General features: G+C 45.4%; 1 protein-coding gene across 1 annotated transcript; it reads left to right on the top strand.

Annotated features, from left to right (window-relative positions):
- The first annotated feature begins 25,192 nt into the window (after positions 1-25,192).
- Positions 25,193-97,670, top strand: LOC130367484 (uncharacterized). The gene is made up of 7 exons (XM_056569907.1): positions 25,193-25,237; positions 28,549-28,672; positions 31,127-31,224; positions 51,265-51,405; positions 66,408-66,495; positions 95,782-95,900; positions 96,863-97,670. The coding sequence occupies exons 1-7, from the start codon at positions 25,193-25,195 to the stop codon at positions 96,890-96,892; spliced, it is 645 nt and encodes a 214-aa protein (XP_056425882.1). The 3' UTR covers positions 96,893-97,670.
- Positions 97,671-142,706: the final 45,036 nt, after the last annotated feature.

The raw sequence follows: 142,706 nt of genomic DNA, 5'->3' as shown, positions 1-142,706 counted from the left end.
ATAGAAGACCTCTATAAATTTATGGGTAAATTAAGGAAAATCTGCCTTTTTTTGCCTACTGTATTATATTTATTACTGTTGTCCCTGTCCTCAGCTCCTCTCTAACCCTGCAATTATCCATGGCAGCACATCTAAATGCCCGAAAAAATAAAATAAAATAAATGGGGTTAAAAAGTAAAGTGAAAATAAATGGAATTATGATTTAGAATGAAAACTAGAAAGATTATTATGAAATGCACTCCTCGTTAATTTTTAATACTGAGCACTGAATTTTCTGGTCCCAGCCTGCTCCCGAAAATTGAAAGACCATAAAAAAAATTGTTAATGTTAATTTTTAAACAGGGATTAATTTATGTGGGCGGACAGTGACCTAAAAAGGTAGGTGACAATAATAAAAATGTAGAAAGGTGCCATTTAGTGTGCTCCATGTTAGGAGCAGTAGTACTTGCAGTTAAGGACAGATCACAGCAGGTGTGACTTCTGACATCCAATGTGATTGTCCTATCTATTGCGGAGATGAAGTGGCTTTCTCCTGCACTTGCATCTCTGCACTATACTCCGGCCGGTCAGTGATGTGAATAGAATTCACATCACTTATTCATATTTCTTGCAGAGAGCTGTGATTGGCCAGATGGTTCTAGCATGTTAGGAACAGAAGTACCTGCAGTTGAGGACAGATCACAGCGGGTGTCACTCCTGACACCCAATGCAATCGTCCTATCTATTGCATGTCAGGAGTGACACCCGGGGTCATCTGTCTATTAGCACAGGTACTACTACTCATTTTTGTCTAAACTTAAGGCACTAAAATTAAGCCATTAACAACAGAATTAAGCTTAACTGGCTGACCATCTCTGAGGGTATTCTGACCCTAGCAGGTGTCTGGCACCAGCTTATTCCCCTCTCCACATTGACAACACATTCATGCTTATCTGAGCTAAGCATGTATGTATAGCATATTACAGAGGTAGAAAAGAAATAGCTTTCAACAGAAAAAGCCATTGAAGATAATATGTTTCCTATGTAGTTACTGCAGTGGAGAGAAGAAAACAGTGGAGGAGTCATAACCTGGAACAGCATTGAACAGCAAAGTAATGTCCACCAGACATCTTCATAAAGGCCTTCAAGGGTACCCTTAATGGGGCTTCTGAGAATGTAAAGAATGGTTTACCAGTTGTCCACCCCCAGAGGTCTAGGATTTTGTTAGCCAGATCTGCTGGTGTAGAGCCAAAATGTTAGTAGGAGCCATGGTAATACTATATACTGTATAAAACAACATTTCAAAGTTACCAACTATTAAGTCGATGGAGAAGAACGGTGTAAGGTGTAAGAAAATAAATGCACTATATTACTTGGCAGTGTAACAGGTTAATTCACACAGGAGGAAATGGATTGGCCCAGATCTATCAATCTGTCCAAGAGAAAACCTAAAGTGATATGCCCATAACAACCAATCACAGCTCAGCTTTCTTATCTTACCGAGTAGTGGATTTGTGGCGAGATTTGTGGCAGTGAATTTCTTCAGAAAAAAATCTATTTTAATACCATTCCTGGAGAATAAGAGGTGTACAGTTTAACAGGTCCACTGGTTTCCATCCATGACACCTGTATGAAAATATGGAGATGTATTATGAAAGTGTCAAGTAAGCAAATATTGGTCATAAGTGATTCATTTTTAACTTGCTGTGGCCAATTCTTATTCAAGATAGTTGCCCCGAATGGGAAGATAGCGCACGTACATTCAGCTCACTTTTTTATTTAGTTTTTTTTTTTTTACTTTTCATCAATTTTCAGCTTCAATATTACAGCTGCTGTGTGGCATGGCCCAGAATAATGATTAACCGAGCAAAAGAGTACAAATATATAATCTTTAAGCAACTGTTTTTGCACCTTGGGTCTCAGCAATTATATTTAGCAGCCGATCGATAGACTTAATCTCAAGACAGAAGTAAATAAGAAGTTTAAGCATGTGATAGCCTGATGGAGTACTGAATCAGACCTTGCATCTATCTGTGGAGGACTGTTATGACTTACCGAGCTTTCAGAAGAATACTTTTTTTTATTTATCTATTTTTTATTACAAAAAAGTAGCACATACATAATATTTTCAACAATTACCCATATAACATAAATATATATATATATATATATATATATATATATAAATTTATAAATATATATGCAAATCAAAAAATGTTGCAGTATCTTGTAATGCCTTTTGTTTGTCCAATAAAAAAAGGTGTTACAAGATACTGCAACATTTTTTGATTTGCATCTGCATCACTGGACTAATATGGCTACTCAAATTTACTATATATATAATATTCCCATTTCCTCCCCCCACCCACCCCCCCTTACGCTTGGCACAAGATTTTATTTTTTTTTTAAAGTTAGATAAATATTAAAAATAAGGACAATAAATTTCCTCATTAAAACACCTTATTTCTTTTAGGTTTCCTTAGTCCTTAGTCAACAACCTCCGTGTATTTAAAAAAAATTTTAAACTCTTCCTTGACTCTTTCCTAAAACCCTTTTCATATATTCTTATTTTACCAATCAAGTTTTTCTAGTGTTCCAATTTTGGCACAATTACCGAAAACCAAGATTTCAAAATCAAATTCTTTGCTAAATAGAAAAGCTAAATAAGAAGTCTATTATACCAGCCATAACCAGAGAACTCTCCCAAAATTACCATTTTTGGATCTAGTTTACTTTAACCCCTAAAGGACCCAGCCCATTTTCACCTTAAAGGGGTACTCTACGCCTAGACATCTTATACCCTATCCAAAGCATAGGGGATAAGATGTCTGATTGTGGGGCCCCCGCAGCTGGAGACCCCCGCCGCTGGGGACCCCCACAATATTGCATGCAGCACCCACCTGTTTCTTGTCCAGAAGTGCTGGAGGGTCTGAGTCGTGACCACATAAACAGGTGGGTGCCGCATGCAATATTGCGGGGGTCCCCAGTGGCGGGACCCCCGCGATTGGATAGAGGATAAGATTAGAGATGAGCGAATCGAAGCTGACGAACCCAAATTCGTTACAAATTTCATGAAATATTCGATTTGCAATGAATGCGAATATCGCCGAGATTCGATCTTGCGAATCGCTTCATTAAACTTAATTTTACAGCGTTCCAGGCTATTGGAGACCAAAGATGGCTGATCCACATGTGAGTACATGGGGCAGGGGATTATTGGAGGGCGGGAAACAGCTGCTGGAATGAAGGTAGGCAGGATGACCCTGAATCACATGTGAGATGCAGCCTATCAGTATTCATTGACCCCTGTGATGTCACAGACCTATATAATCGGCAGCCATCTTGCCTCTCTTCATTTTGTCTATGCACTCAGATGGACTAGCTTATACCTCAGCGTACCACTGCAACTGCTAGTCACATCAGCATTGGGGAAAGACAGGAGTGCAGAGTGCTTTGCTGTTGTCACTGAGAAGGATCATTGATAGCTAAACCTCCTATTCACGTTGTGGAGCATTGCAGCAGAGAGGGGCAGATAGCTGTTCTGCCTCATACAGATCAACAAGCTGCCTGAACTTTATGAACCATCTTATCAGCGTTTTTTTTTTTTGCTCCACAAATCATCATCATGCTCAGAATTGTGTGACAGAGTGCAATTTAGGGTTTAATCCCTGTATTTTTTTTTTTTTGTGGTGCTGCACTGTTGGGTCCTGCTGCTGTTCACAAATACGTTATTTTTCAGTGGACTGTAGTGCATTTGTCTGCCCTCATACGTTAATAACACATGGCTACATCAAAGCAGTCTTCTATTCTGTACCTGTAAATAGTCTAGATACAGGAAAAGTCCTGACTCCTGGCAAAAGTAATCACCTGCTGGTGCTTTTAAACAATACTTATTTTTTCTGCATATAGTTGCGCATATTACTGCCCTCATCAGTGCATACCGCATAGGTACATCCAAGTATTGTACCATTTTGTACCTGTTAATCTTTCAAGGGGCTACATACTGTTAAAGTCCAAACAATAGTATTCACTGGCTGGTGTTTTAAAAAAAAAAAACAAAAAAAAAAACAGAGTTTTTTCTGCATATAGTTGCGCATATTACTGCCCTCATCAGTGCATACTGCATACAAACTTCCAAGTATTGTACCATTTTGTACCTACCGTATTTATCGGCGTATAACACGCACTTTTTAGGCTAAAATTTTTAGCCTAAAGTCTGTGTGCGTGTTATACGCCGATACACCCCCAGGAAAGGCAGGGGGAGAGAGGCCGTCGCTGCCCGCTTCTCTCCCCCTGCCTTTCCTGGGGTCTAGAGCGCTGCTGTCGGCCCTTTTCACCCCCTGGTTATCGGCGCCGCTGCCCGTTCTGTCCCCCTGACTATCGGTGCCGGCGCCGATAGCCAGGGAGAGAGAAGCGGCGCCGACAGCCAGGGGGAGAGAAGGGGCAGCGGCACCCATTGCCGGCGCCGCTGCCCCGTTGCCTCCCCCCATCCCCGGTGGCATAATTACCTGAGTCCGGTCCGCGCTGCTCCGCTGCTCCAGGCCTCCGTCGTGCGTCCCCGGCGTCATTGCTATGCACGGCGCGGCGCATGACGTCAGAGCGCCGCGCCGTTCAGCGCATAGCAATGACGCCGGGGACGCACGACGGAGGCCTGGAGCAGCGGAGCAGCGTGGACCGGACTCAGGTAATTATGCCACCGGGGATGGGGGGAGGCAACGGGGCAGCGGCGCCGGCAATGGGTGCCGCTGCCCCTTCTCTCCCCCTGGCTGTCGGCGCCGCTTCTCTCTCCCTGGCTATCGGCGCCGGCACCGATAGTCAGGGGGACAGAACGGGCAGCGGCGCCGATAACCAGGGGGTGAAAAGGGCCGACAGCAGCGCTCTAGACCCCAGGAAAGGCAGGGGGAGAGAAGCGGGCAGCAACGGCCTCTCTCCCCCTGCCTTTCCTGGGGGTATATCGGGGTATACACGCGCACACACGCACCCTCATTTTTCATGGATATTTGGGTAAAAAACTTTTTTTACCCAAATATCCGTGGTAAAATGAGGGTGCGTGTTATAGGCCGGTGCGTGGTATACCACGATAAATACGGTATTTATCTTTCAGGGGGCTACATACTGTCAAAGTCCAAACAATAGTATTCAGCGGCTGATTGATGTTTTACAAAAATACAGATTTTTTTCTGCGTATAGTTGCGCATATTACTGCCCTCATCAGTGCATACCGCATACAAACATCCAAGTATTGTATCATTTTGTACCTATTTATCTGTCAGGGGGCTACATACTGTCAAAGTTCAAACAATAGTATTCAGCGGCTGGTGTTTTACAAAAATACAGAGTTTTTTCTGCGTGTAGTTGTGCATATTACTGCACTCATCAATGCATACCGCATACATACATCAAAGTATTGTACCATTTTGTACCTGTTAATCGGTCAAGGGGCTACATAAAGTCAAAGTCCAAACAATAGTACTCAACGGCTGGTGTTTTACAAAAACACAGATTTTTTTCTGCGTATAGTTGCGCATATTACTGCCCTCATCAGTGCATACCGCATACGTACATCCAAGTATTGTACCATTTTGTACCTGTTAATCTGTCAAGGGGCTACATACTGTCAAAGTCCAAACAATAGTACTCACCGGCTGGTGTTTAACAAAAATACAGAGTTTTTTCTGCGTATTGTTGCGCATATTTCTGCCCTCATCAGTGCATACCTCATACGTACATCCAAGTAGTGTACCGCCTTGTACCTGTTAATCTGTCAAGGGCCTACATACTGTGAAAGGACAGCCATAAGTAATCACCTGCTGCTGTTCTAGACAAATACTTTTTAAAGAGTAGTGTAGCGTATTCTAATACCCTCATATATGCACTAAGTGTCAGGAAGAGAAGGGCCAGGACGTGCACAGAGGAGTGGCAGAGACCTAAATACTTCAGGCAGAGTTGGCAGCAGACTAGTGGCGAGTGGCAGCAGGAGTCGCAGCGAGAGGCCTGAGCTCCCGTTATCAGCCAGCGGTCATGTCTTGACCAGCAACCCATCTGCCGTCGTCGATTGGTTAACACGCTCATCCACATCATCACAAGTGACATCTGACACCCCCAGTCAACAGTTGGCAGGTTCCTCAGACATAACCCTCAGTTGGCATGGCCCGGGAGCAGTCCCTGTCCTCCCATTGCCTTTGTCCTATGCTGTTCCCTCTCCTAGAGAAGTATCTTATGCTGTGGGTTCAGCTCCACTATTTACTGAGGACAATCTAATAGAGGACAGTCAGCAGCTACTGCCCAGCCAAGAAGGGGAGGAGACATGCGACACTTGCTCCGCTAGGTGGCCAAGTAGTGATGCGGAGAATGACGTGGGAGGTGGTGTTGCAAGGGTTCAGGGTCCTGAAGCAGACACTGTTGGGGAACCTGAGGAGGACATCAGTGACGTGCGCACACCTGTTGATGATGATGAAGCCGATCGCAATTGGGAACCGGGTGCAGAAGGGGCGTCATCATCATCAGGAGAAGAGAGTTGCAGGTTGCCCTTGAGGCAGCAAGGCGGTAGCACTGTTGGCAGTCAGCATGGTGGCAGGAGTGGAAATTCAGGAGCCAAACGTGCCCGGGGGAGACCACCTGCTTTGCGGCAGCCTACCTTTCCGGGAGGTAGTGGAACAGGGGTTCCTGGAGACGGCGCCAGTAGCAGTCAATTAGTGCGGACTGTAGGTGGGAAAATCAGCTACTCGACGGTGTGGAAGTTTTTCATCAGGCATCCGGAGGAGGTTCACGTAGCCACATGCAAGATCTGTCGGCAGAAGGTGAAGCGTGGCCAGGGTCCCAATGTCGGCACCATGGCCCTGCGTCAACACATGCTTCACCACCGTAAAACAGCCTGGGAGAACCATGGCTCCAATGTAGTGGTCCAGCCTGCTGCATCACCCAGTGGCCATCCGCCCCCTGTTCATCCATCCAAGGCTCCACCACCTCAGCTAAAGAGAGCTGTGTGTCAAACCCTCCTTCTGTCGCTCCAGATGCTCCTGTTTCTCCTGCTTTTAGTCAGCCATTCCGCCAACAATCCATCGGCAAAGCCATGTCCAAGAGACAACAGTATGCGCCCACTCATCCAACGGCACAGAAGTTGAATGTGCTCCTGTCCAAGTTGCTGGTGCTGCAGTCCCTCCCTTTTCAAGTGGTGGACTCTGCACCTTTCAGAGAATTGATGGCTTGTGCCAAGCCGAGGTGGGGAGTCCCAAGCCGTCATTTTTTGCGAAAAAGGCAGTACCAGCCCTGCATAAGTTTGTACAAGAGAAGGTGGGCCAGTCCTTGAGCCTGTCGGTATGTTAAAAAGTGCACGGCAGCGCCGACATGTGGAGCTGTACCTACGGGCAGGGACAGTACTTGTCTTTTATGGTCCACTGGGTAAATGTGGTTCCTGCACATCCACAACAGCAACTTGGACCGGTCACACTGCTTCCTCCTCCACGCTCTCGCTCTCAGGCAGTTGGTCCTGTTACAGTGTGCGACGCCGCCTCCTCAACCTCCACCGTGTCCTTTGCCTCCACTGCGCATCCAAATCTCGGTGGCCCTTCATCGTATAATGTGTGTAGGGCACGGCGGTGTCAAGCTGTTCTTCACATGGTTTGCTTTGGCGAACGGAGTCACACAGGGGAGGAACTGCTAAAATTCTTTCGTAAAGAAATCCGAGTATGGCTTACTTCATGAAATCTGGAAATTGGAACCATGGTGACTGACAATGGGAAGAACATCGTGTCCGAGCTGCGACAAGAAGTGTGAAACAGGCGCCCTGCATGGCACACGTGTTGAATCTGGTTGTCAAGCACTTACTCAAGTCTTCACCCCATTTGCAAAACATCCTGAAAATGACAAGGAAACTGTACATGCACTTCAGCCACTCGTACACCGCCAAGCACACCTTCCTTGAGCTGCAGCGTCAGAACGCTATCCCACAACATAGTCTTATTTGTGACGTTGCCACACGTTGGAATTCCACCCTCCATATGTTGGACAGACTATACGAACAAAGAAAAGCCATCACCGATTTTTTGATGATCCAAGCAGATAGGACTACTCCCCTGTGTAACTTCAATGTGAACCAGTGGCAGCTAATACGTGACACCTGCCGTTTGCTGAGGCCCTTTGAGGAAGCCACATTATTTGTAAATTGACTGGATTACACCATGAACGACGTAATTCCACTCCTACATTTCCTACAACAAATGATTGAAACGATGGCTGATCACGGCAATGGATATGTTGCGCCTACATCTCAAGACTACATGAGCCCTGTGGGGGCTGAACTGGAGGAGGAGGATGAGGGGCAGAGCGGAGCACAGTTTAGGTTGGATGAGATGGCCGGTGTTTCTAGTCATCGGACAGGAGAGGAGGAGCAGAAGCAGTCATAGGAGCTGGAGGGTTATGAGGAAGGCGAGACAGAGGACCCAGACACATCGTGGTAGTATGCAGTGGAGATGGAGGAAGGTAGTCCCTCCGAGTCACTGGCGCAAATAGCACGATGCATGCTCAGTTGCTTGCGTAGTGACCCCCGAATTGTCAAAATTCATAAGCGGAATGAGTTCTGGATCTCCACCTTATTGGACTCTCGCTACCGTCCCAGAATGGGGGCCTTTTTTACACCCACTGAGAGGGAAGACAAACTGACCTACTACAGAGAGATCCTACGTAGTCAGTTGGCCAATGCCTATCGGCCACATGGCCCATCCACTCACAGGTCTGACTCGAGGGGCCCTCTACGCTCTCCTTCCACTGTCATGGCTGCTGGGAGGGGTGGCAGGAGCAGTACCAGCTCAATCAGCAGCAGCCTGAGTCTACAGTCGCTGATGAGTAGCTTTCTTCACTCGCATAGTGAAGCAACTCATCAGCAGCAGGTAGACATGGAGCAGGACCTGAACCAGCAGGTGGTGGCATATCTTGATATTGCCATGCTAACAAACATTGAAGATCCGCCGGACTTCTGGGCTGTCAAACTTGATTTATGGCCGCAACTAGCAGAGTTTGCCCTGGAAAAGCTGTCATGCCTGGCCAGTAGTGTGTGTTTAGTGTGGCCGGGGCCACAGTCTCCCCAAGGCGAACTCGTTTGTCCACTAAAATATGGAGAGACTGATGTTTGTCAAGATGAATCAGGGATGGATCAGCCAGGATTTCCAGCCACCAATGCCAGATGCCTCAGAGTAGATTGACCATGCTGCTACACCAACACTTCCTAATTATGGTTATGAAACCCTCTTGGGTTATCAATTAGTGTTATGAAACCCTCTTTGGTACTGCGAATGCCTGCTCCTGACTCATCCTGTGTCTTTCAGGAACTACTTGCTTCACAGATGCTTGGCCCTTTAATTTTTGGATGTTAAGCAGTAGCTAAATACATGCTTAATGCAAATTTCAACATTGATATTTACATGTAAGAGGTTAGGAAACCCTCTTGGGTGCTGCGAATGCCTGCTCCTTGCTCATCCTGTGTCTTTCAGGAACTACTTGCCTCACAGATGCTTCGGGCCTTGGCCCTTTAATTTTTGGATGTTTAGCAGTAGCTAAATACATGCTTAATGCAAATTTCAACATTGATCTTTAGTGAAAGGGCTATGAAACCCTCTTGAGTACTGCAAATGTTTGCTCCTGACTCATCCTGTGTCTTTCAGGTACTTCTTGCCTCACTGATGCTTCTGGCCTTGGGCCTTTAATTTTTGGAAGTTTCACAGTAGCTAATACATGCTTAATGCTAATTTCAACAATGATCTTTAAATTCTCGGCGCTCTGGCAGGGCCGTCGCCTACCCCACCAGGGCCAAGCAGAGCAACTCACTAAACCATCCAATCGGTGATCCCTATCACGAACGGGGTTGAGCGGGTTACCCACATTTGTCGGTGAAAGATAGACAGACGCTGGTCCGTTCAGTGTAGCGTGCGTGCAGCCCCGGACATCTGAGGGCATCACACACCTGCTATTGCTCGATCTCGCGATTGATCATGCTACGTAAGGGGTTATGAAAGCCTCTTGGATACTGCTGATGCCTACTCCTGACTTCTCCTGTGTCTTTCAGGGACTACCTGTCTTCATGATGCTTCTGGGCTTGGGCATTTAATTTTACGATTTGTGAAATAGATACATACATGCTTAATTAAAATTTCAACATTTATGGTGCAATGTATGGAGTTATTAAACCCTCTTGGGTACTGTTTTTTTTTTTTTTATTTTATCATAATTTTCTCAGTAATAAACTTGAATTTTCCAGAATAATAACCATTACACCATTGAACGCTTGTTGTGTGTGATTTTTTTTATTAAAATTGTCAAAAATAATACGGAGAGGGATGAGCTCTGCTTCTTTATTTCAGAAAACATTACTTTAGAGAAGAATGTCTTTGTGGTCCACCGTCTTGCATTATAGAGTCTTCTGGACTCTTTGATATGCGCTTGTTCTAAAACAAAGGTAAAAAAAAAAAAAAAAAATGGCAATGGAGACGTTGCGCCTACATCTCACAGCCACATGAGCCCTGTGGGGGCTCGTTGGATTTGGTCCTTCGTACCCACACACTGGGGTCCGGGCCCCTCAAAGTTTGATTTAAATTTCAAATAAAAAAATCAGCATTTCAATGGTCTCCTCATGCATCAGCCAACTCCAGGCTGTGTCATTCAGGCATTATATGGTTTACTGATGCCGCTGTGGGGCCAGGGTCTGGGAATTTCAAATTTTCTCATAGTTAGCACCCGCTATCCAAAATCTTCATAAATTTTTTTAAATTGTTGTGTTTTTGGGGGAGATTCTGAAGCCCTGCTGTGTACTCGTGCATCAGCCAACTCCAGGCTGTGTCATTCAGGCAATATATGGTTTACTGATGTTGCTGTGGGGGCTTGTTCAATTTGGTCCTTCGTACCCACACAATGGGGTCCGGGCCCCTTAAAGTTTGATTTCAATTTCAAATTAAAAAATCTGACATTTCAATGGTCTCCTCATACATCAGCCAACTCCAGGCTGTGTCATTCAGGCAATATATGGCTTAATGATGGCGCTGCTGGGCCTGGGTCTGGGAATTTCACATTTTCTCATAGGTAGCACCCGCTATCCAAAATCTTCTTCAAATATTTCAAAAATGGTTGTTTTTTCTTAGGGATTGTGAAGCCCTGGTGTGTACTCATGCTGTTTCCTGCTACACTCTGTCAGCCTGTTGGTCCTGTGACAGTGTGCGACTACGCCTCCACATCCTCCACTGTGTCCTAAGCCTCCACTGCCCGGTCAAGTCTCAGTGGCCCTTCAGCATACCATGTGTGCAGGGCCCGGCGGTGTCACACTGTTCTTCACATGGTTTGCCTAGGCGAAAAGTCTTGGAAACAATGGCCGGTCAGGGCAATGGAGACGTTGCGCCTACATCTCGCGGCCACACGAGCCCTGTGGGGGCTTGTTGGATTTGGTCCTTCGTACCCACACGCTGGGGTCCGGGACACTCAAAGTTTGATTTAAATTTCAAATTAGAAAATCAGACATTTCAATGGTCTCCTCATGCATCAGCCAACTCCAGGCTGTGTCATTCAGACAATATAGGGTTTACTGAAGCTGCTGTGGGGCCTGGGTCAGGGAATTTCAAATTTTCTCATAGGTAGAACCCGCTGTCCAAAATTGTTTAAAAAAAATTCTAAAATTGTTGTGTTTTTTGGGGGGGATTGTGAAGCCCTGCTGTGTACTCATGCATCAGCCAACTCCAGGCTGTGTCATTCAGGCAATATATGGTTTACTGATGTTGCTGTGGGGGCTTGTTGGATTTGGTCCTTCGTACCCACGCGAAGGGGTCCGGGCCACTCAAAGTTTCATTTTAATTTCAAATTACAAAAATCAGACATTTCAATGATCTCCTCATGCATCAGCCAACTCCAGGCTGTGTCATTCAGGCAATATACGGTTTACTGATGGCGCTGCTGGGCCTGGGTCTGGGAATTTCACATTTTCTCATAGGTAGCACCCGCTATCCAAAATCTTCTTCAAAAAATGTCAAAGATTGTTGTGCTTTTTCTTAGGGATTGTGAAGCCCTGGTGTGTACTTGTCAAGATCACACCATATCGGTCCAGCTAAGACACTAGAGAGAGTGTGATGGTGCAAGGGTTAAAGCCGCCAGACCTCTGGGTATCCACTACAAGTCCCAGCAAGTCACCAAATTAACCCTTAGATAAACATGTTTTACCAGAGCCTCCTTCAGAAAGGTGAGCTCCTATATTTAGAGATCAAACACCAGAGCTGATTAATTAAACATTTAATCTGATAAAAGGTATCACAGTGCTGACTAAATAAAAATACAGAAACAAATGACAAACAGTTACAAAAATATATAAAAGAGTTTTGCAAGGCAAGTTCAGAAAACAAAAGATGAAGTTCTTACAGCATGATGATATAGCAGTCCATGAGTGAGTTCCAGCTGTTCTTAGGATGGTCTTGTCAGCTTGTTGCACAGCCTTGAACACTCTGAGTCTAGCATTGTTAAATATTATATATCTGCCTTTCTGGAAGGGAGACTCTATTCCCCCTCCCCTCTGATCCCACCAGGGGGTCTTCTCTCTTCCTGGCCCCTTATCTGTTTGATTATATGATGGGACCAGAGTGCATGACTTCAAAAAAGCCTTTGACTTCAAAGGAGATGTAAACAAATAGCCAGACCCCCCAATAAAATGCAATACACAAAAACACAGTCTGAATGACCTCTCACCCATGGCTTGGATAATACATCACACAGTTATAATTATAATACACATATAGGATTTTAATAATCAGGCCTTGGGCCTCACACCTCCCCCTTAAGATGGGGACAGAGAGATCTTGCCTGGCCAGGCTGATAGATCTGACTCCCTTAACCATCTATTTATTTTCTTGACACCACAGGCCCTGCATTCCCAGGCAAAGATGGCACTGAAGGGGCCTAGTACATGGTTAAGCTGCCTCCTCCTTTCATCTGAGAGCTGTGGATGGATCTCCACATCCTGAAGGGATCTCTGGATCTTAGCTTCCTCCACTAGGTCTAGTAGGGGATCACTACCCAGCCCTTCCTCTAGTGCACTACATACACTGAGTACCACCTTCTCAGGGTCATAGTATGCCATATTAATGTGATATTGTCTCTGCCTCTGACCTTTTTCATCAAGGGCAACTACATATGTGGTGGGTTCTAGGCGCTGCAGAATGGGGAAGGGACCCTCCCAGGCAGCATGCAACTTATTCTGCCTGATGGGGTTCAGAACCATTACCTTCTGTCCCACTTCATAGACCCAGTCCCTTGCATTGCGATCATACCAGTACTTCTGCCTGGACTGTGCTGCTGTGAGGTTGTCATGTACCAGCCCAGTCAATGTCTGCATCTTGTCCCTGAATCTCAGAACATACTCCACCACAGAAGTCTCAGGGGCATGTAGCCCCCCTTCCCATTCTCCTCTAACTAAATCTAGGGGTCCCTGCACTTTGCGACCATACAATAACTCAAAGGGCGAGAAACCTGTAGACTCTTGGGGTACCTCCCTGTAAGCAAATAACAGATGGAGTAAATACTTTCCCCAGTCTCTGCCCTTCGATTCTACAAATGTTTTTAGCATTTGTTTCAAGGTGCCATTGTTACTGGACACTCTGTCCAAAAAATGTAGAGGGTTGTGATCAGTTATGACAGTAAAATCCCTGCCATACAGGTATGGCTATAATTTTTGCAAAGCCCAGACCACAGCTAGGCATTCCTTCTCTATGACCGGATAGGCCACTCCCAAATGTGCTGCCAGGGGGGTCTCATGGGCCAACCTCAGCAGTTCTTTCCTGTACTCCCAAGGAACCACTAACTGCCTATCTCTCTCCTGGGCCCCTAGCATGCCTTTGGAAAGGGACTCCCAGTACAAGATATCATTTTCCCAATATACCCGATGCCCATCTGTGTCAACACCTGTATGTTCAGCCCGTTGTCTCAGCCCTTCAAGGGAAGGGTCACAATGCAGAGCTTCCCGGAAATGCTCATTTCCCTCCCCCCATCTCGTGGTATCAGGGAGCACATTTCCCCCAGGTGAACTAGCATTTCCACCTTCCTCTGCTGGGGCTTGCAAGTCACAGTTTGCCCCTTGCATCACCATCCTCCCTTCCTTTTAAAGCTGCAGCCCTGGCATGCTGCTGACGCATTACCACTGCCACCATTGATATGCTTCCCTGGGGTTTACCTTCCTCCCCCTCAGTTCTAGACATAAAAATACAGGCATCATACACAGGGCTATCACTACTTCCCTCCTCCTTCTTAGGCTTACAGGATTGGGACATATCACTCACTGCTGGTCCCTCATCCTTACATGTCACCAGGGGCACACCAACCCCTCCCCCTAGCCCATCTCCACTAGGTTTTGGCATTGGCAATGCATTGTCACCACATTTTACAATACACCCCATTTCACTTTTGGAAAACATTACTGGTTCAGTCACAGGTAAACAATTATCAATCCCCTGCACCCCCTCCCAGTTACCACATTTCACAGTGTCTCCCAAAGTCTCGCACAGTACCTCAGAATGAACAGGGCTCTCTCCTAGCCCTTCCGGTGTGCAGGTAGTGTCCTCTGGAGCATAATGACAGAGCATCCGACCCAAATCATTCCCCAGCAGAACATTAACAGGGATGTCCTCAGAGATCCCCACCTCCCGCAAACCCTTGCCTGTACCCCAATCCAGGTACACATGAGCCATGGGCACAGCAGGCCGCACACCTCTTTCCTTTTAAAGCCATGGTTCTTCCAGGGATGATGTCCTCTGTATCCACCACTTCAGGCCGCACCAAGGTAAAGGAGGCTCCAGAATCCCGCAAACCCACTGCCACCCGGTCACCCACAGTTACATTGTGCAGGTTATCTGCTCTTTTCTCCGCTGATCCGGACACCAGAAGAACGGCTGTGTGTCCTCCAGCTACTGGTGGAGAATTCTTTTTGTTGGAGCAAGTGGCACTCAGGTGCCCAATATTGTTGCATCTGTAACATCGGCGGGTGTCCCCCTGACCCAATGTGGCTCCTGTTGCTTTTGGTGCTGATGGCAAGAATTTACCGGCTGACCTGGTGGTGCTCTGTGGGTGTGTGGCTCCCCTCCAGGTGCTTACTCCAGCTTGTGCAGATCCCCGCTTTGCTGTTGGTGCCCGGTTGTTGGCAAAGTCATCTCCAAGTTCTGCTGCTTCCGTTGCTGTCTTGGGCTTGCAGTCCAATATCCACTCTCTGGCTTCAAAGCTCCGTGTTTGGAGAAACTGATCCAGGACCATCAAGTCCTCCAGGGCCTCATAGGTAGTGACTTGTAGGCCCCCAGTCCATAGCCTGAATGCAGTCCTTAGCTGACCTGCATGTTGAGTGCAGCTTTCTGTGGCACTTTGTTGCAAAGTCCGAAACTTTTTCCGAAATGTCAAATTAAAACTTTTTAGCAGGGCAGATTTTATTGCCTCATAGTCCTGGTCACTCTCAATGGGAAGCGAAGCAAACACATCCAGAGCTTTCCCTCGCAGCCGTGGGGTTAGATATCGTCCCCACTGTTCCTTAGGTAGATGGAACTGCCGGCAAACCTTTTCAAATCCCCTCAGGAACACATCCAGATCACCATCTTTCTCCAACAAGGGGAAATGTTTCAAGCGGGGTTTGTGGTCTCCTTGATCCTGCACATCACTCCGTGCGGATGAAGCATCCCCTCTCAGCCTCAGAACCTCCAGTTCATGCCTTAGCTGGGCCTCTCTTTCTGTGGCTTGTGCCTGGGCCTCTCTTTCTGCGGCTTGTGCCTGGGCCTCTCTTTCTGTGGCTCGTGCCTGAGCCTCTCTCTCAGCAGCTCGTGCCTCTCTCTCTGCAGTTTGGTACTGGAGAAGCAGTTGGAGTTTCATATTGGCATCCACATTCCCAAGGTGTTGTAAGGCAGTCCGCATATAAGAGTCCAAGGCCTCATGTGGAGTACTGTCCTGATGGGGAGTAATGTTGTATTCCCCAGGAGATATCAGTCCTTGGATGGCAGTTCCAGCTGTAGGACTTTGTCTCATGTAACTCAGCTGTTCTGCACGGGCATCATACTCCACAAGATCAGCAATAAGTTGTTCCTTGTTCTTTCCTGCAGTAGGGATGTCCTTTTCTTGGCACATTAGCTCCAGTGCAGGCTTGGACTGCTTGCGATATGCCTCCATATTTCCGAGATGAGACAGAGGAGGTAAAACAGGAGATGGGGAGGACAGAACTGTCTTGCACTCTTTTTGTATGTCTTTTAAACCAGCACTGAGCTTTGTCTTTGGAATTTACACACAAGGATATGTATGCAATTTCTTTTTAGTGCTAAGATTTCCCTACAGGTAAAATCCAGCAAGCACTAAAAATCTCTAAATATATCCCGACGCTGCCACCAGTTGTCACGATCACACCCTATCGGTCCAGAGAGAGTGGGATGGTGCAAGGGTTAAAGCCGCCAGACCTCTGGGTATCCACTACAAGTCCCAGCAAGTCACCAAATTAACCCTTAGATAAACATGTTTTACCAGAGCCTCCTTCAGAAAGGTGAGCTCCTATATTTAGAGATCAAACACCAGAGCTGATTAATTAAACATTTAATCTGATAAAAGGTATCACAGTGCTGACTATATAAAAATACAGAAACAAATGACATACAGTTACAAAATATATAAAAGATGGTCTTGTCAGCTTGTTGGACAGCCTTGAACACTCTAAGTCTAGCATTGTTAAATATTATATATCTGCCTTTTTGGAAGGGAGACTCCATTCCCCCTCCCCTCTTATCCCACCAGGGGGTCTTCTCTCTTCCTGGCCCCTTATCTGTTTGATTATATGATGGGACCAGAGTGCATGACTTCAAAAAAGCCTTTGACTTCAAATGAGATGTAAACAAACAGCCAGACCCCCCAATAAAATGCAATACACAAAAACACAGTCTGAATGACCTCTCACCCATGGCTTGGATAATACATCACACAGTTATAATTATAATACACATATAGGATTTTAATAATCAGGCCTTGGGCCTGACAGTACTCTTGCATCAGCCAACTCCAGGCTGTTTCATTCAGGCAATATATGGTGTACTAATGGCGCTGCTGGGCCTGGGTCTGGGAAATTCAAATTTTATCATAGGTAGCACCCGCTATCCAAAATCTTCAGTTTAAATTTCTAAATTCATCTTTTAATCTTAGGGATTGTGAAGGCCTAGTGCCTACTCATGCTGCTGGCAACTCTGGGCTGTGCCATTCATCCACTATATGGTCTCCTCATGCTGCCAACGCCTCCATGCTGTTTCATTCAGCCACTATATGGTGTCCTCATGCTTTAGCCTCATCCAAGCTGTGTCATTCAGCCACTATATGTTGTCCCCATGCTGCCAACACCTCCACGCTGTGCCATTCAGCCACTATATGGTCTCCTCATGCTGCCTACACATCCACGCTGTGTCATTCAGTCACTATATGGTCTCCTCACACTGATGCCACCACCAGGCTCTGTCATTGTGCTGCTGTGCGGCAGTAATTCTAAAAGCGATGCCGGTAATCTGCATGCTTTTCTGAATAACAGTATTATTTCACTACCCCAGCACACTTCATATGCGTTTTATAACACAGAAAAGTGTTCTATACCCCTATTGAGGCTGTATGTAGGCTAGAAATAGCCTTTTTTAATATAGATTCCACACAAAAAAAATTGTATTGAAACAAACTTTTTCGGAAAATTTGGCAAATCGGCCGAATCAAATTTTTCTAAATTTCGCTCATCTCTAATTAAAATCTTATTTAGAGTGCTCAGTACCTCAGACTGGGCTGAAGATTTATCTTCCAACAAGACAATGATCCTAAGCGCTCAGCCAAGAAAACACAGGAGTGGGTTAGTCAATGCAATATTTTCATTTTAAGTTTTTAGATTTAGATTATTTGCTTAACATTTTTAGATTTCTAGCATTCTTTTTCCCTTTGTCATTGTATATGCACATTACACAGTTAAAATTTTCTTTTAACACAAGGCATATTGCATTGTATATACACTGTAATACCCATACAAACTGATACCTACGGATTCATAACACATACACACACACATGTAGATCAATACCTTCTCTGCTGGATGTCTCTCGTAATGGGGGTCGGCACAGCAGGACAAGTTAATCCAGCCATCAGTGATGTGATTTTAGAGCTGTAAGTCCTTCCTCTCCTCTACAACTTCATATATGTCTATACATAATGATGGTACGACCATTACAACCCCTACTTATCACAAGAACGAGGGTCTCTTGTGATAAGTAGTAAAGGGAGTGGCAGCATGCATACTCGGTCACCACTCCATTCGATCTGTAGTGTCCCAGTACCTGTGTTCCAGCTACCATTCCTTAAGAATGCCAAAAACAAATTATAGAAAAGATACCTGTCAGGTGCGTGGTCCGAGCCTCCATAGTATGGGCGCTGTGTGCATGCAATAACTAGTTTTTGCATGCACACAGCGCCCATACTATGCAGGCTCGGACCACGCACCTGACAGGTATCTTTTCTATAATTTGTTTTGTATATAAGAAGGAGACTGAGAATCTTCATACATACCCCTGAGGAAGTCACCTGGGAGTGACGGAACGTGTGGGGCTTTGCTCTCCCTGCCCTTTTGGTATTGTAATACTGCTCCTCCGTGTGTGGATTGCCTTTTTTGCATTTATATTGTATTATTGCCTGATTTGCATTATATATATATATATATATATATATATATATATATATATATATATTTATCTGATGACTTTCTGTTATTTTGCACATACCACTTTGGAGCATTAGTTATATTTCTATATTGATATCAGGGCAGGGTAGGGGTTGGGGGGTCATGTCCCCTTCCCCAGTGATGTTTTTAGGCTCACTTGGGAGCCTTTTTAAATGTTTTTAGATGTATGTGTCTCCTCTTATGGTTTCTACTAATAAAGTTCCTTGTATTTATACTCATTTTTAGGTGTGCACTGTCTGCAGCTTGCTTTTTCTTGGTATAGATAATGGTCTTTTTTTTACTGCTAGTAGCAACCCAACTTTATTTTTGTAATCTATTGGTTGAGCCCTTCCTCCTTTGTTGTAACCATTGGGTTATTTACACCATACTTTCACATGACATAACATCTGAAAAATACTGTTCCTAGCTGACCTGTATTGCCATCATCCCAGTGCACAACCAATCTATAAGAGACTTCCAAATATAGCCAATCACTGCACTAAGGACTAATAGTTTATTAAAGAACATTATAAATGTTATATAGAGAAAAGGTTATATAGAGTAACATTGCTGGTCCTTAGTACCTCAGTGTTATTATCTATCATTTTAGAAGCTGTTTTTCACCAATATATATATATATATATATATATATATATATATATATATATATTGTCTCCAGTACTGCACCCTAGTTCCATTATAAAGTACTGGATGGAGTATATGTCTGGAAGAGGAATAAAACATCCACATCATTTTATTCTTACTCATATCTCTCTCTCAATGTCATTTACTATTCAGAAATGTTTTTACTAAAGTACTTGTATCTCCAGAGATAAAAAAAAAAAAAAAAAGAAATACTATGGAACATTGAATATTCATTTCACAGCTTGTTAAAATTGTTATGGTCTCTTTCCTTTGGGACAGGAGATGCTGTTATCAACAAATCCTGTAGGGGGAGCTCGTTTATCATTTTCCCACAGATAATTTTCAAGTTGGAGAAAATGTTCTTTTATATAAAAAGTGAGCAGCAGGCTCCCCCCAACAAGTACTTCCCTGTATTTTCCAGATTATTTGCATTAACCATTCTTCCTTTTGCTGGGGGCACAGATGAGCACCGCGTGACGTCATGTGGTTCTGAATCTGAAGTACATTGTGTTTCAGGGAGACAGGGTGGTTTCCTGAGATGCAGGTGGTACAGACACTTGTCAACCATCTGCAGGATGTAGGATTCTAGAGGAAATATAGTCTTATCCCATTGAAAAGTCGACTGTTAAAGTTCGGTAATACATATGCATTAGTTATAACACCGAGACGGGAATAAACAATATTTGAAGTGTACGCTCCCTTGGTATCTGAGTACAAATAAGTGTTTTGTACTGTTTGTTCAGAAATGATTAATTCCTCTTCTTATTTGACTCCCTCCCTGCTCTTCTTTTATATTAACCATTTATCGACAGGAGTGCACTAAATACAGTGCAGATCTGATGCCTTCCGGCAAACTTACATAAGCCTTAGCTGAAATTCGTCAAACCTGCTCCTTTATTTGTTCCTGTAGATGTATGTGCATAAATGTTATGACCATCTGTCCCACTGGTTTGTTTTCTTCTACTGTTGGATTGTTTGGAACCATGCTCTGTGTTGACCACACGGACAGGACCTTTACTGTCTGACTAAATACAATGTTACAAGGGTCCTTGAAAATGATAACAGTTAAGTCTCCTTGTCCATACACACTACAGCTAGATGAAGTTGAACACTATATGAATATATTTTAGTTATCAATTTTTCATTGGATCCAGTATCTCTGCTTGGCAGTACATTTAAATAGGTGCTTCAGGTCTAACAAATTGATAGCATGCCTAAGGATAGATCATCAATATCAGATAGATCAACTATCGATACCCCTACCAATCAGCTGATTGAAGTGGTTGAAGTCCTCACTCACATTTTTATTCCAACTGCAATACCAAGCAGAAATATGGTGCTGTGACAGGTAAACAATTAGGCTAGGTTCACACTGCCAAATTTCTGGGCAGAATTTCTGCCAGAGATTGAGCTGGCGGTGCTAGGTCCGAGCAGACTGCATTATTGCCCCCATAGACTGCAATGCATTTCTGGGTGGATCTTCTGGAAGATCTGCTCAGAAATGCATTGCCATCTATGGGGACGGCAATGTAGTCTGTGCGGTCCTAGTGCCGCCGACTTGTTCTCCAGCAGAAATTCTGCCCAGAAATTCCACTGTGTGAACCTAGCCTAAGGGTTTGTTCACATGGGAGGATGTCTGTGCGGAATTCCACCAGAATATTCCACATAGACATTCCGCTGCAGCAAAGTCCTATTGATCCTATTGAGTCCTGTCAATTCTGCTGCACTGTGCACTTGGTGGAAGTCCAGTGTCCGCAGAAAGAATAGAAATGTCTATTCTTTATGTGGATTTTGCTCTGAAATGCATTGCTGTCTATGTGACAACGTATTTCCGAGCGGTCCTAGTACCCACCAGATTTTTCAAATGTGTGAAATGTCACATCCTAAAGTGTGAGCATACCCTTGAAGGGATACTAAACTCCTTCAACATCTAGAGCCGTGTTGCTCGCGAATATTCGCAATTCGAATTTTATTCGCGAATATAGCACTATATATTTGTAATTACGAATATTCGTTTTTTTTCGCATATGCAAAATTTTATGCGTATATGCAAAAATATATGCGCATATGAGAATATTTGTGAATATTGAGTCCTCCCTTATTTAATGGTATAGGGAACTGTGACTAGTGCCTTAACTCTGTAATTTTTTGCCCATTGAAACCAATAGGCCCATTGTGGTCTATGGGGATCTCATGGCATGTAAAACAGTAAACTAAGCAGGACCATCTTGGCAGCGCAGTGGATGGGAGACCACCATGGGTTCAAGTCCTGGGGTGGGATAGAGTTTTACAGTGTTGTGGTTTAACTTTACTTTCCTGGAAAAGCTGCTGAGTTGCCCATAGCAACCAGATTGCTTCCTTCATTTTTCAGAGGTCTTTTCAAAAATGAAGGAAGCAATCTGATTGGCTGCTGTGGGCAACTGCTCAACTCTTCCTCTACACTGGCTTTGATGAATCTCCCCCATAGAGGGAGATTAATCAAAACCTGTCCAGAGGAAAAGTTTCTGAGTTGCCCATAGCAACCAATCAGATCGCTTCTTTCATTTTTCACAAGGCCTCTGCAAAATGAAAGAAGCTATCTGGTTGCTATGGGCAACTGCACAACTCTTCATCTAAACTGGTTTTGATGAATCTCCCCCATAGAGGGAGATTTATCAAAACCTGTCCAGAGGAAAAGTTTCTGAGTTGCCCATAGCAACCAATCAGATCGCTTTCTTCATTTTGCAGAGGCCTTGTGAAAAATGAAAGAAGCGATCTGATTGGTTGCTATGGGCAACTTTTCCAGGAAAGTAAAGTTAAACCACAACCCTGTAAAACTCTGTCCCACCCCGGGACTCAAACCCGTGGTGGTCTCTCATCCTCTGTGCCACTGAGATGGTCCTGCTTAGCTTACTGTTTTACATGCCATGAGGTCCCCATAGACCACAATGGGCTTTTTGGTTTCAATAGGCGAAAAATCACAGAGTTAATGCACTAGTCACAGTTCCCTATACTATTAAATAAGGGAGGACTCAATATTCGCGAATATGCGCATATATTTTCGCACATGCGAAAAAAAAGAATATGCAAATTTCGCGAATATATGAGGAATATTCGTCCATATATTCGCGAAATATCGCGAATTCGAATATGGCCTACGCCGCTCATCACTATTGTTTTCTACTGGAAAGTTTTCTAGATATGCCTATGTCTTATGCAGAGGTCATTGTGCAGCAAGGAGGGAAGCTGTGACCATCACGTATTTGTACAGTGAATGTCCCAATAATGTATTGTGTATTCATAAGTTTCATCTTTAATTGTTATCCTGAAGAGGAGAATGATATAAAGTGTTCTCTACATAACATGAATCAGCTTATTATTAGCCCTAGTGGCCAGAGTGAAAACTACAAGATTTTAGGATGATTTTGAAACATAGATAGTAATATGGAAAATTTAAAATAAGCATCACCAACATTCTTTAAAAAAAATATGTTTAACATAAAAACTTGTAGACAAAACTTAGCACACCACTTTGAATCAAGGTAAGGGTGAGTCAGATGAAAGAAGCCATTGAAATATAGAGAGTTAATGGGTAAGTTAAGTAAGATGGGATGCAGATACGGAGAGGGTATAGTATATATGGAACTTAGTAGGTAAATGGATAGGTGTCCGAAATGTAAGGAGAGAAATAAACACATCAATAAAAAGCCTGTAAGAGAAAAATTGAATAGAGAGAGAGAGAAACTAGAAAATATGGTAGATAGAATAGAAATATCAATGGGAGGAAATAGAGAGAAAAAAAGGAAAACATTAGAAAACAAAAGAGGAAAAGCTAGAGAAAAAAGAGAAGAGAGAGAACGAGGATTGAGAAGAGGAAGTGTGAAAGAAAGGAAAGTACACAAAAAACAAGAAGGTTACAGTGATAGGTGAACCCCGCAGCATTGGTCCGGATATAGCTTCCTCAACGTATCTAAAAATGGAAAAATGGAACATACGATCAGCATGTTAAGACAAATGTAAACACAAACATATTACATATTGGTGATATCATTCTCCCTATTTAGTCCATGAGATTCCAATGTTTGTAATTTGTGGATCCAGAATGCCTCTCTTAATTTCAATAGTTTTACTCTGTTACCCCCTCTCCTACATCAGTGAATTTTTTCCAAAACTTGGAATCTGGGTTGTGCAGTGGTGTGATTATGTAAGTCAAAGTGGTAGGGGACAGGTAAAAGTAAATTTTTTCGTCTGATGGTGGACTTATTTTGAGAGATACGGTCCTTTATCTTCTGGGTGGTTTCACTGACATATGCTAAACCGCGGGATTTTTCTTTTGAGAATAATGGATAACTGGAAAAGTATGGATTCTGTTGAGGCCACTATAGGTCGACTCGGAGGATGCTGTAGATTCTTATGTATTTTGGGTAATGTATACAGAACAGGGGTAATTGGATGTTCTTTGAGCAGGAATGTATGGGTTTTTGAGTCGATGATACCAAGTTAAATGTATCGATCAATGCATGTGTGGATTTTCTGTTCGATCGATCTTATCGGATCTGACTCTAATATCTTGTACACATTAGGGTCCCTCAATTGTCTATTTTTCTGTAGATCGAATAGGGCCTATGTTTCATCTGCAAAGAAATTATTGGGGTAGTGTAATGTACCTTTTTCAATTTCTTTACGTAGGGACATAATGTCCCTTTTGATGAAATCAATGAATGTCTCTACAGCAGGTGGTCCCCGTGGGGGTGTGAATCTGCTAGGGACTTTCATACCAAGTGTCTGAATACTTACAGGTGGTAATGTAGTGGCCTGTACAGGAACTTCCGTGTTCTGATCACTGAAAAAAAGCTTTCAGTCTGATGTTCCTGAATAACCTGTGTAAGTCTAGATCTAATTGAAAAAGATCAGACCTGTATGTGGGACAGAATGACAAGCCCCTTTGCAGAAGCTGTGCTTGTGCAGAATTCGGGGATTTAGAGATATATTGACTACCAGAGGTGATGGCAGGGTGGTAGGATGGTATACCTGTGATCACTTAGTCATACTGCTTTCAGATGTATTGATCCCACTACCTCCACCCCTTCTTCTTTGGGGACGGCATCTGCCACCGAAACGTCCTCTCGAATAGTACGCTTCATTTCCCTTGGAGCTTGAGGAATACAAGTCTTGTGAAGCTCCTCTGTTGGAGTAGTATGGTCTTTACATGAGGGTAGGGTCTTGCCATCTGTACACAAGGTTTTGCAAATAGTCCTCTGTATGACAGACAAATTTGTTGCGTTTCTTTCCCTCTCCATATTTCAATTTTTCCTTTCATCTGACTCACCCCTTTTTTTTCTTTATTCCTTTTTATTCCTTTTATTTTTCCTTTTTTCCTCTTATTCCAGTTTTATGTTATCTATCCCTTCTACTAACTTTATCTCTGACTATATTCTATTATTCGCCCACTTATACTACCAATTTTATTCATTTTATGGACATATACCTTCTCCTCCATTCATTTACATTATGGAACGCCTGATGTGTTCTACTTACCCGGATATCCAGTTTTACTTGGCCTGGTATATGCAGTGGAATTCACGCTGAGTTCCATGATGCAGATCATATAATCCCCGAACTTCCGGTTTATTGCAGCAGACCGGCAATTGTGTAACTGTACTATTTACATATACTGGTGGCTCCTAATTGCCCCAAATATTTTTAATTACATCATACCCCACTCCACTACCACCAATACCTTTATCTATTACTCCTTTTGACCATGATCTGCAGTCTAACCGAGACCGGAAGTGACATCACTTCCTTGACCCCATATGTGTTCCACATGCCTCCAGCGACTATAGGTCGCAACACCATATACCCTGCAACATGACTATATGCCGACTTCACTTTCTATACCTCCTCAGCAATCCGGTGAGTTCCCAGCAAACCCTTTATTTAGTATATCCGCTCTGCAATGTTAGTCCTTCTTTATGTATCCAATCTCTGTTTAAAATTGCTTACTTTGTATGTATCACTCTACGGTTATACTATTTTACCATGATTTGCACTCATGTTTGTTATATTCACTATGTATGATATACTGATCTCCGCTTGTTTATATACATCCAGAATAGATGTGCCTATAGCCTTTGATATGGTTTCACACCTGCTTGTTTTCATGATTCCTTATGACAATGTATGTCATATTGTGTTATTTGATTTATTTTGCTTTACTACACAAATATACATTTTTTCTATATTTTTTAATATATTTTAGCATGATACACTTAGGTGTGACATGTGATTTCTATTAGCTCCTGTAATTTTCCTTAATGTCAACATTACTAGATATATTTTTCTGATTTATGTTTATGATCTTATAATTATTAGGTCTGATGAAGGTCCAATGTGGACCGAAACGTCACAATTTGTTGGATTGCAAATAAAGTTACCTTGATTCAATTTGAAAGTGGTGTACTAAGTTTTGTTTACATGTTGTAAAGGATTGGGATTCCTACTCCTGCACCCACGAATATTTAGAGAGTTACATATCTCTATAAATAATATAAAAACTTGACTTTATTAAAATATGAATACCCATTTTATATAGCTGATGCTGTATGTAAATTATTTATGAATAGCCATTTGGGCGTAACGCATTGCTGTAGAGTCATGCCATCCGACCAATTCATACGCCATTCCTGGGTTGAATGTAATCAACGGGACATCATACGTCATTCCAAGCTGGCTCTAGTTAATTCGATGAAACTTCCGATAACTTTGAAAATAAGACTTTCAATCAATTAAACTTTTCTGATTTTTCTTTCTTAAGTTCTGCTCGACTTTGCTTTCAGCTAATTTCATGTAATCAACAGAGTGACAGGATATCATTAAATCTTTCATCATTTCACATCTATGGATACCTAATATGTGATGCTTGAAAGTCTCCTGCAGTGAACCTTAAGAAAGTCTACAAGAGAGCAAATCATGTGCAAACTAGATCCCATTAAAAGCAGGCCAATAAGTGATTGCATTGTGATCTACATTAAATTTTGGAGACTAGTAAGGATTTTCTTTCTATCTCATGTCAGGGTGACAAACCTAATATTTCTCACAGCTGAGAGTTTGCTTCTTCATATCCTGTTTGGGCAGTGAGCTTGTTTGTACTCTGGACTAATGTGTTTTACATACACTGATACATAGCAGCATACTATCTGTATAGAGAGGTTAAGGCTTCTGATGCATTTGTCCAACAGAGGATTGTCCAGACTTAAAGGGATTTTTAGAACTGCAAATCTTCTATCCGCAGGATAGTGTAAAGCAAACTGATCCGTCACTACTTTAGCAGTTTTTAGTAGTAAATTCGTAGGAAGGATCTGTGCTTGTCTTGGGGCTAAATTACCTCCTTCCCACCCAGTGGTCAATCTACCAATTGAAACTGACAGGCTACCTTTTAACACCTGACTAATTATGTAATGTCTCGGGACGCATTTCAACCTGGGAAAACCTTAGCTTGTCTTGGTGCAAAAATTTTGTATCGTCATTCAAGAAAAAAATAGGTCGATAGCTTGTACATCAAATTGAGTCTTTCCCCATGATATGACCATGATAAAGGCTCTCAAAAAGGACTACAGGAAGAGGAAGGCTTTAAAAATGTTGTTAAAGGCAGAGAGGAGTAGGGAAGAAAATTCAGGGCACAGTAGCTTGTAGTACTTAACTGTGTAGCCATCTGGGCCCAGACTCTTGTGAGCAAATCTGAGATGGCCTGTTCCAGCTCTAGAAGAAAGAATGGAATTTCCAGAAAAGCAATTGCCTTCTTGGACAGGATGGGGAGGGTGATGGCGGAAATATATTGAAGAAGCAACATAGGTTGGGCTAAGGAAGCGGAGGACCGGAAATGAGGCTTAGGTTAATTGTAGTGCGAGATGTAGTACTGTCTAAGGGCTTTTAAGATTTGGGGAGTAAGGTGGGAGATGAAGCCTGACACGATTTCTATGGACGGTGTGAAGAACGCTTTTCATGCATGAAGGGCCAGTGAACGACCCAATTGGTTCCCTTATTTATAGAATGCCTTTACACATAGTACTTGTAATATTTGTGTTTAGCAGTGAAGAGATCTAAGAGATCATGACACTCTTTCATAATATCCCTGAAAACTGATTTGTGATGGGTTTGTTTGTTAATAGATTCCAGGGAGTGTAATGATTAGAGAAGTGTGCTCAGGTTAGCCAATGCTTCCCCCATCAGCCAGTAGCCATGTATAACAAACACATCTCTCAACATACACGTGAGAGCTTTCCATTTAATCATGGGGTAGAAGAGTAAGATGGTCCTGGGAGAAATTAAGGACAGCGGACTTAAGGTTCAGCAGAAATAGAGACAGTAGAGACTTATTTTGCTACCAGGTCAAGCAGAGTTTGGCTAAAGAGGTAAAAATAGATAAACAGGGAAGAGGTTGGAGAATGTCATGAAACCAGTTTATCCGTCCGAAATGCAGTAAGCTTATGATAAGGACAAAAAACATAGTCTAAGCAACTATAGGAATTACGTGGGTGGGAGAAAAAGGGTATAGTCCAAGCATTACTCAGATACATAGAGTGCAGCTTTTCCTTCAAGGCCGGCCACTGTGAGGGGACACCCTGTGAGTTCACAGCTGGCAAGTACAAAATGAACCTTAATGTGTAGGTATTTGTGGAATGCAATAAAAACCCCTTCAATTCTGGCTTCAAGGTTGGCTCTGTGGAGTCAGATGGGATAAAAACGATTACGCAGCATGGGTAGCTGCCAACTTTAAATAGAGTCTCTTAGGGACATAGAATGTGGGTGTGCTGCTTGTAATAAGAGTAGATGATCTAAGCTATGGGTATTGAAGCTCCTAAAATGAAGGGAGGAAATTTTAAGATCTTTTGCCATCACCAACATTATGGAGAAAGAAATCACAATAGGTCAGGGAGGTCAAGACAGGGCCCTGTCTATGAGAAAGGCAACCAAATACAGCAAATGATCTAAAAAGAGAAGAAAAAAAAGAAGGATTAGGGAAGGGTAGGGAATCACAAAAATACTATAACAAGGCTGTAAGAGCCAAAGAAGATAAAAAAGAAGATACAAGAGCCAGTTCAACATCCACCCTAATGGGGCAAACATGCAAGAGGCACCAAGAGACCATATGCCAAATAGCAAGGTATAGAGGAACAGCTCTGACCCTAAAAATCTTATATCCATAATCTGTAATGTTATTACAGGCTTCTTTTGACCTCTTCCTCTGGGACCAAAAAACAGCTGTGGACCTGCCGAACTTACGGCAAATTAGGGTAGAAAAAACAGAGTTTCGTCAGTCAAAAGACCTAAAAGGGGAAATGGAAGGTTGTAAGTGGTGGAGTGAATGATGAGCGCAAAAAAATAAATAAATGGAAGATGCAGCAAGTAACCAAACCAGGTGCAGAAGGATAATCCTTAACTACTCATGGGGTCTCACAGGGGACACAGAGGCAGGGTATGTGTGAGTGAGGTAACTACCTAAGAAGGAAGTGGTGCCAGATCTGAACAAAAAGTTGTAAGAACCAAAATAAATGGTTAGGTAATGAGACCAGACACCTTCTGACTTCTGGAAATCATCAGATGTAGAGTGGCCCGAGTGGGGTGGGTCAGCAGGGCTTAATTTCTGAGGCGTCTTAAACAGTTTCTTTTTTGCATGGAGGGCTGTACCCAATAATAGGCTGAACATCACTGTTGGGGACTCTGAGGAATCCTTACTATTATCAGAGGACCCAGCTGAGGAAGTCTATAGAGGGGGAGATGGAGCAATTGATGGGAGATAGAAGAAGATGTCTGGGTGAGTTAAGGCAATGTGGACATGCAGAAAAGAGGAACAGCATGCCAAACATAGTAACATAGTTCATTAGGTTGAAAAAAGACCAGAGTCCACCAAGTTCAACCTATTTACTTATTGTGTCCCTACTGTGTTTAAAAACCCTTATGAGGCTGGTGCCAATTGTCACGTATCAGGGGGAAAAATTACTTTCCCATTCTAAATATGGAGAATAAATCCCTGGATCAACATCCTTATAAATCTAATATTCATAATCTGTAATGTTATAATTCTAAAATAATGCACCCAGGCATCTTTTGATCTCTTCCTTTGGGACCACTTCCTCTGGGAGAGAGTTCCATAGTATCACTGCTATTACAGTAAAGAACCCCCGTTTGTGTTGGTGTAGAAACCTTCTTTCCTCTAGACCTAGAGGATGCTGCCTTGTTATAGATACAGTCCTGGATATAAGTAGATCATGGGAGAGATCTCAGAAGAAAGCCAGGATGGGCTGGTGACGATCCTGGGGGTCAGCCTGCAGCTTCTCCTGATGTTTTGCCCAATTCATTTCTCGAATATTAACTCCTTGGATTAAACACAGTTTCACCTTTCTAGCAAATTTTCAATTTTTATAATATTTTTCTGCAACACATCAGGTATTAACAGAAATTTTGAACAAAATATTTCTTTACCCTGAATCTGCAGTTTTAAAAAACATATCCAAAGAGTGGCCCTAGTGGACTCGCATGGAGGACGAGTGACACATAGGTTTTGGGGTGTTAATCATGCTCCACATTTAGTTGGTGGATCTGTATGTGAGGATTTGTTTTTCCACAATGAGCTGTAGGTTTTATTGATACTATTATGGGGTGCATATAAATTTTTTTAAGTAAAGGTATATTGTTTTTTGATAAAAAAAAAAAAAAATAGAGTAAAGAAATAAAAGTCATCCGAAAATGCCAAACATGGGTGGAAACAACCTGTATACCTTTAATCAGGGTTCTGCCGAACAGCATTATGCAGATGTTCTGTGCATAGAACGTACAGAAAGGGCAACAGGACAGGGGACATCCCTGCCATGTGCCATTACAAATGTCAAAACGGTAGGATATTTGGCCATAAAAGGGGTTATCAACTATATTTTAAGCTCCACTTTGCCTTAATTACAGTAAACCACCTAAATAGTTAACAACATTTCTAACTCTGTTGTGAACTCTTTAAGAAGTGCAAAAATGAACTGGTCCCTTAAAAAAAAAAAATGGACACGTTAATGAAAAATTAAAAAATAGCTGGAAAGAGTATCAGTCAAGTGCTTTGATTAAAAGTGGCCTGGCTTCTTAAAGGGTAGTCCAGTAATTGTTTTTATTTGATTATGCTACAGGGGCTACAAAGTTAGTGTAGTTAATAGTGTAGTTAGTGTTGTGTCTGTATCTGTCTCTGATGGTTGGTCTCACATTCTTATGTGATCTTTGCTCTGGACGATTATTTTTAACAACATATGAAATGACTCCTGTTTCAGGTATTCAGGTGATGACAGGGAACCTGTTCTTCTTCAATGGGTGGAGCGACCATAGGGAATTTGCAACAGCTGGATGTACCCTGATTAGAAAGCATTGGTCTTTTGCATGGATTTCAACTTGTTTGTGGTTCAATGGGTGGGGTGGCTGATACGTGGGAGGAAGAAAAGTGGAATTAAAGGATTTGTAGTAAAAGAGAAAACTCCAAAAGGAAATACCCAGTTCATAAAAAGAAAGCCACAACTTTATAGTAATCTCACAACATAGCCATTTAACCTAAAGACAAGCGCGGATCCTTCTTGAGCATTTCCATTACTGTCTGGCAGGTACCTACTAAAATCACCTTATTGTGGATTTAAATACTTTATATACTCACCTGCCAGATCTCCTACTGCTGCCCTGATGGTCCCTTCTGTTTATTTCTCCTCTGTTTTTTAAATATTCTTTCAAAAATCCATGACAGAATAGTGTAGCACTCTGTGCTGTGTTTTCCAGTAAAATGCCCAGTGTCCAGTGTAAAAGTAGCAGTTGCACTGGGAGTCTTGAGCCTGATGGTGCCAAATAGTTTGTTTCAAATGTTTAAAGACACCATGGTAAGTGGGCAACAGGGCAAAATAGTGGGGCACAAAAATGTCCGGTATAGCAGCAGTTGCGCACCATGCATTTATAGTGGATATGTCATTGGTTATTATAACCCTTTTTTAGAATAGTTACTGGATAGAATGCATTATGGGGCCTGCAGATAAATGCAGAAACGGTTTAGAAATGGCATTTGCCCCGAGGTCATAGACATGTAGTTTTTCTATACAAGGATTAAGCCCTGTCCTTCAGAAAATGCAGTTGTGCAATAATCTAGGTAAACTGTGCAAATAGCTCATAATGTTACTACATGAAGTATTTATTCTCTGCTTCACTTAAGCATTCAGATCAAGCCTGTGAATAGGGAATGCTGTTTATATGAGCAAATATGACTTGCATATCACACCACCCTGGTGACACGGCAATGAAGTGCATGCCATTAAAACAGCAATTGCCGCATTATCCAGTAGCTGTTATTGTTGTCAGCTCTTGTGACAGTAAAGTGTCCCTGCTGTGTACCTGTACATCCGGCTCTTCACCTACGCTTTCTTTTCTGAGAATCACAACTCGTCAATAGAGGCCTAGGAACTGCGCACATAATCATGTACATTTTGAGCCTTTTCCCACAGCTTCTCAGCTTTTTGTCGGATTTTCCCACAGCCTACAAGGGGCTACATCTTAGTATTCAAGTCAGCTGCTGGCCGCGCTCTCTCACACAAACCATTATTGTCCGAGGTCTAATTGACTTCATGTTGAATCACTGCGCTTTTCACGCTTGGCTGAGTTTGCCCTGTCTAAGCATTGGCTCAAAGCACAGGAAGCCTCAAGCATGCGGTTTAAGGTCGACCTTTGGTGAGCTGGAGCCCCCAAGGTGTCAACTGGTAACGGAATGAAATGTTAAGGTTCTCCATTTTATCAGCTTTTCACTACATTTTTTAATTAATGATGCCACACATTCCTCTATAGAAAAAGCCCAAAATCCTAAAGTCACACAGAAAGAAAAAAAAAAACCATGAACAAATGTATGAATCTTCCTCAGTTAACCTAAGGGTTTATCCTTTGACAGCTGAAACATACTCATACTAGATATTTAGTTTTAATGTAATACCTTTAACTACTTCAATGGTTCAATCATTCTGCCACAATTATCATTATTATAAGAGGAATACCGTAAAGTGACACTTATGAGCAATTGACCATTCTTTTGTAATTCCTCGAGGACAAATATGTAGAAGTTGAAAAATTGAGTGTTACCATTCCCCTCACATACAGTACAGGAAAAAATTATTTGATCCCCTGCTGGTTTTGCACATTTGCCGACTGACAAAGAAATGATCAGTCTATAATTTTAAAGGTTGGTTTAATTGAACTGTGAGAGACAGAATAATAACCAAAAAATTCTGAAAAACATATTTCAAACAAGTTGTGAATTGATTTGCATTTTATGTATTTGATCATCTATCAATCAGCAAGATTTCTGATTCCCAGGTGTCTTTTATATGGATAATGAGCTGAGATTAGAAGCACTCTCTTAAAGTGTACCTGTCATGATCTTGTTAAATTTTATAATCCTCCCAGTTCACTGCTTCCATTATGATAAACCATTCCTGCCTTTATTTTTATTTTTTTTTTGTTTTCTACCTTGATATTGCTCTGTATTGTCTGATCACAGTCAGGTTCACAGACTGGGAAGAGGAGTTGCCCAGCAGAGAGAGATTGCAGCGACAGGTCTGAGCTCCTGGTGTCAGCTAGCGTTTGTGTCTCGACCAGCAACCCAGCAGCTATGATTGTTTGGTTCACTTGGTCATCCACTTAATCCCAAGTGACATCAGACACCCCCAGTCAACAGTCGGTGGGTTCCTCAGACTCAACCCTCAGTTGGCATGGCCCTCATTATGCTGCTGCCACCTCCAGGCTCTGTCATTGTGCTGCCATATGGTCTTCTCATGCTGATGCTGCCACCTCCAGGCTCTCTCATTGTGCCTTCAGATGGTCTCCTCATGCTGTTGCTGCCACCTTCAGGCTCTCTTATTGTGCCGCCATATGGTCTCCTCATGCTGATTCTTCCATCTCCAGGCTCTGTCATCGGGCACCATATGGTCTCCTAATGGTGATGCTGCTACCTCTAGGCTCTGTCATTTTGCCGCTCTGCGGCCTATATAAGCTGCTGCCACCTCCAGGCTGTGTCATTCTGCCCTAATGTGATCTCCTCATGCTGCTGGCACATTAAACTTGTTAAAGGGGTACTCCAATGGAAAACATTTTCTTAGGTCTTTATAAGTCAACTGGTGGCAAAAAGTTAAACAGATTTGTAAATTACTTCTATTAAAAAATCTTAATCCTTCCAGTACTTATCAGCTGCTGTATACTACAGAGGAAATTATTTTCTTTTTGGATTTCTTTTCTGTCTGTCCACAGTGCTATCTGCTGACACCTCTGTCCATGTCAGGAACTGTCCAGAGCAGGAGAAATCCCCATAGCAAACCTATGTCGCTCTGGACCGTTCCTGACATGAACAGAGGTGTCAGCCGAGAGCACTTTGGACAGACAAAAAAGTAATTTAAAAATAAAAGAATTTCCTCTGTAGTATGCAGCTGCCAATTAGTACTGGAAGGATTAACCCCTTAACGACCAAGGACGCATATTTACGTCCTTGGCCGGCTCCCGCAATGTATCTGTAGCCGGGACCCGGGGCCAATAGCGCATGGCAGCGATCGCGGTGCTGTGTGCTATTAACCCTTTAGACTTTGTATGCCGCATCTAAAACGAAAGTGAAAGCTGCCCGGATGCTCAGTGGGGCTGATCGGGACCACCGCAGTGAAAATGCGGTGTCCCGATCTGCTGGGACATGAGCGGAGGTCCTCTTACCTTCCTCCGTTGTGTCCCTTTGGCAATTGATTGCTCCAAGCCTGAGATGCAGGCTTGAGCAATCGACCGCCAAAAACACTGATCAATGCAAAGCTATGGCTTTGCAGTGAACAGGGTATAAGATCAGTGTGTGCAATGTTATAGCCCCCTATGGGAGCTATAACACTGCAAAAAAAACAGTGTAAAAAAAAAAGTTAATAAATGTCATTTAACCCTTTCCCTAATAAAAGTTTGAATCACCCCCCTTTTCCCATAAAAAAATGTAAATAAAAATATAAAAATATGTGGTATCGCCGCGTGCATAAATGTCTGAACTATAAGAATATATCATTAATTAAACCGCACGGTCAATAGCGTTCAAAATAAGTCCAAATAACGTATTTTGGTAACTTTTTATATAATGAAAAAATGAATAAAAAGCGATTAAAATGTCAGATCTCCCATAGGTTCCTGTTCGAAACCCAAAAATCCCTATGTTCCCATATATTATTATAATCAGTGTTCCCACAAGCTTTATTAGAAATTAACTAAATTATAACAAAAAGAAGAATTTGCACACACTTTAAAATTACACTCAGCTCGTGCCAGTTACGTAGCTTTTATAAGATCTATGATTTGGGGAGTTATACTCCTCTCTTGCTGATAATTTTTAGGAAAGCATGCCTGCAGTTACATGCTATTCCATTTGCTGGCCTCCGCTGGTGCAATTAAAAGAGTAGGGACTCTTTTAATCGCACCAGCGGAGGCCAGCAAATGGAATAGCATGTAACTGCAGGCATGCTTTCCTAAAAATTATCAGCAAGAGAGGAGTATAACTCCCCAAATCATAGATCTTATAAAAGCTACGTAACTGGCCCGAGCTGAGTGTAATTTTAAAGTGTGTGCAAATTCTTCTTTTTGTTATAATTTAGTTAATTTCTAATAAAGCTTGTGGGAACACTGATTATAATAATATATGGGAACATAGGGATTTTTGGGTTTCGAACAGGAACCTATGGGAAATATTGATTGACCCCTCCATATATATTGGTCTGTTTGGGGAATAAAATGTCAGATCAATACAAAAATGGCACCACTAAAAACTTCAGATCACGGCGCAAAAAATTAGCCCTCATACCGCCCCATAAGCGGTAAAATAAAAAAGTTATAGGGTGTCAGGACCCACCGACCGCTGACGAGGGAGCCCCTTGCTGAAACCCTCCACCTGCCAAGGCATCCACGCCGAGATCACCTTAGAGACCACAGTACTTGCTTTCACCGGCCCATCGCAGTACGGGACCAGCAGTCAGGGTGAGACCGATCCATCTATTTGTATAAAGACTGTGAGCAATCCATTCTATGCCACTTTAAGTAACCGTGCCATCTATCACCATCACTGGAACTTTTATTGTGTTTTTGCCGGACGTTGTCACTGACAATTTATGGACCAATTTAGGTTCTATTAGGTAGTTGCTTTTTTATACATTCTGTCATTAGGGCTCAATGACAGTTTATAATTATTAATGCTCTGATCTTTTAACGATTATGTTATTACTGTTTTTTTTTATAAAAAATCTGCATTTTTTCAAAAACCATCTGTCTCATATATATTCATTGTGTACCCAGTAGGGTGATATTCTTGAGGTGTGGTTAAATCTGTATATTTAATTTACAAATCTGTTTAACATTCTGGCACCAGATGATTTTAAAGAAAATGTTTTCCAGTGGAGTACCCCGTTAAATTTTTTTTAGTAGAAGTTATTTACAAATCTGTTTAACTTTCTGGCACCAGTTGATAAAAAAATCTAAAAGTGTCCCCCCATCCACCACGCGGAGGTGGCCTCGTTTAGGATAGGACCCTAAGACAAATTCTGAGCCTAACACTCATATCCACTTACCTCTGTAGGGCATATAGCCTCTGACTGGGTGACATGCTGGATCCATTAACACCTCCTGTGAAAAAGGGGGAGGGGTGCACAGCTAGAGAGGCTGCCATTCCCCCTCTGACTGGTTGACATGCTTAAATCATTAACAATTTAAAACACGTCCTGTGAAAAAGGAGGTAGATATGTGTATATATATATATATATATATATATATATATATATATTTTCCACCAGAGTACCCCTTTAATCTCTTCAATTGTGATGGCATATGTTCTCCTGACCCTGCTGCCATCTCCAGACTCTGTCATTGTGCCGCCCAATGGTCTATTCACGCTGCTGGCACCTCCAGACTCTGTTATTGTGCCGCTCTTAGGCCTACATAGGCTGCCGCCAACTCCAGGCTGTGTCATTCTGTCATTCTGCCACCATATGGTCTCCTCATGCTGATTCCACCTCCAGGCTCTGTCATTGTGCCGCTCTGCAGCCTACATAGACTGCTGCCACCTCCAGGTTGCGTCATTGTGCCGCTATGAGGCCTCCTCATGTTGCTGGCACATTAAAATAAACTTGTTAATCTATTCAAAATCTTCAATTAAAATTTAAAAAATCTCTTTAATCTTTTCAAATGTGAGGCCCTATGGTCTCATCAGGCTGCTGCCACCTCCAGGCTCTGTCATTGTGTCTCCATGTGATCTCCTTTTTATATTAGGGCAGGGCCTGGGACGGGTGGTAGCTGGCCTCGCGGCGGACCACCAGCTCACTGCAGCAACTTATACACTGAGGCAATTATACACTATTGGAGCTGGAATTACCACGGCTGCTGGCACCAGACTTGCCCTCCAATGGGTCCTCAAAAAAACATTTAAAGTTTGTAATTCCAATTACCAGGCTCTGTCATTGTGCCACCATGTAAACAGATTTGTAAATTACTTCTATTAAAAAATCGTAATCATTCCAATAGTTATTAGCTTCTGAAGTTGAGTTGCTGTTTTCTGTCTAACTGCTTTCTGATGACTCACGTCCCCGGGAGCTGTCCAGCTCCTATGGGGATATTCTCCCATCATGCACAGCTCCCGGGACGTGACATCATCATTGAGCAGTTAGACAGAAAATTTCAGAAGCTAATAACTATTGGAAGGATTACGATTTTTTAATAGAAGTAATTTACAAATCTGTTTAACTTTCCAGAGCCAGTTGATATATATATAAAAAAAGTTTTTGCATGGAATACCTAACTCGTTAATCTCTTTAAACTCTTCAATTGACAACTGAAAAATCTCTTCAATCTCTTCAATTGTGATGCCATATGGTCTCCAGACTCTGTCATTGTGCCACTCTGTGGCATTTATTCTAATAGCGACGCCTGTAATCTGCATGTCATACTGAATAACAGTATTATATCACTACCCCAGCACACTTCCTATGTGTGTTACGGCAAGGCAAAGTGTTGTACACCCCTATTGAGGCTCTCTGTAGCCTGAAAATAGCTGTTTTTAATAGCAATTCAACAAAAAGAAATTTGGATCAAACCAAATTTTTTCGAAAAATTCGGCAAATCTGACTAATCAAATTTTTTCAAAATTTGTTCATCTCTAGTCGTCATATTAGCTCTGGAATTACCCCAAGAATCTAAGGAAACAGGTTGGAGTGATACAATTAAACCATAACTGATTAAATGACAAATTCACAGTTTCATATGCAGTTTTGCAGTACCAGCTGTGTTTACTTACACGTGTATGGCTTAATGTTTTTGAAAAGCATATGATACTGGCAGGATCTACCCAGTAGCCCTCCCGGATCAGGCCTGCACCACTGAGAGGGAGGACAAACTGACACACTACTATCTCATTGTGCCGCTCTGTTGCCTACATAGGCTGCCGCAACCTCTACACTGTGTCATTGTGCCACCATGTGGTCTCGTCATGCCGCTGCCACCTCCAGGCTCTGTGATTGTGCAGCCATGTGATCTCCTTGTTATATTTATTTGGTTGTCATACAGTATTTTTTCAAAGTAAACATTTCGTGCAACATGGACTCTCAATCATGAGCATCAGGGGGACGCGAGAGGCAGGGGCTGGAACAGGTGGTAGCTCACCTCGCGGCTGACCGCCAGCTCGATTTTAAGATACAAGTAGGAGCTTTTCCATAGTTTACACTGCAGCAATTATACACTATTGGAGCTGGAATTACCACGGCTGCTGGCACCTGACTTGCTCTCCAATGAGTCCTCTAAAGAGGATTTCAAGTTTGCTCATTCCAATTACCAGGCTCTGTCATTGTGCCACCGTGTGATCTCCTCATGCTGCTGGCACATTAGACTTGTTCATCTATTCAAAATCTTCAAATTGTAAAAAAAATCTTTTTAATATTTTCTATTGTGAGGCCCTATGGTCTTCATCATATATTAGCTCTGGAATTACCACTAGAATCAAAGGAAACAGGTTGAAGCGATAAAAAAAATAATGGATTTAATGACACATTCGCAGTTTCATAGTACCAGCCACGTTTACTTACATGTGCATGGCTTAATAGACTTAATAGACATGCTCACCAGACTTGCACTCCAATGTGTCCTCAAAAAAGGATTTAAAAAATTAAAATAAATAAAAAATAAATTAAATAAAAATGTAATAAAAAAATCTCTTTAATCTCTTCAATTGTGATGCCATATGGTCTCCCAATCCTTCTGACACATCCAGGCGCTTTGCGGCAGTGATTTGCGACACCTGTAATCTGCATGTCATACTGAATAACAGTATTATTTCACTAACCCAGTACACTACCTATGCGAGTTACGGCAAAGCAAAGTGTTCTACACCCATATTGAGACTCTCTGTAGCCCAGAAATAGCCGTTTTAAATAGAAATTTGCATTGAAAAGATTAGCATCTAGCCTAATTTTTTCAGAAAATTCGGCTAATCGGCAGAATCGAATTTTCGAAAAATTTGCTCATCTCTTGTCTGTACGCCACCGTTGTCCTGCTTCTCTCTACAACATTTTAAGTATGTATTAATAAATACAATAAGCAATGAAGACCAGCGAGTGCTTTTCTTCTATTCCTTTTATAGGTATGTCAACAGAAAAATGTCATCAAATGTAAAAACTTAATTTTACAGCTGTTTTTACTTGTCAAGTTTGCCATAGCTGTTGTGCCATATGCTTTTGATTGATGATTCATTTTATAGTGCTCTGTGAGATGTTCAAAGCATTGGGTATTTTCTATAATCTAACAATGCTTTGTACTTATCCACAACTTTGTCCCTAACCTGTTTGGTGAGCTCCTTGATCTTCATGCTGCAGTTTGTTCTGTAATGCTCTCTAACAATTTATAAGGCCTTTACAGAATATGTATATTTATTCTGAAATAAAATTTCAGACAGGTGGATTATTTACTAATTATGTGACTTGCATATGTGAACTGCAAGTCACATGCCTATCTTTAATAGAGGGGTTTACAGTTAAGGGTATGAATACATTTTCCCTTAACACTTTTTAGATTAATAATTTTGAAATTCATGTAATATCCCCCCCCCCCCCCACACACACACACACATACAATTCCAAATGATGATTACATAAAATCACATTCAAATAGATTGTAATACCATTTCAATGTGTCAAAAACTCTAATGGGAGAGGGGGAATAGTTATGCAAGGCACTATATTTATACTTCTAGAGGGGAGAAGTGGTTGGTTACCTAGACAATGTGACAATGAGGGGGAAAAAGGAGCAGAAATATCAGAAAAAGGGGTGCAAACTTGCTAAATAAATAAATAAATAAATATTTAACTTGTCATACCCTAAAAGTTTAACTATGTTAGTTGAGATGGAAATTCCCCTTTAAACTAGACAGACACACACAAAAAAATAGCCAGCACAACAAACAAATACACGCGTCCAGGTCACTGTGGCAAAATACAAAATACATAAAAAGAAGGTTACAGTAGCATTCTATATTTGACCTCAAAAGTAAAATGGAGGCTCCTAGCACACTATTTGATCAAAACGTGTCCCTTATCCACCATGCGGAGGTGGCCTCAGTCCAGATGGAACCCTAACACGCTCACTCTGCTCTAAGTGGGTGGGAGACACATTTTAATCAAAAACTGCGCTATCTCAGTTTTACTTTTGTGATCAAGGATACGTTCAGACGAGCGGATTTACAGTGCGTATTTCGCTGCGGATCCGCCACTGAAGGACCACTGTATGCTGCCTTTACAAGTGCCTGCTCGGAGCGGCAATACGCCGCTACGAGCAGACACACTGTGATGCACAGTATACTCGCACATCGCGGCAGCTCTCGGCCTAGCTCATAGAGCAGGAGGAGCGTCCGCGATGTATGCAAGTACACCGCGCATGAGTGGCAACTCGCACATCGCTTTAGTGTCTGCACGTAGTGGTGTATTGCTGCTCTGAGCAGGCACATGTAAAGGCAGCATACAGAGGTCCATCAGCGGCAGATCCGCAGCATAAAATATGCTGTAAATCCGCTCTTCTGAACCTACCCCAAGTACTGCTACAACTTTATTTTTGTTGTAATCACAAAAATATAAGTGGAGCGACTCACCCATTAGTAGAAAACTTGTAGTTGCAAATGTGTCACTTCGTTGGCAATTGATAACCAGGTCAAAACCAGAGCAGGGAGGCTGAAGGTATTACGGGGGATTCAGGTGTCGGGCCACAGCTGATTCGTCAGGCCCCTGCGACCACTTTCCCCAGTAACACCTTCCACCTCCCCGCTCTCTTTTTGACCTGGTTATCGAATGCAAACAAAGTGACACATTTGCAACTGCAAGTTTTCTACTAATGGGTGAGCGTCTCCGCTTATCTTTTTGTGATTACAATTTTCATGCATACCTTTGTAGCGTGTAGCACCACCCACAGAAGCCCAGATCCATGAAATACTAGCCACGATCACTGTATTTCACCACAGTTACAATTAAGTGACAGTGCCGGATTTTTCTTTTTCTTTGTGGATATTGTTCAATACAGGATTAAACAATAAAGGAATAAACAATAAAAAAACATACATTTCACAAATATGCAATAGCGGGATGTGTGTAAAGGGAAAATACTTTGTTGTTGCACTGCTAATCTTTGTTCACATGGCGGAATTTGCGAACAGAATCCAGCAGAAATATTTTGCTTGGAAATTCCATTGCAGCAGAGTCCCATTGTGCACCCGTCAAAATTATCAATTGACATCTCAATTGTTTCTGCAGAATTCGTTTGGAAATGCATTGCCATCTATGGAGATGGCACATTTATGAGAGATCCTCCCCAGGGTGGCAGAACATCCCGGCACTGCTGTCTGCAGAATGTCTGCTGACTTCCCCTAAAAAATACTGCAGTGAACAAAGCCTAAATGTGCTGAATTCTATTTTTTCTGTTGTAAATCTTTGAAAGTTCCAATAACCTGAAGTAACTTTTAGAAGATAATACAAAGAAATGTGTATAAATAAATAAATAAGATGTAGACTACAAAGCAGACGAGTACATAAATCCCAGCCTGACCCGGGCAGCATTAAAATGTAAATACAGTCTTGGCTGCATTTCTTCAGATGGCTTTAAAGGGCATTGCTCCATAAAATAAAATACTCAGCAGTAAACACAAGTCCTTCAGCTGCCCTTTTCTTTCAAGTTTTCAAAAACTGTGTTTGGGCTGTGTTTCTTAAAAGGACACTAAACAGAGAGACATATGTAAAGAATTGTTTTCTTTCTGCCCAGAGGATCAACCATTTTAACCTTCTTATCCTTAAAGGGGTACTCCGCCCCTAGACATCTTATCCCCTATCCAAAGGATAGGGGATAAGATGTCAGATTGCCCAAGTCCCGCAGCTGGGGAGCCCTGGGATCCCCGCTGCGGCACCGCGTTCTCATTACAGCACAGAGCTCTCTTCGTAATGACGGGCGATACGGGGGACGGAGCAGCGTGACATCATGGCTCCGCCCCTCGTGACATCACGGCCTGTCCCCTTAATGCAAATCTATGGGATGGGACGTGAAGAACGCCACGCCCCCTCCCATAGACTTGTATTGCAAGGGGCAGCCCGTGACATCACGAGGGGCGGAGCCGTGACGTAACGATGCTCCGGCCCTTGTACTGCCCGTCATTATGTGCAGAGCGAACTCGCTCTGTGCTGTAATGAGAGCGCGGTGCCGCAGCGGGGATCCCAGGGCTCCCCAGCAGCGGGACCGCGGCAATCTGACATCTTATCCCCTAACCTTTGGATAGGGGATAAGATGACTAGGGGCGGAGTACAACTTTAAAATCCCGCGACATGCCTTAAGACAATTGGCTGTAGAAGTGTTTTTTCTTAAAAAATGGAAACCTGTTACATTGATTAGAGATGAGCGAACTTTTGAAAAGTTTGATTTGGCCTATTCGCCGAATTTTTCAAAAAAATTTGGTGCGATCCGAATAAATTTTCAGAAAATTTATTCCCCTACCCCTTAATTCCCTGGTTGAACTTGATGGACATATGTCTTTTTTCGACCGTACTAACTATGTAACTATGTAACTAAGTAATGTATTTTAATAATGTGTGTGTTTCTGTTTCACATATTTCTCTATTTTTAAAATTTTAAGGTAGTACTATGACTTCCAGCATGGAACAGACTGTTCCATGATGGGAGTAGTAGTACCTGTGCTAATAGACAGATCGCTCTGGGTGTCACTCCTGACTCCTGCTGCGATCGTCCTGTATAGATGCGGGCAACTTTCTCACATCTCTACAATAGATAGGACAATCGCATCGGCTGTCAGGAGTGACACCCGCTGTGATCTGTCCTCAACTGTAGGTATTACTGCTCCCAATATGGAGTACACTCTGCTCACTTCTGACACCTGTTGCAATCTGTCTATTACTGCAGGTACTACAGCTCCTAGCATGGAGCAGAGTGTGCTCCATGTTGGGAGAAGTAGTACCTTCAGTTAAGGAAAGATCATAGCAGGTGTCAGGAGTGACACACGCTGTGATCGTCCTGTAAAATGTATAGATGCGGGCAGGCGGCTGCTCTTCTCTGGTCCCACTGTAGTATGAGTACATGCCGTGTATATACCTATTATTCATATTTCCCGCAGAGAGCTGTGATTGGCTGGAACCATCTGAGCAATCACAGCTCTCTGCGGGAAATATGAATAAGTGATGTGAACTCTATTCACATCACTGGCTGTCCGGAGTATAGAATATACAAAAAAAAACACACAGAGAGTGCTCCGTAGTGCAATATAAGATGGGTAGGAATCGCATACAATAATAAATTGCGCTTACCCAAAAAGTTGTGCTGACAAACGGGCACAACTCTGGTGATCGTGTGTAGGATTATGTCCAAAGTGCAGCCGGTCCCTCTCCACCACCTCGTGTTGTTCAGTATTCCAATAAAACCTCCAAACCACTGAGGGTTAATTCAGGCGCAGGCAATGGATCGTGTTAAGTACAGCAATGCTGATAGATGGCTTATTAAGAGTAAGATCAATGTGGATAACCAAGGATCATTTATTCAGAACAACGCGTTTCAACGCCGGAGCAGGCGTCTTCCTCAGGTTCATAAGCCATCTATCAGCATTGCTGTCCGGAGTATAGCGCAGAGATGCGAGCGCAGGAGAAAGCCACTCCATCTCTGCAATAGATAGGACGATCACATCGGGTGTCAGGAGTGACACCTTGGGCGATCTGTCTATTAGTACAGTAACTACAGCTCCCATCATGGAACAGTTTGTTCCATGCTGGGAGTAGTAGTACTACCTAAAAAATGTAAAAAATTGAAAAAAAAAGTGAAACACACATACACACACTTTATTAAACAACATGTTAAAATACATATCGAATAAAAAAATGTAAAAATGTATTATAAAAAATATATTATTTTTACATTTAAATGTACATTTTTCTACATTTTTATTATTGTAGGCTACATTTTTAGCTTCCTGCCTGCCCACATAAATTGATCCCTGTTTAAATTTTACATTAACATTTTTATTTATTTTTTTAGTCTTTAAATTTTCGGGAGCGGGCAGGGACCAGAAAATTCAGCACTCAATATTAAAAATGAATGAGGAGTGCATTTCATTATTTTTTTTTCTAGTTTTCATTCTAAATCATATTTTTTTTGTTTTAACTTTACTTTTTTAGCCCCATTTATTTCATTTTATTTTTTCAGGCATTTAGATGTGCTTCAATGAATAATTGCGGGGGTCAGAGATGAGCCGAAGACAGGGACATCAGTAATATGTATAATGCAGTAGGCAACAACAACAAAAAAAATGCTGAGTTTCCCTAATTTACCAAAAATCCATAAATTTACAGAGGTCTTCTATCAGGAATTAAGGATACTTCAAATTGTAATTTGTGGAGGCAGATGGCTGGGAAAATAATGTATGTATGTATTTAATGTAAGTGTGAAGGACGATGTCATTGTAAAAAACTCTTCTTGTAATTCCAATGTTTCTGCATATGCAGGAAGACATGGATGTGAGCTATAATTTCAGTAGGGTGAAAATAACTTTTTCACTGCTGTAAGCTGTAGAAGGGAATATGTAACCATGGATGTGGGATTACTTTTCTTTATATATGTGAAAAATCATAACATTTTTATGTAGGGGATGATGGGAGTTGTAATTCTTGAATTCCAGTTGTTTCCACTTGCAATCACAGTGGTTGCAGTAAGGACAGGCAGAGAGTAATTGAATAATGAGATTAAAGCCAATTAAGGTTAATTAGGTGACAGAACATCAAAGAAATGTAGGTCAAGTGGTTTGACCTTAATTGGCTGTGGTTTCATTATTCAATTAAGGTCTCTTCCTCCTATTTTCTGTTCTTCATTCATCTGTCTGCTGTGCGAGCGAAAAAAATAAATATTATATATACAGATATATGATTTATATATATATATATATCACACCGAAGCAGCTGATCCCAGGGTGCATGAGAAGTGTCATGGCGACAAACGCTAGTGTAAGCAGTAACACTGTAGAGATAGAAGGACCAATCGTAGGTGACCTTGCGGTAAAGTAACTTATATACAAGCAAACTCATATGAGGAGCCTGACATTTAACCATATATCTCATTGTAGTGGGGCAAAGTGATATGTGATCTCAATGTATATATAAATAGGTGTATAACTTAATATTGCATAATTTAACCCCTATACAATTAAAATAGTGGAAACATACCAGGCACATGATCCTGCCCACCAGGGATATCCCATAGTTTTTGCCCAGACCCAAAATCAGGTATATGGCAGACAACACCATGTGGTACTCTGAGGCTGATTAACGTCCCAGGTAACCACCCCCGGGGGGACACCCGGTCACTGGGTTTCCACAAATGTGGATGGGAATGCCAGTCAATCAAACACATTCATGCACACTAGGGGTATTCAACTGGAGCCCGGACATAATTCGTCATATGTGCTAATTAATTTATTATTTGTTCTCATGGTCATATATGAAGATATCGGCAGAAAACAAAAGAAAAAAAGAAAAGAAAAATATAAAAATCTAAATAAAAATAAATAAAAAATAAATATATATCAAAAAGATATTGAATACATGAGAAAATAAAAAAATATAAAAAGTACTAAAAATTTAACATTAAATAAAAAAATTAAAAAATAAGTCAAAAAGACACAGATATATAATTAATCTATGTGTGACAATACATAATTGTGTGCATAAGGGGACCACTGTATTTTCGGATCTTGTCTTTAGCCACCAGCCAATCCTGATCCCTGTAATACAAAAATACATACCGTATTTATCGGGGTATACCACGCACCGGCCTATAACATGCACCCTCATTTTACCAAGGATATTTGGGTAAAAAAAGTTTTTTACCCAAATATCCATGATAAAATGAGGGTGCGTGTGTGCGCGTGTATACCCCGATATACCCCCAGGAAAGGCAGGGGGAGAGAGGCCGTCGCTGCCCGCTTCTCTCCCCCTGCCTTTCCTGGGGTCTAGAGCGCTGCTGTCGGCCCTTTTCACCCCCTGGTTATCGGCGCCGCTGCCCGTTCTGTCCCCCTGACTATCGGTGCCGGCGCCGATAGCCAGGGGGAGAGAAGGGGCAGCGGCACCCATTGCCGGCGCCGCTGCCCCGTTGCCTCCCCCCATCCCCGGTGGCATAATTACCTGAGTCGGGTCCGCGCTGCTCCAGGCCTCCGTCGTGCGTCCCCAGCGTCGTTGCTATGCACGGCGCGGCGCTCTGACGTCATGCGCCGCGCCGTTCAGCGCATAGCAATGACGCCGGGGACGCACGACGGAGGCCAGGGGGACAGAACAGGCAGCGGCGCCGATAACCAGGGGGTGAAAAGGGCTGACAGCAGCGCTCTAGACCCCAGGAAAGGCAGGGGGAGAGAAGCAGGCAGCGACGGCCTCTCTCCCCGTGCCTTTCCTGGGGGTGTATCGGCGTATAACACGCACACAGACTTTAGGCTAAAAATTTTAGCCTAAAAAGTGCGTGTTATACGCTGATAAATACGGTAATCAATACAGTGAATATAGATGTATGACAGATCACTATATCAAAAAAACTATCCTGAATGGTGACGTCGGTGTTGATATAGAGACAACATTGGAAATGTGAACACCAAAATTGACAACGTACACATAGATAATGACACCACCCAAATCATGCATGGTAAATCTGGGGAGTGACCTTAAAATCTACATTGAGACCCTTCGGCTGATTTTTTTTTACACTAAAATGCTGGGGTTACCCAATTTTTTACATTTTCACAAGGGGTAATGGGAGAAATTGGGTTACGAATTTTGGAGGGCGTTTTCTCCTGACTATGGAAATGTGCTGGGGGGGCGCACTACAAGGCTCAGAAGTCATAGAGGTCTGTTTGCATTTGAGGCCTATGGCATATCAGTAGCTGACGGTTACATACATTCAGAGGAAAATACAAAAATGAAACACCCACATGTGACAGTGTGAAAGTACCCACCCTGAGGAATGGGTGACGGGGTAAAGAGGACATTTTGAATGCACAGGTGTTTCCTAAATTTATTTTCCAGGAATGGATGAAGAGTAGATTTTGAAAATTGCAATTTTCAACCTATACTCTGCTTCATATTTCTGGGAACAACTAACATGTGACTCCAAATTGTGGCCTGGAAATACGACTGAGCTCATGAGGGAGAACTCTACGCATTTGAGGCTGATGTTTGTTACGAACCTACTAAAACTGACAGTTGCATACATTCAGAGAAAATCAAGAAAGGAACACCCACATGTGAGCATTACAAACAGTACACTCCCTAGAGAAAGTGTGTAGAGATGATGTGGACATTTGGAACAGACGGATGTTCCCTAAATTTATGGGAAGAGAGTGCTGCACATTTGAGGCAACTCTGCAAATCCCAATGCTGTTGACTCTCTCTGTGTCCCATGACCCAAAAATATTATATGCGGTATTTATTTTTTTTTATTTTTTTTTTGAGGGACGGTTTGGTTTGGTTTTAAAATTTGGAAGACAATGTACTCTGGACTGGTACATTGGAGTTAAATTCTGGGGAATTCAAATTAGGGAAAAGTATTAAAAACGTAGTACTCCATAGTGTGATACTCCCTGAAGCAATATTTTATGTAGAGGCCCGGATAATCGTGGCAAGTGTCACACTGAGTGATTGTGTCCTTCCGATTCCCCCTACTGTGACACACTCTGCATTTTTTGGAGAATCGTCCCTTCTTTCCAGTGTGGGGGCCTTCACCTAGAAAGTGAGGCCGAGGATGATCCGGGGAACCGAAGCTCCAGAGGTGCTCTGACCCGCTCTTTGGCAGTCACCAAAGATTAGGGCCTTTAGAACATCCTCTTGGAACTGTAGGAATGGTCCTGTGTTGCTAGTGTACTGGGGCAGAAACACAAAGGGAGCCAGCACTGGATGACCACTGGGGATGTGCCCGTAATCCACCCGAACGCCAAAGACGGGTACACTTCACACTCTCTCCAAAGGAAACAGCAGCAATCGCCAGGTCCAGTATAGTAGCAAACTGATATTTATTGCATCAATAACAGCAACGTTTCGGCTAAAAGTGAGCCTTTCTCAAGCATAGCTTGAGAAAGGCTCACTTTTAGCCGAAACATTGCTGTTATTGATGCAATAAATATCAGTTTGCTACTATACTGGACCTGGCGATTGCTGCTGTTTCCTTTGGAGAGAGTGTGTAGTGTACTGGGGCAGTACAAAAGAGTTGCACATATTTTTTGTACCATGCCCATGTTTTCCGCATGGCTTTATATGGCTTGGGGACTTGATCAGAGAGATCAACTCCCCCCCATATACTGATTGTAGTCCAGAATACAATTGGGCTTGAGGACAGGTCCCACGATACCTCACACAGGGACAGGGGTGCTGCCGTTCCCATGAACTGTGGTGAGCATAAGAACATCCCTCTTGTCCTTATACCTGACCAGCAACAGGTTTTCATGGAAAAAAGGCAGGGACTCACCCCGGGGGATCGGAGTCTGCAGGGGATAGGAAGGCCTCTTTGAGTCTTTCGAACTGTCCCACAAGTGAGCATGGATCTGGCGGCGAGGCATGTGAAGAAAGGGATACTAGTGTAAAAGTTATCCATGTAAAGGTGGTAACCCTTATCTAGCAATGGGTGCAAAAAGGCCCCAAACGATTTTACTGCCAACATCCAGAGCGGGGGGACATTCTGGGGGTTTCAAGACGGGAATCTTGTCCCTCATACACCTTAAACTTGCAAGTGTACCCTGAGGTACTTTCGCAAAGTTTATACATCTTCACGCCATAACACGCCCGCTTGGTAGGGATGTATTGCTGGATGCTAAGTCTCCCCTTAAAGCTGATTAGAGACTCATCAATGGAGACCTCCCTCCCAGGGACATAGGCCTCCCAAAATTAGGCCCCAAAGTGATTGATGATTGGCCGGATTTTTATACAGCATAATGCAAACATTTCCGAATGGCCTTGAACCGGGGAAGGGTCATGGCCATACTGTAGAGCAGGGTCTGGTAGAGGACGTCCCCACTCCAGTCCTGCCCGACCTTTGGTTTTTTAACTAGGCCCCTATGCCGCACAAGGCCCCCAGTGTCGGAGGCAAGTATGGCATATGCCTCCTCCGCTGAAAATGCACTGCGGGCCATTTCCCCACGCTAATCGAGGGTGAAGTGTATGTATGTGTGGGGGAAAACTTTATTGGTGTGTAGTGTGGTGCGATACTTCCTGCTCTAACCTGTCCTAAATTACTAACTAAGAACAAAAATATTAAATAAAACTAAATTTAAAAAAGCAAAAAAGTTTTTTTTTTTTTTTAAAAGGACTTTTAGTGCAAAAAGCCCTGCGCCCAAATAAAAAAGTGTTTACCTAATCAGTGGTGTGCACACTGATTAGCACTTGGTGGCGGCAGGGGGCGCAGGAGTCAGTTTGGGTCTGGCCACTCAGCCAAGAACAGTGGCTGATGGCACGTACACAGACCCCCCACACAAAAACCCTTAAAAAAATGCTACGACCCGAAAAAAAGCACACGCCTGAACCCCCCAAAAACATGCTGATCAGTGATAAATCACTGACAGCGGTGGGGCAGGCTACACACACAGATAAGGTCCGTTCACTGGCGTGCTACTGGTGGCATGGAGCGCCTATGGGTGCAAAAAATTTAATTAAAAAAGACACTTATAATCCTCAAAAAAGTGCCTGCACCACAAAAAAATGCTGATCAGTACTATGGGACTGATCAGAGGTGGGTGGGCGATTGGCTAACGGTGCCCAACCACTCTTTTATATGGAAGAGGGGTGGCCACACAGTTAGCAAAAAAAACATTGGGGGCAGCCCGCAGAGACCCTGTAGGGCCCGGGTCACGCAGATGGTAGGCCGCAATAAAAAAAAGTATATATATATTTTTTTACTTCCTAAACCTGTCCCTGCCTAATCTAAAGATTTCCCTAACTTTTAATGTGCCAGGGGGCACAGAAACAGTGCCAGGGGGCACTTATAACACTCTGAGGAGGGAGATACAGCACGGGGCTCCATCCTACTCAGCATCAGACACTCCTCTGCTCCTGCTCTCCTCCCCCCTCCCCATATACTGTGATTGGTGCGGTCACTACGACCGCCCTATCACAGCTGTTCTGGGGTGGGGTGGGGGGGGGGTGGCAACACTGCCACCTCCCAGGACAGTACGGAGGATGATTGGTGGTGTATATTACACCACTGATCATCCTCCTTTTCTGGGTCATCGGGTCACATGTGACCCCAATGACCCAGAATAGCTGCAGATCGCCGGTCTGAATTGACTGGCCATTTGCTGCAATCACTGATATGTGGGATCCTCAGAACCCCCCTCAGCGATGTGCCGGGCTGCCTGCTGAATGATTTCAGCAGGCATCCTGGTCCGGTCCCCGCCCTGCGTCCCCAAGAGGTTAAGTCCCACCCCTTGTCAACTCTACCCCCCCCCTCCCCTGCTATGGTTATGTACCAGGTAAAAAAGAAGAGACAACTGAAAATTCTGCAATCGTATGAAAACTCTAGGCAAGTTCATCTCTTGTTCATTTGCAGCATTTATTTTTAGGTTTACTGTTCCTTTAACCCCATAAGGACACAGACAATTTGCATTTTTGCCTTTTCATCTTTTCCTCCTCGCCATCTAAGAGCTAACATTTTTTCAAATTGTCCCATCTACAGAGCCATGTAAGTTTTGTCTTTTGCAGGACCGATTGTACTTTATATTGACTTCCTTCATTTAAAGGGGTACTCCCGTGGAAAGCAATTTTTTTTTTTAATCAACGGTGCCAGAAAGTTAAACAGATTTGTAAATTTCTTCTATTTAAAAATTGTAATCCTTCCAGCACTTATCAGCTGCTGTATGCTCCACAGGAAGTTGTATTTCTTTCTGGAATTCTTTTTAGTCTGACCACAGTGCTCTTGACAGCTCCTGGATAACCCCTTTACAAGGTCATCAAGTTATACCAGAGGGATAGCTATAGGGGGTGTAGAGGTAGCAGTCATACCTAAACCCTGATATTTCAGGGTGCCTAAACACACAAAAGGGCTGTATAAATGGTGCACGATAGGTTTGGGGCCCTGGGCCTAAGAAGCTTCAAATTATGACTTTGTGTAATACCATTTATCCCCAGCAGTGGCCACTGCAGCTTCCCCTCAAACCTACATCGATCAGTTATTAGGAGAGGCAGCTCAAGAATAATACATTGTCTGACAAACGTTTCATTCTATGGAGAAATGCTTCATAACGTTCTCGGGTTGCAATAATTTGTGATTGCCATCACTTAACTCTTTCTGTCCTGGGAAAAATAGCCTTTACGTAATTACGGTACTGTACGTAATGAAAGGTTTCTGCTGTGATTTCGGGGGTTAATGCTGCAGCTGTCAGACCGAATCATGAGCCGAGGAAAGCTTTAGTGCATGGGGGTGGATGCTTCGCCTTGTTGCTAAGCAACTATATCCAGAGTCAGCCAAACGGGGCCGAGCAGGTGAGCGGAACTGCGTGATATGTGCAAATATTGGCTGATTTGGGACCGTCGTAGCAGTCGAGGATTCTTTGAAGCATGGAAGTAGCCATGTCCAGCTATCTCTGCGGAGAATAGACCTTTCAGATTGTAATCCGATGCGTGGGTAACCTCGAGAGGTGACAGGCACACACTGCCGTCTCCATTAGCTTTATATTTTATGAAAGGGCAAAACAACCGTATAATCTGCAGGACCAGGTCGGATTGACATCGGAAAAAAATGTGACCCAAAATTGAAGTCACCATGCTTTTTATTTAGTTATTTATTTTTTATTTGTGCCATTTTATATAGATACATTTACAGTACATACATATATAGCAAATAGCAATGGTCACCAAACTGTGGACCTTAAGATATTGCAAAACTACAACTACCAGCATGCCCGGACAGCCAACGGCTGTCCGGGCATGCTGGTAGTTGTAGTTTTGCAACATCTGGAGGTCCACAGTTTGGTGATCACTGGTATATAAACTATATCTGTATTGAAAGAAAGGAACACACATTGACGGGAGGGGAACATACGTGTTAGATCCAAGGTATCAAAGGTATGTTTTTTTTTTTTTTACCATAACTGATGGGCTGCTGAATATATATTTTGCACTGAGCTGCAGGCTTTAGAGCTGAACTCTATGAGCATTTACATTGGTTCAATGTCTATAAAAACATAGGTTAAGGGTCTATTCACATGTACAGTATCCTGCACATATTTGATGCACAGGATGTATTACTGCCGATTAGAAGTTGTGCTCAGTCATTCAGTCTCAGTCATTCAGTTTACATTGAAATCTGCAGCAGAAAATCCTGCGCATCAAATCTGCACAGAATACTGTACGTATGAAAAGACTTTAAAGGGGTATTCTGAAATTAGGTTAAAAAAACATGCTGCAGGCTTTGCTTAAAGGGGTACTGCTGCTAGAAAGTTAAACAGATTTGTAAATTATTAATCTAATAAACTATTACAAAATCTTAATCCTTCCAGTACTTATCAGCAGCTGTATGCTCCACAGGAAGTTCTTTTCTTTTTAGCCCCTTAAGGATAATGGATGTAAATGTGTGTCCTGATGCGTTGGAACTTAGTGCACCAGGATGTACATTTACGTCCTGTACATGACCCTGAGCACCAGAGCGGTGCTCGCGTCATGCACGGCAGGTCCCGGCTGCTATCATCAGCCGGGGACCCGCCGGGAATGGCAGACATCAGTGATCGCGCTGATGTCCGCCATTAACCCCTCAGATGCCATGATCAATGCAGATCACGGCATCTGCGGCAGTGCGGCCACTGGAATGGCTGATCTGATCGCCCATAGCATCCGGAGGTCCCCTCACCTGTCTCCGACACTCTACTGGGGTCTTCTGCACTGATCTGCCTTCCAGAAGTCCATAATTGCTGCTTTTTGGTCACATCACATTCACAAAAAATGTTTTAAAAAGCGATGAAATAGTCATAGATACACAATTGTGGAACTATAAAAAACAACAGGTCATGGTGCAAAAAATGAGACCTCACACAGCCTCGATATACAGAAAATAAAAAAGTTATAGGTGGTCAAAATAGGGCGATTTTAAGCATACTGATTTGCAAAAAAAAAGTTGAGATTTTTTAAAAGCAGAACAATAATAGAAAAGTATATAATCATGGGTATCATTTTAATCATATTGACCCACAGAATAAAGTATTCATAAAGTGTGGGACCCCTGTGATCTCCCCGCACCCGGCGTTCGTTTAGAGCATCGGTTGCATTCCCGGAAGGCTCCTTTGGATAGGAGATAAGATGTCTAGGGGCGGAGTACCCCTTTAACCCCGCATCACATCACGTCGGTCCCGGCGCTCATCAACGGTTGGGACCCGCGGCTAATACCACACATCGCCGATCGCGGCAATGTGCGGTATTAACCCTATAGAAGCGGCGGTCAAAGCTGACCGCCGCTTCTAAAGCGAAAGTGAAAGTATCCCGGCTAGTCAGTCGGGCTGTTCGGGACCGCCGCGGTGAAATCGTGGCCTCCCGAACAGCTTACAGGACACCGGGAGGCCCTTACCTGCCTCCTCGGTGTCCGATCGACGAATGACTGCTCCGTGCCTGAGATCCAGGCAGGAGCAGTCAAGCGCCGATAACACTGATCACAGGCGTGTTAATACACGCCAGTGATCAGCATAGGAGATCAGTGTGTGCAGTGTTATAGGTCCCTATGGGACCTATAACACTGCAAAAAAAAAGATTTAAAAAAGTGTTAATAAAGGTCATTTAACCCCTTCCCTAATAAAAGTTTGAATCACCCCCCTTTTCCCATAAAAAAAATAAAACAGTGTAAATAAAAAAAATAAATAAACATATGTGGTATCGCCGCGTGCGTAAATGTCTGAACTATAAAAATATATCATTATTTAAACCACACAATCAATGGAGTACGTGCAAAAAAATTCTAAAGTCCAAAAAAGCGTATTTTGGTCACTTTTTATACCATAAAAAAATGAATAAAAAGTGATCAAAAAGTCCGATCAAAACAAAAATTGTACCGTTAAAAACTTCAGATCATGGTGCAAAAACTGCCCTGTTTGTGGAAAAATAAAAAGTTATAGGGGTCAGAAGATGACATTTTTAAACGTATACATTTTCCTGCATGTAGTTATGATTTTTTCCAGAAGTAAGACAATATCCAACCTATATAAGTAGGGTATAATTTTAACCATATGGACCTACAGAATAATGATAAGGTGTCATTTTTACCGAAATATGCACTGCGTAGAAACGGAAGCCCTCAAAAGTTACAAAATGGCGTTTTTTCTTTGATTTTGTCGCACAATGATTTTTTTCCCGTTTTGCCGTGAATTTTTGGGTAAAACGTCGAATGTCACTGGAAAGTAGAATTGGTGACGCAAAAAATAAGCCATAATATGGATTTTTAGGTGGAAAATTGAAAGGGTTATGATTTTTAGAAGGTAAGGAGGAAAAAACAAAAGTGCAAAAACGGAAAAACCCTTAAGGGGTTAAGGTCCTTAAGGGGTTAAGGTCAAAATGGGCTTGGACCTTCAGTGGTTACATTTCTTTTCTATCTCTCTGCTGACACCTCTGTCCATATCAGGAACTTGAACTGTCCAGAGCAGGAGAGGTTTGCTATGGGGATTTGCTCCTGCTCTGGACAGTTCCTTACATGGACAGAGGTTTCAGCAGAGAGCACAGTAGTTAGACAGAAAAGAAATTCAAAAAGAAAAGAACATCCTCTGTAGTATGCAGCAGCTGACAAGTACTGGAAGGATTAAAGGGGTATTCTGGTGAAAAAGTATTTTTTTTTTTTTTTTTCAAATTAACTGGCTCCAGAAAGTTAAACAGAAAATGACTTCTATAAAAAAAAATCTTAATCCTACAAATACTTATCAGCTGCTTAAGTTGAGTTGTTCTTTTATATCTGACAACAGCACTCTCTGCTGACACTTCTGATTGTCTCAGGAGCTGTCCAAAGTAGGAGCAAATCCCCATAGCAAACCTCTCCTGCTCTGGACAGTTCCTGAGACAGACAGAGGTGTCAGCATAGAGCACTGCAGTCAGACAGAAAAGAATAACAACTTCAGCAGATGCCGTCATCAATACAGATTTACAAATTTACAAATCTGTTTAACTTTCTGGAGCCAGTTGATATGAAAAAAAAAAATAATAATGGTTTTTCACCAGAATACGCCTTTAACCCCTTAACGACATCGACATGGTGTGGTGGCACTTAGCGCACCATGTATACACACTCGAACAAGTGGGCTCAGCTATATCAAACACCATATAGTAAATGGGGGTGCTACTAAGTGCATCAATACACTAACACTTCACCATACAGAAAGGGATACACAATCCAGTGCATACCCAAAAGTATATCTCAAAGTTTATTAAACATATCAAGATACAGAAGAGACAGATACATTTAAAATAAATTAAAACAGGCCAAAAGAGGCTGCTACACAAATAGGGGGTTGGTCGCAACAAGACCCCTCCCAGGGCACCTGCTTCTCACAATATCATATACTCCTGTACTCTAACCTGTACAATAAGGTAATATTTTCACACAGCATAAAAAATCTGGCTATAATCATTGATACAACCTGCATCCAGGTAGTGTATACTTAACGCACCATGACGTACATTTACGCACATGACCGCCGTGCGCAGCAGGTCATGGCTGCTATCAGCAGCTGGGGATCCGCCGGTAATGGCGGACATCAGCGATCACACCGATGTCCGCCATTAACATCTCAGATGCCGTGATCAATACAGATCACGGCAGCTGCGGCAGTGCGGCACTTAATATGAATGATTGGATCTCCCGCACCGCTGCTGCGGGGATCCGATTACCTGTAATGGCGGCCGGAGTTCCCCTCACCTGCCTCCATATTGGCGTCTGAGGTCACATCCGTCCGGTGATCAAGCTTATACGGCATGAGCAGCCGCTTCTCCTCTTAAGCCAGAGGGAGCGTGCCAAATGTGAACCTTTTGAGTCATCTGAACAATCCTGGCTGTGTGTAAAAGTTGCAGACATCTTAGAAATAACCTTAGGTTCATATTTTGGCACCATTACATTTATATCTCTGTAATGTGCTATTATTCTCTTGTTCTTTGAGATCGGTCTTTACATTGTTTAAGTACCTACCCCCTGATGAACCAACACCAATCTGTTGGTAGAAACGCATTGGTGGACAAGTAAATATTATCACTCAGAGTGGCAGAATACGAACTGGACCCCTGGTGTGAGGCTCCTCTGGGCTGGCTGAGCCCTGCAAAACCCAGAGTGTGCCATGTTTTTTGATAAATCTCAGACCGAGTTTGTGTTTTGATATCATACACTTGGACACTGAATTTTGAATAGATACTTTATTTGATGATAATAAAAGTTAGGTTTCAGCGCACATCCCCAGCACTTACCTTCCCTGAATGTTTTTTTGTATATGATTTATGCTGGATGCACACGTCTTATACTCAGGGCTTATGTGGAACCCTAAATCTTTGCTACAGTGTTTAATGACCACTTGAATTGATCCCTGTTTAAAAATATATTTATAATAAAGATACATTTTGTTAAATACAATTTTTTCCATCACTGCTGTATCTTTTTTAATATATTTTTTTAATAGTACCCTACAAAATTTTATTTAAAAAGGTATCACCATCACTTTTTTGGATCACAAAAGTTCATATTTTCTCCATTTTTGCCTCCTAAATGGACCATTCTAATAACGGATGCAAACTGATGCATCCGTGATTTGCATCAATTTTTTATCAGTTGGTATCAGCCGTCGGCAGTTGGTATCAGACGTCGGCAGACTCTGTTCCATAATGGGGTTGTAGTACAGGGGCTGAGAGATTGAGCACACCGGGTCTCACTTCTGAGACCTGATGCTATCAGAAGTTATTAAACAGGGGAGCGGGTGGCATGCTCCACTCCCCTGCGATGTACGATGTATTTTTACTTTCATTTTTAAATTCCCCTCTGGGAGCCCTGAATGACCGATACGGAGGAGCCATTCAGGGCTCTCGGCGGGGTTTTTAAACTTACAGTGTGCCTAATTACTGTATAATCACATTCCTCCTGACTTAATTATATAAATTTTATTCCTCCCATGTGTATATGTATGATTCTCCCCTGCCTGCTGCCTGGTCCTCACTGTCACAGCGCACAGCGGGGACATGCCATTCCATTCCCTGCTGCTCATCTCCGTACTTGACAGAGATGAGCAGCGGAGAATGGAGCGACCTGTCCTCCCTGTGCGCTGCTTCATTCATTCATTCCCCACCGATATATCCCCGCTGCTGCCAAGCTCTGTAAACTTTTTGCATTGTCATCTGACTGCAGTAACTGTTAATACTGTGAATTTGTTTGTTACTGGGTACTGTACAGTTGTTACTTTCGTAACAGTGTCTCATCAGAAGATAAAATACTTGATATGACAACGTTATCCAAAAATTAATTTAAAAATATAAATAGATCTTCATCAGTCGGGTACAGAGATGAGCAGTTGGGAATAGACCTACATGTCCCCGCTGTGCGCTCTGATTGCGCTTGGAACAGGGCAGCAGTGGGGACATGTCGGGCGGTGGTGGGGAATGATTGAATGAAGCAGCGCACATGGGGGACAGGTCCCTCCATTCTCCGCTGCTCATCTCTGTCAAGTACGGATATGAGCAGCAGGGAATGGAATGGCATGTCTCTGCTGTGCGCTATGACAGCGCTAGAAGATGACCGGGCAGCATGCATGACAATCACTCTGACTTGCTCTTCTCTGATCTTTTTCAAGACCTGTGGGATCAGTAGAATTGGAGGGTAGGCGTAAACAAAAATTTAGCTCCATATGATGGAAAGACCGTCTAAGGCAGTGGTTCTCAACCTTTTTCGCGACTGTACCCCAAAGGGTAAAAGTGTGTCCGCAGGTACCCCTCGCACATACGTTTGAGCGGAATTTACCCCCGAGGGGTCCCTGTGGACAAAATAAGTTATAAAAGTAGTTAATTTCATAATGGTGTGTGCTTAACTTTCTAATCCGATACTAATGTGATACTTAAAGGGGTACTCCGGTGGAAAACTTTTTTTTTTTTTTTAAATCAACTGGTGCCAGAAAGTTAAACAGATTTGTAAATAACTTTTATTTAAAAATCTTAATCCTTCCAGTACTAATTAGCTGTTGAATACTACAGAGGACATTCTTTTCTTTTTGGAACACATATCTCTGCTGACATCTCTGTCCATTTTAAGAACTGTCCAGAGTAGGAGAAAATCCCCATAGCAAACATATGCTGCTCTGGACAGTTCATGAAATGGACAGAGATGTCAGCAGAGAGCTCTGTGTTCCAAAAAGAAAATAATTTCCTCTGTAGTATTCCGCAGCTAATAAGTACTGGAAGGATTAAGATTTTTTAATAGAAGTAATTTACAAATCTGTTTAACTTTCCGGCACCAGTTGACTTAATAAAAAAAAAAGTTTTCCACCAGAGTACCCCTTTAAGTATCGGATTAGGAAGGTATGCACACACCATTATGAAATTAAGTACCAGAGTACCCCTGTAATCCTCATGTGACATTATTCACCCCTCCCTCTGATCCCCTTTTGCCATAATTGGATAATGGAAAAAGGGAATCAGAGGGAGAATAATGGAACAAGGGGATTAAGATAATGATTACCCCCTCCATATTAATCTCCTTGTGCCATTATTTCCCCCTCCCTCTGATCCCCTTTTGCCATTAACTCCCCCCCTCCATCTTTTGCCATTACCCCCCATCCTTCTTAATCCCCTTGTGCCATTATTCCCCCCTCCGATCTCCCTGGGCCAATATATGAGATACATACAATAACACCCTCCCATACTGTGGTGTTACACTTAATTTAACATGCTTACCAGGGCTGTGTCTATCCTGTTTGGTGGGAGTCAGTAGGCCGCACTGACGGGTGACGTCCTTCTGCATTGTGCCAGCACCTCCGCGCAACATCAGGGACATCACACGTTAGTCCCAGCAGCCACTGCAGCTCATGTAAGGTGGCCGCGGTACAATATAATGAGCTGCTGCGGCATCCAATCCCCGCTCTGCATTGACAAATACTGGCCAATGCATGGCCGGTATTTGTCAGCGAATTGCTGTACCCCCCCCCCCCCCCCTCATGACCCTTAGCGTACCCCTGGTTGAGAACCCCTGGTCTAAGGCATAAGGATGTTCCGACTTCCTCAGAGAGCAAAAGACCGGAAGATTGGCATTGAGACGAGATGCCATTACATCTAGAGACGGAGTGCCCCACTTGGCAGTAATCTGGAGGAAAACTTCCATATTCAGCTCCCCTTCCCCAGGCAACACAGGATTCCTGCTGAGCCAACCGGCTGTACAATTTAAGTCTCCCTTTATGTGGACGGCTGATATGGAGAACAAGTTGGTCTCTGCCCACTTCATTAGACGGTTGCACTCTTTTTGAAGGGACAAACTCCTTGTTCCTCCTTGCTTGTTTAGGTAGTAGACAGATGTTGTTAAGTTGTCTGACTGAACTTGCACTGACTTGTGGAGAAATAGGCCTTGAAAGTGTCTTAGAGCCAATCTAATATCCCTCAGCTCCCTCATATTGCACAACATTTTCGACCCTGCTTGTGACCAGGTTCTCTGGGCATAAGCTTTCCCTACATGAGCACCCCAACCCCAGCTGGAGGAATCCGTTGTGAGGACTTGAGGGTGGGGAGGAAGAAAGGGAACCCCTTGAGAGAAACAAGTGGGGTGAAGCCACCACTTCAAATATTTCTTCACTGCTTGAGGAATTGACAGGCAAGAATCTGAGGTGTCTTCTGCCAGTTCTTCAGAATATGAGACTGTAACACCCGAATGTGAGCCTTTGCCCACAGCACAGCATGTATTGCTGATGTTAACTGGCCCAGGACTTGCATTGCCTCTTGGATTGTGTAGGATTGGCATGCTCTGAGATGCTGGATTCCTTCCATTATCTTCACAACTCTGCTGGGAAAGAGAAATAAACGCATCTGCTTGGTGTTGATCACAAACCCCAGGTAGATAATCTTTGTGGAGGGATGAAGAACGGACTTCTTCCTGTTTATGAGAAAACCATGAGCCTGAAGAGTCTGGATCGTCATCTACAGATGACAATGAGGTATTTGCTTTGACGGGGCTCGCACCAGCCAATTTTCTAGGTACGGAGTAATTTGAACCCCCTGGAGCATCAGGTGCACAGTTAACACCACAGTCTTTTTGAAAGACCCAGGGGGCCTGAAGTTATCCCAAAGGGGAGACAAGTGAACTGGTAGTGAAGGATCTTCTTATGATGAAGAATCGCTATTCTCAGAAATGTCCTGTGGGCTTCCAGAATTGGCACATAGAGATACGCATCTTGCAGATCAATTTTGGCAAGGAAGTCACCCTGACATATATTTAGAATAGCCGACTGTATGGCTTGAAAAAAAATTTGAGAAAAAAGTAGGAAGGTCAGATCGATGACTTATCTCGATGACACTTGGGAGTAAAAGTTTCTCTTTTTCTTTTGGCATTTTCTCCTCAGAAGAAATTGAGATAAGAGATTGTGAATAACTTTTATTCGGTTTGGAGGGAGCTCCTTCAGCTCCAAAGTGTATCCTCTTGCGATAGATTCTGACACCCAATGATCTGATGATGTCTGTTACCAAACTGAAGCAAAATTGCGAAGTCTGGCCCCAACAGGAGGAAGGAGAAGGTTGGCGTCATTTTGGGGAGGATTTGGGAGCCGGTTTCCCTTGGTAGAGGAGGAAATATCCTGCTTTCTCTTGAACAAATTTTCATCCCTCTGGAAGAATTGCAGTATATCTTCTAGGTGAATATCTAAAAGGGCTTTTTGCGGATTTAGTGGGCTTCCTCTTAGGGACTGGAAAATCCTCTCCTTCTTTCACATTTTAGAATCTCTGGTAAATGTGGCCCAAATTGAGAAGATGGATGAAAAGGAAGGGACATAAAGTGATTCCTGGATTGCGCATCCCCCAGCCATTGTTTTATCCAGAGAGCTGTTCTTACCGAGTTGGCCGCCATGCTTCTGGATGTAGAGGACTGTCGCAGAGGAACTCAGAGGCAGTCATAATAGCTATGCTTTTAAGAAGATCTTCTCTGGGCACTCCTTGTTCGATATCGTGGCTTAAGTGGGAGAGACAGATCTGCAATGCCCTGGCCACCGTAACAGATGCAGAGGCAACCTTAGTAGCTGCTACCGCCACGTAAGCTGGCTTGTTGGCTAAATCTGCTTTGCGCTCCATATGGTCAGATAATAGCGAAGACTCATCTGAAGGGAAAATAGCTTTTTTTGGACAAACGTGCAGCCGCAAGGTCCACTTTGGGAGGCATATCCCAGGAGGAAGAAGCAGATAATTCCAGGACATAAGTTGTTTTGAACTTAGCTCCTGATTCAGATCTCTTTTCAGGTTTGGGCCACTCCCTTTCGAACCAGTCCTTAACCAGAGGATGGGCTGGAAAAACTTTGTTAGCAGATGGGGGAAAGTAGTAAAGCTGTTCCCTCTTATGCATGTTTGACAAATCCTTGTCAGATTATACTGCCCTGCGTGAATTAGTTTAGGAACTTTTTCCTTCTGTAGAAGAAATATGTCACCCATATTCTCTAATACTTAACTCCTTGGGGACGAAGGGCGTATGCATACGCCCTCGCGTCCCGTCACTGCCACTCGCCAGACGGTGATCGGACCGAGATGCCTGCTGATATCTATCAGCAGGCATCCCGTGGCAATGCCTAGGGGGGTCCTGAGACCCCCCCATATCGGCGATCGCAGCAAATCGCAGGTCAATTCAGACCTGCGATTTGCCGCGATCCGGGCAAATCGGGTCACTGGTGACCCGATCTCCCGGAAAATAAGACTGATTCGCAGCTGTCAGAGACAGCTCCGACCAGCCTAAAGCATAGGAGCGAGGTGGCAATGTTGCCACCCCCTCCAATCCCCTGCCATTGGTCGGTCAGGCTGACCACCAATGGCAGGAGGGGGGCGGGGGGTTAGAGTTCATTTTCCCCCGCTCTGCACACAGATCGAAGTCGGTACAGAGCGGGGGGAACACTGGCGGCGAGGGGGGGACATGGCCCGGCTTACCCGGACCGGCATCGGCAGCGGAGGCGGCAGCAGGAACAAGCTGCGCGAGCAGGAGGAGCGGCGGCCGGAAAGTGCGGTTGAGAAGGCTGCAGTGAAGATCGCGATAAGTGATCTTCACTGTGGCCTTCTAAAAGCTGCAAAACTACAACTCCCAGCATGCCCACATAGCCAAAGGCTGTCTGGGCATGCTGGGAGTTGTAGTTTTGCAACATCTGGAGGGTCACAGTTTGGAGACCACTGTGTAGTGGTCTCCAAACTGTAGCCCTCCAGATGTTGCAAAACTACAACTCCCAGCATGTACGGTCTGTCAGTGCATTCTGGGAGTTGTCATTTTGCCACAGCCGAAGGTTTGGGGCGCCCCCCCCCCCCATGTGAATGTACAGGGTACATTCACACGGGCAGGTTTACAGTGGGTTTCCTTCAAGGAAACTTACTGTGAACCCCTGCCTGTGTGAATGTACCTTAAAAACATTACACTACACTAACAAATAATAAAAAGTAAAACACTACACATACACCCCCTTACACGTCGCCCCCCCCCCCCCACCCAATAAAAATGAAAAACGTCTCATACGGCAGTGTTTCCTAAACGGCGCCTCCAGCTGTGGCAAAACCACAACTCCCAGTGTTGCCGGACAGCCATAGACTGTCCTGGCAGGCTAGGAGTCTTGCAACAGCTGGAGGCACCCTGTGTGAGACACTGCTGTAGGGTTTTGGTGGAGACAAGCCCCATCCTTGTAACCGGGTCCACCCCTACTGCAAATTCCTTATTCAGGCCTCAAATGCGCATGGCGCTCTCTCACTTCAGAGCCCTGTCGTATTTCAAAGCAACAGTTTAGGGCCACATATGAGGTATCTCCGTACTCGGGAGAAATTGCGTTACAAAGTTTGGGGGTATTTTTCTCCCATTACCCTTTGTAGTAATGGTAAATTTGGGGAAAAAACCTGCACTTTAGTGAATTTTTATTTTTTTTCATTTACACATCCGAATATAACGAAAAGTCGTCTAACACCTTTGGGGTGTTAAGGCTCACCGGACCCCTTGTTACGTGCCTTGAGGGGTGTAGTTTCCAAAATAGTATGCCATGTGTTTTTTTTTTTTTTGCTGTTCTGGCACTATAGGGGCTTCCTAAAAGCGACATGCCCCCAAAAACCATTTCAGCAAAGCTCCCTCTCCAAAATCCCATTGTCGCTCCTTCCCTTCTGAGCCCTCTACTGCGCCCGCCGAACACTTCTGAGGTATTTCCATACTCAAGAGAAATTGGGTTACAAATTTTGGGGGGCTTTTTCTCCTTTTACCCCTTGTAAAATTTCAAAAACTGGGTCTACAAGTACATGCGAGTTTAAAAATGTAAGATTTTGAATTTTCTCCTTCACTTTGCTGCTATTCCTGTGAAACACCTAAAGGGTTAACAAACTTACTGAATGTCATTTTGAATACTTTGAGGGGTGCAGTTTTTATAATGTGGTAATTTATGGGGTATTTCTAATATGAAGACCCTTCAAATCCACTTCAAAACTGAACTGGCCCCTAAAAAATTCCTATTTTGAAAATTTTGTGAAAAATTTGAAAATTGCTTCTGAACTTTTAAGCCCTCTGATGTTTTCCAAAAGTAAAAACATGTCAACTTTATGATGCAAACATAAAGTAGACATATTGTATATGTGAATCAAAATATTATTTATTTAGAATGTTTATTTTCCTTACAAGCAGAGAGCTTCAAAGTTAGAAAAATGCAAAATTTTCAATTTTTTCATCAAATTTTAGGATTTTTCACCAAGAAAGGATGCAAGTTACCGTAAAATTTTACCACTATGTTAAAGTAGAATATGTCACGAAAAAACAATCTCGGAATCAGAATGAAAAGTAAAAGCATCCCAGAGTTATTAATGCTTAAAGTGACAGTGGTCAGAATTGCAAAAAATGCTCCCGTCCTTAGGGTTATAATGGGCTCCGTCCCCAAGGAGTTAAGTTTATTCCCTGACTGGACGTGGATCTCTTAACTTCTTTAAATAGAGAGGACTTGATCTCACAAAAGGTGTCCACCATCTGGTCTTTGAACCAGCTACGGATGAAGCCTGGGTTAAGCTGAGATGAACCAGACTGAATACACTGGTCACATAGAGAGGCTGACCACAAGCATTACACATATTGGCCCTCATTTACTATTGCAAACCCGACATGTTTTGTCAGGTTGTGCGCCAGATTCTGTCGCAATGCTGCAGAAATTATGTCTGCACCAGATTTTGTGACAGAATATGCGCCAGAATTGAAAAAACCCAGACTAACTCTGCATTTTTCCAAGAAAACCCAGAAAAGGGGGCGTGGTCATCTGGAAAGGGGGCACAGTCTCATAAAAAGGGCGTGTTCCCAACATTTTCATAAAAATCCAATATATTTACTAAAGTTTCCACATAAAATGTGCTGGATTTGAGCTGAGGAAAACCAAACAAATCAGAGCATGTGTAAAAAAAGCAAAGTGTAGGGAAAGTGGAAAATGTAGGGAAACCTTAGTAAATATTGTGGAAAATAAATTGTAGGGAATTAGAACCCACAAAGAAACCTACACTCCACTATTAGTAAATAAGGGCCATTATGTTTTTCTTTTCTTTTCCTCTGGGATTCACCATCTAAAAAGAAGAAAAACAATCAATCTGCTGTGTTCCAGTACCGTACCTTTTGTGCTAAGTCCCCAGAGTCAGAGTTCCTGCGTACCGGTAGGTTCCTCCTAGTGGGATAACCCCTGGTCACCTCTTCCTTCTTTAAATTTATTTATTTGATGTATATAATTTGTATAATTTATATGTATGTATAGTACTTCCAGGACCTTAGGTCACATGACTACTAAGCCTACTGTTAGGTTAAGCTTAAGGACCTTCCAGGTCGCGTGAGTGGGTCACATGATGTACCACAATACATGTACCACCACATGATGACAGTTAGTGGAACCAATAAGCTATGAGCCTGCCCCCTTGCCATATAAGGGCGCTGTATCCAATCCTCACTCTCTTGTTCCTGATCATCTCTAGAGAAAGCATCCCTCTGTACAATTCTGCAAGAGAACTTAGGCCTGAAGCCTGCTAACTTCAGCCAAATGCAAAACCGTGAGTTTAACTAAACTCAATCCTAAATCTACTTGACTACTGAACCTAAAACCAAACCCTAAATTCAGTGGAACAGCATAAAGCAAGCCTCAGAGCTTATTTCTCTACAAGGTCCCAACCAACTGTGAGGAACCTAAAGTCCGGTCCTCTGTAAAAACTGTTACTACTGTTGACCTGCATAAAAGTTGAAGTAAAGTTATTTCCTGTCTACTAAACCTCCGGTTGTGGACAATCCTTTATTCCTCCCTATCGTTCCTGGGACGGGTGGCGGTAGTATATATATATATATATATATATATATATATATATATATATATATATGAAGAACTCGCACCCTGGCACGACAGTTAAGGGTTAATCCAACACCCTTTCATTACTGCACAGCTACACCCTACCTACCTTACATCTCCACAAGCTCACCACAAAATCAGAAGGAGATCATCTCCAATCAAGGATCAGGAAGACACCAGGACTCCATTTACCTTGACCGATTGAGGGATCTTCTGCTCGGCAGAGCGAGATCCCTCGGCTGAATGAATGCACCTTTTATGTGAAAGACGTACAACAGGTGCGACAGTTGCACATGTGCAATATAATGTAGAAAGATCCCGGCAATCAATACGTTTTTGCTAAATCTTATCTTTTTATTGATGCAAAGCATACATCAAATGCTCGCAGCACGCATTCCAGCTTGAAGCAATAAAAAATAAAGATAATATTTTGTGAAAACTAGTTGAGTGCCAGGATCTTTCTACATTACTATACTATTCTTATCCACGAGCACCATTGATTTACTACAGTTCCGACGCGACCTCCCATTTTCCACTATTGCACATGTGCAATAGACCAGGCTACTCACCAGGAGAAGACAAAGACACGGTACTTCTCAGGCGATCAGCACAGCAGAAACCTGTTCTGAAGCCTGGTCCGCAGATCAACCAGAATAGGGGAACATGCAGTAAATGCACCAGTAACAAAAAACAACAGTACATGCCTAACAGTACATGCATTCCTCAGCCCATAGTACCACGGTGCAAGGGAAATAAGATGAGGAACCTTAGCTGAGGGACCTGGGAAAAAAACTCCCTGGTATGCAGCCGTACTTGTGTCCCCAAGGATCAGGGAAACCCCAGGTATAGAGGAGGCACTGACTTCCAAACTTCTGTCCATGTAGGAAGCTAGAAATAAAATATGAGTGTGTCTCCTCCTTGTAGAGTCTTATAAGGGCTTCCCAGGTGGAGCACATTATTCTAATGTTGTTGTGTTTCTATTGCTAGATACAGGCTTCTGTCCGGGTTAAAGAGGTCCTGTTAACCTATTTGTTTGTGCTGCCAAAGGACGATCAGAAAAGTCAATATTCACAAGGTAATGCTACTTTCACATGGCCGTGTTTTGTCTAGTATTTCGTATCTGTATTTGTAAATTAAAACAAGAAGTAGAACCTACACAGAGAAAAACTATAATAGAAAGATGTGCCCTTGTTTTGGCTGACAAATAATGATGCAAAGCACTGAACACAATAATGTTGTGCTAAAGTGGCTTTAAAGGCGTTGTCTGGCCTAACAAAATTTTTTGTGTATGGGATCAAGCTGGAAAAAAAAAACATATATATACTCTTCAGCATTGAGCTTCTAACCACACTATGGAGTCTCCGCCCGGAGATGTTCTGGGGAGAGACTCCATCTTCTGCGACCGCCACCAAAGTCCTTTAGTGCTAGGACTGCCCGGACATGTGCTGTCAGTCACCATTGTTGGCAATGCAGTCTGCAATGAATGAACATGTTCATTCTTTTGGCAGGCCCAGAGTCCGTAATTTCCGCAGTGTGAATCCAATGCGATCCCTTGAAACTAATATGAGGCTGCTGCATCTGAATTTTGCTGCATATCTAAGCGGAACCCTTAAAAACTGGGTGTGGATTATGTGACTTTTTTGTTTTTCTGCCTTTGTTGAGGGAGTTTCATGGAGTTTTAAAAGTTTGCACAATGTGTGGTAAATTTCACTACAAAAGGCTATGAGATTAAAAACATGTAAAGAAAAAAAAACTCTGGTTGAGGTTGTGTAGATTTTCTAATTTTACTGTACTTTGCATTCTATATGTCTGATCACTGCATGCACAACAAGTGAAAAATGTCTACCAAGTCAGTTTTGCAAAAATCACTTGATACAGGGATGTTTAAAATTAAATTTTTGCGCAAAATACTACATGCAAAAAATCTACACCAAATATACCAAATATAAATTATTTCTCATGAAAACAAGCTGTATTCCCAAGAAACGCACTAGGAGCGATGTCACGCACCTGATAGCGGGCTGTCACGGAGCTGGTAGTGGATCCTCTACCTGTTTGGCTGATGACTCGGACCGTATCAGGGAGCGGAGTCTAAGGTGCCCCTGGTCTTCACCGGAGCCCACCACAGCAGGATGGATTTGCTGCAGCAGGCGACACCCAGGTCGCTACCCCCGACACCGCTCGACCACACAGGTAACTGGCAAGGCGAGGTACAGATGGACGTATGTCTTTTTTCAACCATACTAACTATGTAACTATGAAACATGGGTAGGCAAAACAGGATATGGGAACGCTTTCTCTTAGGCAATGAGCACTGAAGATCCGGCAGGGGTGTGTGGGAGGTGCAACAACTTTATAATGTGTTGTTCAGGTGCATTACTAATTATGGGCGTACTGGCCCTTTAAATCTCAGAGCACCACGCGTGTGCGCCCTAGGAGATGGGGACAAGCGTGCTGGAGCTGAGACACAGTGGAGGAGGCAGCAGAGGAACGAGGTAAGTGACGGGCCAGGACTCGCATACGGGCGCGTCCCGCAATGCGAATCCTGGCCCCTCCGGGAGCAGGGACAGTGCGCTCGCAGCCAACATGTGCGGCCGGAACGCAGGTTGTAACAAGCGACATGTTTCAGACTTATTTTTCACATCCTTCTTTATTCCCACCAGCCTCAAACCCTACTTATCCACCCCAATGGTGCCTGGTCCCAACTGAGCATTAATTTGACACATAGAAATTGCCCATACAGTCAATCATTGGTCCTAACGGTGAACAAGACCAAGCCATTCCTATACTGAAGTACCAACACCCCATTTGCTATGAATAGAAGCCCATGTCTTAGCATTTTCATTCATTTCAATTGAGGACGCAACCAAAGAAAACAACCTAGTAAGCCATAAAACATTCCCATTGTGCTATTCCCCCCCCCCCCCCCCCAGAAATTCAGAAAATAGAGTTAAGAGTCTAACCATAAGCATTCATGGCCATTAAGCAACCCTTAACAATTTAGGACAAGAAGCAAAAGGCTGTATAAAATCATCTAATATACACAGAGAGAGAAGCAGATTGCCTAATGAAGCAAAAAACGCCATTATTATTCCATCAAAACATCATTATTTCTTTAACAGAGGCCGATACATCAATGCAGTCCAACGCTAATCTGTAGTTTATTAAGTTCATAGGGTCATCATGCACTTTTGTCCTCGAAGCATCCACAAACATGAATTTATTTTCACAAAAAAGCTATTTTGTCAGCCCCCTGAAGAAGTGATATTCAACTATTGTATTTTCCAAACTTTTGTCTTTAGAGCTCACAATCCATAAGGCCTTGGTGCTAAAATGTTCATGAACTCAAGCATAAAAAATGGTCAATGTAGTGTAAGACCTTTCTATGCCCAGCCATATAAGTTCAGTAAGGTTCGTGATCATTACTTTGACAAGCTTATTAACATGTCTAGCGCCTATGCAGCCTTCAGCCAGACACTAAGCTATGCCACACATTCCAGCTGCTCTGTCCGAACATATTAAAAACCACATTAAACAAGGGCTTGTGAAGGTGAACTTGTTCATAAATCACATTATTAACAGCTAAGATCTTTCTCTTGCACATTTTTACCTATTATCTTAATAACCTGGTTCAGGGAGGGGGCACTGATTCTCATTGATGATACCCGGTGCTGCATGGAGACTTCTTTTCAGGCAAAGCTTCATTAGCAAAAACGTATGCAAATTAAATCTCCTCCAGAAGAAAGAAGACCATGTCATACTAGCTAAATAAAAGTCTAGTTTGGCTTGTATGACTAATCTTAACAACTTGTAAAACAGAATGGTCACTTAGGTGATCATATTAAAAGAAGAATCCACTTAGTGTTACCATAGACATGTAGTAGTTAAAATTCATGAGTATTTGTGAACTCAGATTTTCAGGGCTATAATTCCTTTCACCAGGACTAAGATATAGCTGGTATCCAGGATTTATTCCTCACTAGCTCCCATCAGCATTGCCATTCCATACCCCAATCACTGAGACACTTTACCAGAGGTGTAACTTGTAGCTCAATGCAAAATCTGTTATAGGGCCCCATATCTTCTTATGGAGCAAAGGTGCCTTGGAGCCCTAGTGCGACTGTTACCTCTACCCCCCCTATACTTACACCACTGCACTTTGTATAACATGAACATATCCAGATCCCATTACAAGTGTAGAGTTACCTAGTAGTTGTCTCCTAGTGCCCTGCACAGAGATTGTCACCACAATGTCCTTTCCTTGTCAGGATGAGCATGCGCAATCGTTGGTTGGCATATTGGTACGGTGAGCGCTCACCTCCCAGCTCTCCCGTCCGGGCCACTGTCCGCATCCATGGACGCGCCCGCATGTGAATCGCGACCCGCTTCTCACCTGCCTCCGTTATGGCCCCATCTCCTTCTGCTGTCGGTTGGGCTGTGATTCGCATCGCAGGACGTGCTCCTTTGCAAATCCCAGCCCGTCACTCACCTCATGCTCCTCCTCTGCTTCTCTGCTCCGGCGCACGTGTCCCCGTCCCCTAGGGCACACATGCGCCGGAGTTCAAATATTTAAGGGGCCAGTACACCCAATAATTAAGTAACACCAGTTATAGTTTCCTCCAACTCCAACACTTCCCTGCCGGATCTTCAGTGCCCTAGCCTGAGATTAAGCATTCACAGTTTTCTGTGTGCCTTGCCTGTGTATTTTGACCCTTCCGCTACATTATTTGACTACACACTTTGCCGCCTGCCTTGACCTTCTGCTAAGTCCGACTATGCCTCTGTCTCATCCTTCTGTACCTCGTCTTGCCCAGTTACCTGTGTGGTCAAGTCGTATCTGGGGTAGTGACCTAGGTGTCGCCTGCCGCAACAAGCCCATCCTGCCTTGTGGCAGGCTCTGGTGAAGACCAGTGGCATCTTAGACTCAGCTCCGCGAAACGGCCCGTGTCATCTGCCACACGTTAGAGGATCCACATTAAGCAGCATCACAGCAAGATCCGGCCATGGATCCCACTGGGGTTCCTCTACCCAATAATCCGGACCTTGCCTCTATCGTGGCTCACCAGTCATAGGCACAGCAGGCACAATAGTTAAGTCAATTGTCCGCCATGATGCAGAAGTTGCTTTCTGCTCAACAGCAACCGCAGCAGCCACAGCCTCCTCCTGCTCCAGTGTTGCCTTTCGCTCCTGCAGTCATCTCGGGATCTAATCTCCATTTGCCTCTTCCTGAGAAGTATGTGGGGGATCCCAAGTCTTGCCGTGGTTTCGTGACACAGTGCTCCATGCACATAGAACTTATGGTGGAACAGTTCCCTACAGAACGAGCAAAGGTGGCCTTTGTTGTCAGTTTCTTAACTGGAAGGGCCCTGGCCTGGGCAACCCAGCTATGGGATCACAGTGATCCACTCACAACTAATCCCCATGCTTTTCTGTCTGAATTTCCAAGGTGTCTTTGAAGAACCTGCATGAGCTACTTCCGCTGAAACGGCTTTGCTGAGTCTTTCTTAGGGCAGCTCGTCCGTGGGTGAAAATGCCATTCAATTCTGTACCCTGGCATTGGAGTTATCTTGGAACAATGAAGCTCTTAGTGCCACTTTCAAGAGAGGACTTTCTAGCCATATCAAGGATGTCCTTGCTACCCGGGAATTGCCTTCTACCCTTAATGAACTCATACAGTTGACATCTTGGATTGATATCAGTCTCTCTGAACGATGAGGAACTACGTGAAGAAAGGGAGTCTGCATGACCTTGGCGCTTTAAGTGCCTCACACCTGTCTTCCAGCAACCACTGCAACCTTCTACGTTGCCTCTCTCAGTGGAGGCTATGCAGATGAATCGGTCTCACCTGACCCTGCAGGAAAGAACTTGAGCTGAGAATCTATGCCGCTACTGCGCCTGTGCAGATAATTTCCTCAGAGATTGTCCTCTGCGTCCACAGTCACAGGGAAACGCTTGCACCTAGGGTTTGTGGGAGCAGCCTCCCTAGGTGTGAATACCTCCTCTCCACGCATGAATTTGACTGGTCCAGCTTTCTCTACCCTCCAAAGGAGAAACGTTATCAATGCCTCCTTAGTACATAGGTATCATCTGCCAGTATCCCGCCTTTGTACATCTCTTCGGTTAACGGAGAAAATCTAGACTGTACTGTCTTATTCCGCACAGAACCCTTATCTATGCAGGTTGATGGAAAAACTGTCGTTCTATGTACTTTCTCATTGTACCTACACTCTTCTACTTGGCCTTCCTTGGTTACAACTACATGCCCCACATCTTGATTGGAAAACTGGAGAAGTACTTCATTGGGGAACTTACTGCTATAACAACTGTTTTCATACTCTTCCGTCCAAGTTGGTCTGCCATTGTTCCTTCAGGACTTTACTGACGTCTTCAGTGAGAGAGAAGCTGAAGTTTTACCACCACATCATCCTTACGATTGTCCTATTGACTTATTGCCCAGGGCCACACCCCCTTGGGGCAGAATTTACCTCTTGTCTGTTCCTGAAACCCAGGCCATGCCTAATAACATCCAAGAAAATCTTCAGAAAGGATTTATCAGTAAGTCATTCTCCCCTGCTGGAGCCGGATTCTTCTTCGTGGAGAAAAAGGACAGATCTTTGCGACCTTGCATCGACTACCGTGGCTTGAATAAAATTACTGTCAAGAACCACTACCCACTTCCTTTGATCTTGTAATTTTTTGATAGTCTGCGTGGAGCGAGGATCTTCTCTAAACTTGACCTTTGTGGTGTCTATAATTTGATTTGCATACGAGAAGGAGACGAATGGGAGACTGCGTTTAATAATCCTGATGGACACTTTGAGTATCTTGTGATGCCATTCAGACTCTGTAATGCTCCAGCAGTCTTCCAGGAGTTTGTCAACGATATTTTTCGTGATCTTCTATACTTCTGTGTCGTTGTCTATCAGACTCATCGCTCTCACCTTCGCCAAGTTTTAAAGCTTCTTCGAGACAGTCATCTCTATGCTAAACTAGAAAAGTGTACTTTTGAAAAAGCTAGCCTTCCATTTCTGGGGTAAATCGTTACCAGTCAAGGTCTTCAAATGGACCCGAACAATTTGTCCACGGTACTGGACTGGCCTCGACCTTCTGGCTTGAAAGCTATTCAGCGCTTTGTCGGCTTTGCTGACAGTAATTGTACTGTCAGCAATTTATCCCTCATTACTCCACCTTGGTAGCCCCCATGGTTTCTCTCACCAAAAAGACTGCTAATCCAAAGGTTTGGACTCCAGAGGCTGAAAAAGCTTTCAAACAGTTATAGCCTGCCTTCACTTCAGCTCTTGTTTTATCTAGACCAGATCCAAGAAAGCCATTTCTTTTGAAAGTCGATGCTTTTTCCATTGGTGCTGGTGCAATTTTAACACAAAAGTCCTCTGATGGAAGAATTGTATTATTGTAACCTGCAGTTATTTCTCTAAGACCTTCTCTCCTGCGGAGAAAAAATATACCATTGGAGATCGTGAGGTCTTGGCAATAAAGATGGCTTTGGAAGAATAATGTCACCTCTTGGAGGGATCTGTACATCCAGTCACTATATATTCTAATCACAAGAACTTGCTCTATCTTCAGACTGCCCATCGTCTCAACCCTCGTCAGGCTCGTTGGTCTCTGTTCTTCTCCCTATTTGACTTCTTCATTCACTTCTGTCCAGCGAAGAAGAATTTATGGGCTGGTGCTCTATCTAGATCCTGAGATGTTCAAGACCAGGAATCCCACCCTCAATATATTATTCCTGCTGATCGTCTCATCTCTGCAGCACAATCAAGTCTTTAGCAACTGCCCCTTGTGAAGACTTACGTATCTCCCCGTTTTAGACTCTGAGTTTTGAAGTGGCGTCATTCTTCTCTTCTGGAATTTGTAAGTCCTTACAGTTCATCTCCAGACAGTATTTAAAACAGGATGTCGTTGATTTTTTCCGTTCCTGTTCGGTCGGTGCCTTTGACAAGATCCTCCATTCCAAACCTGCAGGTCTTCTACAGCCTTTGCCAGTTCCAGAGCTTTCCTGGACCGATATTGCTATCGACTTTATTATAGACCTTCCCTCTTCTCACAGCAATACTGTCATCTGGGTTGTCGTAGACCGCTCATTTTGTGCCTCTACCAGGATTACCATCTGCACCACAGCTTACTAAGCTTTTTCTTTGCCACATATTCCGCTCACATGGATTGCCATCTCATATTGTATCCGACCATAGAGTCCAGACCATCTGGTGGGCCCTCTGCTCTCGTCTCCAAGTTAAGTTGGATTTTTCCTCAGCTTATTCACCCACAATCCAATGGACAGGTCAAAAGGGTGAACCAGGTCTTGGGAGACTATCTTCACCATTTTGTTTCTGCTCGTCAAGACGACTGGGCCGATTCACTTCCCTGGGCAGAGTTTTCTGAATCCACTTGGACTTCACCTTTCTTTGTAGTCTATGGACTTCATACTCGTCCTCCTCTTCCCTTGTCTTCTTCCTCCAGAGTTCCCATAGTTGATGAACATGATTTCTCCTCCATTGGCAGAAGACTTGTCACTCTCTGTTGTATGCCACGTCTCGTATGAAATCTCCAGCAGACAAGAAAAGGCATCCTCCTCCCAAATTCTTTCCTGGAGACAGAGTCTCGTTGTCATCCAAATATATCCGCTTTAAGGTACCCAGTTATAAACTGGGCCCTTGCTATTTGGGTCCTTATAAGATCAAGAAATGTATAAATCCCGTGGCCTATTCTCTCCATCTGCCATCTTTTCACGTCTCCTTCTTTAAACCTGTTATCCATAACTGCTTTTCTAAAAAAAGATATTTCTCCTACTCCCATCTCAGGTACCTCTAATGTTTATATCATCAAGGAAATTTTGGACTTCAAATTTATCAGAGGAAAACATTTTTCCTTGTGGATTGGGAAGGATTTGGGCAGAGGAAAGGTCTTGGGAGCATGACCTCATTCAAAAATTCTTGTCTTCCAAAAAGAGGGTGAGACCAAAAGGGGGGGGAGTACTGTTACAGTGAGCGCTCACCTCCCCGCTCTAAAGTCTGGGCCGCGGTTCGCATCCAGGGACGTGCCCGCATGCGAATCGCGACTCACTTCTCACCTGCCTCCGCTATGGCCCCATCTCCTTCTGCTACTGGTGGGGCTGGGATTCGCTCACTGGACGCGTCCGCATGCGAATTCCAACCTCCTCCTCGGCCTCTCTGCTTCGGCACACGTGTCCCCGTCCCCTAGGGAGCACACATGCCAGAGCTCGGAGACTTAAAGGGCCAGTAAACCCAATAATTAAGTAACATATGTGGCTCAGTTATAAGTCCTTCCACCTCCCACACTTCCCCGCCAGATCTTCAGTGCCCCTAGCCTGAGAATAAGCGTTCCCAATTGTCTGTTTGCCTTGCCCGTGTATTTTGTCCCTTCCAACTATGTTACTTGACTTTGCACCTTTGCCGCCTGCCTTGATCTTCTGCTAACTCCGACTATGCCACTGTCTCATCCTTCTGTACCACTTCTTGCACAGTTACCTGTGTGGTCGAGTCATATCGGGGGTAGCGACCTGGTGTTCACCTGCCGAAGCAAGCCCATCCTGCCTTGCGGCGGGCTCTGGTGAAGATCAGCGGCACCTTAGACTCTGCTCCCGATACGGCCCATGTCATCTGCCACTCAGGTTAGAGGATCCCCGAGAATTGTACTACGGCTGTGAGTAACGTGCAATAAAATCTGCTGAATTGGAAACCCGGTGAGTGCCGACTTTTCTTTGTCTTCTCATGCACTGAGAGTTACAAATATGTTCACTTTAACAGACCTCACTGCAGAAGGTGAGCATATGCAATGAACACAACAGGAATTGCACAGAAGACTACAGGGAGATGGAGGAGACACAAATGCAATGTTCTGGTAACCATCTACCAGTTGCTGTGGTTGTAGGGTGCATTCTGATAAATCCTGTTCTCGTATTGTGAGTTGTACTTGTCTACTGTATCACATTGATTTTGTATCACATTGAAACTGCTACACATATACTGAAAAGCTAAGATGCAATGGGTAATATTTCTGTGTTCTGCAACCACTGGTGAAAATATATAGTCAGGGCTGCACTAGGAGCAAAAATAAGCCCAGACATTTGAGACTACCTACTTAGGTCATAGGTGTGGCTACATGAGGGCGTAGCCAGTGGTCAAGTCCTGGAAAAAAAAAATTGTGGGAACTTTTTCACAAAAGGGCTGGTCCTGCAGGACTCCTGCTAATGGGAACAGTGGAGGGAATTTATCATTGGTTTTACCCTGGTTTTGTGGTGTACTTTTGTCCTACAGTTTGTCTCAGATGCTGTTTTGAGACTTTTCATTGCGACTTTTGCTTTAGAAGGTTTCTCTAAAAAAACATACCAAGTCATGATTTCAGTTGATATCATGCAGGGGTAAGCAATTCATGAAATTAGACTTTTCAGTTTGTCACATCTTTTGTCGCAACTGCGCTCAATTAGGCGCAAATCTACACGAGCCCTAACTTGGCTTACAAAACTGACTGTTGACAGCATTATTAAAAAGTCACATGTTTTGTTGCATGGTATAAAAAGTCACACAAAAAGTGGCAGAGGAATCACCATACAAAGTGGTGTACTGAAGTATGAAATGTGATCAGCACCAGATTTATCACATGCCCTGCACCATGTAATAAATCTAGTGCAGGTACACAGTTTCCACCACATGAATTAATGGGGTAAAAAGACATTCAGCTCCACCACTCTTGTTCTTGCTGTGGAAAAAGTGCAGGAACTCAGTCCCCATGAGTTCCTACAGTAACCACAAAGGTGGGGGTAAATTTTAATCATAGTTGGGTAAATTAGGGTATATAATACTTTCCCTTGATAGAAACAATGTAATGTAGGTCTAAATAAATCATATAGTTATTGAATAACAATTACAAAGGAGGACGTACATATTACCATCATACTGTTACTGACCAAATTTTGTATACTAAGACCTATATTACCCCTAAAACCAGTATACAAGGAGGAAATATTATCACCATACATATTACCATCATACTGTTACTGACTACCTCCTGTAAATCCTGTATACTGAGACCAATACTACCAATAATTATAGTATGCAAAGAGGAAATATTATCACTATACATATTACCATCATACTGTTACTGACCAAATACTGTATAATGAGACCAATAGTACCAATAATAGCAGTATACAAGGAGTAAATATCATCACCATTCATATTACCATCATACTGTTACTGACTAAATCCTGTATACTGAGACCAATACTACCACCATACATTTTACCATTAGAGATGAGCAAATTTTAGAAAAATCCGATTTGGCTAATTCGGCAAAATTTGGTTCGGTCTGAATAAATTTGTGGCAAATCTCTATTACAAATGTCTATTTCTGGCCTACAGAGAGCCTCAATAAGGGTGTAGAATACTTTGCCTTGCTGTAACACGCATAGGGTATGTGCTGGATTAGTGAAATAATACTGTTATTCAGTATGACATGCAGATTAGAGGTGTCGCTATTAGAATCACTGTCGCGGAGCGGCACAACGACAAAGCCTGAAGGTGACATCAGTATGAGGAGACCAAATAGTGGCTGAATGACACAGCGTGGAGTTGGCGGCAGCATGAGGAGACCATAAAGTACCTGAATGACACAGGGTGGAGGTGGTGGCAGCATGAGAAGACCATATAGTGGCTGAACAACCCAGCCTAGAGGTGGCAACAGCCTGACGAGACCATAGGGCCTCACATTTGAAAAGATTAAAGATATTTTTTAACATTTAAATTAAAGATTTCAAATAGATGAAGCTAAAAAGTTTTATTTAATGTGCCAGCAGCATGAGGAGACCACATGGCGGTACAGTGACACAGATTGGAGGTGGCGGAAGCATGAGGAGACTATATAGTGGCTAAGTGACACAGCCTGGAGTTGGTGGCAGAAAGAGGAGACCATATAGTGGCTGAATGACACAGCCTGGAGGTGACGGAAGCATGAGTAGACCATATAGTGGCTAAATGGCAGAGCCTGGAGTTGATGGCAGCAAGAGGAGACCATATAGTGTCTGAATGGCACAGCTTGGAGTTGCCGGCAGCAAGAGGAGACCATATAGTGGCTGAATGGCACAGCCTAGAGTTGGCGGCAGCATAAATAGACCATATAATGGTTGAATGACACAGCCTGGAGGTGGCATAAGCATGAGGAGACCATATAGTGGCTGAATGAGACAGCCTGGAGGAGGCAGCAACATGAGGAGAACATATGGCGGCAGAATGAGACAGCCTGGAGGTGACAGCAGCATGAGGATAACATATGGTGGCAGTATGAGACAGCCCGGTGCTGGCATCAGCATGAGGAGAACATATGTTGGCAGAATGAGACAGCCTTAAGCTGGCATAAGCATGAGGAGAACATATGGTGGCAGAATGAGACAGCATAGAGGAGGCATCAGCAGCATCAGGAGTCCTGAAAGTGACCCGGTGACATAGTGGGGCGGTGGGTGGCAATACCAATACCCGGGGACGAAGGTGGGTGGAAAAAGGAGAACTTGGCATCAGATGTGTTGCATCAGGCAGGTGGCAGGATCAGAATAGTAGCTGAGGCAGGTAGGCAGAAGAAAACCGTCTCTTTTGTAAAAGTGTTAGTGCACAAGTAAGTATTGAGGATATGCATTACGTAAAACTTAACTTTTAATAACTCTTATACCCCATTTTTTTTTTAAATCAAACAAAAGGAAAGGTGTGCAAAAAACACCATGTTCCACCTACACCACCAAGTATTGATGTGATGCAAAGACCTCTAAAAGGTGGAAGGGAACAACGTATGGTCCATTGTAACCGGTGGGGGTAAAAAAAAATCTTAATCCCTTCAGAGCTGCTGAATAGTGTTGAGCGGCATAGGCCATATTCGAATTCGCGAATATTCGCGAATATATGGACGAATATTCGTCATATATTCGCGAATATTCGCATATTCGTTATATTCTCGTTTTATTTTCGCATATGCGAAACTTCGCGTATGCGAAAATTAACATATGTGAAAATTAGCATATTTAAAATTAGCATACGCGAAAATTCGCATATGCGAAAATCCGTATATGCTAATTTTCGCATATGCGAATTGTCGCACGCCAGTCTCACACAGTAGTATTAGAGCCTTCTTTACACCACACAAGCTGGAAGCAGAGAGGGATGATCACTGTGATGTGTACTGTGAAGGAAAAAAAAAAAAAAAAAAACGAATATTCGTAATTACGAATATATAGCGCTATATTCGCGAAATTCGCGAATATGCGATATTCGCGAATAATATTCGAATTGCGAATATTCGCGAGCAACACTACTGCTGAAGTTGAGTTGTTCTTTTCTGTCTAAGTGCTCTCTGATGACACCTGTCTCAGGAACTGTCCAGAGTAGAAGCAAATCCCCATAGAAAACCTGTGCAGTTCCTGAGACAAACAAAGATGTCAGCAGAGAACACCGTTGCCAGACAGAAAAGAACAACTCAACTTCAGCAGCTGATAATTATTGGAAGGATTAAGATATTTTTTTATAGAAGTTATTTACAAATCTGGTTAACTTTCTGGAGCCAGTTGATATTTAAAAAAAAAAAAAAAAAGTTTTTTCCTGGACTACTCCTTTAAGTTTTAGCTAATGCATACCCTCAATACTTACTTGTGGTCTGATGCGGAGAAATGTCTGTAACTAGGGAGCAGCACCTTAAATATGTTTAGCACTATCCATATTTGTGTTGGTGTGGCACCATGGTCAATCTACTCTCATGCATCTGATCCATGCCTGATTCATCTTCACAAAGGTCGGTCACATTTTTCGTGGACAGACGGGTTTTCCTTGGGATTACTATGGCCCCTGCCACAATAAACACCCCCTCTGATGGCACACTACTGGCCGGGCAGGACAGCTTTTCCAGGGCAACCTCTGCTAGTTGCGGCCACAAGTCATGTTTGGCTGCCCAGAAGTCCAGCGGATCTTCAAGGTGTGTTGGCAGGGTCATGTCAAGGTATGCCACCAGCTGCTGGTTCAGGTCCTTCTCCAGGTCTACCTGCTGCAATTGTTTCACTATGCGGGTGAAGAAAGCTACTCATCAGCGACTGTAGACTCAGGCTGCTGCTGATTGAGCTGGTACTTCTCCTGCCACCCCACCCCTCCCCTCTCCAGCAGCCATGGCAGTGGAAGGTGAGCACAGAGGCTCCCCCCGTGTCAGACCTGCAGAGGATAGACAATGGTGCAGAGAAGTATCAGTCAACTGACTATGTAGGTTGTCTCTGTAGTAGGTCAGTTTTTCCTCCCTCTCAGTTGGTGTAAAAAAGGCCCCCATTTTGTGCCGGTAGTGAGGGTCCAATTAGGGGGAGAGTAAGAAGTCATCCAGCTGCAGAATGGTGACAATTCAACAGTCACTACGTAAGCAATTGGGCATGCATTGTGTCATTTGTGCAAGTGGCTCGGAGGAACTCCCTTCCTCCATCTCCACTGCATACTGCCACAGTGTGTCTGGGTCCTCTGTCTCGCCTTCCTCATATCCCTCTAGCTCTTCTGGCTGCTCCTGTTCCTCCTCTCTTATCAAATAACTAGAGAAATCGCCCATTTCACGAAACCTAAACTGTGCTCCACTGTGCCCCTCCCCCTCCTCCTCCTCCTCCAGTTCAGCCCCCCACAGGGCTCATGTGGCCGTGACATGTAGGCAGCACATCTCCAGTGCCCTGACCAGACATTGTTTCCAACACGTGTTGTAGGAAATGAAGCAGTGGAATGACACCATTCATCCCGTAATCCTCGCGACTGACTAATTCTGTGGCTTTCTCAAAGGACCTGAGCAAACGGCAGGTGTCACGTATGAGCTACCACTGGTTGACATTGAAGTTACACAGGGGAGTCCCCCTATCCCCCTGGATCATCAATAAATCAGTGACAGCTTTTCTCTGTTCGTATAGTTAGTCCAACAGATGGATGGTGGAATTCCAATGTGTGGAAAAGTCGCAAATAAGACTATCTTGGGGGATGCCGTTCTGATGCTGCAGCTCAAGGAGGGTGTGCTTTGCGGTGTACGAGTAACTGAAGTGCATGCAAAGTTTCCTTCTCATTGTTAGGATGTCTTCCAGTCGGGGGGAACCCTTCAGGAACCGCTTGACAACCAGATTGAACACGTGTGCCATGCAGGGCGCATGGTTTAGGCTTCCTTGTCGCAGTGCAGACAAGATGTTTTTCCCATTGTCGGTCACCATGGTTCCTATTTCCAGTTTTAGTGGATTAAGCCACAATTCGATTTCTTTTTTTTTTTTATATTATTTCGTTTTGCAGCTTACAAAAGTAAAGAACAATTCCTCCAATACTAATTTCATCATTATACATAAAGTAAAACCCTTCCCCTCCCCAGTCCTACATACATTACTCATTATGAGGAAAGGGAGTCAGAAGGAGAGGGAACAGCCAAATAACCTTCAGTTCCCCCTTCCCGTGTAAATCCTGCTTCTATAATTGGTGGTCTAGTTGTTACCTTTTATTAACTTATCTTTCTATAACTCCCTTACAAACTCCATCACTCCTATTCAACCTGTCCCCCTATCTGCCCCCTCACATTTTTATATACAAAAATACCTCTCTATCTCTCCTGCCCCTCACAATATAACCTTCTGTCCTCTTCCTGTTATTGTACCAGTCAACAGAACTAGCACTCCTTGGGGAGATCCAGTTTTTAACAATCAACAAACGAGCAAGGAATAGCACTCTAAAACATCTTTGTTTTTCCTTTTGTCTGGCTTTTCTGCCCGAGTCATCACCCAGAACAGCCAACAGGGGGGAAAACTCCATACATACACCAGTTATCTCCTTAATTCTACAATATATTTTTCGCCAATACTAAACAATCTCAGGGCAGCTCCATAGCAGATGTAATTGGCGCGCCTTCTCCATCTCACATCTGCTACAGTTACCTCCTATTCTTATACCTATCCTTTCCAGAAAACGAGGTGTATAGTAAAGTCTATATACAATATTAAATTGTGTTAATTAATAATTCAAATTTGGAGATACCAGGTTTATATTTTTTCATACAATGTCCTATTTTATTATTATACTATGACCAATCTCCTCCTGCCATTGCTGAAAGCTCTTAGGGAATAATTTATTTTTAGTCAAGCTTACCAAGGCTCTGTACAAATACGAAATGTATTTTTCCCTGATCTTACCACCCGTTATTTTCCTTATTATTTCAGGGTAAAATGAATGTACATAACCTCCTTTTTCAATAAACTCAAGAAATGCCTTTTTTAAACCAATATATTTCAACCATCCACCCTCCTTTACACTAAATTCTTCTTTCAACTCTGTCCAATTTTTATGGAGTAAGCCATTATTCAATTTCTTGATAAATGACCTTAAGCAGTTCCTCCCCTGTGTGACTCAAGGCAAGGCAAACCATGTGAAGAACAGTGTGATGCCGCCGTGCCCTGCATACATGGTATGCTGGAGGGGCACTGAGACTTGTCTGTGCAGTGGAGGCTGAGGACACAGTGGAGGATGAGGAGGCTGAGTCGCACACTGTCACAGGACCATCAGCCTAAGAGCGTGGAGGCAGAAGTGGCGGGACCTGTCCAAGTTGCTGTTGTGGCTGTGCAGGAACCACATTCACCTAGTGGGCCGTAAAGGACATGTATTGTCCCTGACTGTAGTTACAGCTCCACACGTCGGCGCTGCCATGCACTTTGGTACACGCTGACAGGCTCAAGGCCTGGCCCACCTTCTGTTCCCCAAAATTGTTCAGGGATGGTACTGCCATTTTTGGAAAGAAATTACAGCTTGGGACTCTCCACCTCAGCTCAGCACAAGCCATCAGTTCTCTGAAAGGTTCAGAGTCCACCACTTGAAAAGGGAGGGGTCACAGCACCAGCAACTTGGACAGGAGCACATTCAGCTTCTGCACCGTTGGATGAGTGGGCGCATACTGTTGTCTCTTGGACATGGCTTCACCAATGGATTGCTGACAGAATGACTGACTCAAAGTAGGAGTAGCAGGAGCATCTGGAGCGACAGAAGATGGGTATGGCATACAGCTCCCTTTGGCTGAGGTGGTGGAGCCTTGGCTGGCTGAAACAGGGAGCAGCATGCCACGGGGTGATGCAGCAGGCTGGATCACCACATCGGAGGCACGGTTATCCCAGGCTGCTTTATGGTGACGCTGCATATGTTGACGCAGGGCCAAGGTGCCAACATTGGGACCTTGGCCACACTTCACCTTCTGCTGACATATCTTTCATGTGGCCATGTTAACCTCCTCCGGATGCTTGATGAAAAACTGTTACACCGCCGAGTAGCTGATTTTCCCCCCCAACAGTCCGCACTGATTGACTGCTACTGCCACCAACTCTAGAAACCCCTGTTCCACTACCTCCTGGGAAGGTAGGCTGCTGCGAATCAGGCGGTCTACCCCGGGTATATTTGGCTCCAGACTTTCCACTACTGCCACCATGCTGACTGCTAACCTTGCTACCACTTTGCTGGCTCAGCTGCTGCCTCAAGGTCAACATGCAATCCTCTTATCCTGATGATGATGAAGCCCCTTCTGCACCCGACTCCCAAGTGCGATCGGCTTCATCATCATCGAGTTGTGTCTGATGTCCTCCTCAGGTTCCTCAACAGTGTCTGCGGTAGGAGCCTGAACGCTCGCAACACCACCTCCCACGCCACTCTCCATATCACTACTTGCCTGCCTAGTGGAGGGTCTCCTCCACTTCTTGGCTATGCAGTTGCTGCTGACTTTCTTCTAGTTTACTAAATAGTGGAGATGGACCCACAGCAAAAGATACTTCTTTGGGGGAGGGAACAGCATCCACATCGGGCCATGTCAGCAGAGGGTTGTGTCTGAGGAACACACCGACTGTTGACTGGGGGTGTCAAATGTCAATTGTGATGAAGTGGATGACCGGGTTTTAACCAATCGATGATGGCAGATAGGTTGCTGTCCGAGACATCGCTGCTAGCTGATACCGGGAGCTCAGGCCTCTCTCTGCCACTCCCCCTAGACTGCTGCGACCTCTGCCTGGGCCTGATGAATTTAGGCCTCTGAACATCCTGGTACTGACAAACTTAGTGCGTAAATGAGGGAAGGACAATACGCTCCACTATGCTGAAAACAGTATTTGTCTACAACACAAGCAGGTGTGTACTTTTGGCTGGCCTTTCACAGTAACTTGGCCCTTAAGACTTTAACAGGAACAAAATGGTACACCACATAGATGTACGCATGTGGTATGCACTTATGAGGAGAGTACAATGCGCTCCAGTACGCTTAAAACAGTATTTGTCTACAACACCAGCAGGTGTGTACTTTTGCCTGCCCTTTCACAGTAATTAGGCCCTTAAGACTTTAACAGGAACAAAATGGTACACCACCTATGTATGCACAGGTTACACTTAATAGATGACAATAAGCTACACTACTCAACCAGTTTTAGGCAATAATAGGAGGTGATTAAGTTATTTAGTGCTCTGCTCACCCTAACTGGATGGCTACTATTAGCTTTTCAGTTGTTGTACACCCCAGTGCTGCAGCACACAGTCACTGTGTACTACACCCAAAATTGCGCTCTCTCTCTCTCAATCTCACTCCCTTCCCTATCCGTGCTTTTAGGCTGGATTTGGGCTTGAGGTGAATCACTGCTGTAAAAATGCTTTTCTGTGCAACACACACTGCTCTCTGCTCCTCTCTATCTGCAATAGAACACTGATGCTAGTGGTCGCAAGATAGCTGCCGATTATATAGGGCTGTGACATCACAGGGGTGGCTGGCTGCTGATATGCTGCATGCGATTCAGGGTCATCCTGCCTACCCTTGTTCCAGCCTTGCCAGCATTCCATACCCTATTTCCTGACATATTGAGCCGCCATCTTAGATGCCCTGGAGCCTGGACCACACTATATGCAGTTTAAGCAATTTGTGCAATCGAATCGCGGCGATATTCGCATTCGTTGCAAAGCACATTTTTACTGAAATTCGTAACGAATTTGGATTCATCAGATTCAATTCCCTCATCCCTAAATACCATCATACTGTTATTGTCTAAATTCTGTATGCTAATCAATATTAATGCAGCCAGTGGGCACAAGAGTGATTGACTCTCAAACAAATTGGCCCATAGCCTGATAGTATGGATGACCCTCCAGGAATCTTCCTGGCCCACCCAATTGCAAGACCAGCCTGTATGTAGAAAACATGTGGTCAAGCCACTATAATGTTATGAGGTAGGAGTACTCTTTCCCCAGATGGCTGGAACCTGTCTGGTCTAGTTTACATGTGCCTAGCCCTGCCAAGTAAATTTTCCCTTGTTCCAAGTTTCTAATCAAGTTGAGCCAGGTCTTTGTCGGCCACAGTGAACCATGATGGTATGTATAGTTTAGAAGGTGTACAATATTATGTAAGGACTGTCTCCAGTTCACATTTAAATGGTATCTGTTCTTGCATTTCGTTTCCTGCTCAGACAGGAAGCAATGTCTTAGCCAGAAGAGCTGTACAAGTGCTCTTCTTCAATGACTGGACTCTTTGTGGGCTTTGTACGCTCTGCAATAGGAAATAATAACCATGAGTAAAAGTCTTCTACAAATTGTCCTCCAGGGTCAAGGGCTCACCTAATTGTGCTGACCCACATTTACAGAAGTTGCGCGGGTCCACAGGAAGATATACAGGGTTCAGCTACCATGGCAAATGAAACTCAGTTAGAGGGACTACTAATCCTAACTACCCTGAACTACTACACATATCCTTATCAGGGGCACCACATAAGATGCTTGTGGGAAAAAAAAAATCCTACAGTAAACAGTGGCCATGCTTACAGCAGAGCGGGACCGATTTCTTTACTCAAAGCATACAGAAAAATAATGGAAGACCCAAAAAGGAAAAAAAATAGTGGGAAAGCATTACTGCATGATATATTTACATGAGTTTTCCAAAGTTGGTAAGGTTTTTGGATATTGAAGTACCATAAAACTTCAAGTGTTCTCGTTAGAGATGAGCGAATCGAAGTTGACGAACCTGAATTTGTTACGAATTTCATGAAAAATTCGATTTGCAACGAATACGAATATTGCCGCGATTCTATCACACGAATCGCTTCATTAAACTCCATTTTACAGCGTTCCAGCCTATTGGAGACCTAAGATGGAGGATCCACATGTGAGTACATGGGGCAGGGGATTATGGGAGGGCGGGAAACAGTGGCTGGAATGAAGGTAGGCGGGCTGACCCTGAATCACATGTGAGATGCAGCCTATCAGTGTTCACTGACCCCTGTGATGTCACAGCCCCTATATAATCGGCGGCCATCTTGCCTCTCTTCATTTCATCTATGCACACAGATGGAGAGGACGGGACTGCGTGTGTGTGAATAGCTCATACCACAGCGTTACACTGCAACTGTTAGTCACATCAGCATTAGGGAAAGGCAGGAGTGCAGAGTGCTGTGCTGTTACTCTGAGAAGGATCATTGATAGCTAAACCTCCTATTCACGTTATTGAGCATTGCAGCAGAGAGGGGCAGATAGCTGTCAGCTGCCTCATACAGATCTCCAAGCTGCCTGAACTTTCCGAAGCATCTTATCTCCTCATTTTTCAGCCCAATTGAGTTTATTTTTATTTGCTCCACAAATCTTCTGCTGCTCAGAATTGTGTGACAGAGTGCAATTTAGGGTTTAATCCCTGGATTTTTTTTTGTGGTGCTGCACTGTTGGGTCCTGCTGCTGTTCAGAAATAAGTCATATTAGTGTGGACTTTAGTGCCTGTTTACCATTTTTCACCTGTTATTCTGTCTCTGTGCTAAATTCAGTGTTATACCACACGTTATACACCTGCCGGTGTATGAAAGAATTAAAAAAACATTTTCCAGCGTACAAATACGCTTAACAGTGCCCTTATCATTGCAAAGGGCCTACATACAAGCAGATAGCGTACCATATACTACCTTTTTTTTTGTCTCTGTGCTAAATTTAGTGTTATACCACACGTTATACACCTGCTGGTGTATTAAATAATTTTTTTTCCTGCGTACAAATACGCTTAACAGTGGCCTTATCATTGCAAAGGGCCTAAATACAAGCAAATAGCGTACCATATACTACCTTTTTTTCTGTCTCTGTGCTAAATTAAGTGTCATACCACACGTTATACACCTGCCGGTGAATTAAAGAAAAAATGGTTTTCCTGTGTACAAATATGCTTTTTCAATGGCCTTATCATTGCAAAGGGCCTACATACAATTAAATAGCGTACCATATACTACCTTTTTTTCTGTCTCTGTGCTAAATTAAGTGTTATACCACACGTTATACACCTGCCGGTGAATTAAAGAAAAAAAAGTTTTCCTGAGTACAAATACGCTTAACCCCTTAAGGACGCAGGACGTAAATGTACGTCCTGGTGAGGTGGTACTTAACGCACCAGGACGTACATTTACGTCCTAAGCATAACCGCGGGCATCGGAGCGATGCCCGTGTCATGCGCGGCTGATCCCGGCTGCTGATCGCAGCCAGGGACCCGCCGGCAATGGCCGACGCCCGCGATCTCGCGGGCGTCCGCCTTTAACCCCTCAGGTGCCGGGATCAATACAGATCCCGGCATCTGCGGCAGTTCGCCATTTAAATGAACGATCGGATCGCCCGCAGCGCTGCTGCGGGGATCCGATCATTCATAACGCCGCACGGAGGTCCCCTCACCTTACTCCGTGCGGCTCCCGGCGTCTCCTGCTCTGGTCTGTGATCGAGCAGACCAGAGCAGGAGATGACCGATAATACTGATCTGTTCTATGTCCTATACATAGAACAGATCAGTATTAGCAATCATGGTATTGCTATGAATAGTCCCCTATGGGGACTATTCAAGTGTAAAAAAAAATGTAAAAAAATGTAAAAGTAAAAGTAAAAAAAAAAAGTGAAAAATCCCCTCCCCCAATAAAAAAGTAAAACGTCCGTTTTTTCCTATTTTACCCCCAAAAAGCGTAAAAAACTTTTTTTATAGACATATTTGGTATCGCCGCGTGCATAAATGTCCGAACTATTAAAATAAAATGTTAATGATCCCGTACGGTGAACGGCGTGAACGAAAAAAAAAAAAAAGTCCAAAATTCCTACTTTTTTAATACATTTTATTAAAAAAAAAATATAAAAAATGTATTAAAAGTTTTTTATATGCAAATGTGGTATCAAAAAAAAGTAAAGATCATGGCGCAAAAAATGAGCCCCCATACCGCCACTTATACGGAAAGATAAAAAAGTTAGAGGTCATCAAAATAAAGGGATTATAAACGTACTAATTTGGTTAAAAAGTTTGTGATTTTTTTTAAGCGCAACAATAATATAAAAGTATATAATAATGGGTATCATTTTAATCGTATTGACCCTCAGAATAAAGAACACATGTCATTTTTACCATTAATTGTACGGCGTGAAAACAAAACCTTCCAAAATTAGCAAAATTGCGTTTTTCGTTTTAATTTCCCCACAAAAATAGTGTTTTTTGGTTGCGCCATACATTTTATGATATAATGAGTGATGTCATTACAAAGGACAACTGGTAGCGCAAAAAACAAGCCCTCATACTAGTCTGTGGATGAAAATATAAAAGAGTTATGATTTTTAGAAGGCGAGGAGGAAAAAATGAAAACGTAAAAATAAAATTGTCTGAGTCCTTAAGGCCAAAATGGGCTGAGTCCTTAAGGGGTTAACAGTGGCCTTGTCATTGCAAAGGGCCTAAATACAAGCAAATAATGTACCATATACTCCCTTTTTTTCTGTCTCTGTGCTAAATTCAGTGTTATACCACACATTATATACCTGCTGGTGTATTAAAGAAAAAAAAAGTTTTTCCTGCGTACAAATACGCTTTTTCAGTGGCCTTATCATTGCAAAGGGCCTACATACAAGCAAATAGCGTATCATATACTCCCTTTTTTTCTTTCTCTGTGCTAAATTAAGTGTTATACCACACGTTATACACCTCCCGGTGAATTAAAGAAAAAAAAAAGGTTTTCCTGCGTACAAATACGCTTAACAGTGGCCTTATCATTACAAAGGGCCTACATACATGCAAATAGCGTACCATACACTACCTTTTTTTCTGTCTCTGCTAAATTCAGTGTTATACCACATGTTATACACCTGCAGGTGTATTAAAGAAAAAAATACGCTGAACAGTGGCCTTATCATTGCAAAGGGCCTAAATACAAGCAAATAGCCTACCATATACCATCTTTTTTTCTGTCTCTGTGCAAAATTAAGTGTTATACCACATGTTATACACCTGCCAGTGTTTTAAAGAAAAAAAAGTTTTTCCTGCGTATAAATACGCTTTTTCAGTGGCCTTATCATTGCAAAGGGCCTACATACAAGCAAATAGCGTACCATATACTACCTTTTTTTCTGCCTCTGTGCTAAATTCAGTGTTATACCACACGTTATACACCTGCCGGTGTATTAAAGAAGCATTTTTTTTCCTGTGTACAAATACGCTTAAAAGTGGCCTTATCATTGCAAAGGGCCTAAATACAAGCAAATAGCGTACCATATACTACCTTTTTTTCTGTCTCTGTGCTAAATTAAGTGTTATACCACACGTTATACACCTGCCGGTGTATTAAGGAAAAAATGGTTTTCCTGCGTACAAATACGCTTTTTCAATGCCCTTATCATTGCAAAGGGCCTACATACAAGCAAATAGCGTACCATATACTACCTTTTTTTCTGTCTCTGTGCTAAATTAAGTGTTATACCACACGTTATACATCTGCCAGTGTATTAAAGGAAAAAAAAGGTTTTCCTGCGTAGAAATATGCTTAACAGTGGCCTTATCATTGCAAAGGGCCTACATACAAGCAAATAGCGTACCATATACCACTGTTACGCCGAGCGCTCCGGGTCCCTGCTCCTCCTCGGAGCGCTCGCGGCGTTCCTCTCTCTGCAGCGCCTCGCTGACCGGGAGCGCTGCACTGACTCTGCCGGCGGGGATGAGATTCGCATAGCGGGACTCGCCCGCTCGCGAATCGCATCCCAAGTCACTCACCTGTCCCGGTCCCCGGCTGTCACGTCCTAGCGTGCGCGGCTCCTCTCCTTAGGGCGTGCGCGCCAGCTCTCTAAGATTTAAAGGGCCAGTGCACCAATGATTGGTGCCTGGCCCAATCAGTCTAATTAGCTTCCACCTGCTCCCTGTGTATATTACCTCACTTCCCCTTCACTTCCTTGCCGGATCTTGTTGCCTTTGTGCCAGAGAAAGCGTTACTGTGTTTGCCTTACCAGTGTATCTGACCTCTTGCTGTTGCTATTGACTTTGAACCTTGCCGTCTGCCCCGACCTTCTGCTACATCTGACCTTGCCTCTGCCTAGTCCTTCTGTCCCACGCCTTCTCAGCAGTCAGCGAGGTTGAGCCGTTGCCGGTGGATACGACCTGGTTGCAAGACCATCCCGCTTTGCGGTGGGCTCTGGTGAATACCAGTAGCAACCCTAGAACCGGTCCACCGACAGGGTCCACGCCAATCCCTCGCTGACACAGAGGATCCACATCCAGCTAGCCGAATCTTAACAGTAGATCCGGCCATGGATCCCGCTGAGGTCCCACTGCCAGTTGTCGCTGACCTTACCACGGTGGTCGCCCAGTAGTCCCAACAGATTGAGCAACTTGGACAACAGTTTGGCCAACAAGGACAGCAGCTGTCGCAGTTGTCCGCCATGCTACAGCAACTTCTGCCACAGCTACAGCAGCAACCATCTCCTCCGCCAGCTCCTGCATCTCCTCCGCAGCGAGTGCCCGCTCCTGGCTTCCGCTTGTCCCTGCCGGACAAATTTGATGGGGACTCTAGACTTTGCTGAGGTTTCCTGTCACAATGTTCCCTACATTTGGAGATGTTGTCGGACCAATTTCCTACAGAACGGTCGAAGGTGGCTTTCATGGTCAGTCTCCTCTCTGGGAAGGCCCTGTCATGGGCCACACCGCTCTGGGACTGCAATGATCCTGTCACGGCCTCCGTACAGTCCTTTTTCGCTGAGATTCGTAGTGTCTTCGAGGAACCAGCCCGAGTTTCTTCTGCCGAGACTGCCCTGCTGAACCTGGTCCAGGGTAATTCTTCAGTAGGTGAGTACGCCATCCAATTTCGTACTCTCGCCTCCGAATTGTCTTGGAATAACGAGGCCCTCTGTGCGACCTTTAAAAGAAGGCCTATCCAGTAACATCAAAGATGTGCTGGCCGCACGAGAAATTCCTGCCAACCTGCATGAACTTATCCATTTGGCCACCCGCATTGACATGCGTTTTTCTGAAAGACGCCAGGAGCTCCGCCAGGAAAAAGACCTTGATCTCTGGTTACCTCTCTCACAGTATCCTTTGCAATCTACCCCTGTGCCTCCTGCCGAGGAGGCTATGCAAGTGGATCGGTCTCGCCTGACCCATGAAGAGAGGACTCGCCGCAGAGATAAAAATTTATGTCTGTACTGCGCTAGTACCGAGCATTTCTTGGTAGATTGCCCTATTCGTCCTCCACGCCTGGGAAACACATGCACGCACCCAGCTCACGTGGGAGTGGCGTCTCTTGATCTGAAGTCTGCTTCTCCACGTCTCACTGTGAACGTACGGATTTCTCCTTATGCCAACTCCTCCTTCTCAGCTATGGCCTTCTTGGACTCTGGTTCTGCGGGAAATTTCATTTTGGCCTCTTTTGTTAATAAGTTCAACATCCCTGTGACCCGTCTCGCCAAGCCGCTCTACATTTCCTCGGTCAACGGAGTGAAATTGGACTGCACTGTGCGTTACCGCACAGAACCCCTGCTCATGAGCATTGGACTGCATCACGAAAAAATTTAACTTTTTGTTTTGCCCAATTGCACCTCTGAAGTCCTCCTCGGTCTGCCATGGCTCCAACGCCACTCTCCTACCCTTGACTGGACCACCGGGGAGATCAAGTGCTGGGGTGCTTCTTGCCACAAAAAATGCCTCACGTCTGCTCCCTGTCCCGTCAGGCAAGCCTCAGTGCCTCCTCCTACACCTGGTCTCCCCAAGGCCTATCAGGACTATGCTTTGCCTCCTCGTAGCCTCCGTCCTGGTAACACTCTGCCCCGTACCAAGCTTCACCCTCTGCCCCCCCTCCCCATTCCCACTCCTTCTGTACTGCCTGCCGTTGATCTGTATACCCAGGACTTCTCTGTCCTCCAGAAGGAGACTCTACAATCGCTCCCAAAGTCCTAGTCCCTGGTGGAGCGACAACCGGACAAAAAGAAGGGGAGACCTAAGGGGGGGGGGTACTGTTACGCCGAGCGCTCCGGGTCCCTGCTCCTCCCCGGAGCGCTCGCGTCGTTCCTCTCTCTGCAGCGCCCCGGTCAGACCCGCTGACTGGGAGCGCTGCACTGACTCTGCCGGCGGGGATGCGATTCGCATAGCGGGATACGCCCGCTAGCGAATCGCATCCCAAGTCACTCACCTGTCCCGGTCCCCGGCTGTCACGTCCTGGCGTGCGCGGCTCCGCTCCTTAGGGCTTCATCATCATCAGGAGAAGAGATTTGCTCTTTGTCTATGAGGCAGCAAGGCGGTAGCATGGTTGGCAATTAGCGTGGTGGTGGCAGTAGTGGAAATTCAGTAGCCAAACGTGCCAGGGGGAGACCACCTGCTTCGCAGCAAGCTACCATTAAGGGAGGTAGTGGAACAGGGGTTCCTGGAGACGGCGCCAATAGCAGTGAAATAGTGCGGACTGCGGGTGGGAAAATCAGCTACTCTGCAGTGTGGTTGTTCTTCATAAAGAATCCAGAGGACCTTAGCGTAGTCACATGCAAAATCAGTCGGCAGAAAGTGAAGCGTGGCCAGGGTCCCAATCTCGGCACCACGGCCCTGCGTCAACACATGATTCGCCCCCATAAAGCGGCCTGGGATAACCATGGCTCCGATGTAGTGGTCCAGCCTGCCGCATCACCCAGTGGCCATCCACTCCCTCCGTAACCCAGCCAAGGCTCCACCACCTCAACAGAAGGGAGCATTGTGTCAAACCCTCCTTCTTGCGATCCTACTTCTTCCGCTCGTAGTCAGCCATTCTGCCAACAATCGCTCGGCGAAGTCATGTCCAAGAGACAACAGTATGCGCCCACTCATCCAACGGCGCAGAAGTTGAATGTGCTCCTGTCCAAGTTGCTGGTGTTGCAGCCCCTCCCTTTCCACCTGGTGGACTCTGCAGCTTTCAGGGAATTGATGGCTTGTGCCGAGCCGAGGTCGAGAGTCCCAAGCCGTCATTTCTTTGCAAAGAAGGCAGTACCAGCCCTGCATAAATTTGTACAAGAGAAGGTGGGCCAGTCCTTGAGCCTGTCGGTGTGTTCAAAAGTGCACGGCAGCGCCGACGTGTGGAGCTGTAACTACGGGCAGGGACAATACATGTCTTTTACGGCCCACTGGGTAAATGTTGTTCCTGCACAGCCACAACAGCAACTTGGACAGGTCACACCGCTTCTTCCTCCACGCTCTTGCTCCCAGGCAGTTGGTCCTTTTACAGTGTGCGCCTCCTCCTCCTCCCCCGTGTCCTCGGCCTCCCCTGCACATCCAAATCTCGGTGGCCCTTCATCGTACCACGTGTGTAGGGCACAGCGGTGTCAAGCCATTCTTCACATGGTTTGCCTTGGCGAATGGAGCCACACAGGGGAGGAACTGCTGAAGTTCATTAGGGAAGAAATCCGAGTATGGCTTACTCCACGAAATCTGGAAATGGGAACCATGGTGACCGACAATGGGAAGAACATTGTGGCCGCGCTGCGACATGGAAGTGTGAACCATTCTCCCAGCATAGCACACGTGTTGAATCTGGTTGTCAAGAAGTTCATCAAGTTTTAACCCCATTTGCAAGACGTCCTGACAATGGCAAGTACAAGTACATGCACTTCAGCCACTCGTACACCGCCAAGCACACTTTGCTTGAGCTGAAGCGTCAGAACGGTATCCCACAACATAGTCTCATTTGTGACGTTGCCACACGTTGGAATTCCACCCTGCATATGTTGGACAGATTATACGAACAAAGAAAAGCCATCAAGGATTTTTTGATGATACAAGCAGATAGGAGTACTCCCCTGTGTAACTTCAATGTGAACGAGTGGCAGCTTATACATGACACCTGCCGTTTGCTGAGGCCCTTTGAGGAAGCCACATTTTTTGTTAGTCGCTCGAATTACGCCAAGAACGACGTAATTCCACTCCTACATTTACTCCAAAAAATGATTGAAAACATGGCTGGTCACGGCAATGGAGATGTTGCGCCTACATCAGAAGGCTACATGAGTCCTGTGGGGGATGAACTGGAGGAGGAGAGGATGAGGGGCAGAGCGGAGCACAGTTTACGGTGGATGAGATGGCCGGTGTTTCTGGTCATTGGAGAGGAGGAGCAGGAGCAGCCAGAGGAGCTGGAGGGTTATTACGAGGGAGGCGAGACAGAGGACCCAGACACACCGTGGCAGTATACAGTGGAGATGGAGGCAGCTAGTCCCAGCGAGTCACAAATGGCACGATGCATGCTGAGTTGCTTGCGTAGTGACCCCTGAATCGTCAAAATTCGTCAGCGCGATGACTTCTGGATCTCCACCTTATTAGACCCTCGCTACCGGCCCAGAATGGGGGCCTTTTTTACACCCACTGAGAGGGAGGACAAACTGACCTACTTCAGGGAGCTTCTACGTAGTCGGTTGGCCGATGCCTATCGGCCACATGGTCCATCCACTCGCAGGTCTGACTTGGGGGCCCTCTGTGCTCACCTTCCACTGCCACGGCTGCTGGGGAGGGGAGGGGTGGCAGGAGCAGTACCGGCTCAATCAGCAGCAGCCTGAGTCTACAGTCGCTGATGAGTAGCTTCCTTCAGCCGCATAGTGAAGCTACTCATCAGCAGCAGGTGGACATGGAGCAGGACCTGAACCAGCAGGTGGTGGCTTACCTCGACATGACCCTGCCAACAACCTTTGAAGATCCGCTGGACTTCTGGGCAGCCAAACTCGATTTATGGCCGCAACTAGCGAAGTTTGCCCTGGAAAAGCTGTCCTGCCCGGCCAGTAGTATGCCATCAGAGCGGGTGTTTAGTGCGGCCGGGGCCATAGTCACCCCAAGGCAAACTCGACGTTTGTCATGATGTATCAGGGATGGATCAGCCAGGATTTCCAGCCACCAATGACAGATGGGTCTGAGTAGATTGACCATGCTCCTACAACAAAATTTTCTCTATTGTGGTTGGTTATGAAACCCTCTGGGGCAAACCTGGGCATTGTACGGCCTGCTTGCCACATACGGCCTTTGATTGGCTCTGACCGGCACGCGCTGATTGGGGGACAACTATGCAGCCTAATCTGGGGGACAACTATGCTCCTAATCTGGGAGACATCTATGCTGCCTAATCTGGGGGACAACTATGCTCCTTATCTGGGGGACAACTATGCTCCTAATCTGGGGGACATCTATTCTGCCTACTCTGGGGGACAAGTATGCTCCTAATCTGGGGGACATCTATGCTGCCTACTCTGGGGGACAAGTATGCTCCTAATCTGGGGGACATCTATGCTGCCTACTCTGGGGGACAACTATGCTCCTTATCTGGGGGACATCTATGCAGCCTAATCTGGGGGACAACTATGCTCCTAATCTGGGGAACATCTATGCTGCCTAATCTGGGGGACAATTATGCTCCTTATCTGGGGGACATCTATGCTGCCTAATCTGGGGGACAACGCCAGTTAATCAACGCCAGTTTATGACCCTCACTTACTGGTAATTCCTCGTTTTAAGGTTAAATAATTGCAACCCCAGATCCCTATCATGAACTGGTTTCAGCATGCAACATGCACCTGTCCTTGAAAGATAGAGATAGATGATGTTTTCCTCAATGTGTGCCATGTAGATGTTCGTGTATGTTGGCGCCACATTGATCCCATATCCATATTGGCTTCCTTCGATGTTGTCAGTCTTTACACCACCATACCCCATGATGGAGGTGTACAGGCTGCGTCCTCCATTATTGCAGAGGATTTTTCACCTGAGAGGAAGACACTCCTTACTGAACTTTTGTACATTGTATTGACAAAAAAACATTTCATGTTTAACGACATCCATTACATACAACGCACAGGTAAAGCCATGGGGACCACTGTGGCATCAACATATGCGAACATCTACATGGCACACATTGAGGAAAACATCATCTATGCATGCCACCACTTCAGCCACGTGCTGAGGTTGTGGCTTTACATAGATGATGTTTTCTTGATATGGACTGGGACAGAGACTCAACTACATGTCTTTCATGAATTTTTTTATTCTATGGTGTACAGCATTAATTTTACCCTGACCTTCTCTTCTACTACAGTCAACTTTCTGGACACTCAAGTTACCATCTCAGGACATCACTTGGACACTGACATCTTTATAAAACCGACGGACCGCAACTCGACACTAAGGTTTGACAGCAATCACCCAAGGAATATGGTACGCTCGCTACCGACCAGCCAAATGATCAGGGCAAAAAATATCATTAATACACAGCAACATGTCTATCGGGTATTAGATACCATGACAAAAAACTTCATACGCAGAGGGTATCCTAGAAGACTAGTGGACGACTGTAGGAGAAAAGTAGTGGGCATGGACAGACAGGAGCTGCTCAGAGGCCGTGAGACCAACCTCGGCCAACGTGTAGCCTTTGTCTCTACGTACTCAGAGAAAATTACAAACATCATGAGGAGACATTGGCACATACTCAGAGAAGGACATGAGGGCATCCCCGAGTTCAAGTGCCCCCCCTTGATGTCCTACAGAAGGGGTGGCAACCTTAGAGACAAAGTGGTTAAGACGGATGTAGCTTTGGATAAACCTCACCAAACTTATATATCCAGTATTAGCAAGGGCTCTTTTCCCTGCCGCTCCTGCGTAAATTGTTCCTACATGCAGAAGGGCAGAGAATTTATACACCCAGTGACTAACAAGAGATACACTATCAAAAGTTATCTAACATGTACGTCGGACCACGTAATTTATGTGCTGTGGTGCCCCTGCCAACTACTTTATGTAGGGGAGACCACCTGGGATGGTAAAACCAGGATAAACCAGCACAGGTACACTATTCGGAAGGGCCGCACCGATTTACCAGTACCTATACATTTCATAGAGGCGGCACACAAGGAGAGTGAGTTAAAATTCATGTTACTTGATCAGGTAACTAAACTAAAGCGAGGTGGCAACCGTACAGCATTATTAAAAAAGAAGGAACTATGGGGGATCTTTGAGCTGTGTGGATTTCAAAATAACACATGATATTTGTAATGCATGAGATCCATTGCATCAATCTGTATAGGTGGGATGAGAAAAAATATGTATTAGTAATTTTCTATATGTTTTTTCAGTTATGTGTAACCTTAATTTTAATATTATTGTGTGTGTTTGCTTTACAGGACGGTGGACACGGGTTGCTCAGTCTATAACAAGAAAGGAGCCGATAATAATGGCGAGAATATGAGGTCAGTACTACTTATCTATTTATATGAGGGCTATGAGGTCACTTCCCCGGATTACTGTACTGTGCATCCTTGTTACCCGGGGCAACTGCCATATGGTGGGGACCGTGGTGGACATGGAGAGGTTAACTGGCAGACTGCGGTTCCGCAATAGCCGAAGTTGACCGGATTGCTAGAAGTGCAGTGGGGATTGCTGTACACCTATTGCCCTACACCAAGATGGCTGCGATACAGCGAGAAGCTTCAGAGCGCCTGCGCAGGCAGAAGCTTGGCCGCAGCCTAGTAACAGTGAACTCGTGACCGACTATGACGCCACTTCCGGCTTCCGGCCTGCACACCGAGGAGAACGGTGTTGCGGAACTGAATACACGTGGACTTTGTTTACCTTGCTGTCTCCCATACCAACCTGTAGATCACCCGTATCTCCGCCCAGGTAATTAGTAAATGCCATTCACACATGGACACTAATTAACAAATTGGAACTGTAATATGCACTTTACTGTATGTACATACAATTGCACTTTGAATTATTATAGTGGGATGCCATATGAACGTCTGTTTCTATATTGAGCACATTAGTACATACAGAATGCTATATGTTTATTTTAAAAATGCACTGTGATGTCACTAATTGATGGGCCCTGTGTGGCCATATATTCTCACATGGATGCACATTTTGTTGCTTGACAATGGCTAGGTGAGCTAGCCAAAACGTTGCCACCATGTTGCTGTGAATAAAGGACCATTTTACGTGCACCATACGGGAGTGCTGTTGCCTATTCGTGTACTAGAATTTTATGCAACTGTCAGATTTTATGCAACTGTCTGCACCCCATCATCTACCCACGGCTATATAGGAGTTCTGGTCTCTTGGGTTTTGTTACATATGTAGCTATGTTTTTCTACAAGATGTTCCAACCATACAGTATGTAAATCCAAGTCATCGGCCGTAATCCCCTAACTCATCCTAATCAGCTGTCTCCATAATGTTTGGAATACTAGATGTTTTTTATCGGAATTAGGTTTGCAGAATCCACAGTGTGCTTATGCATTGCACTGGAGTTGGCTGAATATTTATCAAATTCTTTATCCTACCAGTATTGCAGCGAGACTAGAACAGCAGGAAAGTTCAATATTCCCCTCACTCAGGCAGTCTTTCAGAATGTAAATGCCAGAATCCAATAGACAACGACTGTCTAAGTTCGACTTTCTTGAAATGTATTTTAAGCAAATAATGAAAGATTGATGGCACCAAAACCAGCATAATTCTTGACAAACAAACAAACAAACCTAAAAATTCTCATTCATAGTACAATATCCAGTTCTTATTTCTTGTAAACAATCACAGTAAAACTGGCATTATACTATGCATATACCGTATATGTTAAGTTTTTGGTACCACTGGGCTACAGTTAAGACTTTAATACGATGGGGTGATTGTCAGGTTAAAGTGTGTTCCTAGGAACCCTTGTTCACAATAATTGGCCCTAAAAGGGATAGCGATGAGATATTCATTGGCTGATTGGATCGGTTGTGCATTCCTTTTGATTACCACTATGAGCCGCACATCCTCATGTGTAAAAACATGAGGTTCGGCCAAAAGTGATGAATTTTTATAGGTGAGAAAGCATCACCATTATTCAAGGAGAAATATCCTAACATATCATGCAGAAAAACGTATCCCCTATCCAAAAGATAGATGTGATAAGTTATAGCTTGTGTGGGGTCCAGCCGCTGGGACCCTTCGCAATCCTCTGCAGAGTACCCCAGCTCTCCTGGGAAGGGGGTGTGTTGACCCTCGCACAAAGCGGTGGTCATATGACTAAGCGCACAAGTGTGTGAAACATGTCAGAGATTTAATGTTTTGTACCTGTAGGGCTATGAAAAATAGCCCTAAACTTCAGAGTGAAAAACACACATTAAAATATGCCCTGGTAATAAAGGATGGTTCCCATGGCAAGACTTTTTAAAGTCCTTTAATGACCTTGGGGTATATCTGAGATAATAAGAAGATGCTAGTATCTCCGGAGTCATATATCGAAGGAAGTGCTTTGGTGCATCATAAATGACAAGGTGAGTGGTTTTAGGTATTTAATTCAGAATCCATTAAATGTTCTGTCTATCTATGTCTGCTCTCTGCTAGACATACTGGGTAGAATCGATTTTACAATATTATGCACTTAAGACATGTTCTTAATGCGCCATTAAATTACCATCTGTAACTGGCTTTATTCTTGAACACACTAAAAGTGAAGGAGACTTCTGGGATGGATAAAATATGGCCTTCTTTTCGTCTGGGATTAGCAGAAAAGAGATTTACTAGTAGTTCAAAATTTTGCAGATGACCTTCCCTTGAAAAAAATGTCTAAAAAAAAGACTTTTTCTTGATGTATTCTATGACACTAGTGTAAAAAATCATACCAGACAGATTGATTAAATACTTTCTATAGCTTCTTTTGCTTTTACATTACTGCAGTGTCTACATTCAGTGTGGAAAATATTTTACTCTGGTCTAACATAGTGTATAAGGATCCTGAATAAGTGATTCCCTCTGGCTGTGTAAGAGAGTAACCTATGTAGAAATGTTGTACTACCTAACTGATGTGACCTTATGCAAAAAAAAGGGAGCAGAATCTAAATACCCTCTAGCTTGAGGAAGCTGGACTAAGCTGCTAGAGAGTACCAAGTCGATACCCAAAGAGTTTTCCCAGTGTGGGTAATAGCTGGCCTAGTGGACCAGAAGGCACTGGTATAATGCACATAGGAATTAAGTAGAGATCTTCTTGGTCTAAAGATGGGTTGTGCGAAAGTAGTGAGGGCATGCCATGCATAAGGTACTGGCAGACAGCTCAAGGTAAACTGTCTGGGTCACACAAATGGAAATCTTGTATCTTTCATTTGCAAAATCTTATTATATTATGTAGATAATAACATTATATGTATATTTGTAACATGCATTGGATAAAAAAATGTGCATTCTTTTGGGTAAAAAAAAATGCTGTCTTGTCATGCAGCTATTGCCTGTGTGCAGAGAGAAAATACAGCAGGAAGTGTGGGTGAGACACGCAGAGCTCTGTGCACTGAGGAAAAGCAGGGCTTTGTACACTGAGGACAAGCAGGGCTCTGTAGACTGAGGACATGCAGGGCTCTGTGCACTGAGGACAAGCAGGGCTCTGTACACTGAGGACAAGCATGGCTCTGTAGACTGAGGACATGCAGGGCTCTGTGCACTGAGGACAAGCAGGGCTCTGTACACTGAGGACAAGCATGGCTCTGAACACTGAGGACAAGCAGGGCTCTGTGCACTGAGGACAAGCGGGGCTCTGTATACTGAGGACAAGAAGGACTCTGTGCAGTGAGGAAAAGCAGGGCTCTGTGCAGCGAGGAAAAGGAGGGCTCTGTGCACTGAGGACAAGCATGGCTCTGTGCACTGAGGACAAGCAAGGCTCTGTGGAGTGAGGACAAGCAGGGCTCTTTACACTGAGGACATGCAGGGGTCTGTGCACTGAGGACAATCAGGGCTCTGTGCAGTGAGAACAAGCAGGTCTCTGTACACTGAGGACAAGTGGGGCTCTGTACACTGAGGACAAGCAGGGCTCTGTGCAGTGAGGACAAGCTGGGCTCTGTGCACTGAGGACAAGCAAGGCTCTGTGCAGTGAGGAGAAGCAGGGCTCTGTGCACTGAGGACAAGCAGGGCTCTGTGCACTGAGGACAATCAGGGCTCTGTGCAGTGAGGAAAGGCAGGGCTCTGTGCACTGAGGACAAGCAGGGCTCTGTGCACTGAGGACATGCAGGGCTCTGTGCACTGAGGACAAGCAGGGCTCTGTACACTGAGGACAAGCAGGGCTCTGTGCACTGATGGCAAGCAGGGCTCTGTACACTGAGGACAAGCAGGACTCTGGGCACTGAGGACAAGCAGGGCTCTGTGCAGTGAGGACATGCAGGACTCTGTGCAGTGAGGACAAGCATGCCTCTGTGCCGCGAGGAAAAGCAGGGCTCTTTGCAGTGAGGACAAGCAGGGCTCTGTGCTCTGAGGGCAAGCAGGGCTCTGTGCAGTGAGGAAATGCAGGGCTCTGTGCACTGAGGACAAGCAGGGCTCTGTGCACTGAGGACATGAAGGGCTCTGTGCACTGAGGACACGCAGGGCTCTGTGCACTGAGGACAAGCAGGGCTCTGTACACTGAGGACAAGCAGGACTCTGTGCAGTGAGGAAAAGCAGAGCTCCGTGCAGTGAGGACAAGCAGGGCTCTATGCAGTGAGGAAAACAGGGCTCTGTGCAGCGAGGCCAAGGAGGGCTCTGTGCACTGAGGACAAGCATGGCTCTGTGGAGTGAGGACAAGCAGGGCTCTTTACACTGAGGACATGCAGGGCTCTGTGCAGTGAGGACAAGCGGGGCTCTGTATACTGAGGACAAGAAGGACTCTGTTCAGTGAGGAAAAGCAGGGCTCTGTGCAGCGAGGACAAGGAGGGCTCTGTGCACTGAGGACAAGCATGGCTCTGTGGAGTGAGGACAAGCAGGGCTCTTTACACTGAGGATATGCAGGGGTCTGTGCACTGAGGACAATCAGGGCTCTGTGCAGTGAGAACAAGCAGGTCTCTGTACACTGAGGACAATTTGGGCTCTGTACACTGAGGACAAGCAGGGCTCTGTGCAGTGAGGACAAGCTGGGCTCTGTGCACTGAGGACAAGCAAGGCTCTGTGCAGTGAGGAGAAGCAGGGCTCTGTGCACTGAGGACAAGCAGGGCTCTGTGCACTGAGGACAATCAGGGCTCTGTGCAGTGGGGAAAGGCAGGGCTCTGTGCACTGAGGACAAGCAAGGCTCTGTGCAGTGAGGAGAAGCAGGGCTCTGTGCACTGAGGACAAGCAGGGCTCTGTGCACTGAGGACAAGCATGCCTCTGTGCAGCGAGGAAAAGCAGGGCTCTGTGCAGTGAGGACAAGCAGGGCTCTGTGCTCTGAGGGCAAGCAGGGCTCTGTGCAGTGAGGAAATGCAGGGCTCTGTGCACTGAGGACAAGCAGGGCTCTGTGCACTGAGGACATGCAGGGCTCTGTGCACTGAGGACAAGGAGGGCTCTGTACACTGAGGACAAGCAGGACTCTGTGCAGTGAGGAAAAGCAGAGCTCCGTGCAGTGAGGACAAGCAGGGCTCTGTGCACTGAGGAAAAGCAGGGCTCTGTGCAGCGAGGCCAAGGAGGGCTCTGTGCACTGAGGACAAGCATGGCTCTGTTGAGTTAGAACAAGCCGGGCTCTTTACACTGAGGACATGCAGGTGTCTGTGCACTGAGGACAATCAGGGCTCTGTGCAGTGAGAACAAGCAAGTCTCTGTACACTGAGGACAAGCGGGGCTCTGTACACTGAGGACAAGCATGGCTCTGTGCAGTGGGGACAAGCAGGGCTCTGTGCACTGAGGACAAGCAAGGCTCTGTGCAGTGAGGACAAGCAGGGCTCTGTACACTGAGGACATGCAGGGCTCTGTGCACTGAGGACAATCAGGGCTCTGTGCAGTGAGGACAAGCAGGCCTCTGTACACCGAGGACAAGCGGGGCTCTGTACACTGAGTACAAGCAGGGCTCTCTGCAGTGAGGACAAGCAGGGCTCTGTGCAATTAGGACAAGCAGGGCTCTGTGCAGTGAGGACAAGCAGGGCTCTGTGCAGTGAGGACAAGAAGGGCTCTGTACACTGAGGACATGCAGGGCTCTGTGCACTGAAGACAATCAGGGCTCTGTGCAGTGAGAACAAGCAGGTCTCTGTACACTGAGGACAAGCGGGGCTCTGTACACTGAGGACAAGCAGGGCTTTGTGCAGTGAGGACAAGCAAGGCTCTGTGCAGTGAGGAAATGCAGGGCTCTGTGCACTGAGGACAAGCAGGGCTCTGTACACTGAGGACATGCAGGGATCTGTTCACTGAGGACAATCAGGGCTCTGTACACTGAGGACAAGCAGGGCTCTGTGCACTGAGGACATGCAGGGCTCTGTGCAGTGCGGAAAAGCAGGGCTCTGTGCAGTGAGGACAAGCAGGGCTCTGTGCAGTGAGGACAAGCACGGCTCTGTGCAGTGAGGACATGCAGGGCTCTGTGCACTGAAGACAAACAGGGCTCTGTGCCTTGAGGACAAGCAGGCCTCTGTACACTGAGGACAAGCGGGGCTTTGTACACTGAGGACATGCAGGGCTCTTTGCACTGAGGACAATCAGGGCTCTGTGCCGTGAGGACAAGCAGGGCTCTTTGCACTGAGGACATGCAGGGCTCTGTGCACTGAGGACAAGCAGGGCTCTGTGCAGTGAGGACAAGCAGGACTCTGTACACTGAGGACAAGCGGGGCTCTGTACACTGAGGACAAGCAGAGCTCTCTGCAGTGAGGACAAGCAGGGCTCTGTGCAGTGAGAACAAGCAGGGCTCTATGCAGTGAGGACAAGCAGGGCTCTGTACACTGAGGACATGCAGGGCTCTGTGCACTGAAGACAATCAGGGCTCTGTGCCTTGAGGACAAGCAGGCCTCTGTACACTGAGGACAAGCAGGGCTCTATGCACGGAGGACAATCAGGGCTCTGTGCCGTGAGGACAAGCAGGGCTTTTTGCAGTGAGGACAAGCGGGGCTCTGTACACTGAGGACATGCAGGGCTCTATGCACTGAGGACAAGCAGGGCTCTGTGCACTGAGGACAATCAGGGCTCTGTGCAGTGAGGAAAGGCAGGGCTCTGTGCACTGAGGACAAGCAGGGCTCTGTGCACTGAGGACATGCAGGGCTCTGTGCAGTGAGGACAAACAGGGCTCTGTACACTGAGGACAAGCAGGGCTCTGTGCACTGATGGCAAGCATGGCTCTGTACACTGAGGACAAGCAGGACTCTGGGCACTGAGGACAAGCAGGGCTCTGTGCACTGAGGAGATACAGGGCTCTGTGCAGTGAGGACAAGCATGCCTCTGTGCAGCGAGGAAAAGCAGGGCTCTGTGCAGTGAGGACAAGCAGGGCTCTGTGCTCCGAGGGCAAGCAGGGCTCCGTGCAGTGAGGAAATGCAGGGCTCTGTGCACTGAGGACAAGCAGGGCTCTGTGCACTGAGGACATGAAGGGCCCTGTGCACTGAGGACATGCAGGGCTCTGTGCACTGAGGACAATCAGGGCTCTGTGCAGTGAGGAAAGGCAGGGCTCTGTGCACTGAGGACAAACAGGGCTCTGTACACTGAGGACAAGCCGGGCTCTGTGCACTGATGGCAAGCAGGGCTCTGTACACTGAGGACAAGCAGGACTCTGGGCACTGAGGACAAGCAGGGCTCTGTGCACTGAGGAGATACAGGGCTCTGTGCAGTGAGGACAAGCATGCCTCTGTGCAGCGAGGAAAAGCAGGGCTCTGTGCAGTGAGGACAAGCAGGATTGTGTGCAATGAGGACATGCAGGTCTCTGTGCAGTGAGGAAAAGCAGGGCTCTGTGCAGTGAGGACAAGCAGGGCTCTGTGCAGTGAGGACAAGCAGGGCTCTGTGCAGTGAGGACATGCAGGACTCTGTGCACTGAAGACAAACAGGGCTCTGTGCCTTGAGGACAAGCAGGCCTCTGTACACTGAGGAAAAGCGGGGCTTTGTACACTGAGGACATGCAGGGCTCTTTGCACTGAGGACAATCAGGGCTCTGTGCCGTGAGGACAAGCAGGGCTCTTTGCACTGAGGACATGCAGGGCTCTGTGCACTGAGGACAAGCAGGGCTCTGTGCAGTGAGGACAAGCAGGACTCTGTACACTGAGGACAAGCGGGGCTCTGTACACTGAGGACAAGCAGAGCTCTCTGCAGTGAGGACAAGCAGGGCTCTGTGCAGTGAGAACAAGCAGGGCTCTATGCAGTGAGGACAAGCAGGGCTCTGTACACTGAGGACATGCAGGGCTCTGTGCACTGAAGACAATCAGGGCTCTGTGCCTTGAGGACAAGCAGGCCTCTGTACACTGAGGACAAGCAGGGCTCTATGCACGGAGGACAATCAGGGCTCTGTGCCGTGAGGACAAGCAGGGCTTTTTGCAGTGAGGACAAGCGGGGCTCTGTACACTGAGGACATGCAGGGCTCTATGCACTGAGGACAAGCAGGGCTCTGTGCACTGAGGACAATCAGGGCTCTGTGCAGCGAGGAAAGGCAGGGCTCTGTGCACTGAGGACAAGCAGGGCTCTGTGCACTGAGGACATGCAGGGCTCTGTGCAGTGAGGACAAACAGGGCTCTGTACACTGAGGACAAGCAGGGCTCTGTGCAATGATGGCAAGCATGGCTCTGTACACTGAGGACAAGCAGGACTCTGGGCACTGAGGACAAGCAGGGCTCTGTGCACTGAGGAGATACAGGGCTCTGTGCAGTGAGGACAAGCATGCCTCTGTGCAGCGAGGAAAAGCAGGGCTCTGTGCAGTGAGGACAAGCAGGGCTCTGTGCTCTGAGGGCAAGCAGGGCTCTGTGCAGTGAGGAAATGCAGGGCTCTGTGCACTGAGGACAAGCAGGGCTCTGTGCACTGAGGACATGAAGGGCTCTGTGCACTGAGGACATGCAGGGCTCTGTGCACTGAGGACAAGCAGGGCTCTGTACACTGAGGACAAGCAGGACTCTGTGCAGTGAGGAAAAGCAGAGCTCCGTGCAGTGAGGACAAGCAGGGCTCTGTGCACTGAGGAAAAGCAGGGCTCTGTGCAGCGAGGCCAAGGAGGGCTCTGTGCACTGAGGACAAGCATGGCTCTGTGGAGTGAGGACAAGCAGGGCTCTTTACATTGAGGACATGCAGGGCTCTGTGCACTGAGGACAAGCGGGGCTCTGTATACTGAGGACAAGAAGGACTCTGTTCAGTGAGGAAAAGCAGGGCTCTGTTCAGCGAGGACAAGGAGGGCTCTGTGCACCGAGGACAAGCATGGCTCTGTGGAGTGAAGACAAGCAGGGCTATTTACACTGAGGACATGCAGGGCTCTGTGCACTGAGGACAATCAGGGCTCTGTGCAGTGAGAACAAGCAGGTCTCTGTACACTGAGGACAAGTGGGGCTCTGTACACTGAGGACAAGCAGGGCTCTGTGCAGTGAGGACAAGCTGGGCTCTGTGCACTGAGGACAAGCAAGGCTCTGTGCTGTGAGGAGAAGCAGGGCTCTGTGCACTGAGGAGAAGCAGGGCTCTGTGCACTGAGGACAATCAGGGCTCTGTGCCTTGAGGAAAGGCAGGGCTATGTGCACCGAGGACAAGCAGGGCTCTGTGCACTGAGGACATGCAGGGCTCTGTGCACTGAGGACAAACAGGACTCTGGGCACTGAGGACAAGCAGGGCTCTGTGCAGTGAGGACATGCAGGGCTCTGTGCAGTGAGGACAAGCATGCCTCTGTCTAGCGAGGAAAAGCAGGGCTCTGTGCAGTGAGGACAAGCAGGGCTCTGTGCTCTGAGGGCAAGCAGGGCTCTGTGCAGTGAGGAAATGCAGGGCTCTGTGCACTGAGGACAAGCAGGGCTCTGTGCACTGAGGACATAAAGGGCTCTGTGCACTGAGGACATGCAGGGCTCTGTGCACTGAGGACAAGCAGGGCTCTGTACACTGAGGACAAGCATGGCTCTGTTGAGTTAGAACAAGCAGGGCTCTTTACACTGAGGACATGCAGGTGTCTGTGCACTGAGGACAATCAGGGCTCTGTGCAGTGAGAACAAGCAGGTCTCTGTACACTGAGGACAAGCGGGGCTCTGTACACTGAGGACAAGCAGGGCTCTGTGCAGTGAGGACAAGCAGGGCTCTGTGCACTGAGGACAAGCAAGGCTCTGTGCAGTGAGGAAATGCAGGGCTCTGTGCACTGAGGACAAGCAGGGCTCTGTGCACTGAGGACATAAAGGGCTCTGTGCACTGAGGACATGCAGGGCTCTGTTCACTGAGGACAAGCAGGGCTCTGTACACTGAGGACAAGCATGGCTCTGTTGAGTTAGAACAAGCAGGGCTCTTTACACTGAGGGCATGCAGGTGTCTGTGCACTGAGGACAATCAGGGCTCTGTGCAGTGAGAACAAGCAGATCTCTGTACACTGAGGACAAGCGGGGCTCTGTACACTGAGGACAAGCAGGGCTCTGTGCATTGAAGACAAGCAGGGCTCTGTGCACTGAGGACAAGCAAGGCTATGTGCAGTGAGGAAATGCAGGGCTCTGTGCACTGAGGACAAGCAGGGCTCTGTACACTGAGGACATGCAGGGTTCTGTGCACTGAGGACAATCAGGGCTCTGTACACTGAGGACAAGCAGGACTCTGTGCAGTGAGGACAAGCAGGGCTCTGTGCACTGAGGACATGCAGGGCTCTGTGCAGTGAGGAAAAACAGGGCTCTGTGCAGTGAGGACAAGCAGGGTTGTGTGCACTGAGGACATGCAGGGCTCTGTGCAGTCAGGAAAAGCATGGCTCTGTGCAGTGAGGACAAGCAGGGCTCTGTGCACTGAGGACAAGCAGGGCTCTGTGCAGTGAGGACAAGCAGGGCTCTGTGCACTGAGGACAAGCAGGGCTCTGTACACTGAGGACATGCAGGGCTCTGTGAACTGAGGACAATCAGGGCTCTGTGCAGTGAGGACAAGCAGGCCTCTGTACACTGAGGACAAGCGGGGCTCTGTACACTGAGTACAAGCAGGGCTCTCTGCAGTGAGGACAAGCAGGGCTCTGTGCAGTGAGGACAAGCAGGGCTCTGTGCATTTAGAACAAGCAGGGCTCTGTGCAGTGAGAACAAGCAGGGCTCTGTGCAGTGAGGACAAGAAGGGCTCTGTACACTGAGGACATGCAGGGCTCTGTGCACTGAAGACAATCAGGGCTCTGTGCAGTGAGAACAAGCAGGTCTCTGTACACTGAGGACAAGCGGGGCTCTGTACACTGAGGACAAGCAGGGCTTTGTGCAGTGAGGACAAGCAAAGCTCTGTGCAGTGAGGAAATGCAGGGCTCTGTGCACTGAGGACAAGCAGGGCTCTGTACACTGAGGACATGCAGGGATCTGTGCACTGAGGACAATCAGGGCTCTGAACACTGAGGACAAGCAAGGCTATGTGCAGTGAGGAAATGCAGGGCTCTGTGCAGTGAGGACAAGCAGGGCTCTGTACACTGAGGACATGCAGGGTTCTGTGCACTGAGGACAATCAGGGCTCTGTACACTGAGGACAAGCAGGACTCTGTGCAGTGAGGACAAGCAGGGCTCTGTGCACTGAGGACAATCAGGGCTCTGTGCAGTGAGAACAAGCAGGTCTCTGTACACTGAGGACAAGCGGGGCTCTGTACACTGAGGACAAGCAGGGCTTTGTGCAGTGAGGACAAGCAAAGCTCTGTGCAGTGAGGAAATGCAGGGCTTTGTGCACTGAGGACAAGCAGGGCTCTGTACACTGAGGACATGCAGGGATCTGTGCACTGAGGACAATCAGGGCTCTGAACACTGAGGACAAGCAGGACTCTGTGCACTGAGGACAAGCAGGGCTCTGTTCACTGAGGACATGCAGGGCTCTGTGCAGTGAGGAAAAGCAGGGTTGTGTGCACTGAGGACATGCAGGTCTCTGTGCAGTGAGGAAAAGCAGGGCTCTGTGCAGTGAGGACAAGCAGGGCTCTGTGCAGTGAGGACAAGTAGGGCTCTGTGCAGTGAGGACAAGCAGGGCTCTGTGCAGTGAGGACAAGCTGGGCTCTGTGCAGTGAGTACAAGCAGGCCTCTGTACACTGAGGACAAGCGGGGCTCTGTACACTTAGTACAAGCAGGGCTCTCTGCAGTGAGGACAAGCAGGGCTCTGTGCAGTGAGGACAAGCAGGGCTCTGTGCAGTGAGGACAAGCAGGGTTCTGTGCAGTGAGGACAAGAAGGGCTCTGTACACTGAGGACAAGAAGGGCTCTGTACACTGAGGACATGCAGGACTCTGTGCACTGAAGACAAACAGGGCTCTGTGCCTTGAGGACAAGCAGGCCTCTGTACACTGAGGACAAGCGGGGCTTTGTACACTGAGGACATGCAGGGGTCTGTGCACTGAGGACAATCAGGGCTCTGTGCCGTGAGGACAAGCAGGGCTCTTTGCACTGAGGACATGCAGGGCTCTGTGCACTGAGGACAAGCAGGGCTCTGTGCAGTGAGGACAAGCAGGACTCTGTACACTGAGGACAAGCGGGGCTCTGTACACTGAGGACAAGCAGAGCTCTCTGCAGTGAGGACAAGCAGGGCTCTGTGCAGTGAGAACAAGCAGGGCTCTATGCAGTGAGGACAAGCAGGGCTCTGTACACTGAGGACATCCAGGGCTCTGTGCACTGAAGACAATCAGGGCTCTGTGCCTTGAGGACAAGCAGGCCTCTGTACACTGAGGACAAGCAGGGCTCTGTACACTGAGGACATGCAGGGCTCTATGCACTGAGGACAATCAGGGCTCTATGCCGTGAGGACAAGCAGGGCTCTTTGCACTGAGGACAAGCGGGGCTCTGTACACTGAGGACAATCAGGGCTCTCTGCAGTGAGGACCAGCAGGGCTCTGTGCAGTGAGGACAAGCAGGGCTCTGTGCAATGAGGACAAGCAGGGCTCTGTGCAGTGAGGACAAGCAGGGCTCTGTGCAGCGAGGACAAGCAGGGCTCTGTACACTGAGGACATGCAGGGCTCTGTGCACTGAAGACAATCAGGGCTCTGTGCCTTGAGGACAAGCAGGCCTCTGTACACTGAGGACAAGCGGGCTCTGTGCCGTGAGGACAAGCAGGGCTCTCTGCAGTGAGGACAAGCAGGGCTCTGTGCACTGAGGACAAGCAGGGCTATGTGCACTGAGGACAAGCAGGGCTCTGTGAACTGAGGACAAGCAGGGCTCTGTACACTGAGGACATGCAGGGCTCTGTGCACTGAGGACAAGCAGGGCTCTGTGCACTGAGGACAATCAGGGCTCTGTGCAGTGAGGAAAAGCAGGGCTCTGTACACTGAGGACAAGCAGGGATCTGTGCAGTGAGGAAAAGCAGGGCTCTGTACACAGAGGACAAACAGGGCTCTGTGCACTGAGGACAAGCAGGGCACTATGCACTCAGGACAAGCAGGACTCTGTGCAGTGAGGACACGCAGGGCTCTGTGCACTGAGGACAATCAGGGCTCTGTGCACTGAGGACAAGCAGGGCTCTGCACACTGAGGACAATCAGGACTCTGTGCAGTGAGGAAAAGCAGGGCTCTGTGCAGTGAGGACAAGCAGGGCTCTGTGCACTGAGGACAAGCAGGGCTCTGTGCACTGAGGACAAGCAGGGCTCTGTGCACTGAGGACAATCAGGGCTCTGTGTACTGAGGACAAGCATGGCTCTGTGCATATAGGACAAGCAGGGCTCTTTGCACTGAGGACAATCAGGGCTCTGTACACTGAGGACGTGCAGGGCTCTGTGCACTGAAGACAAGCAGGGCATAATGCACTCAGGACAAGCAGGACTCTGTGCAGTGAGGACAAGCAGGGCTCTGTACACTGAGGATAAGCAGGGCTCTGTGCAGTGAGGACAAGCAGGGCTCTGTTTAGTGAGGACAAGCAGGGCTCTGTGCACTGAGGACAAGCAGGGCTCTGTGCACTGAGGACAATCAGGGCTCTGTGTAATGAGGACAAGCATGGCTCTGTGCATATAGGACAAGCAGGGCTCTTTGCACTGAGGACAATCAGGGCTCTGTACACTGAGGACGTGCAGGGCTCTGTGCACTGAAGACAAGCAGGGCTCTATGCAATGAGGACAAGCAGGGCCCTGTGCACTGAGGACAATCAGGGCTCTGTGCACTGAGGACAAGCAGGGCTCTTTGCACTGAGGACAATCAGGGCTCTGTACACTGAGGACGTGCAGGGCTCTGTGTACTGAAGACAAGCAGGGCTCTATGCACTGAGGACAAGCAGGGCTATGTGCACTGAGGACAATCAGGGCTCTGTGCACTGAGGACAAGCAGGACTCTGTGCACTGAGGACAAGCAGGGCTCTGCACACTGAGGACAATCAGGGCTCTGTACACTGAGGACAAACAGGGCTCTGTGCAGTGAGGACAAGCAGGGCTCTGTACACTGAGGACAAGCAGGGCTCTGCGACGTGCCCCTCCTGGCCAGAAGCCTGCACAGAGTCCTTCTTGCCCCACCCACACTTCCTTTGTCTCTGTAAAGAGACATACAGGCAATAGCTGCAGGGATATTATTCTTTTTAACCCAAATAATTTCTTGAAAATTTTGATTCATAACAAATCCAAATATCACCGAGATTCAATAAAACAAATCGCATGAAACTCCATTTAGTGCGGTCCAGGTTCCAGGGCATCTAAAATCACGGCTCCACATGTGAGAACATGGGGCAACAAACTCTGGATCACCCTGAATCACATGCAGCATGCAGCCTATCAGCAGCCAACCAGCCAGCCTTGTGATGTCGCAGGCCTATATAATCGTCAGCCATTGCTGCAGCCAGCCATTTTAGCATTTTATTGCAGAGAGAGAGCAGTTTGTGTTGCACAGGAAAACAGCATTACATCAGCAATTCACCACAAGAAGAATTGCAGAAAAACACTGACAGGGAAGAGAGAGAGAAAGTACACTTTTGGGTGTACTACACAGTGACCCTAAAGTTAGTAGGGGCAGCCATAGTCACCTGCTTTTAGTGCCTAATAATACTGTACTGGGCTTGTGATGAGACCAATCTCGCCACATTGCATTAGAGAAGCCGGGTTGCCCACCTGCTGCCTTTGGACTATGGCCCTGGGAGATTGGGCGCTTTAAAAACAGTATTAAAAAGAGTGTAAGTCACCCATTCTGGCCCTTTAAATACAGTGGGGTCATTCGGTACTTGCTCAGTGTGAGCGGTGATACCCCATATAGCTATGCCATGGAGCCCATTCATTTAATGAAAGACTATCGGAAAGACTTTAGCTCCATGGCAATTGAACTATATGTGTGTGGTCTGAGCACCATTTGATAATGTGCGCTCAGACCTAAGCTATCTGGGGATATGTCACATGTATATGTTTTATGTAGTAATTGTGGCATTGTGTAGTTTTATGTCTTTTTGCAACCATGTGCTCAATGGAGTCTGCCTCTATCCCTGGGAGATAATTGGATTTCCTCGTCCTGGGAGATAATTGGATTTTATTCGTCCTGGAAGATAATTGGATTTCTTCCCAGTTGTCTGGGGGATAGAGAGGAAGGAGGTATGGGTAAAGTATGAAGGGCTTATGTTGAAGCCACTGTGATTGGCTACTGTCCACTATGTTCTGCAGTCTTCCATCAGGTCCCCTAGGGGAGTGTCCTCCTGGTGGAGACCTGCATAAATACCGGGCAGGTAGCCCCATTAAAGCCAGATTCTGCTTGACCCTCAACATGGAGCCTTGTTTCGTTCTTGGAGGGATTCACTGTATGCTGTTAGAGACTGATTGCCGGGTGAGTAAGCCGCTTGGGAGCTTTTCCTGTTCGTCTGCTAGCAGCTATTCGTGAGGTTCCAGTTTGGAGTGCTATTTTGTATCCAGTTTGGGAGTTTGGTGTTCTGCAGTAGCTGTGCCTGTGTTTCTGAAAAGGGGATGATCGCCTAAACAGTTTTTAACCCCTTGTCTGCTGAAACGGTCCGTTACAGGGCTGTACTATACAGCGACTCAGTGTTGCAGCACTGGTGTGTACTACAACTATAAAGCTAATAGGGGCCAGTTAGGGTGAGCACTAAAAGCCATAGTCAACTTCTTTTAGTGCCTGATACAGGTTGCGAACATAGGACAAATAATTGTCAATATATTCGCGAAATTTTGCAAATTCAAATATGGCCCCTGACGCTCATTACTAAAAGTGAAAGTCCAGCCAAAGCTACACACTTGTTTTTGTAGCCTAATACAGTTTGTAACAGAGAGTATTGTCCTCCTCTAATAAGTTTAAACTGTACGTATGTCAGGGTCCAGATAGGAATGCAGTGAGGATACTGGTGGTGGATCCTCTTTGTCATTGGGGTGATGACGTGGGCCGTACCAGGGGAACAGAGTCTAAGGGGTTACTGGTTTTCACCAGAGCCCGCCGCAAAGCGGGATGGACTTGCAGCGGCAGGTAACCCCCAGGTCGTTCCACCCGATAGCGACTCAACCCCAGTTGACGGCTGAGACAGGTGCGGTACAAGGGACAAGGCAAGAGCAAGGTCGGACATAGCAGAAGGTCAGGGCAGGCAGCAAGGATCGTAGTCAGGGGCAACAGCAGAGGGTCTGGAACACTGGCTTGGAACATACACACTTGGAACGCTTTTACTGGCACTGAGGCAACAAGATCCTGCGATACCAGGAAGGGGAAGTGGATTTTTATAATGAGGACACAGGTGTATGTACTGATTGGGCCAGGCGCCAATCAATGGCGCACTGGCCCTTTAAATCTCAGAGAGCCGACGCGCCCTAGGGAGCGGGGCCGCGCGCGCCGGGACTGAGCAGACGGAGGACAGGACAGGTGAGGGGATTGGGATGCGAGCCGCGGGCGGGCGCGTCCCGTTACGCGGGTCGCATGCCCGCCGGTGACACTAATGCAGCGCTTCTGGTCAGCGGGTCTGACCGGGGCGCTGCATGGAGGTGAAAGCCGCGAGTGCTCCGGGGAGGAGCAGGGACCCGGAGCGCTCGGCGTAACAGTACCCCCCCTTGGGTCTCCCCCTCTTTTTGGAGCCTAGGAACTTGTGAATGAGCTCCTTGTAAAGGATATTATCCTCGGGTTCCCAAGACCTCATTTCGGGGCCACAATTCTCCCAATCTACGAGAATTTTTTTTTTTACCTCTGACCACTTTGGAAGCGAGGATTTCCTTTACAGTGAAGACATCAGAGGAGCCAGAGACAGGAGCAGGAGCGGTAACCTTGGGGGAAAAGCGGTTAAGAACGAGAGGTTTGAGAAGTGAAACATGAAAGGAGTTAGGAATACGGAGAGAAGGGGAAGAAGAAGTTTGTAGGAGACAGGATTGATTTGACTCTTGATTTTAAATGGTCCAAGGTAACGTGGGCCCAGCTTGTAGCTGGGAACGCGGAAGCGGATATACTTGGCCACACTTTGTCCCCAGGAGCGAAGACAGGAGGAGTTCTTCTCTTCTTATCAGCATGTCTCTTCATACGAGACGAGGCCAGTAGGAGCGACTTTTGAGTCTCCTTCCAGATAACAGAGAAGTCCCGGGTAACTTCATCTACAGCAGGCAATCCAGAAGAAGTGGGAATGGGGAGGGGGGCAGAAGGTGACGGCTGTACACCACAAAGAACGGGGATTTGGCAGAGGATTCTGAATTTTTGAAATTGTACGAGAATTCAGCCCAGGGTAGTAGGTCGACCCAATCGCCTTGGTGAGAGGAGACAAAATGTCGCAAATAGTCACCAAGAATCTGGTTTACTCTCTCTACTTGTCCATTGGATTGGGGGTGATAGGAGGATGAGAAATTTAATTTGATTTTTAATTGGTTACAGAGACCTCTCCAAAATTTCGACAAAAATTGAACGCCTCTATCCGAGACGATATGCGTGGGTAGCCCGTAAAGGCGAAAAATATGCAGAAAAAATTGCTTCGCCAATTGTGGTGCAGAAGGGAGACCTGGAAGCGGAATGAAGTGTGCCATTTTGGAGAAACGATCAACGACCACCCAGGTGACGGTGTTGCCATGGGATACAGGCAGATCCGTAATAAAATCCATGGCAATTTGGGACCATGGCTGCTCGGGAACGGGTAAAGGAAGGAGGAGTCCAGCAGGCTTCTGGGGTTTTATCCCGGGCGCAAACTGTACAGGCCCGATTGAAATCAGTGATGTCACCCTACAGCGTAGGCCACCAATACAAACGAGAAATAAGCTGGATGGACTTCTTGATGCCAGCATGGCCAGCAAGGTGAGAGGAATGTCCCCCTTTGAGGATCTTGAGGCGCTGGTGTGGAGGGACAAAGGTCTTTCCAGGAGGAGTTTGTCCAATAGAAGCTGGAGCAGAGGAGACCAGGCACTCAGGAGGTACGATATGCTGCAGAGGGACTTCAGATTCGGTGGCATCAGAGGAACGTGAAAGGGCGTCAGCCCTGGCGTTTTTGTCTGCAGGACGAAAGTGAATCTCGAAGTTAAAGCGGGCAAAAAACAACGACCATCTAGCCTGGCGAGGATTCAGACGCTGGGCAGACTGTAGGTACGAGAGATTCTTGTGGTGAGCGTAAATGACAATGGGGTGTTTGGAACCCTCCAATAGATGCCTCCATTCTTCGAGTGCTAACTTGATGGCTAGAAGTTCACGATCTCCAATGGAGTAATTTTTTCTGCCGGAGAGAACGTTTTGGAAAATAAACCACAAGTAATGTTACGTCCGGTAGAGTTTTTTTTGAGAAGTACGGCTCCGGCTCCGACTGAGGAGGCGTCCACTTCCAGCAAGAAAGGTTTCGATGGATCAGGTCTGGACAGCACTAGGGCAGAAGCGAAGGCAGTTTTGAGGCGATTGAAGGCCTCATCCGCTTGAGGAGGCCATGACTTAGGGTTGGCATTCTTCCTGGTCAGGGCCACAATAGGGGCCACAATGGTGGAAAAATGGGGAATAAACTGTCGGTAGTAGTTGGCAAATCCCAGAAAGCGTTGGATAGCATGGAGTCCAGAAGGGCGTGGCCAATCTAAAACCGCTGACAGTTTGTCTGGGTCCATTTGAAGCCCTTGGCCAGAGACTAGGTAACCTAGGAAAGGAAGAGATTTGCATTCAAAGAGACATTTTTCCATTTTGGCATACAGGTGATTTTCGCGGAGTATCTGGAGCACTAGGCGGACATGACGACAGTGTTCCTCCAGACTAGAGGAGAAAATCAAGATGTCGTCCAGGTAAACCACAACACAGGTATATAAAAAGTCCCAAAATATCTCATTAACGAAGTCCTGGAAGACTGCAGGGGCGTTGCAGAGCCCAAAGGGCATAACTAGATATTCGAAATGTCCATCTCTGGTATTGAATGCGGTTTTCCACTCATCCCCTTTCCTGATGCGAATAAGATTTTATGCGCCTCTTAAGTCCAATTTAGTGAAAATATTGGCGCCACGAAGACGGTCAAAAGTTCAGAGATCAAAGGCAGGGGATAGCGGTTTTTGATGATGATTTTATTTAAACTGCGGTAGTCAATGCATGGCCGTAAGGAACCGTCTTTTTTAGAAACAAAGAAAAACCCTGCTCCAGCAGGGGATGAGGATTTTCGAATGAATTATCTCATTAGGTTCTCCTGGATATAGTCGGACATGGCTTGAGTCTCTGGGGCGGACAGAGGGTAGATCCTGCCCCGGGGTGGAGTAGTACCAGGAAGGAGGTCAATGGGGCAGTCATAAGGCCTATGAGGTGGTAAGATCTCTGCATGTTTTTTGCAGAAAACATCGGCAAAGTCCTGGTAGGCCTTGGGAAGACCTGGTATTGGTGGAGCCACAGGGGTTTGACAAGTGGGAGCAGACGTGAGGCAAGGTTTGAGACAAGATGAACCCCAACTCTTGATCTCCCGGTGGTCGAGTCAAGGGTAGGAGAATGACGTTGGAGCCATGGTAGACTGAGGAGGATTTCAGAGGTGCAGTTGGGTAGGACAAGAAATTAAATTTTTTCGTGATGCAGTCCAATGCACATAAGCAGGGGTTCTGTGCGGTAGTGCACAGTGCAGTACATTTTTTCTCCGTTGACTGAAGAAATGTAGAGCAGTTTGACGAGACTGGTCACTGGGATGTTGAACCTATTAACAAAAGAGGCCAAAATAACATTTCCTGCAGAACCGGAGTCCAAGAAGGCCACAGCTGAGAAGGAGGAGTTAGCAGAAGGAGAAATCCGCACAGGCACAGTGAGACGTGGAGAAGCAGAATTCACACCTATAGTTGTCTCACCTTTGTGAGGTAACGGAGTGCATCTCTCCCGACGCGGAGGGCGGATAGGACAGTCTTTTAGGAAGTGTCCGGTACTAGCAGAGTACAGGCATAGATTCCCGTTACGGCGGCGAGTCCTCTCTTGTAAGGACAGGCGGGACCGATCCACTTGCATAGCCTCCTCGGCAAAAGGCACAGGAACAGATGGCAATGGACTAGAGAAGAGAGGAGCCGGGGAGAGAAATTGCCTGGTGCGAACAGACCTTTCTTGAAGGTCACGCAGAGGGCCTCATTGTTTCAGGATAATTCTGAGGCGAGGGTACGAAACTGGATGGCGTATTCGCCTACAGAAGAACTTACTTGGACTAGGTTCAGCAAAGCAGTCTCGGCAGAGGAGGCCCGGGCTGGCTCCTCGAAGACACTACGAACTTCAGTGAAGAAGGACTGGACAGTGGCTGTGGCAGGATCATTGCGGTCCCAGAGCGGTGTGGCCCATAACAAGGCCTTTCCAGACAGGAGACTAACCAGGAAAGCCACCTTAGACCGTTCTGTGGGAAATTGGTCCGACATCATCTCCAAGTGTAGGTAACATTGAGACAGGAAACCACGGCACTGTTTAGAGTCCCCATCAAACTTGTCCGGTAGAGACAGGCGGAGGCTAGGAGCGGCCACTCGCTGCGGAGGAGGTGCAGGAGCTGGCGGAGGAGATGATTGCTGAAGCTGTGGCAGAAGTTGTTGCAGCATGACGGTCAGTTGGGTCAGCTGCTGTCCTTGTTGCATGATCTGTTGAGATTGCTGGGCGACCACCGTGGTAAGGTCAGCGACAACAGGCAGCGGGACCTCAGCGGGATCCATGGCCAGATTTACTGTCAGGGTCCGGATAGGAATGCAGTGAGGATACTGGTGGTGGATCCTCTGTGTCAGTGGGGTGATGACGTGGGCCGTACCAGGGAAACGGAGTCTAAGGGGTTACTGGTTTACACCAGAGCCCGCCGCAAAGTGGGATGGACTTGCAGCGGCAGGTAACCCCCAGGTCGTTCCACCCGATAGCGACTCACCCCCAGCTGACGGCTGAGACAGGCGCGGTACAAGGGACAAGGCAAGAGCAAGGTCGGACGTAGCAGAAGGTCAGGGCAGGCAGCAAGGATCGTAGTCAGGGGCAACAGCAGAGGGTCTGGAACACTGGCTTGGAACATACACAAGAACACTTTCACTGGCACTGAGGCAACAAGATCCGGCGATACCAGGAAGAGGAAGTGGGTTTTATAATGAGGACACAGGTGTATGTACTGTTTGGGCCAGGCGCCAATCAATGGCGCACTGGCCCTTTAAATCTCAGAGAGCCGGCACGCGCTCGCCCTAGGGAGCGGGGCCGCGCGAGCCGGGACTGAGCAGACGGAGGACGGGACAGGTGAGGGGATTGGGTCGCATCCCCGCCGGTGACACTATTGCAGCGCTCCCGTTCAGTGGGTCTGACCGGGGCGCTGCATGGAGGTGAACGCCGCAAGCACTCTGGGGAGGAGCAGGGACCCGGAGCGCTCGGCGAAACAACGTACACCTACATGGTGTACATTTTTTTTTCCTGTTAATCTAATTGGACCTTGTTACTGTGAAAGGCCAGCCAAAGCTACACACTTGTTTTTGTAGGCTAATACAGTTTGTAGCAGAGCGTATTGTTCTCCTCTCATAAGTGTAAACTGTACATACACCTACGTGGTGTATGATTTTGTTTCTGTTAAAGTCATAAGGGCTTGGTTACTCTGAAAGGCCAGCCACACTACACACCTGCTTTTGTAGCCAAATACATAGAACTCCCCCATAGAACTGTATAGGGACGTGTGCATGCTGCTGTGGCAAATACAGAATATCCAAAAAAGAAGGTTGCAGCAGCACTCTTGGTCAAAAATTAAGGCTCTTAGCGCACTTTTTGATGAAAAACATGTCCCCCATCCACCACGCAGAGGTGGCCTCATTTCGGATGGGACCCTTACACTCATTTCGCTCACAATCCGAAATGAGGCCACCTCCACGTGGTAAATGGGGGACATGTTTTTATCAAAAAGTGCGCTGATAGCCTCCATTTTTGACCAAGAGTGCCATTAGGTAGTTGAGCTGGCTATATTTCTATTTACTTTTGCTGTGCAATTTAGGGGGAGTGGCACCCTCTGTAGCCGTGCACTTCTCCCTGTTTCATAGGAAGTTTTTTAAATTGATAGGGGATCAATAATGTCACCCAGTCAAAGGCTATATGTCCAGCAGAGGTGAGTGAAATGAGTGTTGGGGTCCCATCCGAAATGAGTCCACCTCCGCGTGGTGGATGGGGAATACGTTTTGATCAAAAAGTTCTTTTTTGTACACTCTGTATTTGCCACAGCAGCGTGCACCCGGTAGTTGTGCTAGGTAGTAGTTATTAGGTAGCTGTGCTGGCTATTTTTCTTTTTGTTTTTTTTATGCAATTTAGGAGGAATGGCACCCTTTGTAGTTGTGCACCCCTCCCTGTTTCAGAGGAGGTTTTTCAAATTGATAGTGGATCCAGCATGTTACCCAGTCAGACGCTATATACACAGCCGAGGTGAGTGAAATGAGTGTTAGGGTCCCATCCGAAATGAGGACACATCCGCGTGGTGGATGGGGGACATGTTTTGATCAAAAAGTGCGCTAAGAGCCTCCATTTTTTGACCAAGAGTGCTGCTGCAACCTTCTTTTTTTGTATAAACTGTATTTACACCTACGTGGTGTATGATTTTGTTCCGGATAAAGTCATAAGGGGCTAGTTACTCTTAAAGGCCAGACAAAACTACATACCTGCTTTTGTAGCCAAATACAGTTTTAAGTTTAGTGGAGCGTATACTTCTCCTCTCATAAATGAGACCTAAATTCATCAGGTGCAGGCAGAGGTCGCAGCAGACTATGGGGCGAGTGGCAGCAGGAGATGCAGTGAGAGGCCTGAGCTCCAGATATCAGCTAGCAGTCGTGTCTCGACCAGCAACCCATCTGCCATCATTGATTGGTTTCCTCGGTCATCCACTTCATCACAAATGACATCTGACAACCCCAGTCAACAGTCAGTGGGTTACTCAGACACAACCCTCAATTGGCATGGCCCGGGAGCAGTACCTGTCCTCCAATTGCCTCTGTCCTATGCTGTTCCCTCCCTCGCATAAGTATCTTATGGGTTCAACTCCACTATATAGTGAAAATTATCTACTGGAGGACAGTCAGCAGCTAGTGCCAGCCAAGAATGGAGACATCTGCTGCTTCCTCCACTAGGGGGGCAAGTAGTGATGAGGAGTTTCATGGGAGGTGGTGTTGCGAGCGTTCAGGCTCCTGCAGCAGACACTGTTGAGGAACCTGAGGAGAACATCAGTGACGTGCAGACATAACTCAATGAGGATGAAGCCGGTCGCACTTTGAAGCGGGTGCAGAAGAAGCTTCATCATCATGAGGAGAAGAGGGTTGCAGGTGGCCCGTGAGGTAGCAGCAGAGCCAGCAAGGTGGTAGCATGGTTGGCAGTCAGCATGGTGGCAGAAGTGGGAAGTCTGGAGCCAAACGTGCCTGGGTTAAACCACCTGCTTTATGGCAGCCTACCTTCCCGGGAAGTAGTGGAAGAGGTGTTCCTGGAGTCGGCGGTAGTAGCTGTCAGTCAATGCGGACTGTTGGGAGAAAAATCAGCTACTCGGCGGTGTGGTTGTTTTTCATCAAGCATTTGGAGTAGGTTAACATGGCCACATGCAAGATGTGTCGGCAGAAGGTGAAGCGTGGCCAGGGTCCCAATGTTGGCACCACGCCCTGCGGCAACATGTGCAGCGTCACCATTAAGCGGCCTGGGAGAACCATGGCTCTGATGCGGTGGTCCAGCCTTCTGCATCACCCAGTGGCATGCCGCTCGTTGTTTCAGCCAGCCAAGGCTCCACCCCCTCAGCCACTCCAGATGCTCTGATGCGGTGTTCCAGCCTTCTGCATCACCCAGTGGCATGCCGCTCCCTGTTTCAGCCAGCCAATGCTCCACCACTCCAGATGCTCTTGCTCCTCCTACTTCAAGTCAGTCATTCCACCAGCAATCCATCAGCGAAGCCATGTCCAAGAGCCAGCAGTATGAGCCCACTCATCCAACGGCGCAGAAGCTGAATGTGCTCCTTTCCAAGCTGCTGGTGCTGCAGTCCCTGCCTTTTTAAGTGATGGACTCTGCACCTTTCAGAGAACTGATGGCTTGTGCCGAGCCAAGGTGGAGAGTCCCAAGCCGTCATTTCTTTGAGAAAAAGGCAGTACCAGCCCTGCACAATTATGTGGAACAGAAGGTGGGCCAGTGTTTGAGCCTGTCGGTGTGTACCAAAGTGCATGGCAGCACCGACATCTGGAGTTGTAACTACGGTCAGGGACAATGCATGTCCTTTACGGCCCACTGGGTGAATGTGGTTCCTGCACAGCCACTACAGCAACTTGGACAGGTCCCACCGCTTCTGCATTTATGGTCTCAGGCCATTAGTCCTGTGACAGTGATCGACTCTGCCTGCTCATCCTTCACCATGTCCTCAGCCTCCACTGCACGGACAAGTCTCAGTGCCCCCCTAGCATACCATGTGTGCAGGGCACGGCAGTGTCATGCTGTTCTTCACATGGTTTGCCTTGGTCAGCAGAGTCACACAGGGGTGGAACTGCTAAAAGTGATTCATCAAGAAATCAAAACATGGCTTACTCCATGAAAACTTGAAATTGGGACTATGGTGACCGACAACGGGAAGAATAACTTGTCTGTGATGTGTCAAGGAAGCCTGATCCATGCGCCCTGCATGGCACATGTGTTCAATCTGGTTGTTAAGCGGTTCCTGAAGGGTTCCCCCATCTGCAAGACATCCTAACAATATGAAGGATACTTTGCATGCACTTCAGCCACCCGTACATTGCAAAGCACACACTCCTTGAGCTGCAGCAGAACGGTATCCCCCAACATAGTCTGATATGCAACATTTCCACCCGTCAAAATTCCACCCTCCATATGTTAGACCGATACGAAGAGAGAAAAGCCATCAATGATTTCTTGATGATCTAAGTGGATAGAGAGACTCCCCTGGGTAACTTCAATGTCATCCAGTGGCAGCTCATACTTGACACCTGCTGTTTGCTCAGGCCCTTTGAGGAAGCCACATTATTAGTCAGTTGCCAGGATTACGGGATGAACAACATCATTCCACTGCTTCATTTCCTACAACACGTGGCTGGTCAGGGCACTGTAGATGTGGCGCCTACATCTCATGGCCACATGAGCCCTGGGGGGTTGAACTGCAGGATGAGGAGGAGGGGAGGGGCACAGTGGAGCACAGTTTAGGTTTCATGAAATGGGCATTTTTTGTCATTTGACAGGAGTGGAGGAGCAGGAGCAGTCAGAGGAGCTAGAGGGTTATGAGGAAGACTAGACCCAGACACACTGTGGCAGTTTGGGCACTGGAGACATGGCACCTAAATCTCACAGCCACATGAGCGCTGTGGGCTGAACTGGACGAGGAGGGGGACAGTGGAGCACAGGCAAGATTTTGCAAAATGGGTGGTTCTTATAGTCATCTGACAGGAGAGGAGGAGCAAGAGCAGCCTGTGGAGCTACAGGGTCATGAGGAAGACAAATGAATGGAAAGGAAAGGCTTCGAGGGATGTTACTGGCTCATGCGGCGCTAACCGACCAGGACACGATGGAGATGATAAAAATGGACTTTAATAACCAAGATGCAACACGTTTCGCTGCGCATGCGTTGCCCTAAGAAGTTGCGCATGCGCAGCAAAGCGCATTGCATCTTGGTTTTTGAAGTCCATTTGTATTATCTCCATCGTGTCCTGGTCGGTCAGGGCTGTATGAACCTGTAAAATCCCATGAAGCCTTTTGTTTCTATTCATTTGTCTCCACACACCGGATGGCAGCAGACGACCGGTTATTCATTGTGCCTTTACAATTGTTGTGTATGAATCTACACAACAACCCAGGGGGAGCAGTCATTCATTCTAACGTTTCATACTGGGTACTAATAGTATTACCCTATGGAGCACTTGTCTTTCTACTTTTATAAGGAAGACGAGACCCAGGTAGTCCCTCCGAGTTACTTGCACAAATGGTACGATGCATGCTCACTTGCTTGCGTAGTGACCGACAAATTGTCACCATTTGGCAGTGGGATGGCTTCTGGCTCTCCACCTTGTTGGACCCTCGCTATTGACACAAATTGAGGGCCTTTTTTACACCCACTGAGAGGGAGGACAAACTGACCTACTACAGAGACATCCTACGTCGTCAGATGGCCGATTCCCATCTGCGCAATCATCCATCCTCTTGCAGGTAAATTCGGGGGGGGGGGGGGTCTTTGTGCTCACGTTCCACTGCCATGGCTGCTGGGGAGTGGTGAGGTGGCAGGAGCAGTACCAGCTCCATCAGCGGCAGCCTGAGTCTACCATCGCTGATGGGTACCTTTCTTCACCCGCATAGTGAAGCAACTCATCAGCAGCAGGTAGATCTGGAGCAGGACCTGAACCAGCATGTGGTGGCATACCTTGACATGACCCTGCCTCCACACTTTGAAGATCCGCTGGACTTCTGGAAAGCCAAACTTGATTTGTGGCTGCAACTAACAGAGCATGCCGTGGAAAAGCTGTCCTGCCCGGCCAGTAGTGTGCCATCAGAGTGGGTGTTTATTGCGGCGGGGGCCATAGTAACCCCAAGGAGAACTTGTCTGTCCACCAAAAATGTGGAGAGACTGACCTTTGTGAAGATGAATCAGGCTTTGATCAGCCAGGATTTCCACCCACCAATGCCTGATGCATCAGAGTAGATTGATCACGGTGCCACACCAACACTTCACAAATATGGATACAGCTAAAAATATTTTAAGGGGCTGCTCCCCAGTTCAGAAATTCCTCTGCATCAGACCACAAGTAAGTATTGAGGATATGCTTTAGCTAAAACAACATTTCTTAGGATAAAATATATGGACCCAAAATTTCTTGGAAATCTAACAAAAGGAAAGGTGTGCAAAAAATACCATGTGCCACCTACACCACCAAGTATTGATGTGATGCAAAGACCTCTAAAAGGTGGAAGGGAACAACATATGGTCCATTGTAACAGGTGGGGGTAAAAACTTCCCCATTTAGGCCCTACCCTCTAACTATTAATTCCCTTTGTGGCAAGTGTTACGCACCCTATAAAGGGTGGCCCCTCACAGGAACCAGTCCCCATAGTTCCACATAAAAGCACTGCATTTTCCCAGGGTTTTTAGGTGGAAATAGGGAAAGGTTCCTGTGTGGGGCCACCCTTTTTTAACACTTGCCAAGAAGGGAATTAATAGGGCGAGAGTAGGGCCTTACAGGGGAAGTTTTTACCCCCAGCTGTTACAATGGACAATATGTCTTTCCCTTCCACCTCTTGGAGGCAAGTGTTTCTCGTCCTAAAAATGGCTGCCCAACACAGTATCCAATTCCTATATCAAACTAAAAACCCTGGGAAATGGCAGATTTTGTAGGAGGAAATAGGGAGAGGTTCCTGTGTGGGGCCACCATTTTTAGGTCGAGTAACACTTGCCAAGAAGGGAATTAATAGTAAGAAATAGGGCCTTACGGAGGAAGGTTTTACCCTCACCTGTTACAATGGACCATAATACGTTGTTCCCTTCCACCTTTTAGAGGTTTTTGCATCACATTAATACTTGGTGGTGTAAGTGGCACATGGTGTTTTTTGCATACCTTTCCTTTTGTTAGATTCCCAAAAAATTTCAGGTCCATATATTTCATCCTAAGAATAATATAAAAAAATTAGTTTTACGTAATGCATATCCTCAACACTTTAACAAAAGAGACAGTTTTCTTCTGTTTACCTGCCTCAGCTACTATTCTGATCCTGCCACCCACCGGATACCACACATCTAAGGCCAAGTGCTCCTTCTTTCTCCACCGAGTACTGGTATTTGCCACCCATCACCCCACTCTGTCACCGGGTCACTTTCAGGACTCCTGATACTACTGATGCCACCTCCATACTGTGTCATTCTGCCACCCACCATATGTTCTCCTCATGCTGATGTTACCTCCAGGCTATGTCATTCTGCCACCATATGTTCTCCTCTTGCTGATGCCACCTCCAGGCTGTGTCATTCTGCCACCATATGTTCTCTTGCTGATTCCTCCTCCAGGCTGTGTAATTCAGCCACTATATGGTCTCCTCATGCTTTCACCACCTCCAGGCCGTGTCCTTCTGCCACTATATGGTCTACTCATGTTGCCGCCACCTCCAGGCTGTGTCATTCTGCCCCCGTGTGGTCTCTTAATGCTGCTGGCACAATAAATTAAAATTTTTATGTTTATCATCTATTTAAAATGTTCAATTTAAATTTAAAAAAATATCTTTAATCTTTTGAATTGTGAGGCCCTATGGTCTTGTCAGGCTGCTGCCACCTCTAGGCTCTGTCATTGTGCCACCATGTGATCTTGTTATATTGATCTTGTAGTAGTAATTAAACACTATTGGAGCTGGAATTACCGTGGCTGCTGCCAGTCTGTGTTATTCTGACGCCATTTGGCTCATGTTAGTTTCACTGGCTCATGTTAGTTTTTAATAGCTATTCGACCCAAATAAATTTGTGTAGAACAAATTTTTTTTGAAAATTAGGCTTACCGGACAAATGACATTTTTCACAAAATTCAAACATCATTAGTAGAGATGAGCAAACTTTTGAAAAATTTGATTCACCGAATTTTCCGGAAAAGTTTGTTTTGATCCGAATTTTTTCGCGGCAAATCTATATTAACCCCTTAAGGACCCGGGCTTTTTCCATTTTTTCAATTTTTCCTCCTTAATTTAAAAAAATCATAACTCTTTAAAATTTTCACCTAAAATGTTATATGATGGCTTATTGTTTGCGTCACTAGTTCTACTTTGTAATGACATTAGTCATTTTACCCAAAAATCGATGGTGAAATGGGAAAAAAAACAATGCTACAAAATTGATGAAAAAACACAATTTTGGAAGTTTTGGGGCTTCCGTTTTTACGCAGTAAATTTTTCAGCAAAAATGACACCTTATCTTTATTCTGTAGGTCCATACGGTTAAAATGATACCCTATTTGTAAAGGTTTGATTTTGTATCACTTCAGAAAAAAATCATGAATACATGCGGGAAAATTTATACGTTTAAAATGGTCATCTTCTGACCCCTATCACTTTTTTATTTTTCTGTGTTCAGGGTGCTATGAAGGCTCATTTTTTGCACTGTGATCTGAAGTTTTTAGCGGTACCATTTTTGTTCTGATCCGACTTTTTGATCACTTTTTATTCATTTTTTTGTGGTATAAAAAGTGATCAAAAATGCGCTATTTTGGACTTTTGAATTTTTTTGCGCGTACACCATTAAACATGTGGTTTAAAAAGCGGTATATTTTTATAATACGGACATTTCCACACGCGGCGATACCACATATGTTTATTTTTATTTACACTGTATTTTTTTTTTAATTCTTAGAAATATCGGGTGAGTCAAACTTTTATTAGGGGAAGGGATAATTCAAAGGGTTAATGATTTTTTTTAGACTTTTCTTATGCAATATTATAGCTCCTATAGGGGGCTACAACATTGCATTAACTGATCTTTTACACTGATTGATGCATCTCCATAGGAATGGATCAATCAGTGTTTTCGGCGATTGAATGCTCAAGTCTGGATCTCAGGCTTGAAGCATTCATTCGGCGATCGGACAGCACAGGAGAAGCTAAGAAGACCTCCTCCTGTGCTACAGCTGTTCGGGATGCCGCGGTTATGCCGCAGCGATCCTGAACAGCTCCCTGAGCTAGCGGGGCAATTTCACTTTGGTTTTTAGCTGCGCGGCTCAGCTTTGAGCACGCGGCTAAAGGGTTAATAGCGTGCGGCACCGTGATCTGTGCCGCACGCTATTAGCGGCAGGTCCCGGCTTCACTATGACGCCGGGCCCTCCGCGATATGATGTGGGTTCGCCGTGTGACCCACGCGTCATATCGCAGGACCGGGACTCATGATGTACGCATATGTCATGGGTCCTTAAGGGGTTAAAAAAGGCTATTTCTAGACTACAGACAGCCTCAATTGGGGTATAGAACACGTTGTTGTGTTCTAAAATGCATATGGAGTGTGCTGGGGTAGTGAAATAATACTGTTATTCAGAATAACATGCAGATTACTGGCATTGCTTTTAGAATCACTGCCGCATAGCAGCACAATGACAGAGCCTGGTGGTGGCATCAGTGTGAGGAGACCATATAGTGGCTGAATGACACAGTGTGGAGGTGTTGGCAGCATGAGGAGACCATATAGTTGCTAAATGGCACAGCTTGGATGAGGCTGAAGCTTGATGACACCATATAGTGGCTGAATGACACAGTGTGGAGGTGTTGGCGCAGCATGAGGAGACCATATAGTGGCTGAATGACATAGCGTGAACGTGTTGGCAGCATGAGTAGGCACTAGGCCTTCACAATCCCTAAGATTAAAAGATGAATTTAGAAATTGAAACCGAAGATGTTGGATAGCGGGTGGTGCCTCTGATAAAATTAGATTATCCCAGACCCAGGCCCAGCAGCAGCATCAGTTAACCATTTATTGCCTGAATGACACAGCCTGGAGTTGGCTGATGCACAAGTGCACACCAGGGCTTCACAATCCCTAAGAGAAACACAACAATTTTAGAAATGTATGAAGAAGATTTTGGATAGCGGGTGCTACCTATGAGAAAATTTGAAATTTCCAGGCCCAGCAGCGGCATCAGTAAACCATATATTGCCTGAATGACACAGCCTGGAGTTGGCTGATGCATGACTACACACCAGGGCTACACAACCCCCAGGAAAAAAACACAACAATTTCTTAAATTTCTGAAGAAGATATAGGACAGCGGGTGCTACCTATATATTACCAGAATGACGCAGCCTGGAGTTGGCTGCAGCATGAGGAGAATATTGAAATGTCTGATTTTTGTATTTGAAATTTAAATCAAACTTTTAGTGCCCCGGACCCCGGCATGTGGGTACAAAGAACCTAATCTAACAAGCCCCCACAGGGCTCATGTGGCCGTGAGATGTAGGCGCAACGTCTCCATCGCCCTGACTGGCCATTTTTTTTTGGCACCTTTGTTTAAGAACAAGCATGTATCCAAGAGTCCAGAAGACTCTATAATGCAGGACGGTGGACCACAAAAAGACGTTCTTCTCTAAAGTAATGTTTTCTGAAATAAAGAAGCAGAGTTCATCCATTTCCATATTATTTTTGAAAATTTTAATTAAAAAATCACACACAACAAGCGTTCAATAGTGTAATGGTTAATATTTTGGAAAATTCAAGTTTATTGCTGAGAAAATTTGCAGAAAAAAAAAATAGTACCCAATAGGGTTTAATAACCCCATACATTGCACCATAAATGTTGAAATTTTAATTAAAGGGGTACTCCGGTGCTTAAACATCTTATCCCCTATCACGCCCCCTTCCGTAGGCTTGCATTGAGGGGCGGAGCGTGACATCACACGGGGCGGAGGCGTGACGTCACATGCCGCCGGCCCTGCGGTTGCCGGTAATCAGTCCCGGAGCGAACACGGTCCAGGCACTGATTACAAATGGGGTGCCGCATGCATAATCCCGGGGTCCCCAGCGGCGGGACTCCCGCGATCAGGCATCTTATCCCCTGGATAGGGGATAAGATGTTTAAGCACCGGAGTACCCCTTTAAGCATGTATGTATCTATCTATTTCAAAAATCATAAAATTAAAGGCCCATGGCCAGAAGCATCATGAAGGTAAGTAGTTCCTGAAAGACACAGGAGCAGTCAGGAGTAGGCATCAGCAGTACCCAAGAGGCTTTCATAACCCATTACACTGCTCGATCAATTGAGAGATTGAGCAATAACAAGTGTGTGCTGCCCTCAGATGTCTGGGGCTGCACGCGCGCTACACTGAACGGATCAGCGTGTGTCTATCCTTCACCGACAAGTGCGGGTAACTCGCTGAACCCCATTCATAATAGGGATTGGGGATTGCAATTATTTATCATGAAAGAAAAATCCCAACAAAGTGCGGGTCATAAGCTCAGGTTCATTAAGTCCCTGCCCTTTGTACACACCGCCTTTCTCTACGACCGATTGGTTTAGTGAGGTCCTCGGATCGGCCCCGGCGGGGTAGGCGACGGCCCTGGCAGAGCGACGAGAATTTAAAGATCATTGTTGAAACAAGCATTAAGCATGTATTAGCTACTGCTAAACTTCAAAGAATTAAAGGCCCAAGGCTAGAAGCATCGGTGAGGCAAGGAGTTATTGAAAGACACAGGATGAGTCAGGAGCAAGCATTTGCAGTACCCAAGAGGGTTTCATAACCCCTTCACTAAAGATGAATGTTGAAATTTGCATTGAGCATGTATTTAGCTACTGCTAAACATCCAAAAATTGAAGGCCCAAGGCCTGAGGCATCAGGGAGGCAAGTAGTTCCTGAAAGACACAGAATGAGTCAGGAGCAGTCATTCGCAGTACCCAAGAGGGTTTCATAACCCCTTACATTTAAAGATCAATGTTGAAATTTGCATTAAGCATGTATTTAGCTACTGCTAAACATCCAAAAATTAAATGCCCAAGGCTAGAAGCATCAGTGAGGCAATTAGTTCCTGAAAGAGACACAAGATGAGTCAGGCTCAGGCATTCGCAGTGCCCAAAAGGGTTTAATAACCCCTTCAATAAAGATTAATGAGGACATTTGCATTAAGCATGTATTTAGCTACTGCTAAACATCCAAAAATTAAAGGGCCAAGGCCAGAAGCATCTATGAGGCAAGTAGTTCCTGAAAAAGACACAAGATGATTCAGGAGCAGGCATTCGCAGTACCCAAGAGGGTTTCATAACCCCTTACATTTAAAAATCAATGTTGAAATTTGCATTAAGCATGTATTTAGCTACTGCTAAACATCCAAAAATTAAAGGGCCAATGCCCGAAGCACCTGTGAGCCAAGTAGTTCCTGAAAGAGACACAGGATGAGTCCGGAGCAGGCATTCGCAGTACCCAAGAGGGTTTCATAACCCTAATTGATAACCCAAGAGGGTTTCATAACCATAATTGGAAAGTATTGGTGTATCAGCATGGTCAATCTACTCTGAGGCATCTGTCATTGGTGGCTGGAAATCCTGGCTGATCCAACCCTGTTTCATCTTGATTAGGGTCAGTCTCTCCACATTTTTCGTGGACAGACGAGTTCGCCTTGGGGTGACTATGGCCCCGGCCGCACTAAACACCTGCTCTGATGGCACACTACTGGCCGGGCAGGACAGCTTTTCCAGGGCAAACTCTGCTAGTTGCTGCCATAAATCAAGTTTGGCTGCCCAGAAGTCCAGCGGATCTTCAATGTTTGTTGGGATGGCCATATCAAGGTATGCTGCCACCTGCTGGTTCAGGTCCTGCTCCATGCCTACCTGCTGCTGATGAGTTGCTTCACTATGCGGGTGAAGAAAGCTACTCATCAACGACTGTAGACTCAGGCTGCTGCTGATTGAGCTGGTACAGCTCCTGCCACCCCTCCCCTCCCCAGCAGCCATGGCAGTGGAAGGTGAGCGCAGAGGGCCCCCCAAGTCAGACCTGCGAGTGGATGGACCATGTCGCCGATAGGCATCGGCCAACTGACTACATAGGATCTCTCTGTGGAAGGTCAGTTTGCCCTCCCTCTCAGTGGGTGTTAAAAAGGCCCCCATTCTGGGACGGTAGCGAGTCCAATAAGGTGGAGATCAAGAAGTCATCCCGCTGACAAATTTTGACATTTCGGGGGTCACTACACAAGCAACTGAGCATGCATCGTGCCATTTGCGCCAGTGACTCGGAGGGACTACCTGCATCCATCTCCACTGCATACTGTCATGGTGTGTCTGGGTCCTCTGTCTCACCTTCCTCATAACCCTCTAGCTCCTCTGGCTGCTCCTGCTCCTCCTCTCCTGTCTGATGACTAGAAACACCGGCCATCTCATCCAACCTAAACTGTGCTCCACTCTGCCCCTCATCCTACTCCTCCAGTCCAACCCCCACAGGGCTCATGTAGCCTTGAGATGTAGGCGCAACATCCCTATTGCCATGACCAGCCTTTGTTTTAATAATTTGTTGTAGGAAATGTAGGAGTGGAATTACGTCGTTCATGGCATAATCCAGGTGACTTACAAATAAAGTGGCTTCCACAAAGGGCCTCAGCAAACGGCAGGTGTCACGTATGAGCTGCCACTGGTTCACATTGAAGTTACACAGGGGAGTAGTCCTATCTGCTTTGATCATCAAGAAATCGGTGATGGCTTTTCTTTGTTCGTATCGTCTGTCCAACATATGGAGGGTGGAATTCCAACGTGTGGCAACGTCACAAATAAGACTAGGTTGTGGGATACCGTTCTGACGTTGCAACTCAAGGAAGGTGTGCTTGGAGGTGTACGAGTGGCTGAAGTGCATGCACAGTTTCCTTGCCATTTTCAGGATGTTTTGCAAATGGGCTGAAGACTTGAGGAAGTGCTCGACAACCAGATTCAACACGTGTGCCACGCCATGTTTCACACTTCCTTGTCGCAGCACGGACACAATGTTCTTCGCGTTGTCGGTCACCATGGTTCCCATTTCCAGATTTCGTCGAGTAAGCCATACTCAGATTTCTTTACGAATGAATTTTAGCAGTTCCTCCCCTGTGTGACCCGTTCGCCAAGGCAAACCATGTGAAGAACAGCTTGACACCGCCGACACAATGAAGGGCCACCGAGATTTGGACGTGCAGTGGAGGCCGAAGATATGGTGGAGGATGAGGAGGCGGCGTCCCACACTGTAACAGGACCAACTGCCTGAGAGCAAGAGAATGGAGGAGGAAGCGTTGTGACCTGTCCAAGTTGATGTGCAGGAACCACATTTACCCAGTGGGCCGTAAAAGACAAGTATTGTCCCTGCCCGTAGTTACAGCTCCACACGTCGGCGCTGCCGTGCACTTTTGAACACACCGACATGCTCAAGGACTGGCCCACCTTCTCTTGTCCAAACTTATGCAGGGCTGGTACTGCCTTCTTCGCAAAAAAATGACGGCTTGGGACTCTACCTCGGCTCGGCACAAGCCATCAATTCTCTGAAAGGTGCAGAGTCCACCACTTGAAAAGGGAGGGACTGCAGCACCAGCAACTTGCACAGGATCACATTCAACTTCTGCCCCATTGGATGAGTGGGCGCATACTGTTGTTTCTTGGACATGGCTTCGCCGATGGATTGTTGGCGGAATGGCTGACTAAAAGCAGTAGAAGCAGGAGCATCTGGATCAATAGAAGGAGGGTTTGACACACAGCTCCCTTCAGCTGAGGTGGTGGAGCCTTGGCTGGATGAAGGAGGGAGCGGATGGCCACTGGGTGATGCAGCAGGCTGGACCACTACATCGGAGCCACGGTCTCCCAGGCCGCTTATGGTGGCGAAGCATGTGTTGACGCAGGGCTGTGGTGCCGACATTGGGACCCTGGCCACGCTTCACCTTCTGCCAACATATCTTGCATGTGGCTACGCGAACCTCCTCCGGATGCCTGATAAAAAAACAGCCAGACCGCCGAGTAGCTGATTTTCCCACCTACAGTCCACACTAATTGACTGCTACTGGCGCCATCTCCAGGAACCCCTGTTCCACTACCTCCCGGAAAGGTAGGCTGCCGCGAAGCAGGTGGTCTCCCCCAGGCACGTTTGGCTCCAGAATTTCCAATCCTGCCACCATGCTGACTGCCAACCGTGCTACTGCCTTGCGGCCTCAAGGGCAGCCTTCAACTCTTTTCTCCTGATGATGAATAAGCCCCTTCTGCCCCTTCTGTGGCTCCCAATTGCGATCGGCTTCATCATCATCAACAGGTGTGTGCACGTCACTGATGTTCTCCTCAGGTTCCCCAACAGTGTCTGCTTCAGGACCCTGAACCCTTGCAACACTGCCTCCCACATCACTCTCCGCATCACTACTTGGTCGCCTAGCGGAGCAAGCGGTACATGTCTCCTCCCCTTCTTGGATGGGCAGTAGCTGCTGACTGTCCGCTATTAGATCGTCCTCAGTGAATAGTGGAGCTGAACCCACAACATAAGATACTTCTCTAGGAGAGGGAACAGCATAGGACAAAGGCAATGGGAGGAGGACAGGGACTGCTCCCGGGCCATGCCAACTGAGGGTTGTGTCTGAAGAACCCACCGACTGTTTACTGGGGGTGTCAGATGTCACTTGTGATGATGTGGATGAGCGTGTTAACCAATCAACGACGGCAGATGGGTTGCTGGTCGAGACACGACCGCTGGCTGATAATGGGAGCTCAGGCCTCTCGCTGCGACTCCTGCTGCCACTTGCCCCTATTCTGCTGCCAACTCTGCCTGAAGTATTTAGGCCTCTGCCACTCCTCTGTGCACGTCCTGACACTTCTCTGCCTGACATACTTAGTGTGTATATGAGGATATTACAATACGCTACACTACTCTTAAAACAGTATTTGTCTAGAACAGCAGAAGGTGATTACTTATGGGTGTCCTTTCACAGTATGTAGGCCCTTGCCAGATTAACAGGTACAAAATGGTACACTACTTGGAAGTACGTATGCGGTATGCACTGATGAGGGCAGAAATATGCGCAACAATATGCAGAAAAAAAATCTGTATTTTTGTAAAACACTAGCCGGTGAGTACTATTGTTTGGACTTTCACAGTATGTAGGGTAGGCCCTTGACAGATTAACAGGTACAAAATGGTACACTACTTGGATGTACATATGCGGTATGTACTGATGAGGGCAGAAATATGCACAACAATATGCAGAAAAAAATCTGTATTTTTGAAAAACACCAGCCGGTGAGTACTATTGTTTGGACTTTCAAAGTATGTAGGCCCTTGACAGATTAACAGGTACAAAATAATACACTACTTGGATGTACGTATGCGGTATGCACTGATGAGGCCAGAAAAATGCGCTACAATGAGCCTAAAAATTCTTTAATTTTTGTAAAACACCAGCCGGTGAATACTATTGTTTGGACTTTCACAGTATGTAGGCCATTGACAGATTAACAGGTACAAAATGGTACACTACTTGGATGTACGTATGCGTTATGCACTGATGGGGCCAGAAAAATTTGCAACAATACGCAGAAAAACTCTGTATTTTTGTAAAACACCAGCCAGTGAGTACTATTTTTTGGACTATCACAGTATGTAGGCCCTTGACAGATTAACAGGTACAAACTGGTACACTACTTGGATGTACATATGCGGTATGCATTGATGAGGCCAAAAAAATGCGCTACAATGAGCTTAAAAACTCCTTAATTTTTGTAAAACACCAGCCGGTGAAAACTATTGTTCGGACTTTCACAGTATGTAGGCTCTTGACAGATTAAAAGGTAAAAAATGGTACACTACTTGGATGTACATATGCGGTATGCACTGATGAGGGCAGAAATATGCGCAACAATACGCAGAAAAAAAATCTGTATTTTTGTAAAACACTAGCCGGTGAGTACTATTGTTTGGACTTTCACAGTATGTAGGCCCTTGACAGATTAGCAGGTACAAAATGGTACACTACTTGGATGTACATATGCGGTATGCAGTGATGAGGCCAACAAAATTCACTACAGTATGCTGAAAAAACTTATGTGTGAACAGCAGCAGGACCCAACAGTGCAGCACCCCAAAAATAAGAAAACAGGGATTAAACCCTAAATTGCACTCTGTCACAGAGTGTTAGGAATGGTGTGCACTGGTTTTCATACAGTCTACACACAATTCTGAGCAGCAGATGATTTGTGGAGAAAAAAAAGCACTGAATTGTGCTGAAAAATGAGGAGATAAGATGGTTGATAAAGTTCAGGCAGCTTGTTGATCTGTATGAGACAGTGAAAAGCTATCTGCCCCTCTCTGATGCAATGCTCAATAACGTGAATAGGAGGTTTATATAGTGTAAGATCCTTCTCATTGAGAAAACCAAAGCACTGCACTCCTCTCTGTCTGCAATGCTGACGTGACTAGTAGTTGCAGTGTAACACTGTGGTATGAGCTATTCACACACACGCAGTCCCGTCCCCTCTCTCTCTCTCATAATGTGCATAGAGGAAATGAAGTGAGGCAAGATGGCTGCCGATTATATAGGGCTTTGACATCACAGGGGTCAATGAATGCTGATAGGCTGCATCTTTCATGTGATTCAGGGTCATCCTGCCTACCTTCATTCCCGCCGTAGTTTCCCGCCCTACCATAATCCCCTGCCCCATGTACTCACATGTGGATCCGCCATTTTAGGTCTCCTTTAGCCAGGAATGCTGTAAAATGGAATTTAATGAAGCGATTCATTGCGAATCAAAGATTTCATGAAATTCGTAACAAATTCGGGTTCGTCAGCTTCGATTCGCTCATCTCTAATCATTAGTCCTTATATATTATCTCTGGAATTACCACAAGAATCCAAAGAAACAGGTTGAATCAAGAAAATTCAAGCATAACTGATTAAATGAAACATTCAATGTTTGATACGCAGTTCCGCAGTACCAGCTGTGCTTACTTACTCGTGCATGGCTTGATACTTTCTACAAGCATTTGATGTCGGCAGGATCTACCCAGTAGCCCTCCCGAGTCAGGTCTGTAACACTGAGAGGGAGTGCAAACTGATACACTATTCAAAAATTGTGCCGCTCTGCAACTTACATAGGCTGCTGCTACCTCCAGACTGTGTTATTGTGCTGCTATATTGTCTCCTCATACTGCTGCCACATCCAGGCTCTATCATAGTGCTGCCCTTTGGTCTCCTCATGCTGCTGCCACCTCCAGGCTTTTTCATTCTGCTACCAATTGGTCTCCACTGGCTCATGTCAGTTTTTGTATAGCTATTCGACCCAAATGAATTCGGATCTAAAACGTTTTTTCAGAAAATTAGGCTAATCGGACAAATCACATTTTTCATTAAATTTGATCATCACTAGTCTTCATATGTTATCTCTGGAATTACCACAAGAATCCAAAGAGATAGGTTGGAGTGAGAAAATTAAACCATACCAGATTAAATGAAATATTCAAAGTTTGATATGCAGTTTCGAAGTACCAACCATGCTTACTTATACGTGCATGGTTTGATATTTTCAACAAGCATTGGATACCAGTAGGATCTACACAGTAGCCCTCCTGGGTCAGGCCTGCACCACTGAGAGGGAGTACAAACTGACACACTACTCGAAAATTGTGCCGCTCTGCGGCCTACATAGGCTGCTGCCACCTCCAGACAGTGTCATTGTTCCGCCATATGGTCTCCTCATACTGCTGCCACATCCAGGCTCTAGACATGTGCAATTCGTTTCTGCACGATTGTCTAATTTACCGAATTTTACCGTTTTCGGTAAAAAAAAACATATTTTGAACATTCCCGAATAGCCACGATAATACGAATAGCAAAATAACGAATGCATTCGTTATTTACCAAATGCATGCGGTAAATAACGAATGCATTCGTTATCCATAAACAAACGTAAAGTATTCATTCTAATAAAAAAAATTTTTATAAAAAAGATAAAGTAGTGATGGAAAATATTGTATCTTACTAATTGTCTCTTTTTGTTATGAAATGTTTATTAATTTTTAAACAGGGATCAATTTATGTGAGCGGGTAAAGCACTAAAAATGTAGCCGACAATGATAAAAATGTAGTGTGTGCGTGTTTTTCACTTTTTTTTTTTTTTAGGTAGTACTACTACTCCCAGCATGGAACACACTGTTCCATGATGGAAGTAGTAGTTACCTGTACTAATTGACAGATCGTCAGGGTCCCTTTCGATCCTGTTGTATAATGTATGGATGCGGCGGCCGCTCTTCTATGGTCCCCTGCACTGACGTATATATACACCTATTCATATTTCCCGCAGAGCTATGATTGGCCAGATGGTTCCAGCCAATCACAGCTCTCAGTGAGAAATAGGAATATGTGTATATATACGGCCGTGCAGGGGACCATAGGAGAGCGGCCGCCGCATCCATACAGTATACAGGAGCATCACAGTGGGTGTCAGGAGTGATACCTGCAGTGATCTTTCCTTAACTACAAGTACTACTACTCCCAACATGGAGTACACTCTGCTCCATGCTGGGAGCTGTAGTACCTGCATTAATAGACAAATCGCAGCGGGTGTCAGAAGTTACACTCGCTGCGATACGTCTATTAATGCAGGTACTACAGCTCCCAACATGGAGCAGAGTGTGCTTCATGTTGGAAGTAGTAGTACCTGCAGTAAGGGACAGATCACAGCGGATGTCACTCCTCCTGACCCCCGCTGCGATCCTCCTGATGTGAATGTCGAGATCAGCTGTTCTCAAGGCTACAGAGCCGGGAGAACAGCTGACGCTGAGCCGTAGGTATACATTGTATATCTACTGCCCAGCAAGAACTTACAGTGAGCCTGCAATGTGTACACAGTATACACATTGATGGTTCACTCAACGCCTTGCTGAGCTGTGCGCTATGCGCAAGCCCAGCAAGGAAAGAGTTAACTTACACTGCTGGACAGTGTAGGTTAACCCTTTGGGCAGTATACACTATATACAGCAATCTATAGATAGCTGTACATAGTGTATACAGAAGATGAAGTCCGCTTACTTCCCTTGAGTCATGGGCAGGTCCGTGTAGCTACGCCCCCTAGTGATGACATCATTAGGGGGCAGAGCTACAGACGGGATTCAGGCTAGTCTGAAGCTCTGTTCACATTGTCCGTTTTGGATAATGGGAACAGACCCTTCTGCCAGTGTCTACCCAGACAGGGAGACTCCAGCTGTTGCTAAACTACAACTCCCAGCATGCACAGACAGCCAAAGGCTGTTTGGGCATGCTGAGGGTTGTAGTTTTGCACCAATTGGTGGCTCCCTGTTTGCGTAGACATTGCATCATGGGTGCTCTCCCCAGAGGACAGCGCCAAAAATGTCATAACCAATTTTTTGTTTTTTTTCTTCTCGTTTTAGGTCCGTGTATGCAGAGGATTACGGCAGATTCGATGGATTACAGCGGATTGATTTTTTTTCTTTTTAATAAAATGGTTAACGAGGGCTGTAGGGGAGTGTTTTATAAAATAAAATAATTTTTCCAATGTGTTGTGTTTTTTCTAATTGAATTTTCAGGCTTAGTAGTGGAAGCCGGTCTTATTGACGGAATTCACTACTAAGCCAGGGCTTAGCGCTAGCCCCAAAAACTGCTAGCGCTAACCCACAATTATTACCCCGGTACCCATCGCCACATGGGTGCCAGGAAGAGCCGCTACCAACAGGCCCGGAGCATCAAAAATGGCGCTCCTGGGCCTATGCGGTAACAGGCTGGTGTTATTTAGGCTGGGGAGGGCCAGTAACAATGGTCCTCGCCCACTCTGGTAACGTCAGGCTGTTGCTGTTTGGTTGGTATTGTGCTGAGAATGAAAATACGGGGAACCCTACACGTTTTTTTAGTTTTTTTATTTGAATAAATAAAAAAATAAAAAAGCATAGGGTTCCCCGTATTTGGGTAGAACAGCTGATCCCAACATTCACATCAGTAGGATCACAGCGGGTATCAGGAGGAGTGACATCCGCTGTGATCTGTCCCTTACTGCAGGTACTACTACTCCCAACATGGACAACACTCTGCTCCATGCTTGGAGCTGTAGTACCTGCATTAATAGACATATCGCAGCGAGTGTAACTTCTGACACCTGCTGCGATCTGTCTATTAATGCAGGTACTACAGCTTCCAGCATGGAGCAGAGTGTACTCCATGTTGGGAGTAGTAGTACTTGTAGTTAAGGAAAGATCACTGCGGGTATCACTCCTGACACCCACTGTGATCCTCCTGTATAATGTATAGATGCGGCGGCCGCTCTCCTATGGTCCCCTGCACTGCCGTATATATACACATATTCCTATATCTCACAGAGAGCTGTGATTGGCTGGAAACATCTGGCCAATCACAGCTCTGCGGGAAATATGAATATTGGTATATATACGTCAGTGCCGGGGACCATAGAAGAGCGGCCGCCGCATCTATATATTATACAAGAGGATCGCAAGGGACCCCGGCGATCTTTCAATTCATACAGGTACTACTACTCCCATCATGGAACAGTGTGTTCCATGCTGGTAGTAGTAGTACTACCTAAAAAAAAAGTGAAAAACACGCACACACTACATTTTTATTATTGTCGGCTACATTTTTAGTGCTTTACCCGCTCACATAAATTGATCCCTGTTTAAAAATTAATAAACATTTTAAAATAAAAAAGATACACTTTGTTAGATACAATTTTTTCCATCTCTACTGTATCTTTTTATTATTATTATTTTTTTATGGTACCCTACGAAATTTTAATAAAAAAAAGGTATCTCCATAATTTTTTAGGTTCGCTAAAGTCCAAAAAAGAATAAAAAGATTTACCCGAACCGAACCGAAAATTATTACTGAACCGAAAATGTTATCAAAAACGAAAAAACGAAACAAAACGAAAATATTCTTGTGCACGAGTCTACCAGGCTCTATCATAGTGCCAACCTATGGTCTCGTCATGCGTCTGCCACCTCTAGGCTTTGTCATTGTGCCACCATGTGATCTTGTTATATTGATCTTGTAGTTTGACAGTATGTTTTTCAAAGTAAATGCTTTGGGAACCCAGGACACTCAGTCATAAGCAGGTGGAGGCTGAGAGGCAGGGGCTGGGACAAGCAGTAGCTGGCCTCGCCGACAGACCGCCAGCTAGATTTTAAGATAAAAGTATAAGCTTTTTAACTGCTGCAACTGCTGCTGAATGTGCTCCTGTCCAAGTTGCTGGTAGTCTCTCCCTTTCAAGTGGACACTCAGTGATGAGCATGGGGGTGAACTGAGAGGCAGGGGCTGGGACAGGTGGTAGCTGGCCTCACGGTGGACCGACAGCTTGATTTTAAGATACAACTAGGAGCTTTTCCATAGTATATAGCACTGCAGCAATTATACACCATTGGAGCTGGAATTACCGCAGCTGCTGGCACCAGACTTGCCTATCAATGGGTCCTCAAAAAAGGATTTAAAGTGTGCCCATTCCAATTACCAGGCCCTGTCATTGTGCCTCTGTTCGGCAGTGATTCTAACAGCGACACCTGCAATCTGCATGTCACAGTGAATAACAGTATTATTTCACTAACACAGCACATTCCCTATGCATTTTACGACAAGGCAAAGTGTTCTACACCCTTATTGAGGCTCTCTTTAGCCCCGGAAATAGCCATTTTTAATAGCAGTTCCCCGCAAATAAATTTGGATGGATCCAAATTTTTTCGGAAAATTCGGCGAATCGGCCGAATCTAATTTTCCAAAAATTCACTCATCTCTGACTGTATTGATCAGGCACAGGTGAGTTGGTGATGCAGGCTTTAATAGATAGTGATTGGCAGGGATAGGTGGAGGACAGATTAGAGGTGTGTGCACATGCCCTACAGGCCATTACAGCAGCAGGAATTACAGCAGCAGGAACATATCTTGGAGAAGAGAGACAGGCCAGAGCAGGAGCTACAAAGACTGGGTAAAGGTGGGTAAAGGAAGGGACCAGGCAGCAGTGCAGAGCAGCAACGAATGGGCCTTGAGTAGTAGAGACAACCGTACGCTGGCGGAGACAGTCCACTGGTGTTACGACCTGTCATTTATTCCTCCTTTCCCTTATCCTAGTTTTGGCCTTTAGGCATCAAAAATTGTGGCAACCTCGCTAGTAGATTTCATCAGTGTTACTTTAAGGGAAAAGAATGCAAGAAGGCAACACTGAAAAAACGGAGCCCTTTTCCTTTTACACTCATAAAGAATCTGTCTTGATTTATTTACACTTGTAAAGTATCTTCGTATTAAATGCCTCTATCATTTTCAGTTCTTGCCACTGTTCTGAATAATTTTTGTCATTTTTTTCATCTTTTATCTTGCAAAAAGCTTTTATCTTTCCCGATAATTCATGCTAGAAGTCTGTCGTTTGTAATGTAAATCTCTACAAATTGACAGATAATTTTGGATTTGAATGTTTGAATTTTTGTTTCTTAAGATTTGACAACTTCTAACATCTGTGCAGTTTCCAAAGTATAAAGAATACAATAAGATTTGTCCAGCATATTCATTTGCAAGTTTAGCCAACTTAGAAGTGTCTGCATAGAAAACAGCTTAGTTCATACTTTGCTCATGTTTTCCATTTTTCATTTTAACTCACTCATCACTTTTGAGGACTCTTGTACAACTAGTCTGTTCATTTTGTTAATTATATCCCTATTCAGTTTTGCCTAAACAATCTTTACCATGATGCATATAGTGGTGTTGAATTACAAAAATATACAAGAATGTGGTGTCTTCCTGACCTGTCAGGTGGATGTCATCTAGCGTGTCTGCTGCGAGGCCACTACTTAGGTTTAAATTTATAATTTCTTGTATTGTGTAAGATACTGTAAATGTGATTTTATGCTGTTGTGCCCTAAGGGGTTAACCTGTCTGCAGGGGGATGCAGAGGGGATCACATGCTTGCTTCAGCAAATCAGGGCTGCTGCCCTGCCTCCCCCCAAGTTTTGCTAGACAGGTCAAAGTTAGTCAGTCTATAATTAGTTGTGAGAGAGAGTGGTGGTCACCATTAGACCTATGCTGTGTACCTAGACCTCATTACATGAGGACAGTCCTAAGGAAAACCAGTTGCGAGCACTAATTTTTTCAGAGCGACAATACCCTTCACAGAATCCTGCCGACCAGGTTGTCCAGCAAGTAAGAATCAAGTCTGCAGTGGGAAGAAAAGCCAAGGGAGCTCACAGACCCCATTAGCAAAGAAGAGGATAACAAGAGATAGAAAGCCGCGGGCAACTCCGGTCCATCAGTCTACAATCTATACTCTGGCGGTAAAACCTAATCCTGGATTCCTAGGTTGACAGTAGAGTTAGTGTTGATCATCTCATAAGTCTTGTACAAACTACAGTATACAATCAAATCCAGAGCAGCCTAAACATTATTTAGAAGCAAGAAGCTAGTTAATCAGTGAGGGCTAAAAGTCACATAGTGCCCTGAAAGCAACTGTGATCCCTGAAGCAAACTTTGCACTACTGTTGAACTGTTCATGGATATCTTTGAAAGTTCTGTTGTAAAATTTGTAGTTTCCGTAACCCTGCATCTGTGGTTGTTAATTCCCCAGAGTTTGGTCTATGAAGCTACTACCCTTAGAGCAGGGAGGTTAACACTACCCCTGCATCACAAACCTTATTCCAGATACATCACTCCAGTTAGCCACCACAATAAGGGTATGTTCACACTGAGTAATGCGGAATTTCCTTGCACAGAATAGTGTGTCAGAAATCCGCGCTGTGAACATTAACATTTGTGCAAATGGATCTTCTGCGGACCTGTTCATACTGCAAAATTTCACCACTGACAATTGCACCACTGAAATTGATCTACTCATAGAAAGAAGATGTTCATTCTTTGTGGCAGCCGCCATATGGATTTTCTGCTAACGGAATTCTGCGAGAGGAGATTCTGTTAACATTACTCAGTGAGAACATACCCTAAGTTTCATTATTCTCTTTATTACAGAGAAAATACACATGAAACAATCTATGTTGTTATTGTTGTACATGTGTTACATATTTTCAATAAGGTTGAATTGGCTGATAAGGAATAGACCCTACTGACAAACCTTTGGGGCTTTAGAGGTTCACAGGCAGATCCTTGGATTCTATGATAACTATGGAGAATATGCTAAATTGAGTACTGTAATATGAAACACAACTGAAATGTAAACTTGCAATTGTATTTCAGTTGTATTGAGTCAGTTCCAATGAATATTGGTATCAGTACAATCAAATCTCATTCCACTGTCTGCTCCATCATCTGGCGCTGAGGAATCCCCTGGTTATCTCCCTTAAGAACGATCCTAGGTAGTGGTCCACAGAATAGTCACATATCATTACCAGAAAAGTGGTTAGAATGCAACAGATAGGAGCATAGCCAGAAATAGAGCTAAGGGTCAAAGGCGAAGGGATATGCTTAAACAAGGCTAA

Source organism: Hyla sarda, chromosome 4 (genome assembly GCF_029499605.1).
Source record: "Hyla sarda isolate aHylSar1 chromosome 4, aHylSar1.hap1, whole genome shotgun sequence".
Taxonomy (NCBI): domain Eukaryota; kingdom Metazoa; phylum Chordata; class Amphibia; order Anura; family Hylidae; genus Hyla; species Hyla sarda.
The sequence above is the reverse complement of the archived record's forward strand: the minus strand, read 5'-3'. Positions and strand labels throughout refer to the sequence as shown.

Coding starts and splice junctions, on each gene's coding strand:
- LOC130367484 (XM_056569907.1), top strand. CDS start 25,193: ATGACTATATGCCGACTTCACTTTCTATACCTCCTCAGCAATCCG. Junction 25,238..28,548: donor TATACCTCCTCAGCAATCCG/GTGAGTTCCCAG, acceptor ATGTTATTACAG/GCTTCTTTTGACCTCTTCCT. Junction 66,496..95,781: donor GAAAAGTCAATATTCACAAG/GTAATGCTACTT, acceptor CTTCTACTACAG/TCAACTTTCTGGACACTCAA.